At 38.6% G+C, this 144,179-nt stretch overlaps 1 protein-coding gene across 4 annotated transcripts; it reads left to right on the top strand.

The window, feature by feature from the left end:
- Window positions 1-33,682: 33,682 nt before the first annotated feature.
- LOC129562047 (UDP-glucuronosyltransferase 2A1) lies at window positions 33,683-99,716 on the top strand. 4 transcript variants are annotated; one of them, XM_088836370.1, is made up of 8 exons: window positions 33,683-33,743; window positions 38,146-38,915; window positions 55,729-56,360; window positions 86,982-87,130; window positions 89,864-89,995; window positions 95,099-95,186; window positions 95,604-95,823; window positions 98,296-99,716. In XM_088836370.1, exons 2-8 carry the CDS (start codon window positions 38,200-38,202, stop codon window positions 98,573-98,575), a joined length of 2,217 nt encoding a protein of 738 aa, XP_088692496.1. In that variant the 5' UTR covers window positions 33,683-33,743; window positions 38,146-38,199; the 3' UTR covers window positions 98,576-99,716. The 4 variants fall into 4 exon arrangements, with proteins under 4 accessions (XP_088692496.1, XP_055290966.2, XP_088692498.1 ...); XM_055434991.2 differs by lacking the exon at window positions 55,729-56,360 and having other exon boundaries at window positions 38,146-38,917; XM_088836372.1 differs by lacking the exons at window positions 33,683-33,743; window positions 38,146-38,915; window positions 55,729-56,360 and adding an exon at window positions 59,994-60,195.
- Window positions 99,717-144,179: the final 44,463 nt, after the last annotated feature.

Below are 144,179 nucleotides of genomic sequence, written 5' to 3'. Positions count from 1 at the left end.
TCTTTGATCCTGAAAGCCAGTAAGACAAGTTGGCTATTCTTTCTCCTGAAGTGAGCACAATCATATGTTCATATGAATACAACCATATGAAGTGAACATAATACAATGTCACTCAAGAGATATGAATGAATTTCAAACTAAAGCCATGCATTTTTTCATTTTGTCCTGATTTTTAAAGACCATGCAAAACTTTTTTAAAAGTCATCATTCAGTTCAATAAAGGTTTTTTGTAAAAATTCTAAAATGAAAAATTTTCTTTTTTCTTCTTTCCCCTCTCAAATTTCCTTTCTCCCACAATAACAGTGTATTCTTTTTCCTTCTATCTCATTATATATATGTTGGACAAAAATTCCAATAACTTTACTGTATGTCCAGATAATTTTGAATTTAGAATCAGTGCATGAAAATCCTACAGATGTGTTCTTTCCTGTGGTTTGGGCTTCCTCATGGCATGGTGACTTCAATGAAGTTTGACTTATTCCCAGAAACTCAGGGTTCCAAGAACAAGTGTCCTAAAGAACAAGATGACTGTTATATCATTTTATGATTTAGCATTAGAAGTTAAAAAGTATAATTTCTCACATATTCTTTTAATTAAAGCAGTCACAAGTTTATCCGTACTCAAGGAAAGGTGACAAAGACCCCTTTCATTGAGAGGGGCTTTAAACATTTTACAACTATGTTTTTTTTTAAACCAACACAATAGTGTTAATGATGAGTATTTAAACAAAATTTCCTATTACAGCTGAAATCTTAATTGCCCTTAATTTTATTCATTGGAGTAAAGTATATAATTTTATTTTAATTTTTACTATTTTTTCCCCTATTGGTTTGGTGGTTTAATCGCTAAGTCATGTCCAACTTTGCAACCCCATGGACTGTAGCCCGCCAGACTCCTCTGTCCATGCGATTCTCCAGGCGGGAATACTGGAGTGGCTTGCCATTTCCTTCTCCATTGTCCCTGTTGATTCTGAGTAAAAGAAGGACTGTGGGACCTCTACAAAAGGTATAGATTTCTCCTATGTTTCCTGTCCAGTATGCTATGATGTGTGTGGTAAACTGTCCAAGAGAGAGGTATTTGCAAGTAGCTGTAAGACAGCTGATTTTTGCTGTCAATGAAGGAAATTCAAAGTCCTGGTTAAAGTATTAGGTGTCTAGTGCAAACATAGGGACAAGAGAGCCAGCCTGTTATAACCGAAACGAGAAAAAACAAAGAAATTAAACAGCTAGAGAATGCCACAAAGTGAAAACTATCCTTCGCTGCTCAGCTCCACCCTCTTCATCGTCTGCTAGCCTGGGTTTTCATGGTGCCACAATTCTTTATTTTTCATTCCTCATCTGTCCCCCAAGATCTGCATCCTTCCTCTTAGTCTTACTTTCGTTGGAAGAAATATATTCCTGGCTATTACCTGCTTATAAGCTTTAGAAAGCCATACTCTGGTCCTTGTCTACCTATACCTCTCCATGGAGTAAGGAGTCCAGGGAGCCAGGAAATCTGTCCTTCCTTCTTGACCATGTTTTCACAATCTCCAATCCTGGAGTGGGTTAGTGGGAGCCCTAACCTACTCCCATATCTATGAAGTTTTCTTTCCAGGTCTTTCCTCCTCAGGGCAGACCTCTCTTTATTGCAGGCATGTGTAACCTTAGGCTTGAAAGATGGTCAAGTGGTGACTTTTTGTTTGGAAGAGGGGTGTGGACAGAATGTAAGATTGTGGCTTAGTTTGTCCAAATACATTTATATGAGATCCTTTTGGGTGGTAAATGGAGCTAGGTTGGACTCTGGGCCAAGGAATTCATTTGCGCTCTTGTCCTGAACTTGCAAATGTTAGAAGTGGGCCAGTTCCAGCTTGTTTTTTATTTGTTAAAAATAAAAAATAGTAACACAAAACGGTTCTCCTTCCTATTCTCTCTTAAGACAAAGTGACATTTTGACTTATTTTTCTGAGCCATGCGTCAGTAGATGTAAATGTCAATATATTTCAGCCTATATGTGTTATTATTTGTCTGAATAAAAGTTACAGGATGTACAATCATCAATAGGGGCCCTTACCTGATTTGAGACTACAAGTTGGAACACTGATTACACATTCCAGAGGGTTATTGTTTGCAGTGATTAAGACATATAGGATATTTTTTCATGAACAATATTTTGTGAACCTAATTGTTTCTAGGAAAAGTGTTTTGTCTAGGCTGACAGAACAGGTCAAACTATAGAACACGTAACACTGGAAAATATCTTCCAAAATATGTAATCTACAAACGAATGTTTTTAACTGCAATTAGTTTAGAAATGGTCAATTACACTTAAATAGCAAGACAAGCTGACCCCTTAAAATTCTCCTGATTAAAACGGTACCATTCATTTAAAAAATTGTTTATTTATTTTTGTTTGTGCTGAGTTTTCATTGCTGTGCAGGCTTTTCTCTAGCTGCAGTCAACAGGGACCATTCTAGTTACGGTACATGGGCTTCTCATTGTGGTGGCTGCTCCTGCTGTGGAACATGGGCTCTAGTCTAGAGTGCACAGGCTTTAGTAGTTGCGGTGCATGGGATTAGTTGCTTCGTTGCATGTGGGATCTTCCCGGATCAGGGATTGAACCCGTATCTCCTGCACTGGCAGGCAGATTCTTTACCACTGAGGCACCAGGGGAGCCCAGTACTATTCATCTTGAATTCATCTTTGTAGAAAAACTTTTCAGAAGACTAGAGTATAAAAATGGAGAAAGAAATGATGATATTCGGGTTAAGCCAGCTCATTTAGGTTTGGTTTCTGAGATCTGTGGGAGTCTTTTATGAGAGTCAGAATACTAAGAACTGAATACTTAAAGCTTGTATAACTGTTGTTGTCATTGCTTAATGGCAACCCACTCCAGTGTTCTTGCCTGGAGAATCCCAGGGACGGGGGAGCCTAGTGGGCTGCCGTCTATGGGGTCACACAGAGTCGGACACAACTGAAGTGACTTAGCAGCAGCAACAGCAGCAGCAAGATAATAATCAGTTTTTATTAACCTGTTGACTTATCTTTGTGTCAAACTAAATCATACACTTCTTGCAAAATGCTAGAGCTGAGTTTGAGTGGTAAAACTTGTTGATACAAGATGATGAAAGAAAGATAATGGATTTATGCTTAGGAAATTTCATGGCAATGTTAAGTTGGAAAAGAAAGTGCTTTCTCCTTATCTACACTGAAAGTAATGATGACAAATATCTGCTTCCACTATTGTCACAGGACATATGCTGTAACTTTTCACTTTTACAATTGATTTTAACTGAATCTCTTTAGTACTCCAGAACTTATTCCAAGGCAACTGGACTTGATATCTACCCTCAACAGTCCCCTGAGAATCCTGAATAAACTTGGACATCTTTACCTGCTACCAGGATGATGAGTAAGAACCTTAACCATAATGTGTATGTCTGGATTGGTCCCTTGATGGATAAGAAGTCTTACTCAAAGTGCTGACAAATAGCACTAACATGTACAGTCATTTTAGATTATCATGAAGCTCTCACAAAATTGAACCTGGGTAGACTACACATAAAAGCCATATAAATATACTGAACACATGTTTGAGTTGACTAAATGTATCATTTAGTATATCTCAATAATCTGAATTGCAAGAATACATGCTTAGTTGTGGTCGACTCTGCGACTTTATGGACTCTAGCTTGCCAGGCTCCTTTGTCCATGAAATTTTCCAGGCAAGAATACTGGAGTGGGTTGCCATTTCCTCCTCCAGTGGGTCTTCCTGATCCAGGGATCAAGTCCTAAGTCTCTTGTGTCTCCTGAATTGACAGGAAAATTCTTTATCAATGAACCACCTGGGAATAATCTGAAGAGCGTGGATTAAAACATTTTAACAAAAAGGAAGACCAGAAAGGGAGATTAAACAGTAAGAAAGGAAAAACAATATGAAATGATTTCATAGAAGAGAATAGTGACGGATAGGAAAATACAAAAAGATATCTGTGCTCATAGACACGAGCTTCAGTTTGAAGTGAGACCAGTTAGGTACCATGGTAGTATGGTGTTCTCTAGCCTTGTGTAGGCACAAAATAGATGGAATGCTGAATTTAACTATGGTTAGGATTTTGCAAAATAAGCAAGATGGCGGGTGAGAGAGGCAATAAAATTTAATGAGTTAAAAAGGGGGTGATTAGAATGAAGTGTTTACTGCGTAGGGCATGGCTATTAAAAATCATAAATTAAACAGTAACTAGCATAGATTATTTTCTTTGTGCCAAGTAATGGGCTGATCTTGTATAAATTCATTTAATCTTAAACATTTTCTTTTAAATAGTTACCATTATCAGCTCCAATTTGTAAGTGGAGAGATTAAGCAATTAAATACTCTAAATCAGATTACTCACTTAGCTATTAAATAAAACAGTCATAAAGCCTACAGGAAATAGAACGAGGATAAAATCAAGACTAGGTAAAGTTTTAAAATAAATAAGTACAATATATGAGGGTTGGAAAGACATACTATAAGAAGTGTAGAAAATAGGAATTATAGCAATATTTAGAATACAAACTATTTTTTGGAACTAATCAATGTTTATTTAGAGAGTTTGAGGAAAACAGGCAGCCTGATCATCTTGAGTAAGTTGATCCAAAAGAACACTTTTGGATATTTATTCATAAACGAAGATGTAGGGAAAGAACAAATTAGCCAAGAAGGTGTGGTCAGGCTCTCTCACCACATGGCCTCTCATCTTTCCCCACGTTTTGTAAATAATGATTTGTAACAGCTGAGATCACTTATAGCCACTGTGCATGCATGTCACAAGGTACTCACTGGGTCACAGATTGTGAGCATACGCATATGTGAGCTACACCTAGAAAGAGGTGGCATTTTACTGCTGCATCATGGCTGTGTCCATTGGGTCAACCACGAGAGGAGAGAATACAGCATGTCTGCTGCTAGGGATGCTATGTCAGCCAGGAGAGAATAAATGTGCCTGCAGTTGCATTATCAGTGATACAGAAGGTGACATTCAGTTCAGTTCACTTCAGTCACTCAGTCATGTCCGACTCTTTGTGATGCCATGGACTGCAGCATGCCAAGCTTACCTGTCCATCACCAACTCCCAGAGCCTACTAAAACTCAAGTTCACCTCTGTAGGTGATGCCATTCAACCACCTCATCCTCTGTTGTCCCCTTCTGCCTTCAATCTTTCCCAGCATCAAGGTCTTTTCCAACAAGTCAGTTCTTCCCATCAGGTGGCCAAAATAATGGAGCTTCAGCTTCAGCATCAGTCCTTCCAATGAATATTCAGGACTGATTTCCATTAAGATTGACATGTTGGATTTCCTTGCAGTCCAAGGGACTCCCAAGAGTCTTCTCCAACACCAAGGTTCAAAAGCATCAGTTCTTCAGCACTCAGCTTTCTTCATAGTCCAACTCTCACGTCCATACATGACTACTGGAAAACCAGTAGTTTGGATGGACCTTTGATGGTAAAGTAATGTCTGTGCTTTTTAATATGCTATCTAGGCTGGTCATAGTTTTTCTTCCAAGGATAAAGTGTCTTTTAATTTGATGGCTATGGTCACCATCTGCAGTGATTTTGGAGCCCCCCAAAATAAAGTTTCTCACTGTTTCCATTGTTTCCCCAACTATTTGCCATGAAGTGATGGAACCAGATGCCATGATCTTAGTTTTCTGAATGTTGAGTTTTAAGCCAACTTTTTCACTCTCTTCTTGCACTTTCATCAAGAGGCTCTTTAGTTCTTCTTCACTTTCTGCCATAATGGTGGTGTCATCTGCATATCTGAGGTTATCGATATTTCTCCTAGTATTGATTCCAGCTTGTGCTTCTTCCAGCCCAGCGTTTCACATGATGTACTCTGCATATAAGTTAAATAAGCAGGATGACAATATACAGCCTTGATGTATTCCTTTCCCAATTTGTAACCAGTCGGTTGTTCCATGTCCAGTTCTAACAGTTGCTTCTTGACCTGCATACAGATTTCTCAGGAGGCAGGTCCAGCGTTCTAGTACTCCCATCACTTGAAGAATTTTCCAGTTTGTTGTCAACCCCACAGTCAAAGGCTTTGGCATAGTCAATAAAACAGAAGTAGATGTTTTTATGGAACTCTCTTGCTTTTTCCATGATCCAGCGGATGTTGGCAATTTGATCTCTGGTTCCTCCACCTTTTCTAAAGCCAGCTTGAACATCTGGAAAGTCACATTAAATACACCAACATGCTCAGTTGTGTTGGACTCTTAGTGGCCCCATGGACTGTTGCCCACCAAGCTCCTCTGTCCATGGAATATTTCCAGGCATGAATATTGGAGTAGGGTGACATTTTCTTCTTTCAAGGGATCTTCAAGATCCAAGGACTCAAACCATGTCTTTCATGTCTCCTGCATTGGCAGGTAGATTCTTTACCATTAGAGCCACCTGGGAAGCCCAAATTACACCAACAAAAAGATACTATTTAGATAACACTAAGAGAAACAAAGGGCAGGTCAGGTGGTCTGGTATTCCCATCTTTCAGAATATTCCACAGTTTATTGTGATCCACACAGTCAAAGGCTTTGGTATAGTCTATAAAGCAGGAATAGATGTTTTTCTGGAACTCTCTTGCTTTTTCCATGATCCAGTGGATGTTGGCAATGTGATATCTGGTTCCTCTGCCTTTTCTGAAACCAGCTTGAACATCTTGAAGCTCACCATTCACATATTGTTGAAGCCTGGCTTGGAGAATTTTGAGCATGACTTTACGAGTGTGTGAGATGAGTGCAATTGTGCGGGAGTATGAGCATTCTTTGGCATTGCCTTTCTTTGGGATGGGAATGAAAACTGACCTTTTCCAGTCCTGTGGCCACTGGTGAGTTTTCCAAATTTGTTGGCATATTGAGTGCAGCACTTTCACAGCATCATCTTTCAGGATTTGAAATAGCTCAACTGGAATTCCATCAACTCCACTAGCTTTGTTCAGGAAAGTCGTACTTAATAGAATTAACGAAAAGGGGAAATTTTAAAACAACATTTAAAAATTCTTAGAACTGTAACCGAATAATTTAAAAAAATCATACTTTTCAAATTAAAATATTCAGTTAAATTGAAAGTGGAAATCACTCAGTTCAGTTCCGTTCAGTTAAGTTGCTCAGTCGTGTCCGACTCTTTGTGACCCCATGAATCACAGCACACCTGGTCTCCCTGTCCATCACCAACTCCTAGAGTTCACTCAAACTCATGTCCATCCAGTTGGTGATGCCATCCATCCATCTCATTCTCTGTCGTCACCTTCTCCTGCCCCCAATCCCTTCCAGCATCAGAGTCTTTTCCAGTGAATCAACTCTTCACATGGGGTGGCCAAAGTATTGAAGTTTCAGCTTTAGCGTCAGTCCTTCCAATGAACACCCAGGACCGATTTCCTTTAGGATGGACTGGTTGGATCTCCTTGCAGTCCAAGGGACTCTCAAGAGTCTTTTCCAACACCACAGTTCAAAAGCATCTATTCTTCAGCGATTAGCTTTCTTTACAGTCCAACTCTCACATCCATACATGCCCACAGGAAAAACCATAGCCTTGACTAGATGGACCTTTGTTGGCAAAGTAATGTCTCTGCTTTTTAATATGCTCTCTAGGTTGGTCATAACTTTCCTTCCAAAGAGTAAGCATCTTTTAATTTCATGGCTGCAATCAGCCTCAGTTGTGTCCAACTCTTTGCAACCCCATGGACTATACAGTCTATGGAATTCTCCTGGCCAGTATACTGGAATGGGTAGCTTTTCCCTTGTCCAGGGGAATCTTCACAATCCAGGGGTCGAACCCAGGTCTCCTGCGTTGCAGGCAGATTCTTTATCAGTTGAGCCACAAAGAGTGAAACATAAATAAATACTCATGAAATTGATTTCTGTTGAGGGTTAAAAAAAAGAACTGTTTTATAAAGAAAAATACCAAAAATGAAAAAATGTGTCAAGGTAAGGTATTAGATAAATGTAAGACACATCAGAGCACTCTGTAAAGGACAATAAGAGATTCAGAAAAACAGAAGAAAAATGAGAAAATTAAACCAATAATCAAAAATTGATTAAAAAATGTTTTACTGTGATGAATCAATTGAAATTGATGAAAAATGTGCAATAAATTCAAAGTAGGATTTGAGAAACAAAATCTCACTCTGGAAAGATTTCAGAATTTGAAGAGAAAAACTTTATGTTCTGTCAGAATAAATTGGTTGATTTTATTTCAAAGGGAGAACAATCAGATTGCTACTGGCTTCCTTATCTGTAACACTGGAAAGTATAATATCTACAGTGTTTTAGAGAAATAAACATTTGTACCTTAAGAATTGTATCTACTGTCAAAATATTATTCATGTAGTAAGACTGAAGTAAAGTATTTGGGGAACATTTAGCAGTTCAAATAGTATTCCATTCATTTACATCTTTGAAAAAATTATTAGAACTGTTTACAAACAAAATAATCAATATAAAGTTCTCAAAATAACATGAAATGAGCCTGAAACAGTGCTGAGCAGTTTCAGCACTGCTGAAAAAGTAGTAAAATATACACAATGTTAATATGCCTGAAAAATGCCTGCATAGTATTCTTAAAATAGGAAAGGTAAATATAGTGAGTTAGTAAAAATATTTGTAACACATATGAATGAGAAGATACACTTACTCAAAATACAAAATTGAAAAGACCTTCTTAAAAATATGTGAAGATTGTGAGTAGAAATTTTTTCAGAAGGAAATATCAGAATGATCATTTAACTCATTATTTCTGGTATTACAATTCCAACAATGTTTCAACACATTGGGATAAACAGTCCTTTGATTTTGCCACTTGTCACTGTCACTCATTTTCTCTTATATCCTTATTTACCTCTTCACCCAGCAGAGATTTTATGATACACTACATGAATCACGCTTCTGTATCAATCATACATTCATTGGCTCCTCTACCCCATCCTCATGATGGTCTGACCAAAGTGCAGTCATGGCAGTGAAAGCTGACTGGAGATATCCACACAATCATGCTGAATAGTATCATTTACATTCATAAGCATGATTATGTTGACACAGCATTCTGGTTTCCTTTATTCCTCCATTCTTCTGGAAGACTACAACTTTCTTTCTCTGCTATTCTCCAACTCCCAATGCGTGTGTCCTAAGTTGCTTCAGTTGTATCCCACTCTTTGTGACCCCATGGACTGTAGCCCACCAGGCTCCTCAGTCCATGGGATTCTCCAGACAAGAATACTGAAGTGGGTTGTCATGCCCTCCTCCCAGAGATCTTTCTGACCCAGGGATTGAACCCACATCTCTTACATCTCCTGCATTGGCAGGTGAGTTCTTTACCACTAATGCCACCTGGGAAGCCCAAACTCCCAATATCAACCCCCATTTCTGACAAAATCAATCAGTAAAGAACATCCATGCAAAGATGGGCTCGATAAAAGACAGAAATGGTATGGACCTAACAGAAGCAGAAGATATTAAGAAGAGGTGGCAGGAATACACAGAAGAACTGTACAAAAAAGATCTTCACAACCAAGATAGTCACGATAACGTGATCACTGACCTAGAGCCAGACATCTTGGAATGTGAAGTCAAGTGGGCCTTGGAAAGCATCACTACTAACAAAGCTAGTGGTGGTGATGGAATTCCAGTTGAGCTATTTCAAATCTTGAAAGATGATGCTGTGAAAGTGCTGCACTCAATACACCAGCAGATTTGGAAAACTCAGCAGTGGCCACAGGACTGGAAGAGGTCAGTCTTCATTCCAATCCCAAAGAAAGGCAATACCAAAGAATGCTCAAACTACCGCACAATTGCACTTATCTCACATGCTAGTAAAGTTATGCTCAAAATTCTCCAAGCCAGGCTTCAGCAGTATGTAAACCGTGAACTCCCAGATGTTCAAGCAGGTTTTAGAAAAGGCAGAGGCACCAGAGATCAAATTGCCAACATCCGCTGGATCATGGAGAAAGGAAGAGTTTCAGAAAAACATCTATTTCTGCTTCATTGACTATGCCAAAGCCTTTGACTGTGTGGATCACAATAAACTGTGGAACATTCTGAAAGAGATGGGAATCCCAGACCACCTGACCTGCCTCTTGAGAAACCTGTATGCAGGTCAGGAAGCAACAGTTAGAACTGGACATGGAACAAGAGACTGGTTCCAAATAGGAAAAGGTGTACGTCAAGGTTGTATATTGTCACCTTGCTTATTTAACTTATATGCAGAGTACATCATGAGGAAGGCTGGGCTGGAAGAAGCACAAGCTGGAATCAAGATTGCTGGGAGAAATATCAATAACCTCAGATATGCAGATGACACTACCCTTATGGCAGAAAGTGAAGAGGAACTCAAAAGCCTCTTGATGAAAGTGAAAGAGGAGAGTGAAAAGGTTGGCTTGAAGCTCAACATTCAGAAAACAAAGATCATGGCATCTGGTCCCATCGCTTCATGGGAAATAGATGGAAAAACAGTGGAAACAGTGTCAGACTTTATGTTTTTGGGCTCCAAAATCACTGCAGATGCTGATTGCAGCCATGAAATTAAAAGACGCTTGCTCCTTGGAAGGAAAGTTATGACCAACCTTGATAGTATATTAAAAAGCAGAGACATTACTTTGCCAACCAGGGTCCGTCTAGTCAAGGCAATGCTTTTTCCCGTGGTCATGTATGGATGTGAGAGTTGGACTGTGAAGAAAGCTGATCGCTGAAGAATCGATGCTTTTGAACTGTGGTGTTGGAGAAGACTCTTGAGAGTCCCTTATACTGCAAGGAGATCCAACCAGTCCATTCTAGAGGAGATCAATCCTGGATGTTCATTGGAGGGACTGATGCTAAAGCTGAAGCTGCAATACTTTGGCCACCTCATGCGACGAGTTGACTCACTGGAAAAGACTCTGATGCTGGGAAAGGTTGGGGGCGGGAGGAGAAGGGGACGACTGAGAATGAGATGGCTGGATGGCATCACCGACTCTGTGGACATGAGTTTGAGTGAACTCCGGGAGTTGGTGATGGACAGGGAGGCCTGGCGTTCTGTGATTCATGGGGTCGCAGAGAGTCAGACACGACTGAGCGACTGAACTGAACTGAACTGAAAGAATATCCAAGTTTGTGTATACCAGCTCGTGTGCACCTGATCCCTTATGCTCTCTCGCTTTCTCTGTGGATGTACTGTCCACATTGTCATACAATGCAACCCTTCCAGAACAGCACTAGATCCCATGCCCTTGTAATCTCTGGATTCTACAATATCACTCCACGAGTATTTCCCTTTTTCTTGCACAATCATTCCTTCATCTCATAAAATGTTATTTATTACATGATAAAAACAAATACAAAAATCTCTTTGCCGTACATTAGCTTCCAGCAGTCACTTCATTCCTTTGCTCCCTTTACAGCAAATTCTTAGAAAGTATTGAGTGTGTTCACAATCTCCAGAGTCTCTCCTCAAATCTACTCTAGTGCATCCCTCACCTCCACCACCTCACCCATCTGCATTTGCCAAATTCACTGAAAACCTCCATATTGCTAAACTGTATGGCAAATCACAATTGGCTTATTATCAACTCTTATAAGTCTATGGAATATAGCCCACCAGGCTCCCCTGTCCATAGACTTCCCAAGGTAAGGATACTGGAATGAGTAGCCATTCCCTTCTCCAGTAGATCTTCTTGATCCAGGGGTCAAACATGGGTCTCCCTCATTGCAAGCAGATTTTACTATATGAGCCACCAGGAAAGCTCTTATCAGCACTGGACACAATTAATTATTTTTGGCTTTTAGGACATTACTCCTAGTTAGTTCTTCTCTTACCACACTAGCTATCCTTCCTCAGTCTCCCTTGCTACTTTCCTCTCATAATGACAACCTCGACAAATTGGAGGCTTCTAGGACTTTGAGTGAACTCCGGGAGTTGGTGATGGACAGGGAGGCCTGGCGTGCTGTGATTCATGGAGTCGTGAAGAGTCGGTCATGACTGAGCAACTGAACTGAACTGAGGACTTTGCTTTAGGACCTCTTCTCTACCCACATTACACCACAGATGAGCTCATCGAGTCTCATTACTTTAAAAATTATCTGCAAGCTGATGACTTTCAAGTTTATATTTTCTATTCTGGACTATTCATCTGAACTCAAAACTTCTATCACTAAAAGTGTACTCAATATGTGTACCTGGATTCTAACAAGCATTTCAAATACAACGTGTCACAAATTGAGCTCTTTATTTCAACCTCCAAGACTGTTCCCACCACCACATCCTTCCTCATTTCACTAAATGTCAACTCTATCATGTCAACATAATCTTACAATCATTTCCAACTTCATTTTCTCTGAGATTTGCATGAATGATGGTCTGGTTCCAAATTGGAAAGGAGTACACCAAGGCTGTATATTTTCACCTTGCTTATTTAACTTATATGCAGAGTACATCATGAGAAATGATGGGCTGGAGGAAGCACAAGCTGGAATCAAGATTGCCGGGAGAAATATCAATAACCTCAGATACGCAGATGACACTACCCTTATGGCATAAAGTGAAGAGATACTAAAAAGCCTCTTGATGAAAGTGAAAGAGGAGAGTGAAAGAGTTGACTTAAAACTCAACATTCAGAACACTAAGATCATGGCATCTCGTGCCATCACTTCATGGGAAATAGATGGGAAACAATGGAAACAGTGAGAGACTTTATTTTCTTGGGCTCTCAAATCACTGCAGATGGTGACTGCAGCCATGAAATTAAAAGATGCTTACTCCTTGGAAGAAAAGTTATGACAAACCTAGACAGCATATTCAAAAATAAATACATTACTTTACCGACAAAATTTGTTTGGTCAAAGCTATGATTTTTTTCAGTAGTCATGTATGGATGTGAGGATTGGACCATGAAGAAAGCTGAGCACCAAAGAATTGATGCTTTTGAACTGCGGTGTTGGAGAAGACTCTTGAGGGTCCCTTGGACTGCAAGGAGATCCAACCTGTCCATCCTAAAGGAAATCAGTCCTGAATATTCATTGGAAGCACTGATGCTGAGGCTGAAACTCCAATATTTTGGCCACTGATACAAAGAACTGCCTCATTGGAAAAGACCCTGATGCTGGAAAAGGTTGAAGGCAGGAGAAGAATGAGACGACAGAGAATGAGATGGTTGGATGGCATCATCAACTCAATGGACATGACTTTGAGCAAGCTCTGGGAGTTGGTGATGGACAAGGAAGCCTGGCATGCTGCATGCAGTCCATGAGTTGCAAAGAGCTGGACATGACTGAGCAGCTAAACTGGCCTCCAAAATATTTCCAAAATCAACCTCTTCTCACCACATCTTCCACTATTACCTTTTCCCAAATTTTGAGTGCCTATTACTTAGATAATTGGAATAGTTTCCTCAATGATTTTTCATGCTTTGGCCCTTGTCCTCTTCAGCCAATCAACTTCTTGAGACTTCTCTGACCACCCTACAGAATCTAATAGTTCCCATTCAATTCCCTCTTAACTACCTTTTATTTTTCTCCACATTATTTATCACCATCTATCATATCATATATTAATTTTATTATTTTCTTAGATACTGTTTTTACCCAAACAATGTAAACTCCATGAGGGAAGGGACTTGATCTGCTTGTACAACACTATGCTTTCAGCATCTAGAATAGTAAGTAGCAATACTAAATAATGTTCACAAAATGAATGAATGGACACAAAGATGCTCAGCTACACTAATTGGAAACTGCCTACTAAGACAGTAAACGTCACCTATTAAAATGACAAGAACAATTATTAAAGCATAAGCTGCTGGTGGTGGAAATATAATAACAAACTTTTCAGAAACTGTTATTATAATTGAATTACCATATTTTTAACCCACTAATCTTATTTTTTTTTAAATCTCTGCTAATGAAATAGAAGCAGCAGTTTTTATTTGCAGTGGTAACAAAGGATGCATTTTTATTGCACAGCTGTATGAATTTAGTGGTAAATCTATACTACAGACTAGGTCAATTGTATCAACTTTGACGATGCTTATGATATATAGTAAATTTAAAAACAAACTGTATGATGTCACCTGTATATGGAAAATAGAAAAAAAAGGATAAAAATGGATTTTTTTACAAAATAAAAATTAGACTCACAGACATAGAAAACAAACTTATGGTCATCAAAATGGAAGGAAGGAAAGGGATAAATTGGGAGTTTGGGATTAAAATATGCAAGCTGCTGCTGCTGCTGCTAAGTCACTTCAGTCGTGTCCGACTCTGTGCGACCCCATAGATGGCAGTCCACCAGGCTCCCCCCGTCCCTGGGATTCTCCAGGCAAGAACACTGGAGTGGGTTGCCATTTCCTTCTCCAATACATGACAGTGAAAAGTGAAAGTGAAGTTGCTCAGTCGTGTCTGACTCTTAGCGACCCCATGGACTGCAGCCCACCAGGCTCCTCCGCCCATGGGATTTTCCAGGCAAAAGTACTGGAGTGGGTTGCCATTGCCTTCTCCAATATGCAAGCTATTATATATAAAATGGATAACCAGGGCTTACATGGTGGATCAGTGGTAAATAATCTGCCCTTCAATGCAGGGGACATGAGTTCGATCTCTGGTCCAGGAGGATCCCACATGCTTTGGAGCAACTAAGTCTGTTTGCCACAACTATTAAGCCTGTGTTCTAGAGCCTGGAAGCCCATGTGCTGCAACTTCTGAGGCCCACACGTCCTAGAGCCCATGCTCTACACAAGAGTAGCTACCAGAATGAAAAGCCTGTGCACCACAATGAAGAATACTCTCCAATCTCTAAAACTAGAGAAAAGGCCGTGCCACAACAAAGACCCAGCACAGCCATAAATAAATAAATAATTTTTTAAAATAGGTAACCAACAAAGACCTACTATATAGCAAAGGGAACTATACTCAATATTTTAGAGTAACCTGTAAAGGAAGATCATTCTTTGGTATTCCCTTTCTTTGGGATTGGAATGAAGACTGACCTTTTCCAGTCCTGTGGCCACTGCTGAGTTTTCCAAATTTGCTGGCATATTGAGTGCAGCACTTTCACAGCATCATCTTTCAGGATTTGAAATAGCTCAATTGGAATTCCATCACCTCCACTAGCTTTGTTCGTCGTGATGCTAAGGCCCACTTGACTTCACATTCCAAGATGTCTGGTTCCAGGTGAGTGATCACGCCATCGTGATTATCTTCGTCATGAAGATCTTTTTTGTACAGTTCTTCTGTGTATTCTTGCCACCTTGTCTTAATATCTTCTGCTTCTGTTAGGTCCATACCATTTCTGTCCTTTATCGAGCCCATCTTTGCATGAAATGTTCTCTTGATATCTCTAATTTTCTTGAAAAGATCTCTTGTTTTTCCTATTCTGTTGTTTTCCTCTGTTTCTTTGCATTGATCGCTGAGGAAGGCTTTCTTATCTCTCCTTACTATTCTTTGGAACTCTGCATTTAGAGGCTTATATCTTTCCTTTGGTCCAACCAAGGTCCGTCTAGTCAAGGCTATGGTTTTTCCACTGGCCATGTATGGATGTGAGACTTGGACTGTGAAGAAAGCTGGTCGCCGAAGAATTGATGCTTTTGAACTCTGGTGCTGGAGAAGACTCTTGAGAGTCCCTTATACTGCAAGGAGATCCAACCAGTCCATTCTAAAGGAGATCAATCCTGGGTGTTCGTTGGAAGGACTTATGCTAAAGCTGAAACTCCAGTACTTTGGCCACCTCATGCAACGAGTTGACTCACTGGAAAAGACTCTGATGCTGGGAATGATTGGGGGTAGGAGGAGACGGGGACGACAGAGAATGAGATGGCTGGATGGCATCACTGACTCAATGGACATGAGTTTGAGTGAACTCCAGGAGTTGGTGATGGACAGGGAGGCCTGGCATGCTGTGGTTCATGGGGTCACTAAGAGTCGGACACGACTGAATGACTGAACTGAACTGAAATGATAAAGGAAGAGAATGTAAAAATAGATATACACATATATGTATATATATATTTATGTATATATATATGTGTGTATCAACTATACCCCAATAATTAAAAAAAAAAAAACAAACTAGAGTGTGCTAAAGGCCACCTGTCAGAAAAGTTAGATTTATCATTTACTGAATCAAGAGAGTATTTGAGCTTTTTTATGTGATTTGGGGAAGGATTCAAGGAAGCTGGGATTTGTCCAATATTGGACCAATCAGAAAATGGGAACAATCTGATGACAAATATTTTAATATGTTAACTAGAAGGTGGGAGGGATAGAGTGAGGCTAAAACTGTCATTAGGAAAGAAATATCAGTTCACTCATATTAGCAGACAGAAGGGTGTTTAATTACTTTTGTGGTTCCACAGTGTTCTTGTCTTTGTATGAGCTTAGACATAATTACAGAGTGACTTTGCTTTTGTCTCACTTATCTGGTTACGGAGTGATTTCATCTGATACTGGTGTTCTTTGAAATCTTTTGTATTAAGCAAGAAATGTGGTCAAGGTAATAATACTAAGCCAGCTGCTAGCTGTCAGGGCTACTTTTTCCTTTCTCAAGATTAAAATGCATATTGTAATATATTTTTATTTAAAACATTATAGAGAAAATCAACAAGTTATAGCTATATTGTATATATTTCTGTGTATATATATATATATATATACACATATACATACCTGTACACAAATACATGGGCTTCCCCAGTGGCTTAGCAGTAAAGAATCCGTCTGCCAATGCAGCAGATGTGGGTTCAATCCCTGGGTCAGGAAGATCCTCTGGAGAAGGAAAGGCAAGCCACTCCAGTATTCTTGCTTGGGAAATATCATGGACAGAGGAGCCTGGCAAGCTGCAGTCCACGGAGTCACAAAGAGTTGGGCACAAGTTAGAGACTAAACAACAAGAACACATATTAAAGTATATGTTGGTATATATGTGTAGGAGTGTAGAAATAGGAAGGGTATACAACAAGTGATTCATGTTAGCTGGGGGAAGGGAGAATAATAACATTTAAGAAGAGAAAAAGAAAAATTACCAAATTTTTCCGTAAATAATTTTCATGTCCTTAATGGTTGCCATGATCATGTATGTGTAATATTGTAAATCTGAATGATAAAGCCAATCAAATTTAAAGGAAAAAGAAAGAGAACAAATTTTAGGCCTAAAGAGCAATTTACATATAACCTAGGACCAGGAATCCCCATGTTTTCCAATGAAACCCAGGAGTTGGGAGATGGGTTGAAAGCGGGAAGGAAAAATTCTCAGGAGCAGAAATGACTCAAGTCCCGTGCTTCTGGTGTAGCATGCTCTGTAAAGTCACTGGTGTGCCTAGGCAATGAATTCAGGTGAGAAATGAAGTCACAACACTTGTTTTTGTATCTTTTAACTGGGACAGGAAACCGTTTGTTAATGGCAGATAAAGTGAAACTCCAATACTTTGGCCAAGAGTTGACTCACTGGAAAAGAGTCTGATGCTGGGCGGGATTGGGGGTGGGAGGAGATGGGGACGACAGAAAATGAGATGGCTGGATGGCATCACCGACTTGATGGACATGAGTTTGAGTGAACTCGGAGTTGGTGATGGACAGGGAGGCCTGGCGTGCTGTGATTCATGGGGTCGCAAAGAGTCGGGCATGACTGAACGACTGAACTGAACTGAACTGAACTGAAGGAATGGTGAAGTCTAAGCCACAGATTCCTCATTTAGCTGAGATAGTAGCTGCTGATTAAAAGAGAAATCAGAGTAGAAGCAGTAGAAGGGCAGTGTGGTATAAAGCAAAGATCACTGAGCTTTCTGTCAGGAGGCTTGAAGTCTCGGCCAGTTTTACCACCTTCCCTTGCTGTTTGCAGCAAGGTTTTAAGTATATCATTTACCATGCCATAGTTTTAAACATACCATTGTTATTGAGAAAACTAGAAAAAGGGTGTTGGTTTTCCAACAACATGCAGTTCTCTAGCATCATCTGAATGCCCTACAATTCAATTCACTTCTTCAATGATTTACCCTCATAGAGGTAATTCAGGAGTTAGCTGACCTCACAGGTTAAGGACTCAGTCCCACAAGCCTACCCTCATTTCAAATATCAGCCACAAAAGGGGTCCCCAGGCTATTTGCACTTCAGCCCAAACAGTTGTAAATTCAGGGGGTCTCCACAATCCCATAATACATCACCCAGGTTTAAAAATTTGCTACAATAAATTGTAACACTCAGGAAAGCACTCTACCGACAATTAAGTTTCATTATAAAGTCTACAGCCCAGGGACAACCAAATGGAATTGCCACAAAAAACAAGGAATTGGGGATGAGGGTGAGGGTGTGGGTGTGCAGAGCTTCCGTGTTCCTACTGAGCACACCACCCTCCCAGTATGTCAGTGTGATTACCAACCCGGAAGTTCCCCTAGCCTTGTTGCTTCAAAGTTGTTATAAAAGTTCTACCACACAGACATAATTAATTAAATCACTAGTCATCAGTGATTAAACTCAGTCTCCAGCTTTTTTTCTCCTCCAGAAAGGGTGAGGTGGGACCAAAAATTCTAGTCCTCTAATCAGGTGGTTGTTATTTCTTCTGGCAACCAGCCGCATAATGAAGCTAAGTGTGCCGCCCCCCACCCCCCCACCACCAAGAATCACCTGGTAAATAACAAACTCAGGTGTGGTCCAAAAAGGCTCATTAAGAATAAGATATTCTTATCACTCTGAGAATCCCAAGCGTTATTTGGAGCTCTGTGTCAGCAACCAGGGACAAAGTCCAAATGTATACTTTTTATTACATCAAAAAGAGCAATAAACTAGATTGTTTTGAAGTCTCCTTCTGGTTCTAAATGTTCTCCTAATACTTCAGTTTCTAAAGTGAGGTTCGGTTCTGTTGAACACAAAACCACATAGCTATAGATGGTGAGGACTATATGAATCCTTACCACCATCATAAAAGACAAGATTCTCAATGCTAACAAAATGTTTCAAGATTAACTAGAAATAAGTATAAATAGAAACAAAAATAACAATTTGGGGGTGGGGTGGAGAAAGAAAACAAGTTCATGCAACAAATCTCATTAATTCTGACTTCTCCATGGATTTTACTGTATCTTAAACTCCAAACAGGGCTTCCCTGGTGGCTCAGCAGTCAAGAAGCCACCTGCCAAGTCGGAGATGCAGGTTGAATCCCTGGGTCAGGAAGATCCCCTGGAGAAGGAAATGGCAGCACACTCCAGATTTCTTGCCTGGGAGAACCCCATGGACAGAGGAACATGGGGACAGAGGAACCCCATGGCTACAGTCCATGAAGTCATACAGTGTAGTACATAACTTAGGGACTAAACAGCAAGACTCTAACTGATAGAAAATGTTTTTTCCAGCAGATAATTCAAATAAATAGAACAAATGTATTTTCTGAGAGGGTTATGCTGTGCTGTCACTTCAGTCTTGTCCGACTCTTTGTGATCCCATGGACTGTAGCTTGCCAGGCTCCTTTGTCCATGGGATTTTTCAGGCAAGAATCCTGGTGTGGGTAGCCATGCCCTCCTTCAGGGGATCTTCCTGACCCAGGGATCGAACCCTCATCTCCTACTTCTCCCACATTGCAGGTGAACTCTTACTACTGAGCCATGGGGAAGCACTCTGAGAGGGCTACTTAAAATGTATTTAAAATAATTAAACAATCAGATTTATATACATAATCATGAACAAAAATATAGATAACGATATACTATGCATAGCAATTCAGCCATTAAAACACACATCTTTAAAGTTCTACATTGTATTTTTACAAATTTAACACATATTGGGATTCCCTAATGATTCAGATGGTAAAGAATAGTTTCTATGGATTTCATCGTTTCTTTTAAATTATAAAATTCCAAACTGTAAAAAGACAACAAAAAACAGAAGAGGAAAAACAAACGGGCTTTAGTCCTGATGAATCAATCACAGTGATTCAACATGTTCTCATGTTTTTGCTACACTATCGTGTTTATGGGAATTGTTACTAGAGATTTGTTGCTTCAATATGTACAGGAAACTAAGAAGGATTTTGTTCCTGGCTTTGAGAGCAAAATAGATGTATTTTTCTCTAGATCACTTCCTATACACTTGTTCTCATGACAAACAACAAGTGATCAGAAAGCCACTGACAAAGGCTCTAGTGTGAACTGACAAGTTACCACAAAAGAGGGTTTGGCTAAACTTAAACTTATTTCAAAATGCACCAAAGACACCTTATCTTTCAGTTAATAAATGCAAGTCAATTTATAGCACCATCTTATGAAAAAATAAGGAGCTGACATGAAAGTAGGAAGCAAGAACTAATCCCTCCAAGCTCTTTAAAGGAAATGATTTAAAAATTAATTTCATTTTAGTTGTCGATTTGTTCTGTCACTATATATATAATTTTATATATGTATATATTATTTAGGGCTTTCCTGGTGTCTCAGACAGTGAAGAATCTACCTGCAATATGGAAGACATGGGTTCGATCCCTGGGTTGGGGACATCCCTTGGAGGAGGGCATTGCAACCCACTCCAGTATTCTTGCCTTGGAGAATTCCCATGGACAGAGGAGCCTGGCAGGCTATAGTCCATGGGGTCACAAAGGGTCAGACACAACTGAGCAACTAAGCACAGCACAGCACACACATATTATTCATACACATAAATTCTCTACTTATTTTCATGTTTTCTCTAAGTATAGTTAAATCATTTCCATATTAATCACTAGAACTGCATGAAATAAAACTCTTTATTACACTTAAAAATATGATTTTACATTCAGGCAAAATATTTATTCCCTTCCTGTCTTCTCAGTATTCTTTTTTAACCTCTTCTCTTACCCCTCCATAGACACAAGTATACAAGTTTTGAAAGTGAATGAAAAAAAATAGAAATCATGGAATTCATTTCCAAAGTTGTTCATAGCAAGGTATAAATTAGATCAACATAAATTGTGACCTTCATTTCCAATAAATACTTGTTCTCCAAATTAAAAGTGAAAATTTATGGTTATGTTTCTTATTATGAAGTTTGTTTTCTGAATTTTAGGAATAAGAATCAACTCTTTCCTCATCAAATTCTATAAAATGCTATTTCTTTTTCTAATTATTTGGTATGTGTAACTAGTCTGTGATGCTGGGAAAGGTTGGGGGCGGGAGGAGAAGGGGACGACGGAGAATGAGATGGCTGGATGGCATCACCGACTCTGTGGACATGAATTTGAGTGTACTCCAGGGGTTGGTGATGGACAGGGAGGCCTGGCGTTCTGTGATTCATGGGGTCGCGGAGAGTCGGACACGACTGAGCGACTGAACTGAACTGAACTGAACTGAACTAGTCCAGTGATTTTTCAGACTTTAGTATGCATAAGAAATATCTAGAGAGAAAAGGACAATAACACCTTGGAATTTCTTTGGATTTTTTTTTAAGTAATTGTTTCTAAATCTAAATTTCCCTTACAAACTGCTTTCTGTATAGGTTATATCTCTAACTAATAACAAGGGACTAGAGAAAAATCTACAGAAGTTTTGGACATGATTTTCTCAGTATTATTCTGTAGCCAAAATGTGGTGGAATAAAGAAATATGTAGCTGTTGGAAATGAGATGTAATTCCAGTTTTCAATTGTCAGGAAATTCTCAACTACTCTTGAAAGTAGATATTCATCAGTTAGATCTCTTAAACTATAATTTGCTTAGTAAATAATATGCTGTGACCTTCTTTCTCTGACCCAGCTTGTTTTAATTGTTCATAAAAATTGGATAGCCTGCAAGCTTCATCTAGATTAGACAATATATTACGAGATTCCTTTAATGCCTCTTATAGTAATAAATGACACCTCTGATGCATGGGTCACTATAGAGACTGTCTTTCATGTTGTTTTTCTGGAACATGGAATCAGTCTTGCTCAATTGGAACTGGTTGAGACCACTGACAATTCATTTGGGCCCACGTGTGTGTCTGATGATCTTTTGATGTTAAAGGGCCAAAAACTCCACCCGAGGACATGCTAATCCCATCGTTTTCTGATCAAGCCTCTGATGAAGAAGCATGTAACTCAGATAAGTCTGGGAGGAGCAGCTATTACATTACTTTTTTCCTGCCTCCAATCACCTTCCCCTGCACCTCCAAACACTGTGCCTCTCTGTCCCATAGAAATCCTGAGAGTCTAGCCTTGGAGAAGGCTCATCTGAGATTTGCTCTACCATCTTCTCGAATGACAGCCTCAAGAATAAAGTCCTTTCTCTGCCGCGTACTTCCGTGTCTGAGCATTTGGCTTGCAGGATGTTGCAAAAACAAACCTGGCTCAGTAACAATCTAATGTTGTTTTCTTCACTTAGAAAACAAAGGTCTCAGAACTTATGTATGGATTTAACAACAAACTCATATGATGTGAGTATGGATGTGAGAGTTGGACTATGAAGAAAGCTGAGCGCCAAAGAATTGATGCTTTTGAACTGTGGTGTTGGAGAAGACTCTTAAGAGTACCTTGGACTGCAAGGAGACCTAACCAGTCCATCCTAAAGGAAATCAGACCTGAATATTCATTGGAAGCACTGATGCTGAAGCTGAAATTCCAATATTATGGCCACCTGATACAAAGAACTAACTCATTTAAAAAGACCCTGACGCTAGGAAAGATTGAAGGCGGGAAGAGAAGGGGATGACAGAGAATGAGGTGGTTGGATGGCATCACCGACTCTATAGATGAGTTTGAGTAAGCTCTGAGAATTGGTGATGGACAGGAAAGCTTGGCATGCTGCAGTCCATGGGGTCTCAAAGAGTCAGACACGGCTGAGCAACTGAACTGAACAACTAACTTTTTACAAAAGCACAATCAAAACTATAATATACAAATGTACATTATTCGAAAGCTATGAATGTTAAGACAAGTTAAAGCCAAATCTCACGTATGGCTTCTTTTCCAAGTAGTTTATCTGACTTTAGGATATGCTGCCCCCAAGTGGATGGTAGCTCATAACACATGATGAGTACAGATTACTACGTTTTCCACAATTTTGTTGATGGAGTAAAAATTAAGTTCAAATAGATGTAATTGTGGCTTTCCTGGTGCCTAAAATGGTAAGAAGCCGCCTGCATTGCAGGAGATTCAGGTTCGATCCCTGGGTTGGAAAGATCTCCTGGAGAAGGGAATGGCAACCACTCTAGTATTCTTGCCTGGAGAATTCCATAGACAGAGGAGACTGGTGGGCTACAGTCCATAGGGTTGCAAAGAGCTGGACCTGTCAGAGAGACTAACATTTTCACTTTTCAGATATATTAGTGTGTATTAGATACATTGTATTTATATAAATATGTAACATAAATATACAGATATATAATGTAAAATATAAAACAAATGACGTGTGTACATTTATTCGCAGACATACAAAACCAATATAAACTCATATATTTAATAGAAAACATCATGTTTATTCTCCAGTAACTAGTTTCCTTGATATCAATCAATAAAGGCCTTTCAGGTTGGGACTATTGTAATATAAAAGATATTAATACATTAATACCATACATTAAATATTTAACCATATGTTGTTAACAACCTAGAGGATAAGTTGACATGTTATCTAAAATAATTTGAGACAGAAATGATACAAATTGTTGCTTATTTTTGGTTATTAACACTTCTAAAAATACACTACAATTTAACTGTCTACGATTATGTAATATAATTTTTAAAGACCATTGAAATAAAATATAACTGGGTTTCAAAAACAGGTGAAAAATAGCTTTTTTCAATAACAAAATTTAACTCCCTGGTTCCATCAGAATTAACAAAACCAAAAATAATTATGACGAAACTCAATGATCAAAGATATATCATTATCCTAATGGTACTGTGTTTTAATTAACTTTTTGGAAACCATTCACATTTGAAATATATCAATAATAACAGAAAAATTTTTCCAGTCTTGGGAATTTGTCATTTCAGAACTGTTCAATTAGGAGTCTAAATAGACTTAAATTGTAGAAAAACTGGATTGGATGTATTACATAAAAATTTGACATATATTTCATGTTATATTCACAATTCTATAAGAAAAAATATTATTTCACATGCAAGAAAACTAACATAAAACAACAGACTAGTTCAAAAAACTTGAAAAGGAGTATGTTGAGGTTGTATATTGTCAACACTTATTTAACTTATATGCAGAGTACATTATGTGAAATGACAAACTGGGATGAAACACAAGCTGGAGTCAAAATTTCCCTGAGAAGTATTAAGTCTAGATATGCAGATGATACCACTCTAATGGTAGAAAGGGAAGAGGAACTAAAGAGCCTCTTAATGAAAGTGAAAGAGGAGAGTGAAAAACCTGGCTTAAGACTAACTATTCAGAAAATTAAGATCATGGCATATGGTCCCATCACTTCATGGCAAACAGAAGGGGAAAAAGTGGAAACAGTGATAGATTTTATTTTGGGGGGCTCCAAAATCACTGTGGACAGTAACTGCAGCCATCAAATTAAAACATGCTTGCTCCTTGGAAGAAAAGCTATGACAAACCTAGATAGCATATTAAAAAGCAGAGACATCACTGCTGAAAAAGGACCATCTATTCCATCTAGTCAAAGCTACGGTTTTTCCAGTAGTCATGTATGGATGTGAACGTTGCACCATTTAGAAGGCTGAGTGCCAAAGAATTGATACTTCTGAATTTTGACGCCAGAGAAGACTCTCAGGAGTCCCTTGGACTACAAATAAATTAAATCAGTCAATTTTAAAGGAAATCAACCCTGAATATTCACTGGAAGGACTGTTATTGAAGCTGAAACTCCGATACTCTGGCCACCTGATGCAAAGAGCTGACTTATTGGAAAAGACCCGGTTGCTGGGAAAGTTTAAGGACAGGAGGAGAAGAGGGCAACAGAAGATGAAATAGTTGGATAGAATCATGGATTCAATGGGAACGAGTTTGAGCAAATTCTGGGAGATAGTGAAGAACAGGGAAGCCTAGTGTGTTGCAGTCCATGCGATCACAGAGTCTTCCATGACTCAGAGAGTAAACAATGAACAAAAACAATACTAAAGTTCACATGTTAAGACCTCATCCAAGGATGTGTTTGTGTGTGTGGGTGAGTGTGTGTGAGTGTGTATGTGTGTGTTGCAAGGGAAGGGTAGTAAAGGTAAAATTACAGCATTTATAAGCCAACTGAAACACAGTTCATACTGAACAGCTACATAGATAGAGAAATAGGCCTAGAAAGAGCATGTTCATGTCCTACGGGGGGTGTGCATTGAATTTAAATTTGATGAGAGTGTTACAGTCCCTCTTAAATGATATTTGAGTCATAAAAACTAAATAGAGCTAGGAACTCTAATTAATCAATCATGGGAGATTCCACTATAAAAGCAGGCAAAAAGCATTGCCACAAGAGAACAAACTTTAAAAGAGCAAAACTTCTCAAACATTTTAAATAATTATGAAGTATACATCTATGTAACCATTCCTTATTTTAGAACTAGGACACAAGAAATTTAGAAGATCCCTTCATCACCAGTTACTTCCCGCTTCTTTTCTTTCTGAAGTGACTACTATCCTAATTTTTAAATAATGAATCTTTTTGGCTTTTTTTCATTTTACCAGAAAAGTATGCATCACTAAACAATGTAGTTAAATGTTTGTTTTTATACCTATAATAAGGTATTTTTTATAAAATTTTTTATCAATACCCTTTATCAGGTTAAGAAATCCTGTATTCTACAGCTTTGAAAAATCATGAAAGGTGTTGAATTATATTAAAGACTTTTTCTATACATAATAAAATTATCATATAATTTTTCTCCTTTAATCTGTTAATATTATAGATCATATTAATTGATTACCAAAGTTAGATCTGAAACCCCTGGATAATCCTGAGTCTACTTAAAGTTTATTATACATTACTAAAAAGTTTTGCAGTACTGAAAAAGCTTTGCTAATATTTTATTATTTGCCTGGAGAAATACTTATAACTGATTTTTCTCTAATTTCCCTTTCTGTGCCTTTTGAGAAATATCAATAACCTCAGATATTCAGATGACACCACCCTTATGGCAGAAAGTGAAGAGGAACTCAAAAGCCTCTTGATGAAAGTGAAAGAGGAGAGTGAAAAGGTTGGCTTGAAGCTCAACATTCAGAAAACTAAGATCATGGCATCTGGTCCCATCACTTCATGCGAAATAGATGGAGAAACAGAGGAAACAGTGTCAGACTTTATTTTTTTGGGCTCCAAAATCACTGCAGATGCTGATTGCAGCCATGAAATTAAAAGACGTTTGCTCCTTGGAAGGAAAGTTATGACCAGTCTAAATAACATATTGAAAAGCAGAGACATTATTTTGCCAACCAAGGTCCGTCTAGTCGAGACTATGGTTTTTCCAGTGGTCATGTATGGATGTGAGAGCTGGACTGTGAAGAAAGCTGATCACCAAAGAATTGATGTTTTTGAACTGTGGTGCTGGAGAAGACTCTTGAGAGTCCCTTGGACTGCAAGGAGATACAACCAGTCCATTCTAAAGGAGATCAATCCTGGGTGTTCATTGGAAGGACTGATGCTAAAGCTGAAGCTCCAATACTTTGGCCACCTCATGGGAAGAGTTGACTCACTGGAAAAGACTGATGCTGGGAGGGATTGGGAGCAGGAGGAGACGGGGACGACAGAGAATGAGATGGCTGGATGGCATCACCGACTCGATGAGGGTGGGTTTGAGTGAACTCCAGGAGTTGGTGATGGACAGAGAGGCCTGGCGTTCTGTGATTCGTGGGGTCGCAAAGAGTCGGACACGACTGAGTGACTGAACTGAACTGAACTGTGCCTTTTGATGGAGTAAGAAATGGCAACCTACTCCAGTATCTTTGCCTGGAAAATCCCATGGACAGAGGAGACAGAAGGACTACAGTCCATGGTGTCGCAAAGAGTCGGGCACAACTGAAATGACGAAGCATGTATGCATATGCCTTCTGAATCATGATTACCTACCCCCTTAAGAGAGCCAAAGATGGAGAAGCTCTATACAGTCAACAAAAACAAGATCAGGAGCTGACTGTGGCTCAGATCATGAACACCTTATTGCCAAATTCAGACTTAAATTGAAGAAAGTGGGGAAAACCACTAGACCATTCAGCTATCACCTAAATCAAATCCTTTATGATTATACAGGGGAAGTGAGAAATAGATTTAAGGGACTAGATCTGATAGACAGAGTGTCTGATGAACTCTGGACGGAGGTTCGTGACATTGTAAAGGAGACAGGGATCAAGACCACTCTCAAGAAAAAGAAATGCAAAAAAGCAAAATGGCTATCTGATGAGGCCTTACAAATAGCTGTGAACAGAAGTGAAAAGCAAAAGAGAAAAGGAAAGATATACCCATTTGAATGCAGAGTTCCAAAGAATAGCAAAGAGAGATAAGAAAGCCTTCTTCAGGAATCAATGCAAAGAAATAGAGGAAAACAATAGAATGGGAAAGACTAGAGATCTCAAGAAAATTAGAGATACCAAGGGAACATTTCATGCAAAGATGTCCTCAATAAAGGACAGAAATGGTGTGGACCTAACAGTTCAGTTCAGTTCAGTTCAGTCGCTCAGTCACGTCCGACTCTTTGCGACCCCATACAGAAGCAGAAGATACTAAGAAGAGGTGACAAGAATGCACAGAACTGTGCAAAAAAGATCTTCACGACCCAGATAAACACAATGGTGTGATTACTCACCTAAAGCCAGACATCCTGGAATATGAAGTCAAGTGGGCCTTAGGAAGCATCACTACGAACAAAGCTAGTGGAGGTGATGGAATTCCACTTGAGCTATTTCAAATGTTGAATGATGATGCTGTGAAAAGTGCTGCACTCAATATGTCAGCAAATTTGGAAAACTCAGCAGTGGCCACAGGAATGGAAAGGGTCAGTTTTCATTCCAGTCTCAAAGAAAGGCAATGCCAAAGAATGCTCAAACTACCACACAATTGCAATCATCACACACTAGTAAAGTAATGCTCAAAATTCTCCAAGCCAGGCTTCAGCAATATGTGACCCGTGAACTTCCAGATGTTCAAGCTGGTTTGAGAAAAGGCAGAGGAACCAGAGATCAAATTGCCAACATCTGCTGGATCATGGAAAAAGCAAGAGAGTTCCAGAAAAACATCTATTTCTGCTTCATTGACTATGCCAAAGTCCTTGACTACGTGGATCACAATAAACTGTGGACAATTCTGAAAGAGATAGGAATATCAGATCACCTGACCTGCCTCTTGAGAAACCTATATGCTGGTCAGGAAGCAACAGTTAGAACTGGACATGGAACAACAGACTGGTTCCAAATCAGGAAAGGAGTACATCAAGGCTGTATATTGTCACTCTGCTTATTTAACTTATATGCAGAGTACATCATGAGGAATGCTGGGCTGGAAAAAGCACAAGCTGGAATCAAGATTGATGGGAGAAGTATCAATAACCTCAGATATGCAGATGATACCACCCTTATGGCAGAAAGTGAAGAGGAACTAAAGAGCCTCTTAGTGAAAGAGGAGAGTGAAAAAGTTGGCTTAAAACTCAACATTCAGAAAACTAAGATCATGGTTCTGGTCTCATAACTTCATGGCAAATAAATGGGGAAACAGTGGAAACTGTGGCTAACTTCATTGTTTTGGGGCTCCCAAATCACTGCAGATGGTGATTACAGCCATGAAATTAAAAGACACTTACTCCTTGGAAAGAAAGTTATGACCAACCTAGATAGCATATTAAAAAGCAGAGACATTACTTTGCCAACCAAGGTCCGTCTAGTCAAGGCTATGGTTTTTCCAGTGGTCATGTATGAATGTGAGAGTTGGACTGTGAAGAATGCTGAACACCGAAGAATTGATGCTTTTGAACTGTGGTGTTGGAGAAGACTCTTGAGAGTCCCTTGGACTGCAAGGAGATCCAACCAATCTATCCTAAATTAAATCAATCCTGAATATTCATTGGAAGGACTGGTGCTGAAGCTGAAACTCCAGTACTTTGGTCACATGATAAGAACTGACTCCTTTGAAAAGACCCTGGGAAGATGCTGGGAAAGATTGAAGGCAGAAGGAGCAGGGGACGACAGAGGATTTAATGGTTGGATGGCATCACAGACTCTAAGGACATGAGTTTGAGTAAGTTTCAGGAGATAGTGATGGACAGGGAAGCCTGGAGTGCTGTAGTCCATGGGGTTGCAAAGAGTTGAACACAGCTGAAAGACTGAACTGAACTGAACTCCCTTAGGAGAATATTTTAAATCATTTGTTATTTGTTCTTTGAATATTTGATAAAAGTTTCCCAGGAATCCATCTGGTCTGGACCTGGAGTGTTTTTTGGAAATTTATTTAGAAATTGTTTCAGTTTCTTATATGGATATAGGGACAAATAGATTTGCTATTCAGTTTTGGTAACATTTTCCCATTTCTTACTTAATTTTATTGTTTAACTTATAAATGTTTAAAATTAATCAGTATTTTAACATTTCTCATGCAGAATAAGTTATCCTATGGTACTTTAATTCCATTTACCCCCTCATGACTTTACATGCTCTTATTATCAAAATTTTATTTCCTTCTCTTTTATGCTTTTTTAAATTTCATGAGTTTTTGCTATTGTATTTAATTAATGGAGAGATTTAAAACACATTAACCAGTTTCTTTGCTCTTTCTATAAAATAGATGATCTACAAAAGACTAATTCTCTTGGTTCTTATAACTATGGAGAAAAGTCTTTAGCCTTTGGTTTTAAAATTACATTCATGGGTTATATAATTTTCTGGGTATATATATAGTTAGAAGAATTTTCTTTTAATACTTTATAGATTTCACTCCACTGTTTTCTAACTTGTATGGCTTATAATGAGAAGTCTGTTCTTATTTTTTAATTTGTTTCTTGGTTATAATGTGCATTTAAAATTTTCCATCTTTTTTTAAGATTTGTCTTTTTCACTGATATTCAACATATTGATTATAACATGGTAGAGGGAATTTTGTTTGTTTTTTCTTCATCTTTTATTTTTTAACTTGGTTAATTGAGCTTCTTGTTTCTATATGTATGTGGAATTCATTATATTTGGAAATAGTTTAGCTATTATGTCTCTCAGTACTTGATTCTACCTATACTGATTATTCCTTGATTCTTCTATCAAGGACTCTAATTACATGTTTGGTAGGCTGCTTGTTCATTTTCTTTTTCTTTTTAAGGGGAAGGTTGGTTAATTGTCTCTATGTTTCATTTTGTGTAGCTTCTATTACTGTATCTTCAAGTTCATCAATTTCTTTTCCTATGCTATGCCTTGTTTTCTGTTAATCTTATCAATATATTTTTAATCTTAGATGATAGTCTTCATATCTGGAAGTTTGATATGGATCTCTTTCTTATTTCTCTCATGTACTTATGCTTTCTTCTATCGTTTTGATGATAAGTTATTTGTAATAGTTTTCAAAGTCCTTGTCAACTAATTTTATTCTCTGTCTTTACTGTGACTCTATGAATGAGATATCTATCTTGTTAAAAGTCAGATATTTGTGGTTTTTTTAATGTCTCTTAACTTTTTATGGTGAGTTTACCTTGGTGAGTGCTGAGATTTTTGTAATCTTTTAAATATTTGGGGGTTTTGTTCTCCTAGATATAAATTTTGAATTTGATACATTAGACACTTCCTATTAAGTTGATTCCCTGGAGAAGGAAATGGCAACCCACTCTGGTATTGTCCTGGGAAACCTCGTGGACAGAGGAGCCTAGTGGGCAACAATCCACAGGGTCAGAAAAGTGTCAGACACAACTTAGCGACTAAACAACAGTAAAACATCTATTGCTTATTTAATATCATGTGTTCCAATACACTGCTTCACGCTTTCTCCAGGGCTGTCATTTCTTAGAGTTCTATTATATAGGACAAAACAAGGGTGTTTTTTTAAATAGGATATATCGCTGAGGAAACATGTTTTTAATGCCACAAAAGGGAGGAAATTAAATATACTATTCTGGCAAATATATATGCTTACATTTAAGGGTGCTGTCTGAAGGCAATAGAAAAGTAAAATAGGTGGTTTATTATATGAAAACAGTGAATTAAAGAATTTTGTCTTCTGAGTGTTAATCTTTTCTATACTCTGCATTTTAAATCCATGATTTCAATTTTCCATTGACTATTTTTTATTATTCCACTCTCCAAATCTCAAGCAATATTAATAAATTCTATTAAATGGGAAACAATCTCTTTTTATTCAATATTTAGTGCTTATATACTCAGAGTCAGAGTCTGAAAATGGAAAGGAAAGGAGACTGAGAATTTGAAGATGTAAAATGCAAGTCAAAACTACAATGAGTTATCACCTCACACCTGTTACAATGGCTATAATAAAAAAAATTGTACAAGCTAACAACAACAAATGATAATAAGTGTTTACAAGGTTGTGGAGAAAAGGGATCTCTTGTACAACATAGCTAGTAATGCAAAATGTTGCAGCAGCTATCTAAAATAGTACGGAGAGTCCTCAAAAATTAAAAACAGAGCTACCTTGTGATTCAGCAACATCACTCCTAGGTATACATCCCAAAGAATTAAAATTAGAATATCAAAGAGATATTTGTACTCCCATGTTTGTTGCAAGAGTATTCACAACAGTCAAAATATGGAAGCAACCCAACTGTTTATCAACAGATGAATGGATAAAGATAATGTAGTATATACATACAAAATTTCCTCATAAATTAAGCTGCTAGCTTATGAGCCATGTTAAAAAATATTAATTAATTTCTCTTTTACTAAACATATTCTTTGTAAGTCAGAATTGAGTTTCACATTTCATCAAGTGCTTTTTTTTGTAGAGAGACAGTTATATAAATTTCTCCTTAGTTCTAGTACTAGATACATAATATTAATGTGTTTCCTTTCAGTGAATCTTTTGAGCTACAAACCTGAATTAACTGTAATGTATTTTTTCAATGTTTCTCTAATATGTTGCTAATATATTACTTAATATATTTTTATTAACAATTCACATTTCCATTATTTATCAACAACAGATAGATGTCATCTCATTCTGGCAATGAAAACGATATTTATTGCTGCACTCAAAATTCACAGGGCATAAAAAAACAAATATTTTGTCTTTTTTTTTGAAAATTACCCTTTAATCACATTATGATTAAGCACTTAGTCAGTTTCTATGGTCAGATGGCCTACATTCAAATCCTGGCTGTGTTATTACATCTCTTATAGCGAGCAAATAACATACTTTCCTATGCCTTAGATTTTTCATCTGAAAACAGATAATAACATTACCTTCATCAAAAGACTATAAGAATTAAATGAGTTAAGGTATGTAAAGTACTTAGAATGGCACATGGCATACTGGAAATGCTCAATAAATGTTAAATTATTTGCATCAAATCTAATAAAAGTATATTTTATAAAAAAGATTGGTTGTAACTTGATTAAAAAATGGAAGAAGAGCTGAATAGACATATTTCCAAAGTGGAAATGCAGATGGCCAACAGGCACATGAAAATATAATCAACATCACTAATTTTAAAGAAATGCAAATCCAAATCACAATGAGATATTAATTACCTTACACCTGAAAGAAGGCTATCACCGAAAAGAATACAAATAACAAATGTTGACAAGGAAGGGGGTGAAAGGAAACCCTTGCACAAGGCTGGTGGGAATGTAAATTGAAACAGCAACTAGAGAAAACAATATGGAGGTGCTCAAAATACTAAAAATAAAATTTCCATATAATCCAGCAATTCTACTTCTACGCATATATTGCCAAAAAACCAGAAACACTGATTTCAAAAGATATGCACACTCCAAAGTTCATAGCAGCGTTATTTAAAATTACCAAGATATGAAATCAACCTAAGTGTCTAACTCAGTTCAGTTCAGTTCAGTTCAGTCGCTCAGTCGTGTCCGACTCTCCGCGACCCCATGAATCACAGCACGCCAGGCCTCCCTGTCCATCACCAACTCCCGGAGTTCACTCAAACTCATGTCCACAGAGTCGGTGATGCCATCCAGCCATCTCATTCTCCGTCGTCCCCTTCTCCTCCCGCCCCCAACCTTTCCCAGCATCAGAGTCTTTTCCAGTGAGTCAACTCGTCGCATGAGGTGGCCAAAGTATTGCAGTGTCTAACTCAGATGAATGAATAAAGATATGACCTATACAAACAATGGAATACTATTTGGACATACAAAATGATGAAGGAAATGGCAACCCACTCCAGTATTCATGCTTGGAGAATCAGGCTACACATCACGGGGTCATAAAGAGTCAGACAAGACTGAAATGATTTAGCATACACGCATAAAAAAATGAAGTTTTGCAATTTGCAGCAACATACATCAAGTTGGAGGACATAACGTCAAGTGAAATAAGTCAGACAGAGAAAGACAAATACTGTATGATATCCTTTATATGTGGAATCTAAAAAATACAACAAACTTGTGAATGAAACAAAAAAGAAGCAGACTCACAGATACAGAAAAGAAACTAGCAGTTACAAGCAGCAAGAGAAAAGGAGAGGGGCAATATAGGGGTTGAAGAGTAAAAGAAAAAAACAAAACAAAATAGTTTCCAGGGAACCAAGGAAAGAATACACATTTAACAAAAGGTTAAACTGCTTTATAATGTAATGGGTGGGGAATGCAAAGAGTAAAATGATCTGTATAATCTTTTCTTTATTTAAGATCATAATTCTCACATTTGTGCTTACCCAACTAGCATTTATCTATTCAACTTCTTCCTAATCAAATGAGTGGTTTTAACGTTCTGGTTGGAAACTTCAGGTAAGAACTTTTTAAATCTTACAATAAGCAGTACATAAACAATGCATAATGTATACATGGACTTTGTATTTTCTTCTAAAAAGTATCAATCATTACAAGGTTGAGAGTTAACTTCTGGTTTGTTTCATTACTTCCCTTAAAAAATTTTCAGGTTTTTTTGAAATAACTCAATTGAGAGTTTCTCCCCACCTTGACTTCAGTGTTACACTTCCCAATAACTTGTAGATATTGAGGGAATTGTATGATAGAGCAACAATTTGTAAGTTTTATCTAAATGTGAGTTATGATAGAGCAACAATTTGTAAGTTTTATCTAAATGTGAGTTCAAGTGCCTTTTTAGAGCTTCACTCCAAGTGGAAAGTTTATTTCTTCCTCGTTAGCCAACACAAAAGGAACAAATATGGGGAACACGTGTACACCCGGGACGGATTCATGTCAATGTATGGCAAAACCAATACAATATTGTAAAGCAATTAGCCTCCAATTAAAATTAAAAAAAAAAAAAGATTTATACTAATGTAAGTTAAAAGCAAAGGTAATTCTCACAAGTGGCTACTTTCTTCTTTAAGGTAAAACACGAATAAAGATTAAGATGTCATCCTTGGTGGGTATTTTATTTTTTTAATATTGTGCAGTGAATTTTTTATATCAAAAAATATACACATATCTCAAATAGATCTCAAATGAGGTAAAAGTGGTTAGTACTCAGTCGTGTCTGACTTTTTGTGACCCCGTGGACTGTGGCCCTCCAGGCTTCTCTGTCCATGGGATTCTCCAATCAAGAATACTGGAGTGATTAGTAGAACTTCCCGACCCAGAAATCAAACCCGGATCTACAGTTTTGCAGGCAAATTCTTTACCGTTTGAGGCATGAGGAAAGCCCACACAAATCTCAAATAAGTATGCAAAGTCAAATTTATTTATTAAAAAAAGAAAATTTAAAGTTTCTTTAAGAAAATCCTGTTGTGTAAAAAACAATCAATTTTGGTATTGTAAATACTATGCTTACTTCCTTTATGCAATTAGTTAAAGTGCATATTTTATTGTCATCGTTTATGGGGGCATCAGAGGATGAGATGGCTGGAGGGCATCACTGATGCAATGAACATGAACTTGGGCAAACTTTGGGAGTTGGTGAGGGAAAGGTAGGCCTGGCGTGCTTCATGCATGGAGTAGCAAAGAGTTGAACACTACTGGATGACTGAAAAGCAACATGATAAAAATACTTGTATACATTAACCTTTGTTTACATTTTTTAGCTGTTTCTTTGAATTCAATTGATTTGACAAATATATTAACCATACTTTAGCTGTATTTGCTCATAAATTTTCTGGAAAGAGTGTATTAGCTTTTCAATGCTCTTAAGGTCAGAATAATTAAAATCACATTTTCAGATCCTCACATTGGGGGAAAAAAATATTTTTACAACCTCTTTAAATTTCTACGATCAATATAATTTTTTCATTTATTTTCTATTAGCTCAAGAACATAAACAAATCTAAAATTTAACCTCAATAGTTTGATAAATTTTTTATACTTGTCACATTACTGAGATTTTTTTAAAGCCAAAAAGTTTATGATATGAGCGGTTTCTTTTGTGTACATTGTTCATTAATAATGTCCAGATACTTCTAACTCCAAGATGAGAGTCATATATCTCATCTCTCATAAGACTTCCCTATCTGTATCACCCCATCTGAAAATAGTCTCTACTCTGTAGAGCTCTGAAATATTTATTTGATGACTTGCATTGTTTCATCTGAAGATACTCAGCATTTTCCTTAATTAAGAAAAGGAATTCAAAGAGAAAGCTAATAGATTTTAAACATGTCTTTCTCTCTAGGCACTACTCTTGCTGCTTAGTCAGCATCATTTTATTTATTTATACACAAATAAATCTTATACATTGTATTTATAATTGCATAATTTATAGTATCTATTGTCTAGTTGTTCATTATATATTAAAATATTTTATTATCTATTTTATTGTGTGATTTTGCTGCTGCTGCTGCTAAGTCACTTCAGTCGTGTCCGACTCTGTGTGACCCCATAGACGGCAGCCCATCAGGCTCCCCCGTCCCTGGGATTCTCCAGGCAAGAACACTGGAGTAGGTTGCCATTTCCTTCTCCAATGTGTGAAAGTGAAAAGGGAAAGTGAAGTCGCTCAGTCATGTCTGACTCGTAGCGACCGCATGGACTGCAGCCTACCAGGCTCCTCCGTCCATGGGATTTTCTAGGCAAGAGTATTGGAGTGGCTTGCCGTTGCCTACACACACAAAATCATCTTAAGTTGTTTTTAATTTTCATTTTCTAGATAAAAAAATCTAAGTCTCATGAATACTAAGCAGCACACTGTTATGCTAGGATTTTTTGGCCTCTGTGTGTGTGTGTGTGTGGTGCGTGTGTGCTCAGTGGCTCTGATTCTTTGGAACCCGGTGGACTACAGTCTGCCAGGCTCCTCTGTCCATGGAATTTTTCCAGGCAGGAATACTGAAATGGGTTGCCATTTCCTCCTAAGGGTGATCTCCCCGACCCAGGCATCAAACCCAAGTCTCTTGAATCTCCTGCATTGGCAGTGGCTTCTTTACCACTAACATCACACGGGAAACCCAGTTTTTGGTCTAACTGATTCTAAAAATGAATTTTTTTAATATAGCACGTTGACTTTAATATGGGCTTCCCAGGTGGCAGTGGTAAAGAACCTGCCCGCCAGTGGAGGAGACATAAGAGATGTGGATTCGATCCCTGGGTCAGGAAGAGCCCCTGGAGGAGGGTATGGCAACCCACTCCAGTATTCCTGCCTGGAGAATTCCATGGCGAGAGGAGCCTTGTGGGCTACAGTCTATAGAGTAACACAGAGTCAGACAAGATTGAGGTGACTTAGCATACATGCACAACTTTAATATATTATGCTGCTTTTTGTTACATTTATGTACACAATTTTTTCATGTTCTTTTGAGAGACTGTAAGATGAATGTAAGACTGTAAGTATCTCTTCAATTCATCTTTTTCCTAGCAGGGAGTTCTATGCCTAGTAGGTACCTAATAAACACATACAACCTGAATAAAGACAATATTTTAGTTGTCTAAAACTGTATCTGATTCCCTGCTAGTAAATAATATGAACAAAATAGCAGTACATTGTGACCAGTTGTTCATCCTAATGGATCAACTATTTTAAAGTCTCTGGCAAGTGACCATGGACCAGGGGGACTCCAGCAGCCAGATATTTTGTTCATACCATAAAATCCTACTGCACAAAATCTTGAACTGAAATCCATCCCATGAACTGTCTTATCACTCTGCTAAGCTTTGAATAGCTTTGTAAAATGTAGCAACTGTTTTAATAAAGCAGTTACTGTTTCACTACAGATTATCTTTGGTGATGTGGAGCTCAGAAGCAACATCACTAAAAAATATAGGATTTCTAATTTTGATAGATTTATTAAAACAAAATGAGTCACCTCTATTTATTCACAAGCATATACGTATGCACAGTTTTCATAGAGATCATTTTACTGGGATGACTTGATTCTGCATTATTCTGTGTGAGTTACACAAATTTATATTGCACATTTTATTAATATACTGTGTCAGCATGTTTGTATGTATTACTTGTAAGTGGTTTATTTAGTAATTTTTTGTCAGTAATTCATTGACGTAAAATATTTTCCTAAACATATTATTAAAGTACCAATTAACATTACAGTCACTTATGTTTGTTTGCACTTTCCATTTTGTAAGTATTCTTTCCAATAATTTTATCTATTAATGGGTCTTTCCTTCTGACTCAAATGGTAAAGAATCTGCCTACCATGCAGGAGACCTAAGTTTGATCCCTGTGTCAGGAGCAACCCCTGTAGAAGGGAATAGCAACCCATTGAAATATTCTTGCCTGGAGAATTCCATGGACAAGCCTGGAAGACTACAGTCCATAGGGTTGCGAAGAGTCAGACATGACTGAGTGATTAACATTATCTATTAGTAATTAAAAACTTCCTAACAAGCTTAATTGTTGCTAGTGACATTATAAAATATATATTAAGTATTAGCAAATCTATAGTATTAGCAACTCTATATTTTTGAGTAAGTTCCGGCTCTATCTGGAGTTTTAGTACCTAGGTCTGAGTGGAGAGTTGAAATACACAGCAGCTTTAAGCAGCCTAATAGTAATAATTTAACAATTATAAGATACAAAGAAAGGGTTGAAGAATCAAGTTCAAGAAAAGCATAAGAGAGCAAGATTTATACCAAAGCTAAAGCACCAGGCTGAGAAATTATACAATAAATCTATAACTGTCATAAAATTATGATTATAGAGCCACCACAACTAATGTCATTTTTATAGAGAAGTTTTGAATAAAAATGAGAAATAATTTGTCTTTCCTTTTTGTTTAAAAAGCAGAGAAATTCATTTGTGTCACACTTCATCGAATCCTCTACATCAAGCAACATCATGTTGAACAAGATCATTCTACTGTTGTCTCTTCAGATAAGTCTCCTAGGAACCACTTTTGGTGGGAATGTTCTGATTTGGCCAATGGAAGGTAGTCACTGGCTAAATGCTAAGATAATTATAGATGAGCTTATTAAAAAAGGGCATAATGTGACTGTCTTAGTTGCTTCTGGTGCACTTTTCATCACACCAACCACTAACACATCTCTGATATTTGAAATATACGAAGTACCCTTTGGCAAAGAAAGAATAGAAGGAATGATCAAGGATTTTGTTTTGACCTGGATGGAACACAGACCATCTCCTTTAACCATTTGGAGATTCTATCAAGAGATGGCCAAAGTCATCGAGGACTTCCACATGGTGTCCAGAGAAATCTGTGACGGTGTTCTCAAAAATGAAAAGCTAATGGAAAAGCTGAAGAAAAGCAAATTTGAGGTCTTGGTGTCAGATCCAGTCTTTCCTTGTGGTGATATAATAGCTTTAAAATTGGGAATACCATTTATCTACTCCTTGAGGTTTTCTCCAGCCTCAACAGTGGAAAAACACTGTGGGAAGGTACCATACCCTCCTTCCTATGTTCCTGCTATTTTATCAGAACTCACCGACCAGATGTCTTTCGCTGACAGAATAAGAAATTTCATTTCCTACCATCTACAGGACTACATGTTTAATACTCTGTGGAAATCGTGGGATTCCTACTATAGCAAAGCTTTGGGTATGTTACATCTTTTATTATTTAAGTTTGAACAAACAGAGCTTTGTATCACTTCTTCTCTGTTTCCCTATGGCTATTCTTCTTCAACCCTACATATTGATTACTATTACTATCATTTGCTATCAAAAATGAAGATAAAAGACACTATGCTTTGGAACTACAACATGCTGTTTTCTAATTTTATGGATTTGAATATACCAAATAAGTTCTTTTATGGATAAAGTTCTTTTATTTTGTGACAAATACCAAAGTTTAAAAATAGGACTAAATTCTCATTTAGATATTGTATTGAAAATGGAAATTTCCTAGAAACTCCTGTGGGATGTGGAAAAACCTGGAAGAAATTAAGCTTTCTACAAGCCCATTACCAGTATAAACATTTGTGCATGTGTGTTTAAAAACATCATATGTTTATTAAAATGTTTGATTGATGCACACAGACTTCCTACTATGTCCTAGACATTCTCTAGATAGAGAGGTTACAACAAGGGCTGAGGTCAAGTTCCTGGCTTCAAGGATTTCACAGTCAAGCAGAGAAACCAGACACAAAAATGAATATTTACAGTATAAATGATATGAGTAATGGAAATATGTATAAAGGACAGAGATAGTATTAGATTGGCCAAAGAATTTTGTTCAGGTTCTCTAATGTTTTATGGCAAAAATATAAAGGAGACAGGCAGTATGTTACAAGAGAGTGATATTCTAAAATCTTCAGAATTGAGGTGTTCCATCTCAAAAGGAAATTTCAGATATTTTCCTGAAAACTAAATGTAGGGAAGGAAGCAATGTGTCCAATATTGTGGAGTCTTAAAACAGCATATGTGTGCTGGATATTATTGATGGTTCAGTATTCAGTATTCATGAAGGTCAAAGTGTAAAAGTCAGGAAGCATGAGGAATAACTTTGGAAATGTCAGGACAGCAAGAATGAATTTATTCAATATTTATTTACAAAGCCTCTAGTATGTCATGCTAAAAAAAAATTGTTTTTAGTTAATAGTAGTAGGAAAGTTTACAGAAATGCATTCTGATTGTACTGTATTTTATGTAAAATATTTAGATAGTTGTGGACCTCAAATGGAAGGTTGTTAGATGTAGGCCATTGCATCACTCCTGGAAAGATGTGATAAGAGCAGGCACGAGTGAAGTAGTTTATAAACAGAGAAAAACAATGCAGATAATGCATTTAGGGGAACAGGCTCATGATAACCAGTTTTCAATCAGGAGTGTGTGACCATGGGGTGTAATTAAGCTTCTTTGTACCTGCAGGTATTTATCCAGATAAGAGGGCTACTGAAAGAATTAAATGAATTAACATATAAAAGGATTTTAAGATAGTGTCTAGGAGCTAGTGACCAATCAATTTGTATTACCTCTTTATTAGGTAAAATTAATGAGGTGATAAATGATTGATGTGGAGTATTAAGAAGGATGAGGAAGAGATTAATATTGTTTATTCTTCAGATATTAATTGACATGCATGCATGCTTAGTGGTGTCAACTCTTTGTGATCCCATGGACTGTAGCTCACCAGGCTCCTCTGTCCATGGGTTTCTCTAGGCTAGAATACTGGGATGCACTGCCATTTCCTTCCCTGGGCATCTTTCTGAGCCAGGATTCAAGCCTGTGTCTCTGACGTCTCCTACACTGACAGGTGCATTCTTAACTACTGAGCCACCTGGGAACCCTGATATAATTGACATATAACATTAATTACTTTCAGATATACAGCATAATGATTTGATATTTGTATATATTGCTAAATGATCACCACAATGAGTCTGCTAACATCAGCCAGCACATAGTTACAATGGTTTTTCCTTGAGATAGTAATTTAAAAATTAACTCTTTCAGCAAATTTCAAATATACAGTACAATTTATTATTATTAACTATAGTCACCATGCAGAGAAGGCAATGGCAACCCACTCTAGTACTCTTGCCTGGAAAATCCCATGGACGGAGCAGCCTGGTGGGCTATAGTCCGTGGGGTCGCAAAGAGTCGGACATGACTGAGTGACTTCACTTTCACTTTTCACTTTCATGCATTGGAGAAGGAAATGGCAACCCACTCCAGTATTCTTGCCTGGAGAATCCCAAGGACAGAGGGGCCTGGTGGGCTGCCATCTATGGGGTCGCACAGAGTTGTACATGAGTGACGCGACTTAGCAGCAGCAGCATACTCACTACATACTGTGAGGATATAACACACATCTTTGCAGTAAATTTTAACCTGGAAATTTGTATTCTGTGATCTGCTTCACCTATTTCATCTACCCTCTACTCTCATCTCTGGCAGCCACAAATATTTTCTACTGTATCTATGAGTTAAGGTTTTATGTGTTTTGGGATATAAACATAAAAAGATTGTATGGTATCTGTATTTTTCTGTGTGAGATTTCGACTTAGCACAATGTCCTCAAGGTCCAAGGTCCATCCATGTTGTCATTTGGAATTTCCTCCTTTGCTATGCCTAAATAATATACCAGTGTGTGAGTGTGTGTGTGTAGGTGTGTGTGCAGGCAAGACATGAAAACAACATCAACGAACAAATAAAAATGTGATACCATATGTAGCTATTGTAGATAATGCTGCAATTAACATGGGCCATAGATATTTTTTGAAGTTAGACATAGAGGAAAACAATAGAATGGGAAAGACTAGAAATATCTTCTAGAAAATTACAGATACCAAGGGAGCATTTCATGCAAAGATGGCCTCAATAAAGGACAAAAATGGTATGGACCTAACAGAAGTAGAAGATATTAAGAAGAGGTGGCAAGAATACACAGAAGAACTGTACAAAAAAGATCTTCATAACCCAGATAATCACAAAGGTGTGATTACTCACCTAGAGCCAGACATCCTGGAATGTGAGGTCAAGTGGACCTTAGGAAGCATCACTATGCACAAAGCTAGTGGAGGTGATAGAATTGCAGTTGAGCTATTTCAAATCCTAAAAGATGATTCTGTGAAAGTGCTGCACTCAATATGTCAGCAAATTTGAAAACTCAGCAGTGGCCACAGGAATGGAAGAGGTCAGTTTTAATTCCAGTCCGAAAGAAAGGCAATGCCAAAGAATACTCAAACTCCCACACAATTGCAATCATCTCACACACTAGTAAAGTGATGCTCAAAATTCTCCAAGCCAGGCTTCAGCAATAAATGAACCATGAACTTCCAGATGCTCAAGCCGGTTTGAGAAAAGGCAGAGGATCCAGAGATCGAATTGCCAACATCTACTGGATCATGGAAAAAGCAAGAGAATTCCAGAAAAACATCTACTTCTGCTTTATTGACTATGCCAAAGCCTTTGATTGTGTGGATCACAATAAACTGTGGACAATTCTGAAAGAGATGGGAATACCAGACCACCTAACCTGTCTCTTGAGAAACCTGTATGCAGGTCAGGAAGCAATAGCTAGAACTGCACATGGAACAACAGTGGCCGACTTTATTGTTTTGGGCTCCAAAATCACTGTAGATGGTGATTGCAGACATGAAATTAAAAGATGCTTACTCTTTGGAAGGAAAGTCATGACCAACGTAGACAGCATATTAAAAAGCAGAGACATTACTTTGTCAACAAAGGTCTGTTTAGTCAAGGCTTTTGTTTTTCCAGTAGTCATGTACGGATGTGAGAGTTGGACTATAAAAAAAGCTGATCGCTGAAGAATTGTTGCTTTTGAACTGTGGTGTTGGAGAAGACTCTTGAGAGTCACTTGGACTGCAGGGAGATCCAACCAGTCCATTCTAAAGGAGATCAGTCCTGGGTGTTCATTGGAAGGGCTGATGTTGAAGCTGAAACTCCACATGATGCAAAGAGCTGACTCATTTGAAAAGACCCTGATACTGGAAAAATTGAGGGCAGAGGAGAAGGGGACAAGAGAGGATGAAATGGTTGGATGGCATCACCGACTTAATAGACATGAGTTTGGGTGAACTCCGAGAGTTGGTGATGGACAGGGAGGCCTGGCGTGCTGTGATTCATGGGGTCACAAAGAGTTAGACACAACTTAGCAACTGAACTGAAGTGAGGCTTCATTTCCTCTGATAAATATCCAGACATGGAATTGTTGCATCATATGGTAGTTCTATCTTCAGCTGTTTGAGGAGGCTGCATACTGTTTTCTATAGTGAGCTGTGCCAATTTATGTTCCCACCAACATTGCGCAAGGGTTCCCTTACTTCACATTCTCACCTACATTTATTTATTTTTATTTTTTTTAATAACAGTTATCCTAAGAAGTGTAAGGTAATAGCTCATCATAGTTTTGATTTTCATTTCCTTGATGATTAGTGCTTTTGAACAACTTTTCAAGTTTCTGTTGGCCATCTGTATGTCTTTGGGAAAATATCAGTTCAGGTCCTCTGACCATTTTCAGTCACATTGTATGTATTTTTGTTACTAAGTTGTATAAGTTTTTATAAACTTTGGATATTAGCCCTTTGTCAGATATATGATTTTCTCCCATTTGATAGGTTGCCTTTTTATGTTGTTGATACTTTACATTTTTTGTGCAGAAGTTTTCAGTTTCATGTAGTCCTACATGTTTATTTTTGCTTTTATTGCCTTTGCATTTGGTAACAAATCCAGAAAAGCATCCCCAAGATCTATACCAAGGAGATTAGTGCCTATGCTTTCCTCCAGGAGTTTTGTGGTTTCAGTTCAAACTATAAAAGTCTTTAATCCACTTTGAGTTAATTTTTGTACATGATGTAAGATAGGGATCCAATTTCATTCTTTTACAGGTGGCTGTGCAGTTTTTCCAACACCATTTATTGAAGAGATTGTCTTCTCCACTGTATATTCTTGACTCCTTTGCTATAACTTAATTGACTGTATATAAGTGGGTTTATGGATGAGAAGTCGGAGAAGGCAATGGCAAGCCACTCCAGTACTCTTGCTTAGAAAACCCCAAGGACGGGGGAGCCTGGTGGGCTTCCGTCTATGGGGTCACACAGAGTCGGACACGACTGAAGTGACTTAGCAGCAGCAGCAGCAAGGATGAGAAGTATTAAGAGGGATGTCAGTTATAATTGGTTCATCATCTCTTCTGGGTATGTTAAATAGTTGCCCACAAATTGGAAAGAAGACAGATATTTCTCTCCTGGAATCTAAATAAAAATCTACCCATTCTAAAGTTTAGAGAGAATAAGTGCACTACTGTGGTGATTAGGAACTACCCAATGAAGACAAAGAGATGGTCAACATCCTAGGGTTAAACTGGACCATAAAATTTAAGGAAGAGGATAAAGGAATGGCGATTTCATGAGGCAACAAAGCTGTCAAGATGTTTGAAAACTCTTTAACCTCCTCATGCATGTTGTAAACTAACAGTGAAATCTGAACATACGCAGCATCTCAGTTAATGAACTAGAGGAATGCACATCTAGAGCTCCTTGGTCATGATACATGTCTGCATTCTTATCTCATCATTTATGTTTTTTTATCAACTACTCATGGTCAAGCCTGGGAAAATAATGATCAGGATTATGATGTTTTTTGTGTTGGTGAAATTATCCCTTATAAACCTTCCCCATGCTAGCAATCTCAAAATCACGTTTCATTATATTGTGTTTGTAAGTTAATACTGGGAATAAAACCACACTATTTTCCCTGTCTTAAGACATTAGAATAATCTTTCTTAACAATTTGTTCATGGGAATGTAATGAAAAATTCTAAAAAGATTCTTACCTTCTAATTTTGATAATATCATGTTTCTAATCAAATTACACTTTTCCGACTTAGAATGACTATTTAAAATTCGCTTTACTAAAACACAATATTCTTAAGTCTGGGGACTTGAACGGTCATATTCAAAAGGTCAGGTAAGAGAGAAAGTACTGACACAACAAAGTAATTTATTTTTGTGCTGGACTTTGTACATGCAGAATGATAAATGAGGATTGTGAACAGAACTGATGTATAAAGAACTTATTTCCAGTTTATAATTTGAATTTATCTTTTACTTTAGCTTGAGCGCTCTAACTAAAATCATTGTGAAAAATACATATCCACTCAGGTCTCAAATTTTCACACCTGAGTATACAAATGGAGGAGTAAATAAATGGAGTAAAAAAAATGTAAGATTGTTTTCTGCAGTGGAATGCTGTAAGAATCTCAGAGTGAGTCCTTAATCTCTTCTAATTGCTAGAAATTGGATATTATATGGAAATTACCTCTTTTATTTCAGACATTGGATATTTGGTTCAAACTCATGAATATTATAGGAATACCATGTAATATTTGCTGATCTCTTCTGTGTCACTGTATAGTGGGATGAGCTCTTCATATTTAATAGATATATTAATCCTTAGTGAACTTTTGAAGAAAAATCTACGATTGCAAATGAGAATATTGAAGCTTAGAAATAGTGAACATGTTAAAATCAAATCATATAGCTCTTAAGTTGAGAAAATTTTCAAACAAGTGTTTCTAATACCAGAGCATTTAGAAGGATTTTTCTCGCCTTTAAAATAAATTATCATTTTTTCAGACTCTTTTAAGATGAAACTTTCTTGGGTACTGTTCTTCTTCCTTTCGATGTATTTAGTTTTGAAATCTGATATTCTATTTCTCTCCTATTTTACTTTGCCAGATGGAATTTAATTTGGCCATATTATCATGAGGCAGCTTGCTATTCCTTTAGGCATAGGTCTCCAAGTGACTCCATTGCATGGGGCAATCTGCCTGAGGATAGTTTTCTGGTCCTAAGAAAGCTCCACTTTAACTGAAAATGAGAAAAAGCTTCTGCAGATTTCAGATATATTTGTTTAAAATTGATCCAGGTACATTTTATTTTTGTTTATATTAACAACAGAAAAGCTACCATAAAAACTGGGGAAACATTTAGGGAAATAATAGTGTAGATTTTCTAATCCAGTAAAAATGCATACTATAATCCATAAATATTACCTATTACTAACAACAGTTTTACTCCGTGGCCACTATAAAAGCAAACAGTTTTTTCTGTGATCTTTATTTATTATATTTATATAAATAATGTATTTTATAGATGAATAATTAGATGAGTAACCTTTAAAAACTAATGCCATCTATAATAACAATAGACAGTCATGCAAATATATTAAGTTCAATAGAAAAAATAGCAGACCTTCAAAAAAACAGTGTGACCATAGTATTCAGATCTTCACATGAACAGGGGACTCACTAAGCATAGGTAATTAATATAAAATAAAGTGCTGCTGCTGCTGCTAAGTCACTTCAGTCGTGTCCGACTCTGTGTGACCCCATAGACGGAAGCCCACCAGGCTCCCCCTTCCCTGGGATTCTCCAGGCAAGAACACTGGAGTAGGTTGCCATTTCCTTCTCCAATGTGTGAAAGTGAAAAGTGAAAGTGAAGTCGCTCAGTTGTGTCCGACCCTTAGCGACCCCACGGACTGCAGCCTACCAGGCTCCTCCATCCATGGGATTTTCTAGGCAAGAATACTGGACTGGCTTGCCATTGCCTTCTCCGAAAATACAGTGCTAGAAATGAGACAAATCTGAGTGTGTATTATCAGAATAGTGATTGATTTCTAGTAGTCTTTTTAAAGTAGAAAAATAAATGTATTGGGGTCTTTTCCCTGAAGGGTATTACATTTTGATTTGGAATTTTATTTCTGTTTTTCTCTTCTTAGTCTTTCCTTTGCTCCCCTCTCTCCTTCCTTCCTTCCTTCTTCTAGCTTAAATTTCAATTGACCTTGATTGCTTTGAACTTTTCAAATCACCACTAGTAACATTCCCTTTTCCACAGTTACGCATAAGCCAGATGATAACCATAAGTGCGATATCCAAGATGGAATTTGTTGAGGGACTTCCGCAATTCCCAGGAAAAACTTTCACTGTGTTTTGCTCCCGCTCAATGTAAGGGATGAAAGTTATAGTCTTTATGGGTATAATCTTGAGCCTTATATCTTTGTATTTCTTCAATCATCTTTGAAATTTGGAACTGAATACTGTTAGTGTTAGATCATGTGTGAGGCACCTGGGCACTGAGCATGACTGACGCTTGTGGAGGAATTTGTAGGTGTTTGGGAACATCTGCATTAAAGCTCAGATGCCCCAGGCAGCCATTGTCTGAAGGGCAGAGAGGAGGTAAGCCTAGTTGATGCTGCTGCTGCTGCTAAGTCACTTCAGTCGTGTCCGACTCTGTGTGACCCCATAGACGGCAGCCCACCAGGCTCCCCCGTCCCTGGGATTCTCCAGGCAAGAACACTGGAGTGGGTTGCCATTCCCTTCTCCAATGTGTGAAAGTGAAAAGGGAAAGTGAAGTCGCTCAGTCGTGTCTGACTCGTAGCGACCCCAGGGACTGCAGCCTACCAGGCTCCTCCATCCATGGGATTTTCTAGGCAAGAGTACTGGAGTGGCTTGCCATTGCCTTCTCCAGCCTAGTTGATAAGATCTGGTTAATGTGATCACTTTAAATCAGATTCTCCTCCTACAATATCAATATGGCTAACATCAGTTTCTCCTCCTACAATGTCAATATGGCTAAAATTTATTAAGCACAAATGCTATTCTTAACATGCATTTCTTAACTCAGGGCTTCCCATGTGGCTCAGTGGTAAAAAATCTGCCTGCTAATGCAGGAGATACAGGTTTAACCCCTGGGTGAGGAAGAACCCCTGGAGGAGGAAACAGCAACTCACTCTAGTATTCTTGCCTGGAGAATTCCATGGGCAGAGGAGCCTGGTGGGCTACAGCTCATGGGGTCTTTAAAGAGTTGAACATGACTTAGTGACTAAACAACAGTTGCTTCACTCAGTACTCATAACTACAGAAAATAGGCACTTTGATTTCCCCTTATTTTGTAATTACCCTGAGTAACTTGCCTGAGGCTATAAACAAGGAAGTGGTGAAGTATTTAAGGCCAAACCCAGTGCTGGCATTTCTTTATAGAGAACTTTAAAAGAGGTTTATACAGGGTACAAACAAAGGGAACAAAAGAAAGTGCACGTAAGTTTAAAATGTCAAATGAATTAACTAAATGCTAATCAAAGAGCTCAAATATATTTGAAGCACTGATGAAAGGCTAAAAACTCTGAAATTACTGAAGAGGTGATTACTCCTGTTCCTAAAACAGTGTTAGGACTGGTTTTCAGACTTCTGTGGCTGATGGAGCCACCTCCAAATCTGAGTGACAATGAGAATTAAGTCAGCACAATTAAGTCCTAGCAAACAGAGCAACATTCATGGAGCACACAGGAAAGGGAAAACATCAAGCCAGGGCATGTCTGGGAAAAAATGTAAGAAAAACTCCTGTACAAAAATATTGTTTTAGAGATTTTCAATTCAAACTAATAGCATACTTTAAGATACTTTGATTTAGTTTTATTGGGCTTCCCTGGTGGCTCAGTGGTAAAAAATCTGCCTGCCAATGCAGGAGACACCAGTTCTATCCTTGGGTCAGGAAGAGCCCCCAGAGGAGGAATGGCAACCCACTCCAGTATTTCTTGCCTGAGAAATCCCATGGACAGAGGCGCCCGTGGGCTCCAGTCCATGGGGCCACCAAAGAGTCAGACATTACTTAGTGACTAAACAAACAAACAATTTAGTCTTATATGGATGACTAACATTCTCCAGCAAGTGTTATATACACACTCTTACTAAATCGTATTCTGAGAGCTTTATGTCTGTTTTATTACTACTGAGAGTCCTTTTTTTCAAAATAAAGAATGAAAAGGAGCAATTGATTCTGAAGAGGAACAAAACCTGCCAGCCCCAAAAGTGTCTCTTTGGCTTGAGTATTATCTGGGGCTGAATGTTTTTAATGAGACAAAGACTCAGGAAGTCTTTTTTTTTTTTTTAACCTCCCCTTTAACAGCTTAAGATAATTTAGATAAGGTACTCAATCAGTGAATTAAAATGGACTGGAATGGGTGAATTTAACTCGGATGACCATTATATCTACTACTGTGGGCAGGAATCCCTTAGAAGAAATAGAGTAGCCATCATGGTCAACAAAAGAGTCCGAAATGCAGTACTTGGATGCAATCTTAAAAATGACAGGATGATTTCTGTTCGTTTCCAAGGCAAACCTTTCAATATTACAGTAATCCAGGCCTATGCCCCAACCAGTACTGCTGAAGAAGCCGAAGTTAATCGGTTCTATGAAGACCTACAAGACCTTTTAGAACTAACACCCAAAAAAGATGTCCTTTTCATTCTAGGGGACTGGAATGCAAAAGTAGGAAGTCAAGAAACACCTGGAGTAACTGGCAAATTTGGCCTTGGAGCACGGAATGAAGCAGGGCAAAGGCTAATAGAGTTTTGTCAAGAGAATGCACTGGTCATAGCAAACACCCTCTTCCAACAACACAAGAGAAGACTCTACACATGGACATCACCAGATGGTCAACACCGAAATCAGATTGATTATATTCTTTGCAACCAAAGATGGAGAAGCTGTATACAGTTAGCGAAAACAAGACCAGGAGCTGACTGTGGCTCAGATCATGAACTCCTTATTGCGAAGTTCAGACTTAAATTGAAGAAAGTAGGGAAAACCACTAGACCATTCAGATATGACCTCAATCAAATCCCTTATGATTATGCAGTGGAAGTGAGAAATAGATTTAAGGGACTAGATCTGATTGATAGAGTGCCTGATGAACTCTGGACGGAGGTTCGTGACATTGTACAGGAGACAGGGACCAAGACCATCCCCATGGAAAAGAAATGCAAAAGAGCGAAATGGCTGTCTGAGGAGGCCTTACAAATAGCTGTAAAAAGAAGAGAGGCGAAAAGCAAAGGAGAAAAGGAAAGATATAAGCATCTGAATGCAGAGTTCCAAAGAATAGCAAGGAGAGATAAGAAAGCCTTCCTCAGTGATCAATGCAAAGAAATAGAGGAAAACAACAGAATAGGAAAAACAAGAGACCTCTTCAAGAAAATTAGAGATTCCAAGGGAACTTTTCATGCAAAGATGGGCTCGATAAAGGACAGAAATGGTATGGACCTAACAGAAGCAGAAGATATTAAGAAGAGGTGGCAGGAATACACAGAAGAACTGTACAAAAAAAGATCTTCACGACCAAGATAGTCACGATAATGTGATCACTGACCTAGAGCCAGACATCTTGGAATGTGAAGTCAAGTGGGCCTTAGAAAGCATCACTACGAACAAAGCTAGTGGAGGTGATGGAATTCCAGTTGAGCTATTTCAAGTCTTGAAAGATGATGCTGTGAAAGTGCTGCACTCAATATGCCAGCAGATTTGGAAAACTCAGCAGTGGCCACAGGACTGGAAGAGGTCAGTCTTCATTCCAATCCCAAAGAAAGGCAATGCCAAAGAATGCTCAAGCTACCGCACAATTGCACTCATCTCACACGCTAGTAAAGTCATGCTCAAAATTCTCCAAGCCAGGCTTCAGCAGTATGTAAACCGTGAACTCCCAGATGTTCAAGCAGGTTTTAGAAAAGGCAGAGGAACCAGAGATCAAATTGCCAACATCCGCTGGATCATGGAGAAAGCAAGAGAGTTTCAGAAAAACATCTATTTCTGCTTCATTGACTATGCCAAAGCCTTTGACTGTGTGGATCACAATAAACTGTGGAACATTCTGAAAGAGATGGGAATCCCAGACCACCTGACCTGCCTCTTGAGAAACCTGTATGCAGGTCAGGAAGCAACAGTTAGAACCGGTCATGGAACAACAGACTGGTTCCAAATAGGAAAAGGTGTACGTCAAGGTTGTATATTGTCACCTTGCTTATTTAACTTATATGCAGAGTACATCATGAGGAACGCTGGGCTGGAAGAAGCACAAGCTGGAATCAAGATTGCTGGGAGAAATATCAATAACCTCAGATATGCAGATGACACTACCCTTATGGCAGAAAGTGAAGAGGAACTCAAAAGCCTCTTGATGAAAGTGAAAGAGGAGAGTGAAAAGGTTGGCTTGAAGCTCAACATTCAGAAAACAAAGATCATGGCATCTGGTCCCATCACTTCATGGGAAATAGATGGAAAAACAGTGGAAACAGTGTCAGACTTTGTTTTTTTGGGCTCCAAAATCACTGCAGATGCTGATTGCAGCCATGAAATTAAAAGACGCTTGCTCCTTGGAAGGAAAGTTATAACCAACCTTGATAGTATATTAAAAAGCAGAGACATTACTTTGCCGACCAAGGTCCGTCTAGTCAAGGCAATGGTTTTTCCCGTGGTCATGTATGGATGTGAGAGTTGGACTGTGAAGAAAGCTGATCGCCGAAGAATCGATGCTTTTGAACTGTGGTGTTGGAGAAGACTCTTGAGAGTCCCTTATACTGCAAGGAGATCCAACCAGTCCATTCTAAAGGAGATCAATCCTGGATGTTCATTGGAGGGACTGATGCTAAAGCTGAAACTCCAATACTTTGGCCACCTCATGAGACGAGTTGACTCACTGGAAAAGACTCTGATGCTGGGAAAGGTTGGGGGCGGGAGGAGAAGGGGACGACGGAGAATGAGATGGCTGGATGGCATCACCGACTCTGTGAACATGAGTTTGAGTGTACTCCGGGAGTTGGTGATGGACAGGGAGGCCTGGCGTGCTTTGATTCATGGGGTCGCGGAGAGTCGGACACGACTGAGCGACTGAACTGAACTGAACTGAACTGAACTCGGTCCCAGAAGAGCCCTTCCACCAGAGAGATCTGCAGAGAACATGCACTACTGTGGGAGGGAACTCACCAGGGCCTGGACACCAAAATCCAATCTGTGTTCCATTGTCTCTATGGCATAGCAAACATTCCTTTACAAAATATTTGATTTTGCATCTCCATGTGAATTCCCTTCCTCCCCTTTAAAACCCCAAGCCCCTGCTTCCTTCTCCTTCTCTCAGATGGCATAAAAGTGGAAGTGAAAGTTAGTCACTCAGTCCTGTTGGACTCTTTATGTCCACATGGACTGTAGCCTACCAGGGTCCTCTGTCCATGGGATTATCCAGGCAACAGTACTGAAGTGGGTTGCCATTTCCTTCTCCAGGGGATCCTCCTGACCCAGGGATTGAACCTGGGTCTCCTTCATTGCAGGAAGATTCTTTATTTTCTGAGCCATTAGGTGGCATGCAAGCCTCAATTATCTAGCTTATTCTTGGGCCTTGTAGTCTTATGGAGACCCTGTATGTCATTAAATTTGGTTTTTCCCCTGTTCATCTGTCTCATGTTGATTTAATTCTTAGATGAGTCAGAAGAACCTAGAAAAGGTAAAGGGAAAGTGCTTTTCCTCCCCTAAAATTCAAAGTACAATAGCAGTATTGTAATTGGTACAAATGTTCTATGACTGATCTAGTTTTCAGTTGTGGTACTTATATTTCACAGGCTTATACTTTTAAAATTATTTTCTGAGCTCTTTAGTTACATTTAAGATGCCATTATCAAATATTCACAATTGTGAAGTACAGCATTTTCTAATTTTTACTATTATAAAATGTATCTCAACTATTTCATTTAAAAAGTAGAATATAGAAGAAAAAACATTGGATGAAAAACCAAAATACTTATGCATTTCCAACATTATGACTTTCAGATTATTGAAACCTCTCTTGACCTGTTTTCTTACATACAAACTGATGGAGTTGGGCCACCTGGACGTATGCAGTCTCCAGAATGACAATTCCACAATGTTATTACTGAAACCTTATTCAGAAGAGCTATTAGTGAATTAATAAAACAAACAAATGTGTGATTAAGTTACAAAACTTTATTTTTTTCATGAAATTATGCACATTTGGCTTGTTATTTTTTCACTGATGGAAATTTAAATCAGCTTATACCTGTATATGTCCCCAAACATAATTTATTTTTTAATCTCTTCATAATTTTTGAATGTGCAAATTGTGAATAATTTAGACATATAGGAAACCATAGAATAAAAAGAACAGACACCTCTATTGATTATAATGAGATTATTTCAACAGTCAAGAATAATTTAATATCTCTCTCTGTATATATCAGTTACTAATCAATTTTGTTATCTCTTATTGTCTTTATTAAAATAGATAATTATTGTCCTGAAGAGATCACTTAACAGTGGAAAGCTGACTCCATGAGCTCTTGAGTTTTCTGTTTTTTTTAAATTCAGGGTAGTTTAGGGCTGCCTACGTCCATATGATTCTTAGGTATATTTTGATAAGTGTTATCATAGTTATTGACAGTAATATCTAATTAATTATTATATTATACTTACATGGACTTCAATAATTGGACAAATCTCAGTATTTCACATATAAACTTTCAGTTTATATTGTTTATATGCTCAGTATTTAACATACAAACTTTCTTTTTTTTTTTAATTCTAAAATTTTTATTTAATAAATGGTACAAAGCACAATGCCAAAAACATTAACAGTTAAAATTTCACCAAAAGAAAAAATACTATAGAATACACAGTTGTAAAAAGCTACATTAAGTTATTTTACAACTGCCTCAAGCTGCAAAAAGAAAAAAAGCCAATGCCGTACCTAAGTTATCCCTCTCTCAAAATAATGCCATTTATGTTAAAAACCATGAGCACCCCATCAAAAGACGGGAACTGCTTTTGTATCACTTTGTATCACTTTGCTATACACCTGAAACAAATACAACACTGTAAATAAAATATAGTACAATATAAAATAAAAATAAGTAACAGACCTTTGGGTCTTTACACCAAGTTAGAGTTCCTATCAGAGGGAAAACAGCACCACAGCCGTACTGAATCCTCATGAAGGAGGCACACGAATGACTGGATTACAGGAGTTACAGGAATGAGAGTTGCTCACTTCCCAGAAACTACAGCTCACAGAAAACCAACAAAGGCACGAGATACAGACCATTCACTTATGAATGTGTAAAACTCAAGAAAGTTCACATTATTCCTACAACATGTTGAAAGTGCTTCAGAATTCACACAATACTAATTTTCTTTTGGTTCTGGTTAAATTATATATACCAGTTTATAACAAATGGTAAAATCTGTAACTCTGCTCAAAGTTTTAAAAGATTACTTAAGAATGGTTTCTTGTATTTCGATGCCACCTTTATAGTTCTGGTTTCTCATTTCTTAATTAGTAAATTCAGCATGCAGGTTCTATCCCAGGCTAATTTATACACTTCCAGAAGGAAAGGCCTCTTGAATCCACAGAGTGTTGAGGTGGGGAGCCCCCAACCACGTCAGATTCATTTCACATATGATAATATACATGTTTCAATGCCATTCTCCCAAATCATCCCACCCTCGCCCTCTCCCACAGAGTCCAAAAGACTGTTCTATACATCTGTGTCTCTTTTGCTGTCTCGTATACAGGGTTATCGTTATTCTCTTGCTATATTCCATATATATGCATTAGTATACTGTGTTGGTGTTTTTCTTTCTGGCTTACTTCATTCTGTATAATAGGTTTCAGTTTCATCCACCTCATTAGAACTGATTCAAATATATTCTTTTTAATTGCTGAGTAATACTCCATTGTGTAAATGTACCACAGCTTTCTTATTCATTCATCTGTTGATGGACATCTAGGTTGCTTCCATGTCCTGGCTATAATAAACAGTGCTGCAGTGAACATTGGAGTACATGTGTCTCTTTCAATTCTGGTTTCCTCGGTGTGTATGCCCAGGAGTGGGATTGCTGGATCGTATGGCAGTTCTATTTCCAGTTTTTTAAGGAATCTCCACACTGTTCTCCATAGTGGTTGTACTAGTTTGCGTTCCCACCAACAGTGTAACAGGGTTCCCTTTTCTCCACACTCTCTCCAGCATTTAACATATAAACTTTCAGTTATTCTTTATATGTGCTTTGTCTCCTTTCTATAAGAAGATCATTATAGCAACATATTTCTTTATGAAGATATTTCAAATTCTCTTCACTAGACCTATTTTAATGGGTCTCACAATTACTCATACTCTTCTCTTGCTATTTTTCTTCAAAATCTAATTAATTTTAAAATTGTTGCTGCTATAATCAAACTGGGGCTAGCTCTTTAAAGGACACAAATACAATCATTCTGAAAGCATCACTTCTCTATGCCCTCTTTCCCTTTCTCTGCTTTCCTGGTCCTTTTGTTTCTCAGGGGTCTGAAATGACATCATTCAGGGGCAATAGATTATGAAGATAAAATTCAGCAAGTAATTTCCATTCTCAATTCCCACTTTTTATTCTTTTAATCACTTTATTTGTTCTTATTTTCTCTTTTTAAATGCAGCCTTTAAATATTTTAACTTTTAAAACAGCACCGTTGTATATTAATAGCTGACCTTGTTTGATTTGGTATTCATTAAGAACCTCAACTAATAGATATCATTACATCCATGTCTAGCTAGTAATTCTGTGGCTAGCCCACTGATTTACTGGTCAATCTTTTGGCAAATTTATTAGACTGCCAGCATTACTAAATTCTTGCTCTGAGCCAAGAAAGATATACTAATCTGAATATACATTTTATAAATTTTATAAATCACAGTTACTACTGCAGAAAACACAGATATCAGGCTTATAACCCGTCTGATTCTTTCTTTACAGTAGCACCAGGTTTCATTTCTTTTGTTGGAATAATCATATTAATACATTTAAGAACTTGAGTTATATTGTTTTCCTTTTAATCTATAGATTAATTGAGTTATGAAAGAATGTAGCTGTCACATCAAATATTATTTTATTTGAAAAAAATAATCTACCTAAATGCTTTATATGTTGAAAGCTTCTTTTCATCTTAAAAGATCTACAGTAAGATGGTTTCCATAATGGATGTCACCATACCTAAGAAGTTTTACCATCACCTGATTTTTAATTTGACTCTGATTGAAATTGTTCTAAGTGGGAACGTGCTAATTTGGCCAACGGATGGTAGCCATTGGTTAAATATTAAGATGATTTTAGAAGAGTTGAATCAAAGAAATCACAATGTCACTGTACTGGCTTCATCAGCGACCCTATTCATCAATTCCAATTCTGACTCTCCTGTGAATTTTGAGGTGATACCCGTTTCCTACAAGAAGAGCAATATAGATTCCTTAATTGAACATATGATAATGCTGTGGATAGATCATAGACCGACTCCTCTCACACTCTGGACTTTCTACAAAGAACTAGGAAAACTCCTAGATACTTTCTTCCGCATTAATATACAAATCTGTGATGGAGTATTAAACAACCCCAAGTTAATGGCAAGACTTCGGAAAAGTCGTTTTGATGTGTTGCTGGCCGACCCAGTAACCATCTGCGGAGATCTGGTTGCTCTGAAATTAGGAATTCCATTTATGTACACCCTGAGGTTCTCCCCAGCGTCAACAGTGGAGAGACACTGTGGAAAAATCCCAGCACCTGCGTCCTACGTACCTGCAGCCCTTTCTGAGCTCACGGACCAGATGACCTTCGGTGAAAGGCTCAAAAACACCATGTCTTATCCCCTGCAAGACTATATATTTCAATCCTACTGGGGTGAGTGGAATTCATACTACAGCAAAGTCCTAGGTAAGTCTCTAAAATGTTCTCTCACTAATGATTCCAGATATATTATTTATTATTGTTGATACAGCAAAAGGTTTCCATACCACTACAAATGCCAAGCTGAAGTAAATATGTGTGGGCTAAGTCACTTCAGTCATATCTGACTCTTTGTTGTCCCATGGACTGTAGCCCTCCAGGCTCCTCTGTCCATGGGATTCTCCAGGCAAGAATACTGGAGTGTGTTACCCTTTCATCCTCCAGGGGATGTTCCCCGTTCAGGGATCAAACCCTTGTCTCTTATGTCTCCGCATTGGCAGGTGGGTTTTTTACCACTACTTATTATATATTATATATGTTTACACAATTGAATATTATTTTTGGAAAATTCCTAAACAATGGAAGGGTGGTGTTAACATGCATGATGTTGTCTCAAACAAATAATCTTGTGCCTGTTTAGGTAATAGCTTTTCAAAGTGCAAATCAACCTTCAAATATAAATGAAACTATCTTCAAATATAAATGAAAATATAAATACATTCATCAGGATAAATTCAGTTCAGTTCATTTGCTCAGTCATGCCCGACTCTTTGTGACCCAATGGACTGCAGCCTGCCAGGCCTCCCTGTCCATCACTGACTCCTGGAGCTTGCTCAAACTCATGTCCATCAAGTCAGTGATGCCATCCAACCATCTCATCCTCTGTCACCCCCTTATCCTCCTGCCTTCAATCTTTCCCAGTATCAGGGTATTTTCCAATGAGTCAGTTCTTCGCATGAGGTGGCCAAAGTATTGGAGTTTTAGCTTCAGCACCAGTCCTTCCAATGAACACCCAGGACTGATCTCCTTTAGGATGGACTGGTTGGATCTCCTTGCAGTCCGAGGGACTCTCAAGAGTCTTCTCTAACACCACAGTTCAAAAGCATCAATTCTGCAGCACTCAGCTTTCTTTAGAGTCCAATTCTCATGTCCATACATGACTACTGAAAAAACCATAGCTTTGACCAGATGGACCTTTGCTGGCAAAGTAATGTCTCGCTTTTTATGGATAAATTATGACACTACTAAAAGTACTTTTGAAGTGATACCCGATTTACTTTCCCTTCTTCATTCTCCATTTTTTCTTTGTCTTAGGAAGCTTTAAAAATCCTAGAATTAGACACTGGGAACTTGAATTTATACTCTTTTCTGCCTCTCACTATCTCTCCATCCTGAGGCTCCCCTGGGTGCTTGGGCCAGCATTGTCTCCAGCTTAATTGCTCAGGGATCTCTGGCACACCTCAGGGTTTCTTGCCTTACCAATTCTTTATGAAAATCAAACAAAATAAAACAAACTGTCAAGGCCAGTTATGGTTTATTGTTTGTATTGCTTCTTTTTCTGATCTTCATGAGTCTTCCTTTCTTTCTTTTTCTATTTTATTCTTTCCTGAATGCGTTTTTTCTCTAGATCTATTAGTAGTAGCAGGGATACTAATTAACAGCAATTAAGTGATGCTACCAATGGTACTTTCTTACAAAGGCATGATACTCTTTTTTTACTCTAGAAAGATTGAGGGCATGAGGAGAAGGGGGCAACAGAGGATGAGGTGGTTGGATGGCATCATTGACCCAATGGACATGGATTTGAGCAAGCTCCAGGAGATAGTGAAGGATAGGGAGGCCAGGCGTGCTGCAGTCCATGGGGTTGCAGAGTCGGACATGACTGAGCAACTGAACAATAGCAGCAATGCTATATCAATTATGAAGGATTACATTTATGTTGAATATTATTTATAACAAACTACACAGAACTGTGCAATGACAATGCCCTGATTATATAAATATTTGTAGAAAATAAACATCTCTTCTATATACAAAATCTCCCTTCTCAAATGGTGTCATGATAGATTATATAACATGTGTAAAGCCTTTGTAATACAGAATGTTCCCAACTTCTCATTTTCACAGGACAATAATCTAGCTGCAGAAGTATTTAAGAAATTGAATATCTTATCTGCTTAAATCTTTTATGCTCCTCATGTTACTCAATGTAGTTGAACAATAACTACCTTGAATATTCTATTTCAAGTAGAAGTGTATTTCAAGAAGAACTGGTGAAATCCAATTTGTCCTCTGTTTGCGATTACATTCATCGAGTTTTAGAGACACCTGTGAACTGCAACCCGATCCTGAAACAGATCAGTTTATATATTTTATATTATTTTCTTTTAACACAAGAGGTTTCATAACGTCATGTGCTGTGAAGTATCCATTTCAAGGGCCATTCTTCAGTTCTGTGAGAAAGGCTAGAAAAATAAAATGTAAAAAACAAGCAAGCAAGAACAAAACCCCTCAAATATCTATTTTGAAAGAGATAGAAGTAAAGTGACTTAGCAATAAGTAAGTAAATGGGCCTCCCTGGTGGCTCAGATGGTAAAGAATTCGCCTGCAATGCATGAGACCTGGATTTGATCCCTGGGTCAGGAAGATCCCCCCAGAGAAAGGAATTTGCTACCCACTCCACTATTCTTGGACTTCCCTGGTGGCTCAGAGGTTAAAGCGTCTGCCTGTAATGTGGGGGACCTGGGTTTGATCCCTGGGTCTGGAAGATCCCCTGGAGAAGGAAATGGCAACCCAGTCCAGTATTCTTGCCTGGAGAATCCCATGGATGGAGGAGCCTGGTGGGCTACAGTCCACGGGGTCGCAAAGAGTCGGACACAACTGAGAGACTTCACTTCACTTCCAGTATTCTTGCCTGCAGAATCCCATGGACAGAGGAGCCTGGTGGGCTATAGTTCTTGATATCGCAGAGTCAGACACGACTGAGCAACTAACACTCACTCAGCAAGGAAATATCTAACTGCATTGGTTAAAAACTCTGTTTTATTTGTCAGTGAGGATATCTTTTATGAATGAAGTAAATTACAATGATCATCAATTCAATTTTAAATATGCTTCTAACTCCAAATGGGACAGGCCTATCTGGGAATATAGACTGATCATTTTTCATATTCAGAAGTGAATCTATAAATAAATCTTGTCCTGGCCAATTGTTCTGCAAGGTATCTTCAAACTACACTGAGCCTGATTTATCTTCCACCGTCAGAGAGATTTGCTGTACATGCAGCCACAGGTAGTTCTCAAGTGGGCAGGACTAGGTACTAGCCTTTGCTATAGCCACAGGAAGGCCGAGGACTTGAATGTTGTAATGAAAATAGTTAAACTGATAAGGAAACTGAATGGTCCCATTTTGCCTGTGTCATTTGGTTTCCTGGTCTGTCTCTATTTTCCCCAGCACTCTGCAGACAGAAGAGAGGAAAGACCAGTACTAATCTATGTACCACTCAGCCAGTATAGCCTGTGTTGACAAAAAGAAAAAAAAAAAAAAATGTCCGATGTGAGAGTTGCAAGTTAAGTTTCATTGGGGGCAATATGAGGACTGCAGCCTAGGAGACAGCCCCTCAGGTAGCTCTGAGAAACTGTTCCAAAGAGGTAAGGGGGGAAGGTCAGTATATATGTGATTTTGGTAAAGGGGAAGGACATGCAATCAAGTGCATATTTTTTGTAGAAAGTTTCTGCTGGTTTCATGAAGCTTCTGCTAATCATGAGAAGCAACTGTCACCATGAAGAAAGATTTTAGTGTTTTTCTAGATATAAGGAGATACAAGAATTGGACTTATAAAATCAACTCCTGAGAAAATCTATCTGAGGACTTGTCCTGCCAGTTTCCTGGAGCACAGAGTACCTCATTTCTGTTCTCCACCTTGAACTCCTTCAGGGGGTGTTGGAGATCAGCAGCTTCAGCAGGATATTAATCCTTGTAGAGGTGGATGGCGAGCATCCATGGCAAGTGCCAATTTGTGGCTGACACCTGCTTTTACGTGTAAGTACCATATAGGTTCCAAGTTGGTCCCTCTTTCCCTGCTGCTAAATTTTAGATATATTCCCTATAACTAACTCTATCTTTATCCAGACCATTAAAAAGACAGATAATATAAACGAACCTCATAACATTTCCCCTCTAGCACACTTGCCTGAAACTGTTCTAAACTACTTAGTACATTTTCTGCGTTTGATTTCTGGCTGCCTTTTGAGTCCCAGTGTTTTTGTTTGTTTGTTTTTCTGTATCCCACTCCCATTCTAATCACCATTGCCAACATCTCTTTTCCCTGGAAAATGTGGATCTCTGTTAATCTGCCCTCACATAGGCTTTTAATTTCTTCTCACATATGGTTTTCCTATGGTTAGTGTTGTGAGCTTTTTAAGATTCTGTGTAACCTTTCTTGCAAGTAAAACATAAGTCATAAATTGTGCAGCTCATTGCAATTTCGCAGTATGAACCCATGCATCCAGAACCCAAACCAAGAAGCAAAACATTATTACACCCGTAATTCCCTAACCTTCCTCATATCAGTCCTGACTACACCCATCTGAAGATAACAACTTTCTTGACTTCTAACATCACAGATTAAATTTGACCAATTTAAATCTGTATAAATGAACCACACATTATGGCTCTTTTGTATTTTGCTCCTTTTATTTAACATCATGCTTCTTATATTTGTCCAAGTTGTCACATGTAAATAGAGTGTGTTCATTCTCATAGCTATACAGAATCTTTTGAATTAATGTAAATTTTACTTATCCGTTCTACTGCCAGTGGTCATGTTGGCTGTCTTGGTTTTGGCTGTGTATGCTAAACACCGCTACCAACATTCTTGCACATGTCTTTTGGTGAATACAAGTATGTTGTACTACAAGGTGTGTATATAAGAAAGGAATTGCCAAGTCATAGGGTATGAATCTGTTTAGCTTTAGAAAATACTACTAATTTTCAAGTTCTTGTACCAATTAATAATCTCATCAGCCATTTACTAGTATTCCAATTGTTCTCCATTTTCACTTAACTGGGCATTTCTTTTCGTTCTTTTACTTTAATTGTAACCATAATGAAGTGCAGTGCTGTCTCATTATTATCTTTTATTAATAATAATTTGCATGTATCTGTTGAAAGTACATAAAGCACACAGTGATTTTCATATCAAATGTATATACCTTTGTGACCAACACATCAATCAATCTCTAATATCCCTTTCTAACATAGCTGCTCTCTAGTCCTTTTCAGACACTTATCAGACTAAATAACTCCTACCACTTAGCTCATTCTTCTTATTTATTTCCATCTGTGGCCCTGTTTCTCTTTCTCCATTTTCAGTCAACCCCATGCAGTGGTTGGAGAGGCTTGTGTCAGTTGCTGTCAGCACTCATAGTAAATGAGTAAGGGGTCTATGAGACCGAATAATGTTTGATCTCCAGCTCCACTGACAAGGACCAAACACTCTCAGCAGGGGAACTTGTGATCCCTACTTTCCCAAAATTCCATCACCCTTGTGGACACCAAAGACTAAGCCTGTATGTGAGTCAACAGATGACAGACCCAACAGAAGCACCCACTCTCCTGGAGCCTCAGGCAGCAATACCAGTGACACCAGTGGTAACAGGGCACCGAGGACTCCAAAGCTGTGACACGCCAGCACCAGCAAACACCTCTGACAGAGTTAGTGGAGGGTGGAAAGTGCCTACTCTCAAATAGAACTAGAGCGAGAGCGTGTAAGAAGAAAATCTATCGTGTCACCTATTGGAAAACAATAGAAGGGCAGCTAATTTCTAACCCATTGAATCTTTCCTGCTCCTTCTTGCTGCTGCTGCTGCTAAATCACTTCAGTCATGTCCCGCTTAGTTGCTCAGTTATTCACTGGTGTCAGACTCTTTACGACCTCATGGACTTCAGCTCCCCAGGCTCCTCTGTTCTTGGGATTCTCCAGGCAAGAATACTGGAGTGGGTTGCCATGCCCTCCTCCAGGGGAGGAGGTTGCTTTCCCAACCCAGGGATCAAACCCAGGTGTCCCACATTGTAAGATAAATATTTACCAGCTAAGCCACCAGGGAAGCCCAAGAAGACTGGAGTGGGTAGCCTATCCCTTCTCCAAGGGATCTTCCCCATCCAGAGATCAAACGGGGGTCTCCTGCATTGCTGGTGGATTCTTTACCAGCCTAGAAAAGAAAGAAAACATTACCTGAAGAAGAAAGGCGTTCACTACTTCAAATGTGCCAGCAGAGGAACAACTCAAGCTTCATGAAGATCCACAGTAACATTATACCACAAAAAGAATATGAAAATTCTCCAAAAACCAAACTTAAAATCACAGAATATCATAATCTGACAGAGAAGTCAAAATAGCTATCATGGAGAAACCCAAAAAGTGACAAGAAAATTCAGGCAATTCATTGATTTCAGGAACGAGATTAATGAATTAATTAACAGAAAGAATAATTTACCAAGGATATTTAAACTTTAAAAAGAATCAAGCAGAAAATCTGGAGCTGAAGAACTCAACTGGAGGTACAATGCTCCGATTCCAAACTGTATTACAAAGCTATACTAATCAAGACAGCATGGAATTGGCTGGAAAATAGATACATAAATCAATGAAACAGAATTGAGAGGCCAGAAATAAACTCACAAATATGCGGAGAATTATTTTATGACAAAGCAACAAGGAACATACAATGGAGAAAGGATACTCTACTCAATAAATGGATACCAAAAAATTTTATAATTTATAATTTTATTTTTTATTTTATCTAAAAAATTTTACACAGAAATTTACACTGCAATCATGAATTACAATGTTTTATTGAATTATCCATAATGTTTTAGCTATTTTTCTTATTACTAATTCTAAAATTGTCAATATTATATATGTGTTTCTAAGTTGACATTGATGTTGCTGATATTGTTTAAAGTTGAACTATATCTATCTATATATGGCTAAAACACAAGTAACAATGAACACGTCTAATATACTCATCTTGATTTTTAAGTGCCATTCTCTAATGAACCATTTCTTCAGCATTGTTTGAAGAAATGGTCAGTTCTAAGGTTGGGACAGTGAAAATAGTAGATGATCCTGAAACATTTTGTGGTTTCAAAAAGTAACAAGTAATTGAAAATGATGGGGCCATACCTAAAGGAAATCAATGTATGAAAAGGTTTCCAATATCTGTGACAATTTGAACAATAAAATAAATAACGATTATAATTAAATGTATAAAAATACATTTTTGAGTTATAGCAATATAAGTATAAATAAGTGAATAGAAGGAAATTTAAATTCTAATTAATATAGAAGGAATCATTGATTTTTTAATTGACTGGGTTTTTAAGATCGATATTTTATATAATCGTGATAAAATGATCAAAACTAGAAATTCTTATGAAAAATTATCAATTATCCTGCTGATGCCCTTTTTTCTTTTCAGTATACAGTCCAAGTTTCCTCCTTGCATTTACTTGTCCAGTCTCCCTACTCCAGTTTGTGACAGTTCCCACAGGCTGTCTTTGTTCTTCTAAAGAGCACTGGCTAGTTAATTTTTAGAATATCCCTCAACATTTTTTCTGGTATTTTCTTGTGATGAGGGAGAGATGATGTATTCAGGGTAAGAATACGATAGAAGTAACTTTGTGTCCTTCACAGTGAGATGCCTGACAGGTACATCATATAGACAGTTTATTACTAGTGACCATATTTTGATCACTTCGTTACGAGTGCATCTGCCAGGATTCTCCCTATTTTCCCCTTTGTGATTAACAAGCATCTTGAAGGAAGATACTGTGAGACTGCAAATCTTACTAATCATATGTTGGCACATATTTTTATAATCCTTTACAATAAAATTCCAATGAATACTCAGAAGGAATAATGGAAATAGAAAATCACTCTTAGGAAAAATATAGTAATAATCCTGAAGGATATACAGAAATCTCAATTTAATTTATAATTGCTTATATCTAAAATGACTACTTTAAAATTTAAAGTAGTTGGAAGATTTAGGTAAAAGAACAGAAATTTAGGGCTTAGTTGTGCAGTATGGCTGCGTGAAAAATGCACAAGCTCTAAAGAGTAAAAAAGACTTGAAAGAGGAAGCCCTAGTAGACAAAACCAATAACTAGATTCAAAGGCCTTAGACTATTCTTCATGCATATTTAACATTCTATCATTGCTTCCATTTTTTATTCACAACTTTATTCTACATAATGTCTTTTGATTTCTTTTTTGGGTCACTGTTTATTTGTACAGCTGTGCTTAATCTACCCTTCAGTCTATTTATTAACTTAAATCTGATTTATTGAATTCTTAAATTCCAGAAATTCACTTTTGCAAATTTTCACAATTACTCTTTTTAATCTCTTGTTTCTTCCCAATATTTTCAGACTTTGCTTTCATACCCTTAATTTTATTGTAAAAAATAATTTTATTTTTAATTTCATACAATAATATTTTAAATCGATGAATTCATATTTCTGGCTTCTGGTGCTTTTGCTGGTTCTCAAAAGCCTTGGTTTCTTTTAACAGGGAGGTGCTTGTTTACCTTCAGATTTTATCAGTGGGAACCTTTGAAGTTAGGTTCAAAGTTTCTTCAAAGAGGCTTTACTAGTTTGAACTGGAAATCCATATGAAGATTGACTGTAAAGAATTATAAGAGATCTTTTACATCTACACACCACCAACTCAAAACTAGCAATTATCCTTGCTGTAAACTTCTGTGTAAGTGAATTTGTTTGTAAAAGGGAGGCCATATCTTGATAATCTAGCATTACATGAACACATGCAGGGTGTAGGATCCTGGCAAAGCTTCAAACTTTCCTTCTCTCCACTCTTGGCACCTACAGTGTGTTCTAAAAAGAAACAGCAAGATTGAACATCAGAATTCCTGCCTTGACTTTGTTTAGGGGTTCTGTCTGCTGACTTTTTACTTTCTTGAAAATCAGAAATGAGCTTTTATGGGGAAATTTTATGTTTTATTCAGAATTTTAAATGTTTCAGTTGGATATAAGTGAATAATGCCTATACTTTTAAATTTGTGAAAATGAATCATTCTTCAAAATCTGAGCTCTACCTTAGTTTTCTCATATAATAAAACAACTTAGAGATATTTCTCTATTCAGGCAAGAATAGTGGAGTGGGTTGCCATGCCTTCCTCCAGGGGATTTTCCCAACCCAGGGATCAAACCCAGGGATTGAGCCCCGGTCTCCTGCATTGCAGGCAGATTTTTTTTTAACCAGCTGAGCTACCAGGGAAGGCCAATAACATGTATACTGAGGTCAATTCCTAATCTGTACTATATAACCTCTGCTCTCTCTTTGACTTCATTTAAACTTTTTTACAACATATGAACTTCATCATAGCGATTAGATACATGTATCAATCTTTGTTTAATCACTTTTGGGCTATTTATCCTGTATAAAATGACTTTTATCCTCTAAGATTATAACATTGTCTGTTTTCTCTTAGTGAATTTATGGTTCTGTCATAGCTTTCTATTTTCTCATTCTCTTTTGGATTATGCTTTTTACCAGTCATTAGCAGAGTTTATCGGAGAAGGCAATGGCACCCCACTCCAGTACTCTTGCCTGGAAAATCCCATGGGTGGAGGAGCCTGGTAGGCTGTAGTCCATGAGGTGGCGAAGAGTCGGACACGACTGAGCGACTTCACTTTCACTTTCATTCATTGAGAAGGAAATAGCAGCCCACTCCAGTGGTCTTGCCTGGAGAATCCCAGGGACAGGGAGCTTGGTGGGCTGCCGTCTATGGGGTCGCATAGAGTCAGACACGACTGAAGCGACAGCAGCAGCAGCAGCAGAGTTTATGCAAAGTCTAATTATGCAACACAACACAGCTCTCAATCCTTGATCCTAGATTATTCTTTGCATCTTTAAGCAAACCTACTCTGGGTTTTTGTTTTGGCAAAACAGAAAAGCTCTGAAGGGACTTGAAATTTCAATATGTCTCTTTCAAATTATTGAAATGAATATTATTTTGTAACTGAACATAACCCTTGGTATAAGTATGTCACAATTCTTAGAACACAGATACATTAACATTTTTTTTCACTTATAAGTAATACTTTTCAACCTACTAAGTAGACTCTTAAAGACTTAGCTAACTTATAATTTCATCGTTATCTTCCTCCACTAAGCAACCTCCTTCATGAGCTTTGCCCTTCCTCATTTTATCTATACCTTCTATGATCCATCTCCCTTATATTTGTAGAAGTATAGGGAGAAGTATTAATTATCGGGCTAATTTATTTTCTGCAATAATCTATGAGATCATTTTGAATTAGAAATGTATCTTACTTGTTTCTCTATACCCTGTGCATGGTATAGAATCCAGTATAAAATAAGTGCTAAAAGTTGCTTGTTGAAGGCATGAAATATCAAATGTTTTGAAGAGAAATTGGAATTGGACTGAAATACAGATTGATGATGGGACACAAAATCTGTACTCCTAAATATTTCCCCTCCCTTAAGATTCACATACATGTTCAATCGTTAATGACACATGGCAGGTCAAAAAAAATTTCCATTCCCTGGTGGCTCAGACAGTAAAGCATCTGCCTGCAGTGCGTGAGACCCAGGTTCGATCCCTGGGTTGGGAAGATCCCCTGGAGAAGGAAATGGCAACCCACTCCAGTACTCTTGCCTGGAAAATTTCATGGACTGAGGAGCCTGGTGGGCTACAGTCCATGGGGTCGCAAAGAGTCTGACAGGACGGAGCAACTTCACTTCACTTCACTTCACTACTCCTTTAGTGTTTTGCGATTTTACTAGAGTTCTTATCACTCTCTGATCGCTCAGAGTATAAACCAAGCACTCCCTTGTTAATGACTGAGCACCTCTCACTTCTCATCAGTCACGGCTCTCATTCTAGACCCTCCATTTACAAACCAATATTATATTCTCCCTGATACTCTGATCAAATCCTGCTGTCTTAAAATTTAATTTTAACTACTTACATATGCTTTTTTTCTTTGCAACTCAAATAATATTCGGATGCCAGAATAGTTTTATTAAAGGACATATATGATCATTTTCTGTACCTGATCTGAAAATTTGAGTACACATCTTTTTATGAAGATTAAAACTGAACCCAGTGTATAGCATTTAAGGCTCTCCAAAGTGTCCTATTTTAACTAATATTTCCCTTTTCTGCACAGTTCTGTGTTAGCCTCTGCTCCATACATACTGAACTAACAACTGTATACTTAAATAACCATGACTTACATATCATTCATCTTTTTATCCTTTTCTTCTATTCAACTTTAAAATCCTTCTCCTGTATTTTTTGCTTCTGAGTTCAGCTGAAATGTCCTCTCTGTGTCGAAGCTTTGTCTGATTTCTTCACATTAGAGTGACAGCATATTCTGAGACCCTGAAATGCTGTATCTTTGTACAACATTTAGTACATTCATATTCCTCCTATATTAGGCAATGTATGTGTTTATCTACATGCTAGCATGTGAGAAACATTATGACAAGACATACATTTTCGTGTTTCCCCAAATTATTAACCATCATGTTCCATGAGATGCACCATATTATTTGCTAGATATATTTAAATGGGTTCTATCATATTTTAAAAATGACAATAAAACATTATTTTTCTCTATTTTGGTCTATTTTTAAAACTCCTAGAAGTTTGCAATCATTTCCTCAAAAATATATAAATATTTCCTATCTTCTCCTGAACAAATATCATGCCCAGTTAACAACTGGCAAAGTTCTCTGCATGTAAGTTTCCTAACTCCAGAAATTAATTTTTAACTTGATCGATGTCTAAACTGCCACTTCAATTTTGTGCCCAACAAGCATTCAGCGTTTGCAGAGCAGTGTGTGAGGGAGCTGGTATCATGATGTCCAAGAAATGGGTTTCGGCAATTCTACTGCTGCAACTCTGCTACACTGGCTGTGGATTCTGTGAGAAGGTCCTGGTGTGGCCCTGTGACATGAGCCACTGGCTCAATCTAAAGGTTATTCTGGAGAAACTCACGGAAAGAGGCCATGAAGTGACTGTGTTGGTGTCTTCACAAAATTTTATCATTGACAACAGCAAGCCTTCCACAGTGAACTTTGAGACGTTCTCAGTGCCGCAGGACAAAGAGACTGCTGAAAATAATCTAAACGAATTTTTAGATCTATCTGTTAATGTCATGCCAACATTGTCACCCTGGCAAGCAGCAAAGAAACTTCAAGATTTTTTCCTTCAAATAAGTGCAGATTTAAAACTTGTCTGTGAGAGTGTTGTCTACAACCAGACAATCATGAAGAAACTCCAGGACACCAACTATAATGTTGTGGTTATAGACCCTGTGATGCCCTGTGGTGAGCTGATTGCTGAGATTCTGGGAATCCCTTTTGTGTACACACTAAGACTCTCCTTGGGTAGTACAATGGAGAAATACTGTGGGCAACTTCCATCTCCACCTTCCTACGTGCCTGTTGTCATGACAGGATTACCAGACAAAATGACCTTTCTGCAAAGGGTAAAAAATTTAATGTTTACCATTTTTTTTGACTTCTGGCTCCAACAATATGACTCTCAGCTTTGGGACCAGTTTTACAGTGAAGTATTAGGTAAGAGACTCTGCTTTTCACTCTAAAGTAATTATCAGAAGATGCTGAGGAGGTTTCAGAAAAGTCTAGGAAGAGGAAAGGAATATATTTTTAAAACTTTCACTGTCACAAAAACTCCACAATTGATATCAAAGAACTGTGGTTCAATAACTAATTGGGGAAGGGAGGCAAGAAATTTCTTGCCATGGTTTCTGTTTCTTTACAGTCCTCTATTTATTAGGATACTTCAATATTTAAAAGATTGTTACCAAAACAAAATGAAATTTAAAACATGCTAATAAATGTCAATCCAATGGAATATGTATTTTTGTCAGATGCAGGATATCACAAATAAGTCTAATACATTGAGTTTTCATAGAGGAGACATTTGATTTCTTACTGGTTAAGTGAGTGTAATTTGTTCAAAGAGGAAGATAGTCTCCTTGCCTGATTTTAGTAATAGTCTGGAACCTGAGCCATATTAACAGTGGTGTTAAATTTGGTATATAACTTATTTTGTCTGAATTTTGCTCTACAAATTTTGAAAATCATGGAATATTAGATTTAAAATTTAAACCATCCTCCTTTTGGACCAGAGTACCATGTATTCCTATCTCTCATAAATTTGGGATGTAATTTCAGTAAGTCCTATGAGTACTGCTTCATCATAATGGGTCATACTGAGAAGTTTCCTAGTATGCTTTATATTTTTGGAGAAGTATAATATAGAAAACTTAAAAATTAAGCAGAAACTTGAAAGAGTTTATAACTCGAGATGTTAAAACAGTGTATTTTTCACTTCACTAGTTATGTACATTCTATTTTTAATCACCTGCCTTTTCTAACAAAAAATGGTTTTGCTTTGCAATTTTCAAATGTCTAGGTCTTATCTGATTGCATCACTGAAACTGGCTTTCACTCCAAATGCTGTTTTGTTTTTAATTGAAGTATAGTTGATTTAAAAGGCATTAATTTCTGCTATATAACATAGTGATTGAGTTATACATATGTATTAATTCAGTTCAGTTACTCAGTTGTGTCTGACTCTGTGACCCCATGGACTGCAATACACCAGGTTTCCCTGTCCATAACCAACTCCCAGAGCCTGCTCAAACCCATGTCCATCTAGCTGGCAATGCTATCCCAGCATCTCATCCTCTATTGTCCCCTTCTCCTCCTACCTTCAATCTTTCACAACTTCAGGGTCTTTTCCAATGGGTCAGATCTTCACATCAGGTGGCCAAAGTATTGAAGCTTCAGCCTCAGCATCAGTCCTCATTTGATCTCCTTGCTGTCCATGAGACTCTCAAGAGTCTTCTCCAACACCAAATTTCTCCAAATTTCAAGGCTTCAGTCACCATCTTCAGTGACTTTGGAACCCAAGAAAATAAAGTCTGTCACTGTTTTCATGGTTTCCCCATCTGTTTGCCATGAAGTGATGGAACTGGATGGCATGATTTTTGTTTTTTGAATGTTGAGTTTTAAGTCAGGTTTTTCACTCTCTTCTTTCACTTTCATCAAGAGGCTCTTTATCCTCCCTCTGGGTCATCCCTGCACACCAGCCCCGAGCATCCTGTAAGGGAGGTGCCAGGGGGGTTCAGGAGGGGGAACTCATGTACACCCGGGGCGGATTCATGTCCATGTGTGGCAAAGCCAACCAATATAATATTGTAAAATAATTAGCTTCCAATAAAAAATTTTTTTAATTAATTAATTAATTTAACTACTTAAATTTCAGTTCAGTTCAGTCGCTCAGTCGTGTCCGAATCTCCGCGACCCCATGAATCACAGCACGCCAGGCCTCCCTGTCCATCACCAACTCCCGGAGTACACTCAAACTCATGTCCACAGAGTCGGTGATGCCATCCAGCCATTTCATTCTCCGTCGTCCCCTTCTCCTCCCGCCCCCAACCTTTCCCAGCATCAGAGTCTTTTCCAGTGAGTCAACTCGTCGCATGAGGTGGCCAAAGTATTGGAGTTTCAGCTTTAGCATCAGTCCCTCCAATGAACATCCAGGATTGATCTCCTTTAGAATGGACTGGTTGGATCTCCTTGCAGTATAAGGGACTCTCAAGAGTCTTCTCCAACACCACAGTTCAAAAGCATCGATTCTTCGGCAATCAGCTTTCTTCACAGTCCAACTCTCACATCCATACATGACCACGGGAAAAACCATTGCCTTGACTAGACGGACCTTGGTTGGCAAAGTAATGTCTCTGCTTTTTAATATACTATCAAGGTTGGTCATAACTTTCCTTCCAAGGAGCAAGCGTCTTTTAATTTCATGGCTGCAATCAGCATCTGCAGTGATTTTGGAGCCCAAAAAAACAAAGTCTGACACTGTTTCCACTGTTTTTCCATCTATTTCCCATGAAGTGATGGGACCAGACGCCATGATCTTTGTTTTCTGAATGTTGAGCTTCAAGCCAACCTTTTCACTCTCCTCTTTCACTTTCATCAAGAGGCTTTTGAGTTCCTCTTCACTTTCTGCCATAAGGGTGGTGTCATCTGCATATCTGAGGTTATTGATATTTCTCCCGGCAATCTTGATTCCAGCTTGTGCTTCTTCCAGCCCAGCATTCCTCATGATGTACTCTGCATATAAGTTAAATAAGCAAGGTGACAATATACAACCTTGACGTACACCTTTTCCTATTTGGAACCAGTTGGTTGTTCCATGTCCAGTTCTGACTGTTGCTTCCTGACCTGCATACAGGTTTCTCAAGAGGCAGGTCAGGTGGTCTGGGATTCCCATCTCTTTCAGAATGTTCCACAGTTTATTGTGATCCACACAGTCAAAGGCTTTGGCATAGTCAATGAAGCAGAAACAGATGTTTATCTGGAACTCTCTTGGTTTCTCCATGATCCAGCGGATGTTGGCAATTTGATCTCTGGTGCCTCTGCCTTTTCTAAAACCTGCTTGAACATCTGGGAGTTCACGGTTTACATACTGCTGAAGCCTGGCTTGGAGAATTTTGAGCATGACTTTACTAGCGTGTGAGATGAGTGCTAGCTGATTGAAAAAAAGAGGCTCTTTAATTCTTCACTTTCTGCCATAAAGGTGGTATCATCTGCATATCTGAGGTTATTGATATTTCTCCAGGCAATCTTGATTCCAGCTTGTGCTTCATCCAGCCTGGCATTTCACATGATGTACTCTGCACAGAAATTAAATAAACAGGTGACAATATACAGACTTGACGTACTCCTTTCTCAATTTGGAACCAGTCCATTGTTCCATATCCAGTTCTGTTTCTTCTTGACAATGATAATCTCTAGTTGCTTCCATGTTGCTGCAAATGGAATTATTTCATTTTCTTCTATGACTGAGTAGCATTCAGTTGTATATTAGTGTTATATCTTCTTGATCTATTCATCTGTTGATGGGCATTTAGGCTGTTTCCATGTTTTGACTACTGTGAATATTGCTGCTGGGAACATAGGGGTGCACGTATCTTTTTGAATTATAGTTTTTTTTCCATATGTCCATGGATAGGATTGTTGAATCCTATGGTAATTATAATTTTACATTTTAGAGGAAATTTCCTACTCTTTACCATAGTGACTGTATCAACTTACACTCCCACCAACAGTGTAGGAGTGTTTCCCCACACTCTCCCCAACATTTGTTATCCCTCCAAATACAATTTGAGAGTCATGAAGAAACACGAACTAACAAAGATCATATTGGGTTGGGTGTTAGAAATAATTTAACTTCCTTAACGCAGTAGTTTGCTAGGGCTGTTATAACTAAATTTAGAAGATTCAGTTCAGTTCAGTTCAGTTTAGTCGCTCAGTCCTGTCCGACTCCTTGTGATCCCATGAATCGCAGCACGCCAGGCCTCCCTGTCCATCATCAACTCCCGGAGTTCACTCAAACCCACCTCCATCGAGTTGGTGATGCCATCCAGCCATCTCACTCTCGGTCGTCCCCTTCTCCTCCTGCCCCCAATCCCTCCCAGCATTAGAGTCTTCTCCAGTGAGTCAACTTTTCTCATGAGGTGGCCAAAGTATTGGAGCTTCAGCTTTAGCATCAGTCCTTCCAATGAACACCCAGGATTGATCTCCTTTAGAATGGACTGGTTGGATCTCCTTGCAGTCCAAGGGACTCTCAAGAGTCTTCTCCAACACCACAGTGCAAAAGCATCAATTCTTCGGCCATCAGCTTTCTTCACAGTCCAACTCTTACATCCATACATGACCACTGGAAAAACCATAGCCTTGACTAGACGGACTTTGTTGGCAAAATAATGTCTTTGCTTTTTAATATGCTATCTAAGTTGGTCATAACTTTCCTTCCAAGGAGAAAGCATCTTTTAATTTCATGGCTGCAATCAGCATCTGCAGTGATTTTGGAGCCCCCAAAAATAAAATCTGACACTGTTTCCACTGTTTCCCCATCTATTTCCCATGAAGCGATGGAACCAGATGCCATGATCTTAGTTTTCTGAATGCTGAACTTTAAGCCAACCTTCTCACTCTCCTCTTTCACTTTCATCAAGAGGCTTTTTAGTTCCTCTTCACTTTCTGCCATAAGGGTGGTGTCAGCTGCATATCTGAGGTGATTGATATTTCTCCCGGCAATCTTGATTCCGGCTTGTGCTTCTTCCAGCCCAGCGTTCCTCATGATGTGCTCTGCATATAAGTTAAATAAGCAGGGTGACAATATACAGCCTTGATGTACTCCTTTTCCTATTTGGAACCAGTCGTTTTTCCATGTCCAGTTCTAACTGTTGCTTCCTGACCTGCATACAGGTTTCTCAAGAGGCAGGTCAGGTGGTCTGATATTCCCATCTCTTTCAGAATTTTCCACAGTTTGTTGTGATCCACACAGTCAAAGGCTTTGGCATAGTCAATGAAGCAGAAATAGATGTTTTTCTGGACTTGCTTTTTCCATAATCCAGTGGATGTTGGCACTAGGTTGCATTAAAAACAGAAATTTATTTTCTTTCAGTTTGTCAAGCTAGAAGTCCAGGACCAAAGTTTTGCCAGGGTTGGATCTGAACGGCTTGTGGATACCCACTTTCTTGTTTTGTCCTCTCACGGTTTTTCCTCTGTATATGCAGATCCTGCATGCATGCTAAGTCTCTTCAGTTGTGTCCTACTCTTTGCAACCTTATGCATTGTAGCTCGTCAGGCTCCTTTGCCCATGAGATTCTCCAGGCCAGAATACTGAAGTGGGTTGCCGTGTCCTCCTCCAGGGGATCTTCCTGACCAGATTAAACTTGCGTCTTGTGTCTCCTGCATTGGCAGGCAGGTTCTTTTCCACTAGTGTCATTTGGGAAGCCCATATGTATATCCTGCTGTTGCTGCTGCTGCTAAGTCACTTCAGTTGTGTCCGACTCTGTGCAACCCCACAGACGGCAGCCCACCAGGCTCTGCCATCCCTGGGATTCTCCAGGCAAAAACACTGGAGTGGGTTGCCATTTCCTTCTCCAATGTGTGAAAGTGAAAAGTGAAAGTGAAGTCACTCAGTCGTGTCCGACTAGTAGCGACCCCATGGACTGTAGCCCACCAGGCTCCTCTGTCCATGGGATTTTCTCGGCAAGAGTACTGGAGTGGCTTGCCATTGCCTTCTCTGCTTTACCACTAGTGTCTCTTATTCTTCTTCTAAGGTGATCTGTCATATTGGATTAGGGCCCACTCTTATGATCTCATTTATATTGATTACCTTTAAAAGATATACCTTCAAATACTGTCAGACTTCAGTGTTTTAATAAAGAGGAACACAATTCAGTCCATAACACTGATTTTTATAGAGACGTTGTTTCACAGAACTAAGATTAAAAAAAAAAACACTTTAAAAATCCTTAGCTTTACACATGACTTTGAATTTACACTGTATTGATTTAACGATAAATAACATAGTGACCAATAAACATTCCTGCATGCTTCCCTGGTTGCTCAGTAGTAAAGAATCTACAGCAGTGCAGGATACATGAGAGACTTGGGTTTGATCCCTGGGTCAGGAAGATCCCCTGGAGGAGGGCAGGGCAACCCACTCCAGTGTTCTTACCTGGGAGATCCCAAGGACAGAGGAGCCTGGTAGGCTAGAGTCCATAGAATTAAAGAGTTGGATAGGACTGAAATGATTGAGTAGGCAGACATAGGTGCTTTCTCGGTCTAGGCAAAGTGTTAGGCTCTATGGATTTGAGATAAATAAGACCAGTGCCTTGGCCTCAATCTTCTCTCAGAAACAAATGCAAAACACAGAACTAGAAACATATTCTGATAATTAGAGATGCTGTCCTAGTTTCAACTGATAACTTACTGAGACATTTGTTGTATTATGCATAAATATAGAAAAGATAAAGGATTCTGTATGGGTACATGTTATACAAAATATGTAGTCGTTTTAGGATCAATGGCCAATTTTTAACTTTACCACCTTTAACAGGTTTCTCATTTACTGTAGGTACTGTCATCGATTTTCATTGCTTTACTCTTTCGTCTTCTTTATGAAGCAATTCTGAAGGCACTATGAGTATAATTTTATTCTTGATGTAACGAAAAATTAGCTAGTACAAATTGCTAAAAATTTGAATGGAACAAAGTATATATATAATGAATGATAATTGGCTCTATGTTTTTCCTGCATAAGCACTCTTATCTTTTGTCTTTACATGAAGATATTGTCTAAGTATTAAACATAAATTTATGTGTATGGGTGTGTGTGTGTATGTGTGTGTGTATATATATATATATGTATATATGGGCTTCCCTGGTCACTCAGATGGTCAAGAATCTGCCTGCAATGCAAGAGACCTGGATTTAATCCCTGGGTTGGGAAGATCCCCTGCAGAAGGAAATGGCTACCCACTTCAGTATTCTTGTCCAGAGAATTCCATTGACAGAAGAGCCTGGAGAGCTACAGTCCATGGGGTTGCAAAGAATCCATGAGCGATTAACACTTACCTTGCTTATATATATGTGTGTATATATATATATATATATATTTTTTTTTTTTTACCAGTTCAGTTCAGTTCAGTCGCTCAGTTGTGTCCGACTCTCCGCGACCCCATGAATCACAGCACGCCAGGCCTCCCTGTCCATCACCAACTCCCGGAGTACACTCAAACTCATGTCCACAGAGTCGGTGATGCCATCCAGCCATCTCATTCTCCGTCGTCCCCTTCTCCTCCCGCCCCCAACCTTTCCCAGCATCAGAGTCTTTTCCAGTGAGTCAACTCTTCGCATGAGGTGGCCAAAGTATTGCAGTTTCAGCTTTAGCATCAGTCCTTCCAATGAACACCCAGGATTGATCTCCTTTAGAATGGACTAGGAACAGTGATATTCATCTTTACCTATTTTCACTTAATATAGATTTGACATCTTTCCTCACAACATATTAAAACTTGTTATTCTTTGAATTGATTTAGCAATATTCATATGAATGTGTGTAACAAATCATTTAATTTGTCTAGTGTGAACGCTATAAATTGTTCCAGATCTGTTGTTATTAAAAAAAAAAGAACTATTTCCCTAAAATTTGTACCTACATTTCTGCTACAATGCCTTCTAAAATTTTTGAGTGATTTAGCTCTTATCCTCAGATCTTTTTTTAGGTAGCCAGCAATTATTCCATTTTCTTTGGACTCTTTATCCTATTGATCTCTAATTGGTCTGGCATTTTAGGAAATCTAAATCCTTAATTTTCTATGATAGGCCTTACAAACATCTCTTCAAGTCCCTCAGTGGACTCAGAAATTTATCAATATAAATCAATAGATATAAATATTTTATATATTTTAAAATATTATACATGTAATTTCATATTTTAGAAAATATCATACCTATAAAAAGTGAAGAAATGTAAGTACACAGTTGAGAAAAATAAAAAAATAAACTTCTGTATGCCTTATAAAGCAAGTCAAGAAATAGATCGTTATAGTCCTTAGAAACGCTCTTCTGTCAGTAGAAACCACAAGCCTGACTTTGGTGAACATTTTCTTGGAAATTTTACATCTATCATTATATATGACTTCTTTAACACTCTACAATTTAATTTTTTAATATTATACATACAAACATAGAAGTGTTATTTATGCAGAATAATTTTTAGGATACAATCATGTGTTTGCATTTTTTTTATGTAATTAATTTATTTTTTATTGGAGGCAAATTATTTTACAATATTATATTGTTTGGTTTTGCCATACATTGATATGAATTTGCTCCGGGTTTACGTAAGTTCCCCTTCCTGAACCCCCTCCCACCTCCCTCCTCCCTTTATCCTCCCTCTGGGTCATCCCCGCATGCCAGCCCCGAGCATCCTATAACATGCATTGACCCTGAACTAGTGATTCGTTTCACATATGACAACATACGTGTTTCAGTGCCATTCTCCCAAATCATCCCACCCTCACCCTCTCCCATAGAGTCCCAAAGACTGTTCTATACATCTGTGTCTCTTTTGCTGTCTCGTATACAGGGTTATCATTTGCATCTTTCTAAATTCCATATATATGTGTTAGTATACTGTATTGGTGTTTTTCTTTCTGGCTTACTTCACTCTGTATAATAGTTTATAATAGCCAGGACATGGAAGCAACCTAGATGTCCATCTGCAGACGAATGGATAAGAAAGCTTTGGTACATATACACAATGGAGTATTATTCAGCCATTAAAAAGAATACATTTGAATCAGTTCTAATGAGGTGGATGAAACTGGAGCCTATTATACAGAGTGTTTGCATTTTTTAAAGCTCTGTAGATGGTATTCTGTTGTATACCTGATGATTTGTGTATTGACAACTAGCTACTTGGGCTTCCTAGGTGGCTCTAGTGGTAAAGAACCTGCCTGCCAAGCAGGAGACATAGGAAACATTCGATCCTTGGGTTGGGTAGATCCCCGGAGGAGCATAGCAACTCACTTCAGTTTTCTTGTCTGGAGCATCCCATGAGCAGAGGAGCCTGGCGGCTATAGTCTATAGGTTTGTAGAGTTAGACACAACTGAAGAGACTTAGCACGCACACGACTATTTATACTTTATCATGTAACACTGCTGTTATGAACATTCTTGTGTGTGCCCTCTGTTGTAGAAAAGCAAACATGCCAACACAGTATAAACCAGATATCTATGCTTAAATCTTTATCTGTATTTTCCCCTACTAGGTAATTTCAGACTTTTGTCAAAAAATTATACTTTAACCAAGACTATACAGATTTTTACCTTAACCAACACAGCATTTTATTGCAAATTGTACCACATCTTTAGGCAGCATATTATCGAATGAGTTTTATTAGTCAACGAGGAATAATTGACATACCATAAAATTCACACATGTGCAATGATATTCATTATGTTTACAAAGTTCAGCAACTGTAACCATGTTGTAATTTTATAATTCCCCCAAAGAAATGATTTTTCTGGGCTTTGTCAAAGTGATAGATCTGAAATTCTATCTTAGGTTTCATTTAGAGTTCCTTCATTATTACTGGCTTGAGTAACTTTTCATATTTTGTGGGCTATTTTTGTTTTTTTCCGTGAATATCCTTCTCTTGTTGTTAGTACATTTTTTTTTTCTAAAGAGTTTCTTGTGTCTTCATTATTGTTTCAATAAATTCTTTTTATATTCTAGATAAGCCTTTGTTAGTTTCAGGTACTTTAGAGACTTTGGCAGTTTATGAAGTGCTTCTCATTCTCTTAAATATCATATGAAGAACTTTGGGTTTTAAACCTAATAAAGTAAAATAACTAGCCATTTTCTTTTTAAACACTTGAGGAAATTCATTCTTACTCTAAAAGCATAAAGATTTCCTTTTATATTGTCCTCAAAGAAATCATGGTTTTGTTTTTGAAGATTTTAATCTACTTTGTTTTTCTGTATTTTGTTTGTTGGGCTCAGTTTCTCTTCTTTTTACTTTTCTTCCTTTGCTCTTCCTTCTTCCTCTTTCTCCCATTTTATTCCTTCCCTACCCTCTTCTCTCTTTTTTTTCTCCCTACTATTGCCCAGGGATAGAGAGTTGTACCATTATAATTTATTCAAAGCTTTTTCTTTTTCCTACTTATCTGCAATGCTTCTTGTATCATTAAGAATTTTCACTACTTAAGTGGTTTTTCTTTGATTCATTATGATATTTGCTTTCTTCTATATTTGTTCTTGTTTCTAGCTTTTTTAAGACATAACTGGACTCCCCTGGGGGTCCTGTGATTAAGACTCCATGCTTCCACTGTAGGGGATATGGGTTCCTTCTCTGGTTGATGAATTCAGTTCCCACCTGATATATGGCATGGCCAAAATAAAAAAAAAAAAAAAAAGAGAGAGAGGTAATTGACACATAATGTGAAAGTTTAAAGGGCACAGCATGATAACTTGCTATACAGAGAAGTGTAGAAAAATTTTCACCATAATTATAACCTCATATATTTACTTATTTTTGTGGTAAGAACAGTTAATATCTACTCTCTTAGGAACTTTTGAGCATTAACCATACTTTTGAGTGTTAACCATACTATTATTAGTCACCATACTGAATATTAGATCCCCAGAACTTGTTCACCTCATAACTGAAAGTTTGTACCCTTTGATCATCTCCCTAAATTCCCCCATCACTACCTGTCCCTGACAACAACCAATCTCCTCTCCTCTTTGAAGTAGCTTTTTTTTTTTAAGACTCCACATTTCAGTGAAATCATACATTATTTGTTTTTCTCTGTCTGACATATTTCACTTAGCATAAGTTTCATTCATTTTGCCACAAATGGTGACATTTCACTCTTTTTCATTGCTGAATTATATTCCATTGTATGTACATACCACATTCTCTCTATCCACCCATCCAAAAGTAGACTTATGAACTGTAGCTAGAAGGGGCTGAAACTGAGTGTTGGGCCCTTTTAGGATCTCTGAGACCACAGACAAAAGTGTCTCCTACTGGATCCCTGAGCAGCAGGTCTGCAAATGGACTGTAGCTGTGATGGGGTTGCAGCTAAGTAGGGAACTCTTCAGCATCTCTTGGACTGTACCCAGATTTCACAATCTCCTGTCTAAATCTCAGGGTTCCCACAAGACACATATGTCTGTGAATAAATGCCAAATCATTGTTGTTAGGAGTGGGTGGGGGTACATAATAGACATCTTATTTGGTCATCCTGTTCAAAATATCTGGAAGGATAACACCTTCTCCCCTAGTATCTCTTCTGGAATACCTTTATTATTCGTAGCCCTTTGCTTTCTAAATAGATTTCTAAAATTAAATGTGAAATTCTAAAAAAGATGTTAAGTTTCATGAATCTTGGGATTTTGAGATTTAGTGAGAAATACAAGGAATCACAGTGAGTCAGTGAGTTAAGAATCCTTCTGAAATGCTGGGGATGCAAGAGACAGGGGTTCTATCTCTGAGTCAGGAATATCCCCTGGAGGAGGGCATGGCAACTCACTCCAGTATTCTTGCCTGGAGAATCCCATGGACAGAAGGGCCTGGCTGGCTACAGTCCATAGTTTTGTTTCATGACTGAAGCGACTGAGCACGCAAGCATGCACGAGCAATCTGTAGATAAATTTGGAGAGAATGAACAACTTTATGAATTTTGATTTTCTTATCAACGAACATGATAGGTTATGTATTTTCTATAAAGAGTTTCGGCAAGACTTTATAATTCTAATCTGCATATTTTATGATTCTTTTTTAAAAATATTCAAAAACTGTAAGTTGAAATATACAATTTAGTTATACTTAATTCATACACAGAAATTGTAGCTGCCATTTCATCTTTTTTATATTATTGAAATAATCAAACTCTCACATTCATTCTAATAACAAAACTGTATATTCTCTTGGAATAAACAGAGTTTCAGGTCATCTAAAGAGACATTCAAGAGCAGAGACTCAGAATTGGAAATCATCACAGGAACTAGACCCTGGGTAGGAGCACATAAAGTATAATTAATGAGTTGCTGGAAAATTATTGTGGACACACCTGAAAGCTTAAAAATCCAGTGGGAGCCAGTCATAGGGCTCAATTCAGTTCAGTCACTCAGTCATGTCCAGCTCTTTGTGACCCCATGGATTGCAGCACACCAGGCTTACCTGTCCATCACAAACTTCCAGAGCTTGCTCAAACTCATGCTCATTGAGTCAGTGACTCCATCCAACCATCTCATCCTCTGTCATTCCCTTCTCCTCCTGCCTTCCATCTTTCCCAACATCAGGGTCTTTTCTAATGAATCAGTTCTTCACATCAGGTGGCCAAAGTATTGGTGCTTCGGCTTCAGCATCAGTCCTTCCAAATGAATGTAAAGGGCTGATTTTCTCTAGGGTTGACTGGCTTGATGTCCTTGCTATCCAAGGTACTCTCAAGAGTCTTCTCCAAACCACAGTTCAAAAACATCAGCTCTTTGGCACTCAGCTTTCTTTATGGTCCAGCTCTCACATCCATACATGACTACTGGAAAAGCCATAGCTTTGACTAGACGGACCTTCATTGCCAAAGTAATGTCTCTGTTTTTTAATATGTTGTCTAGGTTGGTCATAGCTTTTCTTCTAAGGAGCAAGCATCTTTTAATTTCATGGCTGGAGTCACCATCTGCAGTGATTTTGGAACCCAAGAAAATAAAGTCTGTCATCGTTTCCATTGTTTTCCCAACTATTTGCTGGGGAAATGGTGATGGGACTGGATGCCATGATCTTAGTTTCTTGAATGTTGACCTTTAAGTCAACTTTTTCACTCTCCTCTTTCACTTTCATCAAGTGGCTCTTTAGTTCCTCTTCACTTTCTGCCATAAGGGTAGTGCAATCTGCATTTCTGAGGTTATTGATATTTCTCCTGGCAATCTTGATTCCAGCTTGTGCTTCATCCAGCCCTGCATTTAGCATAATATACTCTACATAGAAGTTAAATAAGCAGGGTGACAATATACAGCCTTGATGTACTCCTTTCCCAATGTGGAACCAGTCTGTTGTTCCTTGTCTGGTTCTGACTGTTGCTTCTTGACCTGCATGCAGAATTCCCAGGAAGTGGTCAGGTATTCCAATCTCTTAAAGAATTTTCCAGTTTGTTGTGGTCCACATGGTCAAAGACTTTAGTGTAGTCAATAAAGCAGAAGTAGACTTTTTTTTTGGAATTTTCTTGCTTTTTCAATGGTCCAACATATGTTGGCAATTTTATTTCTGGTTCCTATACCTTTTCTAAATCCAGCGTGTACATCACAAGTTCTAGGTTCATAAACTGTTGAAGCCTAAGTTGGAGAATTTGCTAGTGTGTCAGCTGAGTGCAATTGTGTAGTAGTTTGAACTTTCTTTGGCATTGCCTTTCTTTGGGATTGGAATGAAAACTGACCTTTTCCAGTCCTGTGGCCAGTGATGAGTTTTCCATATTTGCTGGCCTATTGAGTGCAGCACTTTCACAGCATCATCTTTTAGGATTTGAAATAGCTCAACTGGAATTTCATCACCTCTACTAGCTTTGTTCATAGTGATGCTTCCTAAGGCCCACTTGTCTTCGCACTCCAGGATGTTTGGCTGTAGGAGAGTGATCACACCATCATGGTTATCTAGATCACAGAAGAACTATACAAAAAAGATCTTAATGACCTGGTCATAGGGGAGTCCCCACAATATTGTGAGATGTTTTTCCAGGAGCTCAGTCAGTTTTTCACAGTAAAAATCAAAGAAATAGACCTTGCTTCCAGTTAGGGGAAGAGGAAAGGAATAATTTTGAAAGAAATCAGAGCCCTCTGTTCATCCTAACAAGGCTGTCCTCAGGGTAAACTAGTTAACTGGTGCACAATGTGCTAGGGATTATCAGAGCCTAAATGACCTAAGGCAAGAAGAATAGCTGACTCCAAGACCCTGTAGACTACTGGATGGAAAAGGGATACCCAACTCCAGACTATACTGCCCCGTATAAAGTGGGAGAAAAAACTGAGAGATAGTTTTGAAGAGTACAGAGGCTTAGAGTCGGTAAAATACTGAGACTAATCTTAGGACTATAGAATGCTTCTCTCCCCAACTCACCACTACCTTTCAAACGCCTGTTTACAATAGTCTCTTTTACCCAGTATTCATGTCTTGCTATCAAGCGAAAATTACAAGGTACATCAAAAGGCAAAAACACACTTTGAGTAGACAAAGCAATCATCAGAACTCGAGATGACAAGAATGCTGTAATTATCAAAACAAGGTTTGAAATCAACATTGATTAATATGCTAAGGGATCTAATGGATAAAGTAGACAGTATGCAAGATCAGATATTCTGTATAAGCAGAGAGATGCAAATCCTGAGAAAAACCAAAAAAGAAGAGATAAAAACATTGTAGCAGAAATGAATTCAAAGATAAAATTATACTGACATACTTTATAGTCATCTCTAGAGGACAGAAGCTGAGGGAATAATTTCTATCACATTCTATGAGGATAGCATGATCAAATTGTAAAAACTAGGCAAGGACATTACAAGGGAAGAAAGCTTGTTATATTTGTATAAAAAAGTTTATACGAATATTTGTTGTTAACATAGAGGCAGAATCCTCAAAAAATGTTAGAAATTTCTGCTCTGTGAAAGACAATATCAAGAGAAAGAAATACAAGGCTCTGAATAAGAGACAATGTTTGCAAAAGACATTTCTGATAAAGATCCAAAATGTTTTTTAAAAACACTTACCCCAAGAAGAAATCGTGAAACCCGATTAAACAGTGAGACAAACATAATAATGAGCTGTACAAAAAGACAGATATTTGACAAATAAGTATATAAAAAATGCTCCAGGAAATTTTTTTGGAAAGAGATGCAGATTATAATAATAATGAGGTAACCACTGCACATCTATTAGAATGGCCAAAATGCAGATCACTGACAACTCCAAAAGCTCGGAAGTTGTGGAACAGGAGTTCTTCTTATTGTTGCTGCTGCTGCTGCTGCTAAGTCACTTCAGTCGTGTCCGACTCTGTGCGACCCCACAGACTGCAGCCCACCAGGCTCCCCCGTCCCTGGGATTCTCCAGGCAAGAATACTGGAGTGGGATGTAAAATGGTTCAGTCACTTGGGAAGCACTTGGTGGTTTCTTATAAAAGTAAACAAATTCTTACATACTATCACACTTCTGAGCTCCCTGATGGCTCAGAGGTTAAAGCATCTGCCTCCAATGCGGGAGACCTGGGTTCGATCCTCGGGAAGATCCCCTGGAGAAGGAAACGGTAACCCACTCCAGTATTCTTGCCTGGAGAATCCCATGGACGGAGAAGCCTGGTAAGCTACAGTCCACGGGGTTGCAGAGTCGGACACGACTGAGCGACGGAACGGAACGGATCACACTTCTTGGTATTTACTCAAAGGAACTGAGAACTTATGTTTACACAAAATGTGCATGTTTATAGATATTTATAGAAATTTCATTCATAACTGCCCAAATTTGGAAGAAACCAAGTACTGAATGAATAAACTGTGGCAGATCTAAAGAAGGAATATCATTTAGCTCTAAAAAATGAGTTATGAAGTCCCAGAAAAACATCAAACAATGGGAGCACCTTTAGTGCATACTATTAAGGAAAAATTACAGGCTGAAAAGTCTATGTACTGAATGATTCAAACTCTGACATTCTGTAAAGGCAAAACTATGGAGACAACAAAAAGATCATTGGTTGCCAGGGTGTAAGATGAAAGTGGGGGATTAATACGCAGAGCACAAAAGAATTTGGAAACAGTGAAAATACTCTGTATGATACCATAATGATTGATTGTCTTTATTATTTGTCTAAGACCACCCAATTTATACTCAGTGTTAATTATTATGTAAACCATGGACTTTGGGTGATTATAATGTTTCAGTGTGAGTTCATCAACTGTAACAAATGTACCATTCTGTTGGAGATGCTGATAATGGGATAGTCTATGCAAGTGTGACAGAGAAGGCAATGGCACCCCACTCTAGTACTCTTGCCTGGAAAATCCCATGGACTGAGGAAACTGGTAGGCTGCAGTCCATGGGGTCGCTAAGAGTCAGACATGACTGAGCGACTTCACTTTCACTTTTCACTTTCATGCATTGGAGAAGGAAATGGCAACCCACTCGTGTTCTTGCTTGGAGAACCCCAGAGACAGGGGAGCCTGGTAGGAGGCCATCTATGGGGTCACACAGAATCGGACATGACTGAAGTGACTTAGCAGCAGCAGCAGCAGCAGCATGCAAGTGTGAAGAGAAGCATATGTGGGAAATATCTCCATTTTTCCCTCAATTTTGCTATCATTGCTCTAAAAAAATTAAGTATTGATTCATAGACTGTGATACAGAAATCATACCTGTTAGTTTTCTAGCATGTCTTTAAAAGAAATAAATAGTCTAGGAAGCCTAGTAAGGTTGTTTCTGGATTAATATCTACAGCTTGCATGAGTTACCACTGAGAGATTGGTAACTGTCCTCTGCTGAATACCTCAATCTGTCTCATCTATAATATAGCATTTTGTCATACATTTAGGCTCCCTCTAAAAATTCTCTGAAACTAAAATGTATCTCAGTAGACTCATCATGAAGGATTAAAATAATAGATTCAAACAACAACAATATCTCCATGGTAATTCAAATTTAGTGGCCATTGATCAATTATTTGTAAATTTTCTATTGTGTTTATGACTCATTTTGTGTAACAAAATAAATAACAGAAAAAAAGATTGATGGTAAATTTTAATTCCATATTTTTGTTTTACACGTCCTCAGCATAGCATTTAGAATGTCTTAAGAAATTTATAACTTTTTCATACTTTAGCACAATTTTATTCTTGCGTTGATACGTATTTCATACTGTACATAACTGCTACAAATAAAGAATTTTAGTATACTAAGTACTTCAGTATACTAAAATACTTTAAGCTATGTCTTTGAAAAATGTTTTGCACAATAATTTCTCCTAAGGACTTAGTAATCAAGACAGGATGCCACACACATGGAGCAACACATCTAAAAAACATCTTTGGCAATTTCAAGCTGAGTGTCCTTGGAAATGACTTTTGTTATCAAATTAAATCATTGCCTATATAACTTCACCTGAGCAAGTGAGCACAGACATGCATATGAAACTTCTGACATATATCCAAACACTACAAAATAGTAACAGTTCTTTAAAAAGACTATTCAACCTGGAGTACATAAGAGCACCATTTCTGAATAGAATCTTTAAGAAAGGGACATTCTCGTCTGAATTTTTCTTTACCTAGATGTAACACATGTTTTTTGTGTATACAAATGACTGACTTAGTAATTTGCAAATACTTGTTCTTTACAAATCTCCTAAAATGAATATATAAAATCTGTCCTTTTCATAAAACATCATTTCAAGGTGCCACTCAAATGTGTGATACTAGTAATGCATTCATGTATAATCTGCATTCCAAAGGGGGTTGTATTAGGTTTCAGTTACTCAGGGATTTCCTATGGAGAAAATAACAGCAAATCAATGAAGGGATGAGATTTGACTCAGCAAGCCAAGGCAAATTGATACTGGTGGGATTCTTCAACAATGTGAGTGAATCCGAAACTATAACAAGAGGAAAGGTAGAAAGATAGTCCTGATTGGAAATTAGAAAACCCTTGAGAGCTGATTTGGTTTTTATGGTGGTTTAGTTGCTCAGTCATGTCTGACTTTTGTGATCCCAAGGACTATGGCCTCCCCGACTTCTCTGTCCATGGGATTTCCCAGGCAAGAATACTGCAATGGGTTGCCATTTCCTTCTCCAGGGTATCTTCCAGACCCAGAGATCGAACCCATGTCTCTAGTATTGTTGGTGGATTCTTTACTGTTGAGTCATCAGGGAGGTCCTTTGTGTTAATAGGATGCAGCTAATTTGCCATCTGCCACTTAATTGGAGAGAAGCCATGAGTATGAAATCCATCAGTACTTGGAGTTGTGGTTAAAATTTTTGATTGAATTTATTTCCTGAAGGAACTTATTTTTGTCAAAGAATTGTATTTTTATTTGATGTTATTGAGTTTATTTTATTTTACATACTATTGTTCTTTTACTAACCAAACATTCTTTCTCCCTCCATCCCACTTCCCATCCTTCCTCTCTACCTTTCTATCTTCTTTCCTTTCTTCCTTCCTTCTCTTCCTCCATCTTTCATTAATACTTTAAATTTCACTTCCTTTTAACATCTAAATGTGATAAGTAATCAAAAGTTCCTTCATAGCACGTCAGAAAATCAGTGGTGCAATTTTTTCCCAGCAAATATGTATGCTAATAAGTTCAAGCCTACTTCCTTCATTTTCTCCAGGAAGACCCACTACGCTATGTGAGACCATGGGGAAAGCAGAGATTTGGCTCATCAGGACATACTGGGATTTTGAATTTCCTCGTCCATACTTACCAAATTTTGAGTTTGTAGGAGGATTACATTGTAAACCGGCCAAACCATTACCTAAGGTAGGTCTAATACAGTGGAAAGCTCTTTTGTACTTTATATAATACCTTGATTTTCCTTTAAAGCTTGCAGTATCAATGACAGAGATATGCTTGCTGCTGAATTGCTTCAGTTTTCTACTTCAAATTTATTTTCAAAATCATAGGAGAAGTCTCTCATGAATAATGTTACCTTTTTTTACTTGAATACTTAATCAGAAAATGAAATCTTCCAAGTGGCATGTTAAAAATATCAGTGTGTCCATAGTGTAGACAATGGATTGAAAAACAGGAAGCTAGAACCTTGGCTATCATTAAGGAGATTGCTGCTGTCTTCCTAAGAAGCATGATGCAGTTATAAATAGGGACATTTACTATGGTCATTTGAGTGATAAAGATGCTTTCATAAAAGCTAAGTGTTGATGGAAGACATGGAACCAGACAGGACTTCTTGAAGAGCAGTAGACTTTACTGAGCCAGGAAAGAATTGCTTGAAAAAACTTTTTTGAGAAGACAATGATATGTTCAATTTCAAATTCACTTTAAGAAGTCAAAGGAATTTTCAGGTAAAGATTTCTAAAAATTATCTGGTTAATACACAATTTCAGTCTCAGCTGAGAGCATTGGAAATAAATTTGGGAGTCATTAATGTAAATTAAAGATCATATAACTGAGAAACCAAAATGCTGAATTGGCTCTTTATGATTGTAATATCAGGAATTTTTTTGGAGTAAAAAAGAAAAGCATGCACCCATATTCTAAAGTTATCAAAAATAATGACTGCCAGAAATATCAGAAGAAAGCAATATTTGAAGCATAAAAAGAGAATAGTAAGTAAACTAAGAATATTGTACTTAACCATATTCATCAACAGGCCGTGAAGAGACAGATATTTATTTGCTTGTGTTGTAGGTAAATGAGCATGCTCTTTGTACAAGAGGATAGGTTAAATGATGTTCCCATGAGTTCTTGATTTCTCTTTAGGGGAAAATGGATACTGAAGTTTAAAATTTCACTTCCGGATTGTGAATATGCTTTTCATGCCAGTAGGTTATAGCTAAAGATAAGCTCCATTGAGTGTTATTACTGGAGATAAGAAACCAATATCTAAAATAAATAAAGGTACAGAAAGATGCATGCCATATTCCATGGCTCACTTGCCACATCATTATGTTTATCATTCCACTCCCACTTTTCACATGCAGGCGATTTCAGGAAAATGGATCAGGCATGTTTCATAAGAGGGGAAATGTATTCCATTCCAAAACCCAGTTATTAATATAGATATTTAAGCAATATGAATAACAATCATGGCTTATCTTTCTCATGAAAGAATTATGGACACACAAAATAGAAAAGCAATGAAATTAAACTAAAAAATCAAATCAAACAGATAAGTTTATAATTCTTATACACAGGTATGTGTGTCTATGCCTTTGTGTGTGTGTGTGTGTATGATGTTTTTTATTCAGTCACTCTCTATTTAGGGAGATGAATCATAAAGATAAAACACAAATTCATAGGACATCAGATATTCTCTTAACTTTAACTGAGCTAAAAAGAGTGATCTGCTTTTGTTTATGGCATTGTCCTTCCCTCGGTAATTTTGCTAGCCTTTAACTGAGAAACACCAGTGATTGCAGGATAACCACGAATAGTTACAAAGAGATGACACATCTCTAGAAGGTGACATTCCCATAGATAATGAGGAAGACCTCAATACCAGACTCTGCTGTCCTCAATTTGCACAACTTCCCCGGTGGCGCTAGAGGTAAAGAACCCATTTGCCAATGCAGGAGACCAGGTAAGATATGTGAGTTTGATCCCCAGGTCAGGAAGTTTCCCTGGAGGATGAAATGGCACCATGGTGGGCTCCAGTCCATGAGGTTGCAAAGAGCTGGACATGACTGGAGCAACTTAACATGCAAGTGATCATCAACAAAATTCTATTTGCAGAGAAAGTATAATTTACTTCTGTTCTAAGACTTACATTTTGGGCACGTAGTTAGTGTCACACCCTTGTGATAGACTCTCTCATAAGTGTTATGATGATTGTAACAGGAATTTCACTGTTATCTTTTTTTCAAATATATTACTATATATAACAGTTGTTTAAAATCCTTTTAGCTCTATTAAACAGGGAAATAATAAACATGAGGAAGATATCCTAAATGCCTAGCAGGAAGCTAGATAAAATTATTCTAAAGGTATTGACTGTAAACTGGGATGCCAAAAATTTTAAAAGCCTAATTCAGAATCCTTCTTTGGGCTTTCTTCCAAACAATATTTTTACAAATTTGCAGACAAGTCTGTTGGCTCATAAAATTAAACTTTGGGTGTAATAGTTCCATGTACCATGAGAACATCTGCCTTTTATCACCTATTAATTTTGTATAATGGTTTGGTTTCATGTTTTTATTGTGTATTCACCCATTGTATATTTAGCCCATCATTTCAGAAATGCATTTCCTCCTAACAAAACTAGATGGTTCTATATGGCAGAAGACAGAATCAGTCTAACAATGTCCCTCACAAATCTCTTGAGTCTTCTAATTTAGAAGTGTAAGAGAGCCTTTTCCCCCTGTGATTGGCACTTTGTAATAAATATAATTTTGTTGATGCGTTGAGTTGTTCAGTCACATCTGACTCTGCAACCCCATGGACTACACTTCTCTGTCCTTCACTGTCTCCCAGAGTTTGCCCAAACTCATGTCCATTGAATTAATAATGCAATAAAATATAATCTTATCCCTGCAGGAAATGGAAGAATTTGTCCAAAGTTCAGGTGAAGATGGTATTGTGGTATTTTCTCTGGGGTCAATGGTCAAAAATCTCACAGAAGAAAAAGCCAATTGCATTGCTTCAGCTCTTGCCCAGATTCCACAAAAGGTTAGTATAAACTCCAATCCTGGTGAGCAGAGTCACTTTGCCATAGTACAGAGTGGGTGGCTATTAGTATTCTTTCCAGATAAAAGTTGTAACTCATCATTCATTGAACAAAATCGGCACCTCCTTTAAGTAAAAATGTCTCAAAAGATTCAAATGTATTTGGGACACACTTTATGTTGGACTGCAAGGAAATCCAACCAGTCCATCCTAAAGGAGACCAGTCCTGGGTGTTCATTGGAGGACTGATGCTGAGGCTGAAACTCCAATACTTTGGTTACCTCATGCGAAGAGTTGACTCATTGGAAAAGACCCTGATGCTGGGTCTTTAGGGGCAGGAGGAGAAGTGGACGACAGAGGATGAGATTGCTGGATGGCATCACCAACTCGATGGACATGAGGATGAGTGAACTTCGGGAGTTGGTGATGGACAGGGAGGCCTGGCATGCTGTGATTCATGGGGTCACAAAGAGTCGGACACGACTGAGCAACTGAACTGAACCTACCACTTTCTTATTGAACATTCACATTTCTATGAAAATACATCTTTTCATGAAGTCATTTATTTTCAATGAAATAGAGATGAAATGTTAAGATTCTAGTAATTTTTCCATATCAGTTAACATTTATCAGCACTTATTAAATGCCAGATACTCTGCCACATCTTTAATACACATAATTTTATTTAATTCTTAGATTGCCCATAATGAGGTAGCAGTTTCCGCTGGTCACATACATATCCTAGGAAACGGAGGCTTATAGGGGTGAAATAATCTGCTGAGGACCACACAATGATTATATGGTAGTATTATGTCTGTTGGACTCCAGGGAGCATAGCCTTAACCTCTCTGTTATTCTGCTGGCCATACTGTCCAACCCAGAAAAATGAATATACCATCCCAACCATGGTCTTTCAAAGAGGAAAAGAGGACAGGAAAGATTCCTTGAAAGATCTGAGAACCAAGTCACCTTATTAATGGGGAAAAAAAACCAGAAAGTGCAGTCCCATCTTCAAGGAGCATACAGCCAAATAAAGAGACTAGATCAGCATACGCACTAATGGGATAGTGGCCCAGACAGATGAAACTAACTGTCTAGACATGCACTCATTTATTTAGACAGCTATACCTCAGTCAGTTGGTACATGTACCCTATTGCCTTCAGTTCAGTTCAGTTGCTCAGTCATGTTCAACTCCTTGTGACCCCATGGTCTACGGCAGGCCCAGGCCTCCCTGTCCATTGCCAACTCCTGGAGTTTACTCATGACATGAGTTGACTCACTGGAAAAGACTCTGATGCTGGGAAAGGTTGAGGGCAGGAGGAGAAGGGGACGACAGAGAATGAGATGGCTGGATGGCATCACAGATTCTGTGGACATGAGTTTGAGTGAACTCCGGGAGTTGGTGATGGATAAGGAGGCCTGGCGTGCTGTGGTTCATGGGGTCGTGGAGAGTCGGACACGACTGAGCGACTGAACTGAACTGAACTGAATGTCCTTTGAGTCGGTGATGCCATCCAATCATCTCATCCTCTATCATCCCCTTCTCCTCCTGTCTTCAATCTTTCCCAGCGTTAGGGTCTTTTCCAGTGAGTCCACTCTTCGCATCTGGTGGTCAAAGCATTGGAGTTTCAGCTTCAGCATCAGTCCTTAAAAGTGAATATTCAGGGCTGATTTCCTTTAAGATGGACTGTTTGGATCTCCTTCAAGTCCAAGGGATTCTGAAGAGTCTTCTCCATCACCACAGTTCAAAAGCATCAATTGTTTAGCACTCAGCTTTCTTTATGGTCCAACTCTCACATCCATACATGACTACTAGAAAAACCATAGCTTTGACTAGATGGACCTTTCTTGGCAAAGTAATGTCTCTGTTTTTTAATATGCTGTCTAGGTTGGTCATGGGTTTTCTTCCAAGGAGCATGTGTCTTTTAATTTCATAGCTACAGTCACCATCTGCAGTGATTTTGGACCTAAAGAAATAAAAGTCTGTCACTGATTCCACTGTTTTTCCATCTATTTGCCATGAACTGATGGGATCAGATGCCATGATCTTAGTTTTCTGAATGTTGAGCTTCAAGCCAACTTTTTCACTTTCCTCTTTCACTTTCATCAAGAGGCTCTTTAGTTCTTCTTTGCTTTCTGCCATAAGGGTAGTGTCATCTGCATATCTGAGGTTATTGATAATTCTCCCAGCAATCTTGATTCCAGCCTGTGTTTTATCCAGCCCAGAATTTCTCAAGATGTACTCTGCATATAAGTTAAATAAGCAGAGGGACAATATACAACCTTGATGTACTCCTTTCCCTGCTTCCTTACCTGCATACAGATTTCTCGAAAGGCAGGTCAGGTGGTCTGGTATTCACATCTCTTGAAGAATTTTCCAGAGTTTGTGGTGATCGACACAGTCAAAGGCTTTGGTACAGTTAATAAAGCAGAAGTAAATGTTTTTCTGGAACTCTCTTGGTTTTTTGATAATCCAGCGGATGTTGGCGATTTGATCTCTGGTTCCTCTGCCTTTTCTAAATCCAGCTTGAACATCTGGAAGTTCGCAGTTCATGTACTGTTGAAGCCTGGCTTGGAGAATTTTGAGCATGACTTTACTAGTGTGTGAGGTGATTGCAATTGTGTGGTAGTTTGAGCATTCTTTGACATTGCCTTTCTTTGGGATTGGAATGAAAACTGACCTTTTCCATTCCTGTGGCCACTGCTGAGTTTTCCAAAGTTGCTGGCATATTGAGTGCAGCACTTTCACAGCATCATCTTTTAGGATTTGAAATAGCTCAACTGGAATTCCATCACCTCCACTAGCTTTGTTCATAGTGAGTGCAGCACTTTCACAGCATCATCTTTTAGGATTTGAAATAGCTCAACTGGAATTCCATCACCTCCACTAGCTTTGTTCATAGTGATGCTTCCTAAGGACCACTTGACTTCACGTTTCCAGGTGTCTGGCTCTAGGTGAGTGATCACACCATTGTGATTATCTGGGTCATAAAGATATTTTTGTATAGTTCTTCTGTGTATTCTTGCCACCTCTTCTTAATACCCTATATGCCTTTCACCATGCTAAATGCTTTACGTCTGATTTTTTAAATGTATTTTTTTTTTTTAATTGTAAACTTCCCTGGTAGCTCAGACAGTAAAGCATCTGCCTACAATGTGGTGACCCAGGGTTGGGAAAATCCCCTGGAGAAGGAAATGGCAACCCACTCCAGTATTCTTGCGTGGAAAATCCCGTGGATGGAGGAGCGTGGTAGGCTGCAGTCCACGGGGTCGAAGAGTCAGACATGACTGAGTGACTTCACTTTCACTTTTTTTATTGTGGTAAAGTTCACATAATATAAAACATATTGTTTTAACCATATTTAGCTACAGTTCAATGGCACTAAGTACATTCACATTGCTATGCAACTGTTGCCATCATCCATCTCTTGAATTTTTCATCTTCTTAAACTGAAACTCTGTCCCCATTGAAGACTAACTCCTCATTCTCCTTCCCAGCCTCCTCTAATAATATTATACCTTTTGAAGTCTTACCACTTGCACTATCTCTTCCCTAAAGTTTTCAGATATGTCAGCTTCAAGGTCCAGAAAAAGAGAGGTTACACATAGAGTAGAGAGAATCACATTCTAGAATATTCTTCATATTTCTAGACTTTCAGCTCAGTTCAGTTCAATCACTCAGTCGTGTCCGACTCTGCAACCCCATGAATCGCAGCATGCCAGGCCACCCTGTCCATCACCAACTCCCGGAGTTCACTTAACCTCATGTCCATCAAGTCGGTGATGCCATCCAGCCATCTCATCCTCTGTCATCCCCTTCTCCTCCTGCCCCCAATCCCTCCTGGCATCAGAGTCTTTTCCAGTGAGTCAACTCTTCGCATGAGGTGACCAAAGTATTGGAGTTTCATCTTTAGCATCAGTCCGTTTAGTAGGACTCAAAGTGTAATTGGCTTAGAAATAGAAGCCTAATCTTTCTCAATTGAATTTTCTACAGTTAAGACAGTTAAAAATCCTAATGTTATTGTCAGTATGTATTTTCTGCTTTATGACATTTAATCAACTTTAATTTTGTTTATTCTAAATATCTACTCTTTATGTATTCCCGTTCATGAAGCATCATCTCTTTATATTTTTATGTTAAAGTACATAAAACTCTATTATTGTAAGTGTATTAATTAGCCCTGTTAAAACTTTATATTTTTTAGTTTAGACTGTTCTTTTAAAGAGGTTGCCACCAATTAGCATTTAATCTGAACATCTTCATTCAGCCTCTCTCTCAGGCACAGACAGCTGCAACCTTGCTTAGAATAAAATCCTTCTTGATCAACTACCATGCAACCTTATCATAATCACAAATAACTAAAGCAGATGATGAAAGTGAAGAATATTTGCTCTTTTCCCAATTTGAGAACTGAGGTACAGAGTTGATGTCAAGAAAACAGGGAATGTCTGAAGCTGTGGAATACTACTGTCATGCCCTGGAGCTCATCAGGGAGGAAATCAATCTGTGCTTTTCTCTCATTTAGCAATTCCTGTCAAAATACAAAGAAATATGGAAGAGCATTATGCCCACGACCCTGTCTATTCAATTATATTTTTATGCACAAGAAAGTAATATGCATTCATGTCAGCAATAAAATATTTGAAAACAAAATAATGGTTATAGATGTAAAATATGATATATCTTAAATATCAAAAAATTACTTAGAACATGATCTAGTTTGCTTAAAATAAACAAAAAACTTACAAATTATAATTTTAACTTACCCTTTCAGAACATCAAGTGGTATTTGCTGTTTTCAGATTTTGGTATAGACATTTTCTTGGAAAATCTTTCTTCACAATATTTTTTATGATTTTTTTTTTAAGTTAAAGTTAACTGCTGTAAAAGAGACACATGAGTATGTTCATTGTTTGAACCTTTTATAAACTTCTGTTTACTTCATATAACACCTCAGCACAGGCTTTCAAATAGCAAAACAAAGAAACAAACGAAAAACTGGTATGGACTATATGATTTCTAAATAGCTCTATAGCCTTAAAATGCCTTAATTTTTTTTTGTTTGTTTGTTTTTACTTCACAATTAAAGTACTGTCTTCCACAGGTTTTATGGAGATACAAAGGAAAGAAACCTGCCATGTTAGGAGCCAATACTCGGCTCTATGATTGGATACCACAGAATGATCTTCTTGGTAAGACCAAGGAAATTCAATAAACAAGTTAAATATTTAAATTTGCACATTTTACTTGCACTTTTGAAACAAATATAATTAAAGAATTGGTTATTAATTTTATAGATTGATACTTCCTCTGATTCTCAAAAGGAGATCTTCATTTAAGACTCTTATCATTCTTTAAATTTCAATCTCAGTTCAGCTATTACCTCTTCAGTAAGTCTTTCCAGACAATGCAAAGGGGATTACTTTTGCCTTTTTCAGGGATCATGGTATTTTTGAGGTAGAAATTACCCATGCTCTCAGCTTTCATAGAAAATATTGCCTTCTTCATTGAGTTATCCAAGAGTTTTTACCCCATGTCTTTCTGAAATTCTGTTAATGTTTCATGTATCATGAAATCCTCACCCACATCTCATCTAATCTCCAATCTAGGTCATCCCAAAGCAAAAGCGTTTATCACTCATGGTGGAACCAATGGGATCTATGAAGCTATCTATCATGGCGTGCCTATGGTGGGAGTCCCAATGTTTGCTGATCAGCCTGACAACATTGCTCACATGAAGGCCAAAGGAGCGGCTGTGGAAGTGAATATAAACACAATGACAAGTGCAGATTTGCTCAATGCCTTGAGAACAGTCATCAATGACCCTTTGTAAGTACTACTACTTTTATTTTGTGTGTGTGTGTGTGAGTGTGTGTGTGTGTTTGGCTGTACTGGGTCTTCAATTGCCTCTCACAGACTCAGTAGTTGTGGTCTGAAGGCTTAGTTGCCCCACAGTACTACCACTTTTAAAGGCTTATCTTTGATTATTTTACCTGTGATACTCAAAAATGTCCAATGTTTCATGCAATTTAAACTAGTGTATTTTCAAATATAAATAACAACTGCAACATTTTCACTTGAGAACCATTTTATTATTTCCTCTCCCAAACTGCTGAAGCTATTGGCTGAAATTGTAAAACAAAACCAAGATTTCAAATATTCTATTAGTGCTTTCTCAAAATAAATAATGTTGGTTATTATATAAATTCTTAGATCTTTTTCTGGACAATCTGCTTATGGACTTCCTAGTGGATATTTTCTTTCAGTATAAGGTTACTTACAATCTTGATCTGGAGTAATTTGGAAACTATAATTCACACAAGACCAATATCCTTCTTGGAAAAATGAGGCAATACATTTATGACTGACTTATTCCATCTTTTTTATATGTTTGTGTTTTACCACATTCTGTAAAGAGTGTATTTCTTCCACTCCCCTCCTCGTAACTCTTAACATGCTATGTGACCAGCAAAGTTCACGTCACGGCAAGAATTGACATTTTTTTTAACATACCTGTGGCTTTTGGTTCATATAGCATGTGATATGCATCCTATACTTACCATTTTCCTCAACTGGAAGGAGATTTTTAATACTCAGATAATGAACAGAAGATTACTAGATAGATTATTAAAAATTGCTCCTAAAAACTAACCAGAAAAAAAAAATCTAACAGAAAAGTAAGGAAAAGTTTGAACAGAATTTTGCAGAAAAGGAAATATGAATTGGTAATAAGCATTTGTTCATTAAAACCTCATGTATAAATAGATAAAGTCAAATTAAAACCAGGAGATAGTATTTTATATTTATCAGATTGGAAAAAATAAAGCAATTAAGAAATCTGGCAAAACTTTTGACCAGAAACAACTGAAATCCTCAGAAACTTTTCTTAAAAGTATAAATTGATGTAACCATCTTGGAAAATGATTTGGCATTAGATAGAATCCAGGGATGGGGGAGCCTGGTTGGCTGCCGTCTATGGGGTCGCCCAGAGTCGGACATGACTGAAGTGACACAGCAGCAGCAGCAGTAGTAGCTTCAGAGAAGGCAATGGCACCCCACTCCAGTACCCTTGCCTGGAAAATCCCATGGATGGAGGAGCCTGATAGGTTGCTGTCCATGGGTTCCCTAGGAGTTGGACACGACTGAGCGACTTCATTTTCACCTTTCACTTTCATGCATTGGAGAAGGAAATGCAACCCACTCCAGTATTCTTGCCTGAAGAATCCCAGGGAGGAGGGAGCCTGGTAGGCTGCCGTCTATGGGGTCGCACAGAGTTGGACAGGACTGAAGCGACTTAGCAGCAGCAGTAGTAGCTTAGACTGTAAAGCATCTGCCTGCAATGCAGGAGACCGAGGTTTGATCCCTGGGTCAGGAAGATGCCTTGGAGAAGGAAATGGCAACTCACTCCAGTATTCTTGGCCTGGAGAATCTCATGGACAGAGGAGCCTGGAGGGCTACAGTCCATGGGGTCGCAGAGTCAGACACGACTGAGCAACTAACACACAGTGACATCAAAGTCATGAACAATGTGAAATTACTCTTGCCTTTGCTATGTGAGCTTGAATATGGCACAAGTATACATAGCAACATGGTCTGTAATAGAAAAAGAAACTGAAATAACTCGCTATCAACAGGGGAGCTGAGTAAATCATGAAGTGAAGTGAAGTGAAGTGAAGTTGCTCAATCGTGTCCGATTCTTTGCGACCCCATGGACTGTAGCCTACGGGGCTCCCCCATCCATGGGATTTTCCAGGCAAGGATACTGGAGTGGGTTGCCGTTTGTGTGTATATCTAATGCAATACTACGCAGTAGTAAAAAATAAACCATGAATAAACCATCAATACAGACAAATTTCACATACAATATTGAGCAAGAAAAGCAACTTTTTAAAAATACATATAAAATGATATTTATTTAAAGTTCAAAAGCATGCAAACTAAATGCAAACAGGGTAAAACTACAAAGCGGTGTGTGGCAATAACAAACATGCATTCAGTCTTTACCTCCATGGAAAAGAGAGAGAAATGTGTTTGGAAAGGAATCTTCAGGGTAAAACTTTTAATTAATTATTCTTTCTACCTTATGTATACATGTATACTGTTAAGTACAGGATAAATTTAATTTTTAAAAAATATTGAAAATTGTATGTGTAAAGTTCTTTTAGCTCTGAAGGGAGGAGTCCTCCTAACAGACTGTGATGTGTAAATTAGAGTCATGACTGGGAGAAAAGCTACGAAATATTACTATACTTACCTTAAATGAAAACAAAACTCTATAATTTCTATGTTTTTGCCTACCAGTTATAAAGAGAATGCTATGAGGTTAAAAAGGATTCACCATGATCAGCCTGTAAAACCCCTGGACCGAGCAGTCTTCTGGATTGAGTTTGTCATGCGCCACAAAGGAGCCAAGCACCTGAGGCCAGCCGCCCACAACCTCACCTGGTACCAGTACCACTCTCTGGATGTGATCGGGTTCCTGCTGGCCTGTGCGGCAACAGCTGTATTCTTGGTCACAAAATGTTGCCTGTTTTCTTGTCGAAAATTTGGTAAAACAGGAAAGAAGAAAAAAAGAGAATAGATCTTTCTAAGTTTACTAAAGGCTTGCATGGGCAATTCTGTTCATTCTAGCCACAATGACCTTAAACATATCTTCATCCTATTTTGAAAATTCCATTCCTCTCTACCTTAACATAGATATAAATTCTAGAATTCAACAAACCATGGGCATGTTCCATTCTTTCTTTGTCTTTTCCCAGGGGCTTTACTCTCCTCCTCAAACATTCCTAAGAAAGGTACACAAATAATTTTATATTTATCTAGTCATAGTGTCAGGCTTCCCTGGTGGCTCAGAAGGTAAAGAATCTGCCTGCAGTGCGGGAGACCTGGGTTTGATTCCTGAACTGGGAAGATCTCTTGGAGAAGGGAATGGCAACCCACTCCAATATTCTTGCCTGGAGAATTCCTTGGACAGAGGAGCCTGGTGGGCCAGATACAGTCCATGGAGTGGCAAAGAGCTGGACATGACTGAGTGACTAACACTTTCACTTTCATTCATGATATCAATTTTTTCTTTATTTTAAACTTTAAGTTGCATGCTGACTGACAATATACTGACTAACTGAGGAACACACAAAATGTAAGTCAAAGCTGATAGATGCAGAGAACACAGAGAATAAAATGCACAATATTTGCTAGAACATACAACTAGAAAACCATCATAGGAGACTAGTCTATTACAAGACGAGTAATGATTTTATTTGTCGTAAAAGACTTTCTGCTTGCCAAGTGTTACTGAGATCAGAGCATGAATTGATAATAACTGTGATGGCATATCACACCAGGACAGTGAAAATCTACAGATTTTCACTAAACGCATAGAAAACCATACCTACATTCTTGACTTTAGTCAGAAAATATTCTTGTGTACCATTTTGAACAAGAGACTGAGCACTGCCTTCAAGCAAGAGATCTATTGAATCATTGATTATTTTTTCTCAGGGGCAGAGAATGTCAGCAGTATGTTAAGGAAGAAGAGATAATTTTTAGGAAAAATAGCAAGAAATATAGAAAACATTTTAATAATTTTATGAAAATTGTAATTTATAGTACACTGGATAATCTTAAAGTTAAGGTCCAAATTCATTATATTTAAAAATTGTTAATGCTAATAATCTATAGCTACTATAATCAAAAGTGTCATTTTATGTCAAAAAATAAATATTTACTTGACTGACACAATTATTATACTAGTTTTCAGTCTCTATTTTCAATAAATTTATTCATCAGTTAATGGTCCAAGGATATGAGATGTTAACAAACCTATTCAACCAAGGATTGTTGTTGTTTGTTGCTAAGTCATGTCTGACTCTTTTGCAACCCGATGGGCCATAGCCTTCCAGGTTCCTCTGTCCATGGGATTTCCCAAGTAAGAAAACTGGAGTGGGTTGGGATTTCTTTCTCCCGGGCATATTCCTGACCCAAGTAATGAACCCAAGTCTCCTGCCTTGTAGGCAGATTCTTTACTACTGAGCCACCAGGGAAGCCCCTCAACCAAGTATATGCTGTAGCAAACATGTATCAATGCAAAGCTAAACAGAAATAGTTATATTGGATGCAGCTTTGCATTAATTTAACAAATGCATTAAAGATTTTACTTTATCCATTATAAACTTAATGACACATTTAACTGAAGTTTTAATTTCAATATTTGATATATAACTGAAAAAAAAATGACATCCACAGGTTTATTGAACTTTTTAAAACTCTTATTTATTTTAATATGGTATATAGAAAATTACTTCCAATTTAAAAATAATTAAATCACTGAACATTGTAAGTATTTCTTCTTGAATATGGGGCCTCCCAGGTGGTACAGTGGTAAAGAATCTGCGTGCTAGTGCAGGAGATAGAAGAGACACGGGTTCCATCCTTGGGTCGAGAAGATCCCCTGGAGTAGGAAATGGCAACCTGCTCCAACATTCTTGCATAAGAAATCCCATGGACAGAGGAGCCTGGTGGGTTACAGTCCATGGGGTCGCGAAGAGTTGGATATGAGTGAGTACACATGCACACACACTCGAAAATGTATAATACTGAAAATGCAAATAAACTCTACAGATTTGTTGTGAAGGCTGAATATGTATTTGTTAAATGTTATCTTTCTAAAAAGGCGAGTCATCCTGATATGTTTTGACTTTAACAATCATGTTTTGAGAACAGATATTTGTTTGCTCTATACTCAATTTATTTTTGCTAATTATAATGTAGCAAATAGTTTAGATCTCATGAGAGCTGGGCTGGTCATTCCTGGCCAGCTGGCTATGAACACTATCTAAGTGCAAGCACCCATTTGGTTTCTGAGATTGGACACCCATTACATACAGAACTAACTTCAGCTCCATAGCTTCTGCTCACCTGATAGCTACCTTTCTGACTCTAGTTATCTACAGGTTTCTTTCTTTGTCTGAGAATCTCACTAATCTCTTAGAATGTTACTGCTCTCTTTAGTGAGAATTGAAACTATGGAGGAAGAAACAGATGGTCAAAGATGTAGAAATGGAAGCACAAAGCAATTGCTGAAGATGTGGTCTCAAACCAGGAAGAGAATGGTGATGAAACATAATTACTATATTCCCCCATTGCCTAATCTAGCTAGAAGCTACATAGCAGAGGAATTAAATTAATACAGTACACAGATGTGAGCATCCTGAGATACAAAATTTGAAAATAAAATTGAGGATGATAGAACTGGGGAGATAAATGAAGAATAATTAAAGCATTCCAGGATCACCATTATGAGCAGATTCAGAGGAAGCTTTGAAGTGAGAATAAGGAAGAATGACTAGTTATTAGGAACAAAACTGGGGTTTCTTTCTTAGAAAACCAGGAGAGGATGATGCTTCAAGAATGAAGGGATGAACAATTATGAAATAAACATTCTAATTGATACATGGTATAAAATCAAGGAACTTGTTAAAATCTATTAATTTCAAAGTAAACATGAATTATCAAGAAAGAGATCAATGCATTCAATTTTACAATCATTTACTTAAAATTAAAAAAATATTAATTGAATAATCATGAGAAGTGATAACAGCTCAATCAAATGAATAGCTCTGAAAAATTCTATGAGTACTAAAATTCATCGAATATATTTTCTTCAGCTGTTTTGTTTGGTGATTTATGTACATTTCTCTATTACTTACAACCCTCTCATACAGACATGTTCACTTTATTAGAATGAGTAAGAAAGTCATATGCATTTAATATAATTTTGTGGAAATATATTAATTTAAAACAGTAAGTGAAAAAGCAGATGTTTATGTATAACTATACATATTTAGTTACATGTTTGCTTGATATTTATTCAAAATTATGTATGCTAATACAGAGCTTCTCTGTAGCTCAGGGGGTAAAGAATCTACCTGCAAAGCAGGAGACCCTGGTTCAATTCCTGGGTCAGGAAGATCTCCTGGAGTAGGATATGGCAAACCCACTCTAGTTTCTTGCCTGGAGAATACCCATGGACAGAGTAGCCTGGTGGGTTACAGTCCATGGTGTTGCAAAGAGCTGAACATGACTGAGCAACTAAACACAGCACATATATGTTCAGTTCAGTTCAGTCGCTCAGTCTTGTCCGACTCTTTGTTACCCCATGAATCACAGCACGCCAGGCCTCCCTGTTCATCACCAATTCCTGGAGTTCACTCAAACTCACGTCCATTGAGTCGGTGATGCCATCCAGCCATCTTATCCTCTGTCGTCCCCGTCTTCTCCCGCCCCCAACCCCTCCCAGCATCAGAGTCCTTTCCAGTGAGTCAGCTCTTCGCATCAGGTGGCCAAAGTATTGGAGTTTCAGCTTTAGCATCAGTCCTTCCAATGAACACCCGGGACTGATCTCCTTTAGAATGGACTGGAATGAGCAACTACTAGAAATGTTTGAAATCTGATGTTTATTCCATTCACTCATTTATTCAGCAAATATTTTTAGAGAAAATATGGAAACATTTTGGAGACTCAGTGTACTGTTTTAGGGGATATAATAGTTCACAAGATAAACACTGTATTTTTCTTTATGAAAAATTGCTGTCTGATAGGGACTTTTTATGGAACTCTAATTTCCAATGCTGATAAATGAATAGGAATAGTCATGTTCACAGTAGACAAATGGAGAAAGATATGACAATTTTCCAGGCAAAGAACAAAGGAAAGACTCATAACTTTGAGAAAGTATGGATATGAAAATAATTCAGGAAGTTTATTATTTGTACAGCATAGGATTTTACTTTCACCACCAAATATATCCACAACAGGGCTTCATTTCCGCTTTGGCTCAGCCTCTTTATTCTTTATGGGGCCATTTCTCCACTCTTCTCCAGTGGCATATTGGACACCTACCAACTTTGGGAGTTCATCTTTCAGTTTTGTATCTTACTGCCATTTCATAGGATTTTCAAGGCAAGAATGCTGAAGTAGTTCGCCATTCCTTTCATCAGTGGATGACATTTTGTCAGAACTCTCCACCATGACCCATCTGTCTTGGGTGACCCTACACAACATGGCTCATAAATTTCATTGAGTTATATATGGCTGTGACCTTTGTGATCATTTTTATTAGATTTCTGTGGTTTCCATTCTCTCTGTCCTCTAATGGATGGGGATAAGAGGCTTGTGCAAGCTTCCTAATGGGAAAGGCTCTCATAGTCAACGAGAGTCCAAAATTCAGTACTTGAGCACAATCTCAAAAATGACAATGATCTCAGTTCATTTCCAAGGCAAACCATTCAACATCACAGTAAACCAAGTCTATACCACAACCACAAATGCTGAAGAAGCTGAAGTTGAACAGTTCTATGAAGACTGACAAGACCTTCTAGAACTAACATCAAAAAAAGATGTCCTTTTCATTACAGGAGACTGGAATGCAAAAGTAGGAAGCCAAGAGATACCTGGAATGAGACAAGTTTGGCCTTGGAGTAAAGAATGAAGTGAGGAAATCGATAACAGAATTTTGCCAAGAGAACACATTGGTCATAACTAACATCCTCTTACAACACAAGAGACAATTCTAAACATGGACATCATCAGATGGGCAGTATCAAATTCAGATTGATTATATTCTTTGCAACCAAAGATGGAAAAGCTCTATACAGTCAGCAAAAACAAGACCTAGAACTGAATGTGGCTCAGATCATGAGCTCCTTATTGCAAAATTCAGACTTAAATTGAAGAAAGTAGGGAAAACCACTATGCCATTCAGGTATGACCTGAATAGAATTCCTTATGATTATACAGTGGAATGAACAAATTGTTTCAAAGGAATAGATCTGATAGACAGAATGTCTAAAGAACTATGGATGGAGGTTCACAACATTGTTCAGTAGGCAGTGATCAAAACCATCCCCAAGAAAAAGGCAACAAGGCAAAATGGTTTTCTGAGGAGGCCTTACAAAGAGCTGAGGAAAGAAGATAAAGGCAAAGGAGAAAAGGAAAGCTATACCCATCTGAATGCAGTAGCTCCTCTTGGCCACCGCCACTGACCTTGGATGTGGGGTAGGTCATCTCAGCTGCTGCCCCTGACCTCAATGTGGGGTAGCTCCTCTAGGCTGCCGCGCCCAACCTTGGACTTGGGGTAGCTCCTCTCCGCAGCTCCTGCGCCATCACAGTCGCTGCACTGTGGATTCGAGGAATCAGTGAACTAAGATGGACTGGAATGGGTGAATTTAACTCAAATGACCATTATATCTACTGCTGTGGAAAGGAATCCCTTAGAAGAAATGGAGTAGCCACCATAGTCAACAAAAGGGTCTGAAATGCAGTACTTGAATGCAATCTCAAAAAAGACAGAATGATCTCTATTCGTTTCCAAGGCAAACCATTTAATATCACGGTAATCCAAGCCTATGCCCCGACCAATAACACTGAAGAAGCTGAAGTTGAACAGTTCCATGAAGACCTACAAGACCTTCTAGAACTAACACCCAAAAAAGATGTCCTTTTCATTATAGGGGACTGGAATGCAAAAGTAGGAAGTCAAGAAACACCTGGAGTAACAGGCAAATTTGGCCTTGGAGTACAGAATAAAGCAGGGCAAAGGCTAATAGAGTTCTGCCAAGAGAACACACTGGTCATAGCAAACACCGTCTTCCAACAACATGACTTAAATCAAATACTTTATGACTATACAGTGGAAGTGAGAAATAGATTTAAGGGACTAGATCTGATAGACGGAGTGCCTGAAGAACTATGGACAGAGGTTTGTAACATTGTACAGGAGACAGGGATCAAGACCATCCCCAAGAAAAGGAAATGTAAAAAAGCACACTGGCTGTCTGAGGAGGCCTTACAAATAGCTGTGAAAAGAAGAGAAGCAAAAAGCAAAGGAGAAAAGGAAAGATATACCCATTTGAATGCAGAGTTCCAAAGAATAGCAGGGAGAGATAAGAAAGAGGAAAACAATAGAACAGGAAAGACTAGAGATTTCTTCAAGAAAATTAGAGCTACCAAGGGAACATTTCATGCAAAGATGGACTCAATAAATGTCAGAAATGGTATGGACCTAACAGAAGCAGAAGATATTAAGAAGAGGTGGCAGGAATACACAGAAAAACTGTACAAAAAAGATCTTCACGACCCAGATAATCATGATGGTGTGATCACTCACCTAGAGCCAGACATCCTGGAATGTGAAGTTAAATGGGCCTTAGGAAGCATCACTACAAACAAAGCTGGTGGAGGTGATGGAATTCCAGTTGAACTATTTCAAATTCTGAAAGATGATGCTGTGAAACTGCTGTACTCAATATGTTAGCAAATTTGGAAAACGCAGCAGTGGCCACAGGACTGGAAAAGGTCAGTCTTCATTCCAATCCCAAAGAAAGACAATGCCAAAGAATGCTCACACTACCGCACAATTGCACCCATCTCACACGTAGTAAAGTAATGTTCAAAATTCTCCAAGCCAGACTTCAGCAATACGTGAACTGTGACATTCCAGATGTTCAAGCTGGTTTTAGAAAAGGCAGAGGAACCAGAGATCAAATTGCCAACATCTGCTGGATCATTGAAAAAGCAAGAGAGTTCCAGAAAAACATCTATTTCTGCTTCATTGACTATGCCAAAGCCTTTGACTGTGTGAATCATAGCAAATTGTGGAAAATTCTTCAAGTGATGGGAATACCAGACCACCTGACCTGCCTCCTGAGAAACCTGTATGCCGGTCAAGAAGCAACAGTCAGAACCAGATATGGAATAATGGACAGGTTCAAAATTTGGAAAAGAGTGCATCAAGGCTGTATATCGTCAACTTGCTTATTTAACTTATATGCAGAGTACCTCATGTGAAATGCCAGGATGGATGAAGCACAAGTTGGAATCAAGATTGCTGGGAGAAATATCAATAACCTCTGATATGCAGATGACATCACCCTTATGGCAGAAAGTGAAGGGGAACTAAGGAGCCTCTTTATAATTATGAAAGAGGTGAGTGAAAAAGCTGGCTTAAAACTTAACATTCAAAAAATGAAGATCATGGTACCCTGTTCCATCACTTTATGGCAGATAGATGGGGAAAATATGGAAACAGTGATAGGCTTTATTTTTTTTGGACTCCAAAATCGCTGCTGAAGTTAACTGCAACCATGAAATTAAAAGATGCTTGCTCCTTGGAAGAAAAGCTGTGACCAACCTAGAGAACATATTAAAAAAGCAGAGACATCATTTTGCCGACAAAGGTCTGTATAGATAGTCAAATCTATGGTTTTTCCAGTAGTCATGTAAAGATATGAATTCTCTTTTTGGTCCAGTGGTTAGAACACTCTGCTTCTACTGCAGAGGGCCTGGGTTCAATACCTAGTCAGGGAACTAAGATCCCTCATGCCTCACAGTGCAGCCAAAAAGATATGAGAGTTAGACCTTAAAGAAAGCTGAGTGCCAAAGAATTGATGCTTTCAAACTGTGGTGTTGGAGAAGCTTCTTGAGAGTCCCTTGGACAGCAAGGAGATCAAACCAGTCAATACTAAAGGAAATGAACCCTGAATATTCATTGGAAGGACTGACACTGAAGTTCCAATAGTTTGGCCACTTGATGTGAAAAGTCGACTCATTGAAAAAGGCCCTGATGCTGGGAAAGACTGAGGGCTGGAGGAGAAGGGAACAACAGAAGTTGAGATGGTTGGTTGCCATCACTGACTCAATGGATGAGAATTTGAGAAAACTCTGGGAGATAGTGAAGGACAGGAAAGCCTAGCATGCTGCAGTCTGTGGAGTCACAAAGAGTTGGACACAACTGAGTGTTTGAACAACAAATCATTTGTATAAGCTTGGATGAATAAATATTAGTAGGACAAAATCATGCAAGTCATATAAGCCCTATTAAGCTGTGTGGTGGAGAAGGAAACGGTAACCCACTCCAGTATTCTTGCCTGGAGAATCCCATGGACAGAGAAGCCTGGTAGGCTACAGTCCACGGGGTCGCAAAGAGTCGGACACGACTGAGCGATGGAACGGAACGGAACGGAAGCTGTGTGGACTTGCCCTCTGCCTGACCACAAGTCTATAATTAACGCTTGGACTTTGAGTCTCTCAGAATTCAGTTATCACAAATAAAAGGATGAAGTATAGGAAGTCTCAATATTGCAAAATTAGAAGGAAATTACCTATTCATTTCTTTAAGTCAAGATATTAAAATAACTATGCACATACTCAGTGGATAGTACACCTAGATATATAACCCACCACTCATCAAATTTATAGCCTTTTTGACTTCACTGATGTGAACTTGAACATGAAAGAAAAAATCAATAACAAGCACAATGCCATGCACTGGCTATACATTATCTGCGAAGTAGGTGAGCTGAACTTTGAATCATGGACTAAACCCTAAAATTATGTACATAAACTAACCTTTGCCCTTCTGAAGAACTCTGTGTCTTGCTGGCTCTAGGCAGTGACCTCCACTCCTGTGTTACTGGGAGCATGTCCAGGTTTTGTGAACCATTTCTCAGGCCCCTGTTTCCATCCGTGGCCCTTCTTGCTCCATATTCAGCAATCCTCATAGTGATAGGAGAGACTTGTGTCAGTTGCCACCACTGCTGACAGTGAAAGACTAGGTGTTCTATGAAACAGAATTATGTTTGATGTCCAGCTCTGATGATAAAGACCAAACACTTACAGCAGAGGCATCTGTGATCCGCACTTTGCCACATCTTTCCCCACCCCCTGTGGAGACCAAGTCTGTGCGTGAGTACAAAAATGGCAGAAGAGGCAGAAGCACCCACTCTCCTGGAGCCAAACGCAGCAAAGTCAATGACAAAAACAAGAGCAGGGCACCAAGGACTCCAAAGTGGTGACAGTGCCAGCACCAGGCAGCACCTCTGACAGAGTTCACTTCAGTTCAGTCACTCAATCATGTCCGACACTTTGTAACCCCATGGACTACAGCACACCAGGCTTCCCTGTCCATCATTAACACTCGGAGCTTGCTCAAACTCATGTCCATTGAGTCAATGATGCCATCCAACCATCTCATCCTCTGCCGTCCCCTTCTCCTCTTGCCTTCAATCTTTCCCAGCATCAGGGTCTTTGCTAATGAGTTAGTTTTTCGCATCAGGTGACCAAAGTATTGGAACTTCAGCATCAGGCCTTCCAATGATTACTCAGGACTGCTTTCTTTAGGAATCACTGGTTTGATCTCCTTGCAGTCCAAGGGACTCTCAAGAGTCCTCTCCAACATCACAGTTCAAAAGCATCAATTCTTTGGCACTCAGCTTTCTTTAGAGTTCAACTTTCACATCCATACATGACTATTGGAAAAACCATATCTTTGACTAGATTGAATTTTGTTGGCAAACTAATGTCTCTGCTTTTTAATATACTGTCTGGTTGGTCATAGATTTTCTTCTCTGACAGAGTTAGTGGAGGGTGAAAAGTGCCTACTCTCAAATATAACTAGAGGGAATACATGCAAGAAAAAAAAAAAAAAAATTTTGTGCTATCATGCCACCTACTGGAAAACAATAGTTCAGTTCAGTTCAGTTCAGTTCAGTCGCTCAGTCGTGTCCGACTCTCCGCGACCCCATGAATCACAGCACGCCAGGCCTCCCTGTCCATCACCAACTCCCGGAGTACACTCAAACTCATGTCCACAGAGTCGGTGATGCCATCCAGCCATCTCATTCTCCGTCGTCCCCTTCTCCTCCCGCCCCCAACCTTTCCCAGCATCAGAGTCTTTTCCAGTGAGTCAACTCGTCGCATGAGGTGGCCAAAGTATTGCAGTTTCAGCTTTAGCATCAGTCCCTCCAATGAACATCCAGGATTGATCTCCTTTAGAATGGACTGGTTGGATCTCCTTGCAGTATAAGGGACTCTCAAGAGTCTTCTCCAACACCACAGTTCAAAAGCATTGATTCTTCGGTGATCAGCCTTCTTCACAGTCCAACTCTCACAACCATACATGACCACGGGAAAAACCATTGCCTTGACTAGACGGACCTTGGTTGGCAAAGTAATGTCTCTGCTTTTTAATATACTATCAAGGTTGGTCATAACTTTCCTTCCAAGGAGCAAGCGTCTTTTAATTTCATGGCTGCAATCAGCATCTGCAGTGATTTTGGAGCCCAAAAAAACAAAGTCTGACACTGTTTCCACTGTTTTTCCATCTATTTCCCATGAAGTGATGGGACCAGATGCCATGATCTTTGTTTTCTGAATGTTGAGCTTCAAACCAACCTTTTCACTCTCCTCTTTCACTTTCATCAAGAGGCTTTTGAGTTCCTCTTCACTTTCTGCCATAAGGGTAGTGTCATCTGCATATCTGAGGTTATTGATATTTCTCCCAGCAATCTTGACTCCAGCTTGTGCTTCTTCCAGCCCAGCGTTCCTCATGATGTACTCTGCATATAAGTTAAATAAGCAAGGTGACAATATACAACCTTGACGTACACTTTTTCCTATTTGGAACCAGTCTGTTGTTCCATGTCCAGTTCTAACTGTTGCTTCCTGACCTGCATACAGGTTTCTCAAGAGGCAGGTCAGGTGGTCTGGTATGCCCATCTCTTTCAGAATGTTCCACAGTTTATTGTGATCCACACAGTCAAAGGCTTTGGCATAGTCAATGAAGCAGAAATAGATGTTTTTCTGAAACTCTTTTGCTTTCTCCATGATCCAGCGGATGTTGGCAATTTGATCTCTGGTGCCTCTGCCTTTTCTAAAACCTGCTTGAACATCTGGGAGTTCACGGTTTACATATTGCTGAAGCCTGGCTTGGAGAATTTTGAGCATGACTTTGCTAGCGTGTGAGATGAGTGCAATTGTGCGGTAGTTTGAGCATTCTTTGGCATTGCCTTTCTTTGGGATTGGAATGAAGACTGACCTCTTCCAGTCCTGTGGCCACTGCTGAGTTTTCCAAATCTGCTGGCATATTGAGTGCAGCACTTTCACAGCATCATCTTTCAAGACTTGTAATAGCTCAACTGGAATTCCATCACCTCCACTAGCTTTGTTAGTAGTGATGCTTTCTAAGGCCCACTTGACTTCACATTCCAAGATGTCTGGCTCTAGGTCAGTGATCACGTTATCGTGACTATCTTGGTCGGGAAGATCTTTTTTGTACAGTTCTTCTGTGTATTCTTGCCACCTCTTCTTAATATCTTCTGCTTCTGTTAGGTCCATACCATTTCTGTCCTTTATCGAGCCCATCTTTGCATGAAATGTTCCCTTGGAATCTCTAATTTTCTTGAAGAGGTCTCTTGTTTTTCCTATTCTGTTGTTTTCCTCTATTTCTTTGCATTGATCATTGAGGAAGTCTTTCTTATCTCTCCTTGCTATTCTTTGGAACTCTGCATTCAGATGCTTATATCTTTCCTTTTCTCCTTTGCTTTTCGCTTCTCTTCTTTTCACAGCTATTTGTAAGGCCTCCTCAGACAGCCATTTCGCTCTTTTGCATTTCTTTTCCATGGGGATGGTCTTGTTCCCTGTCTCCTGTACAATGTCACGAACCTCCATCCAGAGTTCATCAGGCACTCTATCTATCAGATCTAGTCCCTTAAATCTATTTCTCACTTCCACTGTATAATCATAAGGGATTTGATTGAGGTCATATCTGAATGGTCTAGTGGTTTTCCCTACTTTCTTCAATTTCAGTCTGAACTTCGCAATAAGGAGTTCATGATCTGAGCCACAGTCAGCTCCTGGTCTTGTTTTTGCTAACTGTATACAGCTTCTCCATCTTTGGCTACAAAGAATATAATCAATCTGATTTCGGTGTTGACCATCTGGTGATGTCCATGTGTAGAGTCTTCTCTTGTGTAGAAAACAATAGAAGAACAACTAATTTTCAACTAACTGAATCATTGCAATCAAGTTAAAAAAAAAAAAATTACCTAAAGAAAAAAGACATTCACTACTTCAGTGGGGCCAGCAAAGGAACGACTTTTCAAGCTCCTTGAAGATCCACAGTAACACTGTATGAAAAAAGAAAATGGCAGTTCGCCAAAAACCAATCGTTAAGCAGGGAATATCATGATCTGATAGAGAATTCAAAATAGTGATCATGAAAAATTCAAGCTAGAAGAAAACTCAGAAAGGCAATTCAGTGAGCTCAGGAAAAAAAGTAATGAATTAATTAGCAGAAAGAATATTTTACCAGGAAGATTTAAATCCTAAAAAAAAAGTATAAAACAGAAAATCTGTAGATGAAGAACACAATACACTGGAGGTACCAGGTTCCCTGATTTCAAACTGTACTACAAAGCTATGGTAATCAAGACAGAATGGAATTGACTGAAAAACAGACACATAAACCAATGGAACAGAATTGACAGGCCAGAAATAAACCCACACGTATGTGGAGAATTCAGTTCAGTTCAGTTGCTCAGCTATGTCCGGCTCTTTGTGATCCCATGGACTGCAGCATGCCAGGCTTCCCTGTCCATCACTAACTCCCAGAGCTTACTGAAACTCATGTCCATAGAGTTGGTGATGCCATCCAACTATCTCATCCTCAACTGTCCCCTTCTCTTCCCGCCTTCAATCTTTCCCAGCATCAGGGTCTTTTCCAATGAGTCGGTTCTTTGCATCAGGTGCCCAAAGTATTGGAGCTTCAGTTTCAGCATCAGTCCTTCCAATGAATATTCAGGACTGATTTCTTTTAGGATGGACTTGTTTGATTTCCTTGCAATTCAAGTAATTCTCAAGAGTCTTCTTCAATACCACTGTTCAAAATCATCGTTTCTTTTGGCTTCAGCTTTCTTTAAAGTTCAACTCTCACATTCACACATGATCACTGGAAAAACCATAACTTTGACTAGATGAACTTTTGTTGTGACAGCGTAACAAGGAATATATAATGTGTTCCTTGTTATTTTGTCATAAGAAAGTAACTACACTACATGTTCAGAAGTACAGCTCAGGCTTCCCTGGTAGCTCAGACAGCAAAAAATCCACCTGTAATGCAGGAGACCTGGGTTCAACCTCAGGTTGCGAAGATCCACTGGAGAAGGCAATGGCTACCTACTCCAGTATTTTTTTAATGATCGTTGGATCATAGAAAAAGCAAGAGAGTTCCAGAAAAACACCTACTTCTGCTTTATTTATTACACTAAACCGTTTGACTATGTGGATCACAACAAACTGTGAAAAATTCTTCAAGAGATGAAAATACCAGACTACCTTATCAGGATCCTGAGAAATCTGTATGCAGGTCAAGAAGCAACAGTTAGAACCAGACATGGAACAGCAGACTGGTTCCAAATTTGGAAAGCAGTATATCAAGGCTGTATATTGTCACCCTGCTTATTTAACTTATATGCAAAGTACATCATGCAAAATACCTGGCTGGGTGAAACACAAGCTGGATTCAAGATTGCTGGGAGAAATATCAATAACCTCAGATATGCAGATGAAACCACCCTTAAGGCAGAAAGCAAAGAGGAACCAAAGAGTCTCTTGATGAAGGTGAAAGAGGAGAATGAAAAAGCTGGCTTAAAACTCAACATTCAAAAAACAAAGATCTTGGCATCCGATTCCATCACTTTATGGCAAATAGATGGGAAACAATGTAAACAGTGACAGACTTGGCCTGTCAAAGATTTTCTTGGGCTCCAAAATCACTGTAGTTGGTGACTGCAGCAATGAAATTAAAACATGCTTGCCCCTTGGAAGAAAAGATATGACCAAACTAGATAGTGTATTAAAAAGCAAAGTTTACTTTGCCAACAAAGGTCAGTCAAGACAAAGCTATGGCTTTTCCAGTAGTCATGTATGGATGTGAGAGCTGGACTATAAAGAAAACTGTGAGCCGAAGAACAGATGCTTTTGAACTGTGGTGATGGAGAAGACTCTTGAGAGACCCTTGGACTGCAAGGAGATCCAACCTGTCCATCCTAAAGAAAATCAGTCCTGAATACTTATAGGAAGGACTGATGCTGAAGCTGAAACTCCAATACTTTGGCCACGTGATGGGAAAAATTGACTCATTGGAGAAGACCCTGATGCTGAGAAATATTGAAAGTTGGAGGAGAAGGGGATGACAGTGGATGAGATGGTTGGAGGGCATCCTTGACTCAATGGACATGAGTTTGAACAAACTCTGGGAGTTGGTGATGGACAGTGAAGCCCGGCCTACTGCAGTATGGGATAGTAAAGAGTCACACATGACTGAGCGATTGGATTGAACTGAATTGAACCAGTATTTTTTCCTGGAGAATTCAAGGTACAGAGACACATAGCTAAGGCCATGATCCATAGGGTCACAAAGAGTCGGACAATGCTGAAGTGACTTGGCATGCACACACAAATGCATTATCTAGAAGTGCGAATTCTAGGGTATTCTTATATTTGATTTTAAAGGGAATAACTTTAACTTTTTCACTTGAAATGAGGTTAAATTTATAACCATTTATATTAGTTCAAAAACGTTGCTTTCTTTAATTTTGAAGAAAGTTATTTGGTTGAACACTCAAGGCTTAGAAAAACACTTTTTTAGTCAGACATGACTGAGCAACTGAACTGAACTGAATAATAATGATAAATTTTACCTTCCTTTCTTTTAATCTGCTAATAGTGTATCGTGGTTGTTCTTCAATCCCTCAAGCATGTCCAATTCTTAGGGATCCCATGAATTCAGCACACCAGGCTTCCCTGTCCTTCACTATCTCCCAGAGTTTGTTCAAACTCATGTCCATTGAATTGATGATGCCATCCAGCCATCTTATCCTCTATTGTCCCCTTCTCCTCCTGCCCTCAATCTTTCCCAGGATTAGGGTCTTTTCCAAAGAGTCAGCTTCTTATATCACACTGCCAAAGTATTAGAGCTTCAGCCTTAGAATCAGTCCTTCCAATGAACATTCAGGATTGATTACCTTTAGGATTGCCTGGTTTGATCTCCTTGCTGTCCAAGGGACTCTCAAGAGTCCTCTCCAGTACAACAGTTCACAAGCATCAATTCTTCAGTGTTCAGTTTCCTTTGTGGTTGAACTCTGACATCTGTACATGATTAGCTTTGATTATATGGACCTTTGTTGGCAAAATTATATCTGTTTTTTAATATGCTGTCTAGGTTTGTCAAATGAAGGCCAAAGAATTCTCAAACTATCACACAGTTGCACTCATTTCACACAGAGTAATGTAATGTTCAAAATTCTTCAAGCCAGGCTTTAGCAATACGTGAACTGTGAACTTCCAGATGTTCAAGTTGGTTTTAGAAAAGACAGAGGAACCAGAGATCGAATTGCCTACATCAGATGGATCATGGAAAAAGCAAGAGAGTTCCAGGAAAACATCTATTTCTGTTTTATTGACTATGCCAAAGCCTTTGACTATGTGGATCACAACAAAATGTCGAAAATTCTTCAAGGAAGGGGACTACCAGACTGCCTTAACTGCCTCCTGAGAAATCTGTATACACATCAAGAAGCAACATTTAGAACTGGATATGGAACAACAGACTGGTTCCAAATAGGGAAAGGAGTACATCAAAGCTGTTTATTGCCACCCTGCTTATTTAACTTATATGCAGAGTACGTCATGCAAAATGTTGGGATGGATGCAGCACAAGCTGGAATCAAGATTGCTGGGAGAAATATCAATAACCTCAGATATGCAGATGACACCCCACTTAAGGCAGAAAGTGAAGAACTAAAGAGCCTACGGATGAAAGTGAAAGAGGAGAGTGAAAAAGTTGGCTTGAAGCTCAACATTCAGAAAACTAAGATCATGGCATCTAGTCCCATCACTTCATGGCAAGTATATGGGGAAACAATGGAAACAGTGACAGACTTTATATTCTTGGTCTCCAAAATCTCTGTAGATGGTGACTGCAGCCATGAAATTAAAAGATGCTTGCTCCTCAGAAGAAAAACTATGACCAACCTAAACAACATATTAAAAAGCAGAAACATTACTTTGCCAACAAAGGTCTGTCTAGTCAAGGTCTGGTTTTTTCAGTGGTCATGTATGGATGTGAGAGTTGGACTATAAAGAAAGCTGAGCACCAAAAAAGTGATGCTTTGGAACTGTGGTGTTGAAGACTCTTGAGAGTCCCTTGGACTGCAAGGAGATCAAACCATTCAATCCTAAAAGAAATCAGTCCTGAATATCCATTGGAAGGACTGATGCTGAAGCTGAAACTCCAATACTTTGACCACCTGATATGAAGAACTGACTCATTTTAAAAGACCCTAATGACGGAAAAGGCAATGGCAAGCCACTCCAGTACTCTTGCCTAGAAAATCCCATGGGTTGAGGAGCCTGGTAGGCTGCGGTCCGTGGGGTCGCTAAGGGTCGGACACGACTGAGCGACTTCACTTTCACTTTTCACTTTCACACATTGGAGAAGGAAATGCCAACCCACTCCAGTGTTCTTGCCTGGAGAATCCCAGGGACGGGGGAGCCTGGTGGGCTTCCGTCTATGGGGTCACACACAGTCGGACACGACTGAAGTGACTTAGCAGCAGCAATGCTGGGAAAGATTGAAGGCAGGAGAAGAAAGGGACGACAGAGGATGAGATGGTTGGAGGGCATGACCAACTCAATGGACATGAGTTTGAGTAAACTCTGGGAGTTGGTGATGGACAGGGAAGCCTGGCGAGCTGCAGTCCACGGGGTCACTGAGTCAGACACAGCTGTGCAACTGAATTGAACTGAACTGATACAATATTGAAAAATTTTCTATTAAGATTTCCTTCTACCTTGAACTCATCTCTTGGCTATATTTTAAATATTCTTGTTCATCATTGAATCCATTTTGCTCATATTTTGATAAAGACATATTTGTATTTATGAGTGATTATGGACCTAGAATGTGTTTCTCTTTCAGCCCCTTTTTAGGTAAGTTTATATTGCCTTTGGGATTAACGAAATATTTCTTTTTTTATTATCCTAAAAAAATAAGAATTTATTCTTGGAAATTTTTGCTAAAGTTTACTTGTAAAATCATGTGGGTTTAGTATTTTTTTTGTGCAAATGTATTTAGTGGCTATCTTGATTCTAGTAAGGGACAAATTTATAATGCAAGTATATATTCTGGTTTGCAAATCTGTTTTTTACAAATTAGTGTATGAACTAGTAAGCGTCAAGTCCTGCTTGCAGAAGAACACTGTAGAGGTGTCTCTGCAGATTTCCTTTGGATACACGAGCACCACCAGGGAGTCTGGCCCCTTCTCATAGGAGTCATTCTTGATAAATCCTGCGTTCACCATGGACTTGGGCTCATCCACCAAGGCTGTAGCATCTGTGGTCACTGCCATCTCCTCCTTGGAACGATCGTCCTTCTTAGGGTCTCTGCTCTGGGCCATGGCTGGAGATGCCAGATCACTCCTGGGTGTCTGCTGCCTTCTTTCCTGTCAAAAGTGCTAGATTCTCCTCTGAGCCTAGAAAGCTGGTCTGGCGATTCAGTGCTGGAACACAGAGCTGTTTTCAGCCTCAGCCTGGGTGGCCGGGTCAGCCAGGAATGGCAGGGAGGGCACCACCCCCAGGTCCAGGGCCATCTCTGGCACCTTCAACCTCCCGCCCTCTACAGAGATGCACTGCCCTCTTGGCACTGGGCTCTGCTTGAGCTCCACTACCAGTCCAGCACCTACTCATCACGGTCCTGGGCCCACTTCTGGTCACAGGCCTTCTGCTTAGCCCGGAGGGCTCAGGGCCTGGCTCTAAGACAATGGGAAATGGCTCCTGCCCATTCTCCCGGCACCTCAGACCTGACACCAACTCCTGGGTCCCTAGAAGCTTCTTCAGCAGAGAGGACCATATGAACAGAGGCACCTTCTTGTGCAGTGACAGCTGCAGGAGGCCACCTTTGCAAGCCTGCACTTTGGTGCAAGAACTATCTTGGCATAGAAAACACCACCCCAGTGCCCTCCACTTGGGAGCCACACCACACAGCCCGTGTCTGTGAAAGCAGTGTCAACCTCCTCCAGTCCCACAGTACCAATCCTCACATGCAGCTTGACAGTCACCTCATCAGCACTCTGCCTCTGATCAAGCACCTAGTCCAGGGAAGCTTGACATGCTGCAGTCTGTGCAGTCTCAAAGAGTTAGACACACCTGAGCTACTGAAGGACAACAACAATTGAAAAATTTGATGTAAGTAGATTTGATTAAAAGAACATAAACATAAGGCTGAGTTGTACAGCTTGGTTGCAAGAAAACACCACAGGTCTTAGAGTGAAAAAAGACTTGTAAGAAGAGGAGCCAAATAGTCAACCTTCAACTAGATTCAGAGGTCTCAGTCTGTTCTCCATGCATCTTCACCATTCTATCATATTTCCTATTGCAATTTTTTAAATTCAGAACTTAACTCCTCATAACATCTTTTGATTTCTCTTTTGAATCAATGTTTATTTGTATGAAAGTGTATTCTTTCAGTCATGTCCAACTCTTTGCGACCCCATGGACTATAGCCTTCCAGGTTTCACTGTCCATGGAATTCTTCAGGCAAGAATATTGGAGTGGGTTGCATTCCATTCTCCAGGGGATCTTCCTGACCCAGGGATCAAATCCATGTCTCTTGGCATTGCAGGCAGATTCTTTACCATCTCAGCCACCAGAGTCTACTCTTCGATCTATCCATTCACTTAAATCTGATTTGTTGAATTCTTATTTTGGAGAAATTCACTTTATTTCTTTAGCAAATGTTCACAATTATTCTTTTTAATTTCTTGTTTTTTGCCCATATTTTCAGATTTCACTTTCATATCCTTAAACATATTGTAAAATCTAATGTATTTTCCATTTCAAACTATAAAACTACTTTACATCATTGAGTTAATATTTCCGTTACTTCTGCTGGTTCCCAGTCTTGAAGCTTTCTTTTCTTGTAATAGGGAGGTGCTTATTTTACCTCCCTATTGGGAACTTAAACGGAGAAGGCAATGGCAAGCCACTCCAGTACTCTTGCCTAGAAAATCCCATGGACGGAGGAGCCTGGTAGGCTGCAGTCCATGGGGTCGCTATAAGTCAGACATGACTGAGCGACTTTACTTTCACTTTTCACTTTCACACATTGGAGAAGGAAATGGCAACCCACTCCAGTGTTCTTGCCTGGAGAATCCCAGGGACAGGGGAACCTGGTGGGCTGCCGTCTATGGGGTCGCACAGAGTCGGACACGACTGAAGTGACTTAGCAGCAGCAGCAGGGAACTTAAAAGACACTTACTCCTTGGAAGGAAAGTTATGACCAACCTTGATAGTATATTAAAAAGCAGAGACATTACTTTGCCAACAAAGGTCCGTCTAGTCAAGGCTATGGTTTTTCCCGTGGTCATGTATGGATGTGAGAGTTGGACTGTGAAGAAAGCTGATTGTCAAAGAATTGACGCTTTTGAGCTGTGGTGCTGGAGAAGACTCTTGAGAGTCCCTTGGACTGCAAGGAGATCCAACCAGTCCATTCTAAAGGAGATCAATCCTGGGTGTTCATTGGAAGGACTGATGCTAAAGCTGAAACTCCAATACTTTGGCCACCTCATGCGAAGAGTTGACTCACTGGAAAAGACTCTGATGCTGGGAAGGATTGGGGGTGGGAGGAGAAGGGGACGACAGAGAATGAGATGTCTGGATGGCATCACCGACTCGATGGACATGAGTTTGACTGAACTCCGGGAGTTGGTGATGGACAAGGAGGCCTGGCATGCTGTGATTCATGGGGTCGCAAAGAGTCGGACATGAGTGAGCGACTGAACTGAACTGAACTGAACTGAGGGAACTTTGAAGCTTGGGGCAAAGTTTCTTCAAAGAGGTTTTTATAGTTTGAACTGTAAACCCATACCAAGGCTTATAGTGTTAAGAATTCTAAGGGACGAGTTCCTTCATCCAGAGAGCACGAAGTCAAAACTAGCGATTTTCCTTGCTGTAAACTTCTGCATAAGGGAATTCACTTGTAAAAGTGAGATCTTATCTTGAGAATCTAGCGTTACATGAACATTTGCAGGGTCTGGGATCTTGGACAAATCTTCAGACTTTTGATCTCTTCACTCTTGCCATATATTGTTTGTTCTACAAAGAAATGGCAAGGGTGAACATCAGAATTCCTGCTTTGACTTTGATTTGGGATTCTTCTGATTTTTTATTTTCTTTCAAATAAAAAATGAATTTTTATGAGGAAATTTTATGTTTTATCTAGATTTTTAATGTTTTAGTTGGATATAAGTGAACATATGCCTCCTATACTTTTAAATGTATGTGAATAAATCCTTACTAGAAATCTGAGCTCTGCTTTAGTTTTCTTATATAATAAAATAGCTTAGAAATATTTCTCTCCCAATTTACACAAGTATGTTGAGGTCAATTTCTGAGCTGTATTATATCTCTCCACGAAACTGTTTACAACATATGAACTTTGTCATAGTGATTAGATAAATTTATCAGTCTTTTTTCCAAATCACTTCTAGGTTATTTACCGTATATAAAAAGACTTTCCTCTTTAAGATTATATTGTTATCTCAAGTACCTTTTAGTGGATTCATGATTCTGTCCCATCTTATTGTTTTGTGATTTTTTTTTTGGCGGGGGGAATCTGTTTTTTAACCAGTTAATACAGAAATTATGTAAACCCTAATTATGCAACAGGACACAACTCTTATCCTTGGTCAAGGTTTTGTCTTGGCATCTTCTAAGCAAACCTACTTGGTGTTTTCATTTTAGCAAACAAAACAGGAAAAAAAAAATTCTCAAGGGATTTGAAACTTCAGTATGTCCCTTCCAAATTATTAAAATAAATATAATTTTGTAACTGAATATAACCCTTCATATAACTATGCCACACTTCTTAGAACACAGATACATTGATATTTCCTTTTATTTCTAAGTGGTGCTTTTCCGCCTGCTAAATAGACTCTTAAAGACAGCTAACTCCATCATTCCCTTCCTCTACCAAAGAATCCCCTTCATAGGCTTTGCAATTCCTCAGTTCAACTCTACCTACTCTGATCCTTCTCCCTTAAGCCTGTAGAGTAAGTACTGGTTAACTGGTTAACTTATTTTGTGCAATAATCTGTGAGATCATTTTGAATTAGAACGGTATTTTGCTTCTTTATGCCCTGTGCATAATACAGAATCTAATAAAGAGTAAGTACTAAAAATTGCTTATTAAAGGTATGAAACAAAGAATTTGGAGAGGAAGTGGAATTAAATTGAAATTCATGTGAGTGACTTAATATAAAATGAGTACTTCTAAATACATCTTTCCTTTGAGAGTCACAGACATGTCCTGTCTTTAACTTACACACTGCAGGTCAAAAACTCTTCCCGTAGCTACTCCTTTAGTATTTCATGAATTTGCTAGTCATTATCACACTCTGGTTGCTTAAAGTGAAAACCAAGCGCTTCCTGGTTAACCCCTGGTCACCTCTCACTTCCCATCAGTCATAAGACTCATTCTCTGCTCTCCATTCACAAATCAATATTTCAACATTATATTCTTAGTTAGTTCAGACTAAGCCACTAAGACACGACTGAGCGACTGAACTGAACTGAACTGAAGCCACTAAGCAGAGCACATTCTTACTGATAATCTCATCAAATCTTTCTTTCCTAATATATATTTTTTAAAAAGGAAAAAAAAAAGTGTGTTAGTCAAACAGTCATGTCTGAAGCTTTGCAACCCCATGGACTGTAGCCCACCAGGCTCTTCCCTCCACGGAATTCTCTAGGTCAGAATACTGGAGTGGGTAGCCATTCCTTTCTCCAGGGGATCCTCTTGACCCAGGGATAGAAACCAAGTGCATTGCAAGCAGATTCTTTACTGTCTGAGCCACCTAATCTTAATCAATTACATATTCATTTTTCTCTACAACTCAAATCCTTTTTGTTGCCAGAATACTTTTATTAAAGGATATATATGATCATTTTCTGTACCTCATTTGAAAATTTGAGTGGACATCTTTTTACGGTTATTGAACATGACCCAGAACATAGCATCCAAGGCTCTCCAAAGTGTCCTATTTTAACCAATATTTCCCTTTTCTGCACAGTTCTGTGTTAGCCTCTGTTCCATATATATGGAACTGATATCTGTATATTTAAATGACCATGACTTACATATCATTCATCTTTTTATCCTTTTCTTCCATTCACTTTCAGAACCCTTTTTCTGTAATCTTTGCTTCTGAACTCAGCTGAAACATCCCCTCCATTTTGAAGTTTTGTCTGATTTTCTTCGTATTGCAGTGACAGCATCTTCTGAGGCTCTGAAATGCTGTACCTTTGTACAGTATTTAGTATTTTTCTCTTATATTATGTGATGTATGTGCTTTATTCACATTTTTGCATGTGACCAACCTTATGAGAAACATATTTTTATGCTTCCCCATTTATTAATTATGTTCCATAAGATAAAACATGTTATTTAGTAGACTTAGTAAAATGAATTTTTATACTTTAAAATTGTCAATTAAAAATATCATTTTTCTATTTTAACCTATTAAAGCAAGCTCCTAGAATGTCAAAATTATTTCCTCCAAAATATATACATATTACATATCTATTCCTGAATAAATACTATACAATATTGTGCCAACTAACAACTGGCAAAGTTCTCTGCATGTAAGTGCCATTTCCGAACTCCAGAAATTAATTTTTAATGTGATCTATGTCTAAATTGCCACTTCACTTCTGGGCCCAGCAAACATTCATCCTTTGCAGAGCAGTGTGTGAGGGAGCTGCTGTTATAGCATCTGAGAAGTGGGTTTCAACAATTCTATTGCTGCAGCTCTGCTATACTGGCTGTGATTCTGTGAGAAAGTTTTGGTGTGGCCCCATGACTTGAGCCACTGGCTCAATCTAAAGGTTATTCTGGAGAAACTCGTGGAAAGAGGCCACGAAGTGACTGTTGGTGACTCCACAAAATTTTATCATTGACTACAGCAAGCCTTCCACCATGAACTTCAAGATTCTCCCCATGCCATAGGACAGAGAGGCTAATGAAAATAGACTAAATGACTTTTTATACCTATCAGTTAACGTCATGCCTTCACTGTCACCTTGGCAATCAGCAGAATCTGCAAGATTTTTTTCTTCAAAAGAGTAGATATTTAAAACTTGCTCATGAGCATATTGTCTACAACTGGACAATCTTGAAGAAGCTCCAGGACACCAACTATAATGTTATGATTATAGACCCTATGATGCCCTGTGGAGAGCTGATTGCTGAGATTCTAGGAAACTCTTCTGTATACACACTATGGCATTCCACAGGTGGCACAATGGAGAAATACTGTGGGCAAATTCCATCCTCACCTTCCTACGTGCCTGTTGACATGGCAGGACTAACATAAAAAATGACCTTTCTGCAAAGGGTTAAAAATTTAATGCTTTCCATTTTCTTTGACTTCTGACTCCAACAACATGACAGTCAGCTTTGGGACTAGTTTTGAAGTGAAGTGTTAGGTAAGAGACTGCTTTTCATTCTAAAGTAGTTATCAGAAAAAGCTAAGGAGGTTTAAGAAAAGTCGAGGAAGATGAAAGGAATATATTTTTAAAACTGTCACTTCCCCCAAAACTCCACAATTAATATCAGTGAACTGTGGTTCAACAACTAATTGGGAAAGGGAGGTAAGAAATGTCTTGCTGTGGTTCCTCTTTCTTTACAGTCATCTATCTTGTACTTTAATACCTAAAAGATTGTTACCAAAACAAAATGAAATATAAAATTTGCTAATAAGTATCAATCCAATGAAAGATGTATTTTTTGTCACATGAAGAATATCACAGGTAAGTCTAATACACTGAGCTTTCCAGCGGTAAAGAATCTCCCTACAATGCAGAAGATGCAGGAGATGCAGGTTCAATCCCTGGGTCAGGAAAATACCCCGGAGAAAGAAATGACAACCTACACCAGTATTCTTACTGGAAAAATTCCATCCTCAGAGAAGCCTGTTGGGCTATAGTCCATAGGGTTGCAAAGATTCAGACAAAACCAAGCAATTGAGCACAAACACACAGCAAGTTTTCATAGGGGAGGACATTGGACTTCTGCTCAGTTCAGTTCAGTCGCTCAGTTGTGTCCAACTCTTTGCGACCCCACAGACTGCAGCACGCCAGGCCTTCTTGTCCATCACCAATTCCCAGAGTTTACTCAAACTCATGTTCACTGAGTTGGTGAAGCCATCCAACCATCTCATCCTCTGTTGTCCCATTCTCCTCCCACCTTCAATCTTTCCCAGCATCAGGGTCTTTTCCAATCAGTCAGTTCTTTGCGTCAGGTGGCCAAAGTGTTGGAGTTCCAGCTTCAACATCAGTCTTTTCAATGAATATTCAGGACAGATTTCCTTTATGATGGACTAGTAGGATCTCCTTGCAGTCCAAGGGACTGCTCAGTGACTCAGTGGTAAAAAATCTGCCTGCCAATGCAGGAGACACGGGTTTGATCCCTGGGTTGGAAAGATCCCCTGGAGAAGGAAATGTCAACCTACTCCAGTATTCTTGCCTGGAGAATCCCACGGACAGAGGAGCCTGGCGGACTCTAGTCCATGGGGTTGCAAAGAGTTGGACATGACTTAGTGACTAAACAAACAACAACAATATTTGTTAAATGAGGAAGATAATCTCCTTCCCTGATTCCAGTAATAAACTGAAACCTGAGCTATGTTAACAACAGGATTAAATTTGTTATTTGAATTTTTCTCTACAATTTTTGAAAATCACACATTATTAGAATTAAACTTTATACCCTCATTCTGTTAGGCCAGAGTACCCTCTATTTCTATGTCTCTCTTAAATTTGGGATGAAAATGTGGTAAGTCTTATGTGAACTGCTTCATCATAGCTGGTCATATTGAAAAGTTGCCTAGTATGTTATACTTCTTGTGTGCATGCTCAGTCACTTTAGTCATGTCTGACTCTTTGTAAACCTATGGACTGTAGCCTTCTCTGTCCATGGGATTCTCCTGGAAAGAATACTGGAGTGGGTTTTCATGCCCTCCTCCAGGGGATATTCCCAACCCAGGAATAAAACCCATGTCTCCTGCATTTCCTGCATTGTAGGTGGATTCTTTATTTACCCACTGAGCCACCTGGGAAGCCTGTTATACTTCTTAGGAGAGTATGATACAGAAACCTAAAAAATTAAGTATAAACTTAAAAAAGTTTATAGCTCTAAGTGTTAAAAAGAGCATATTTTTCACTACACTAGTTACATATATTATATTTGTAATTGTCTTTCCTAATAAAGAATCATTTTCCTTTGCAATTTTCACGTATCTAACTCATATCAGATTCCATCAACTGATGCTGGCTTTCATTCCTTTACTAAAGTATAGTTGATTTACAAGGTTGTGTTCATTTCTACTCTATAGTTGAATGATTCAGTTTTATATAGTATACATTATTTGTCTTCTTTTTCATTATAATTTATCTCACAATATTGAATATATTTCTCTGTGCATTACAGGGCTTCCCTTGTAGCTCAGTCGGTAAAGAATCTGCCTGCAGTGCTGGAGACCTGGGTTTGATCCCTGGGTCAGAAAGATCCCCTGGAGAAGGGAGTGGCAACCCACTCCAGTGCTCTTGCCTGGAGAATTCCATGGACAGAGGAGTTTGACAGGCTACAGTCCATGAGCTTGCAAGAATTAGACACAACTGAGTGACTAACACACACACCATGAGAACATCTGACTTTTATCACTTATTTATTTTGGATAATGGTTTGGTTTCATGTCTTTCGGTGTAGTCACTGATTAAATACTTAAGCCATAATTTTCAGAAACACATTGCCTCTTAAGCAGACTAGATGGGTCTATGTGGCAGGCGACAGAATCAGTCTAACAGTGTCTCTCACAAATCTCTCAAGTCTGCCTATCTGGAGGTGTAGGACAGCCTCTTCCCACTAGGATCCTGCACTTGTGTGACAGAGTGAAATTTATCCCTGCAGGAAATGGAAGAATTTGTTCAAAGTTCAGGCTAACATAGTATTGTGGTGTTTTCTCTGGGGTCCATGGTCACAAACTTCACAGAAAAAAGGCCAATCTCATTGCCTCAGCCCTCACCCAGATTCTAGAGAAGGTTAGTTAAAACTCCAATCCTGGTGAGTAGTCACTTTGCAAACTGGAGAGAATGTGTAGCTAATAGTATTCTTTTCAGATGAAAGTTGTAACTCATCCTTTACTGAGCAGAACTAGTACCACCCTTAAGTAAAAATGTCTCAAAACATTCAAATGCATATGGGGCACATTTTACCATTTGCCTCCTGAGTCTTCACATTACTATGAAAATACATCTTTTTAGGAAATCACTTATTTTCAGTGAAAGAGAGATGAAAATGTTAAGATTCTAGTAATTTTTATTGTTTGAAATCTTATGACTTGTACTGATTCTTTTCAAAACTTCTCAGATGTGTCAGCTCCAAGGTCCAGGAAAAGAGAGGTAACACATAGTAATCACACTCATGAATATTCTTTATATCTCTAGACTTTTTTAAGACTTAAAGTGTAGTTGGTTTAGAAATAGAAGCCTAATCTTTCTAAATTGAATTTTCTATAGTTAAAACAATTAAAAATCCTAATGCTATTGTCAAACAATGTATATTTTCTTCTTTATTGCATTCGATTAACTTTGTTTTGTTAGGAGCCCTAACATCTGAGTAGCCAGGATAGGCCTGAGACCTTGCTTAGGCCTAAGTTTCAATTTCCTGGAGACAGGGTGGAGGCTAAGTTCACAGAAACTCCTCCCTAAGAAGATCCTGCCGGTGCCAAAATTAAGAAACTCCTCCCTAGAAAAATCCCGCCGGCGCCAAAATTGGGCCAATCAGAAGAAAAAGGGAAATCCCCCAGAGAAAACCCCGCGCGCCTATAAACTGGCCAATGAGCTTCTGTGCGTGCATGAACTGGCCAATGAGCTTCTGCCAGCTTGATGTTTTGAACAGAAATAGGTGCTTATGTAACCTGAGACTATAAAAACCGCTGTGACCTGGGCTCGGGGCTCTTGTCCCACTCCACTGCGCTGGAGGAGGCATGAGCCCTAGCTCGAGCTAGAAATAAACCCCATTCTTGCTTTTGCATTGCTGCGGGTGTCTTATTCTACCAGTATGGGGGGACCAGACTCAGGGCATAACAGTTTATTCTAGATATCTACTCTTCATGTATTCCCATTCACAAAATACCCTGTCTTTATATTTTTATATGCTTTTGAACTGTGGTGTTGGAGAAGACTCTTGAGAGTCCCTTATACTGCAAGGAGATCCAACCAGTCCATTCTAGAGGAGATCAATCCTGGATGTTCATTGGAGGGACTGATGCTAAAGCTGAAACTGCAATACTTTGGCCACCTCATGCGACGAGTTGACTCACTGGAAAAGACTCTGATGCTGGGAAAGGTTGGGGGCGGGAGGAGAAGGGGACGACGGAGAATGAGATGGCTGGATGGCATCACCGACTCTGTGGACATGAGTTTGAGTGAACTCCGGGAGTTGGTGATGGACAGGGAGGCCTGGCGTGCTGTGATTCATGGGGTCGCGGAGAGTCGGACACGACTGAGTGACTGAACTGAACTGAACTGAACATAAAACTATAATTGTACTTGTACTAATTAGGCCTGTTAAAACTCTGTATTTTTAATTTTAGCTGTTCTATTAAAAAGCTTGCTACCTATTAGTATTTAATCTGAAATTATTCATTCAGAGTTTCAAAAAGAAAACATTATGTAACAAAAAATCCGCATCTTAATGAAAAGTTGTTGCTGAACCATGAAAGACACAGGGATTCTTGGCCTTGGAGAAGAATTCAATCTGGGGCCAGGGACAAGGCTTGATAGCTCAGAGTTTTTGTGTAATAAAGTTTTATTAAAGTATAAAAGAGATAGAGAAAACTTCTGACATAGACAACAGAAGCGGGCAGAAAGAGTGCCCCCCTGCTAGTCTTTCAGTTCAGTTCAGTTCAGTTCAGTTCAGTTCAGTCGCTCAGTCGTGTCCGAGTCTCTGCAACCCCATGAATCACAGCACGCCAGGCCTCCCTGTTCATCACCAACTCCCGGAGTTCACTCAAACTCATGTCCACAGAGTCAGTGATGCCATCCAGCCATCTCATTCTCCGTCGTCCCCTTCTCCTCTCGTCCCCAACCTTTCCCGGCATCAGAGTCTTTTCCAGTGAGTCAACTCGTCGCATGAGGTGGCCAAAGTATTGCAGTTTCAGCTTTAGCATCAGTCCCTCCAATGAACACCCAGGATCGATCTCCCTTAGAATGGACTGGTTGGATCTCCTTGCAGTCCAAGGGACTCTCAAGAGTCTTCTCCAGCACCACAGTTCAAAAGCATCGATTCTTCGGCGATCAGTTTTCTTCACAGTCCAACTCTCACATCCATACATGACCACGGGAAAAACCATTGCCTTGACTAGACGGACCTTGGTTGGCAAAGTAATGTCTCTGCTTTTTAATATATTAGCCAGATGTTATATAACTACTGCTGCTGCTAAGTTGCTTCAGTCGTGTCTGACTCTGTGCGACCCCATAAACGGCAGCCACCAGGCTCTGCCTTCCCTGGGATTCTCCAGGCAAGAACACTGGAGTGGGTGGCCATTTCCTTCTCCAATGCATTAAAGTGAAAAGTGAAAGTGAAATTGCTCAGGTAAAGAATCTACTTGCAAAGCAGGAGGCCTGGGTTAGATCCCTGGGTTGGAAAGATCCCCTGAAGGAGGGCATGGAAACTTAGTTCCCCCACCCAGGGATCGAACCCAAGTCCTCTGCATTGGAAGTGTGGAGTCTTAACCACTGTACCACCAGGAAGTCTCCCTAACTGCCTCACTTTAAATATGAGAAATCCGAAGTTCTTTGAAGATACAGAATTTGTTTAGATGAGATATTTTTAGATTTTGAAGATCCCCCTCATCCCCAGGATTTTATGTCTTGATAAATATCATTTTTTAATGTATAGTAACCCCATGAATCGGGCTTCCCTGGTGGCTCAGAGGTTAAAGCGTCTACCTCCAATGTGGGAGACCCGGGTTCGATCCCTGGGTCGGGAAGATCCCCTGGAGAAGGAAATGGTAACCCACTCCAGTATTCTTGCCTGGAGAATCCCATGGACGGAGAAGACTTGTAGGCTACAGTCCACGGGGTCACAAAGAGTCGGACACGACTGAGCGACTGAACAGAACGGATCCGACTCTTAGCGACTCCACAGACAGCAGCCTACCAGGCTCCTCCGCCCACGGGATTTTCCAGGCAAGAGTACTGGAGTGGGGTGCTATTGCCTTCTCCAATATAGCTACTAGCAGACTGCTAATTAGAGAAAGGCAATGCCTCAAAACTCAGAGACTGGCACCAGTGCCCTCACCCACAACATGCATTTTGTGATAACATTGGCACCAGGTGAGTCATCCGGGGTCATAAAATGATTGACATGAATATTGAAGAAAGACAGGTTTCCAAGTAAATAGAGAGTGCCATTAACATAGATTAGGAGAACAAAGTATGAGTAAAACATACTGGTTTGTCAAGTTTGTTCTCAGTCTTAGGCGAACCGACTTGAAGACAAGAGTCTAGGGTAAATACATAGTTCGTTAACATAGCTTAAGACAAACATTTCCAAACAATGCTTAAGAAAAAGGTATTGGTTAGCTCAAGGTTTGAGAAAAGTTCAAATGGAGCCAGGTGTCATCATGGCAACACAGAATTTTAAGAGAAACCTCTTTTTAAATTTGTATGGAGAAGGGGAAATAATCTAACACTTGTATGTTTCCTCCTGCCACTTAAGGTGAAAGTGAAGTCACTCAGTTGTGTCCAGCTCTTTGGGACCCCATGAACTGTAGCCCCAGTCTCCTCTGTCCATGGGAATTTCCAGGCAAGAATACTGGAGTGGGTTGTCATTTCCTTCTCCAGGGGATCTTCCCAACCCAGGGATCAAACCTGGGTCTCCAGCTTTGTAGGCAGATGCTTTTACGGTCTGAGTCACCAGGGAAGTCAGTCCTGCCACTTAAGAGAGAGATAAAATATGTCTGAGGCTTGCAGCCTATTTCCTCCATTTAGAGACTTCTGGCCGTCCTGCCTGTTACCCTATCACTAACAAGATACTTCATTAAATAATAGAGTATAAGCAAATCCTCTATCTCATCCCCCCTTAAAAACCAAACTGACAGTATCTATACAACATTGAAATGGGCTTGAATACTATGATTTAAGAAAACTAACAAGAGAATTGTTTTGACAGCTTTTTTTAAGTCCATAAACAGACATTAAAATAAGCTTTACCTCTAGTGATTTAAGAAGCACAGATTCAATAAATATTCAAATATCCTTTAAAAAGGAGAGACAGGAAGAGAGAGAGAAAGAAAGAAAACAGGAGAGAAAAAGAAAGGAAGGAAGGAAGTGACGGAAGGGGAAAACACAGCAAATCAGTCAAAAAGCGGACAACAAAAATTTAAAGCTAATTATATTTTTGGAAAACATTACGTTTGAAACTTAAGAGTTCCGATGCCCTCATGACAAGTAAATTTACATAGTAATCATGTTTATTTTAATGCCTTTTAACGCTCACATTCTGTCTAAACTCTTCCTGTGTATTTTCTATTTTTCACTTACAATGCCGCTTTCGAAAGACCTTCAAAAAAAAAGTAAAGGCAAACAGTTTTACTTAATCTCAGTGTTTGCAAACTACCTCTTTTGTATTGATATGTTCCTCTTCAACTTTTAGTTCTCTCAAACTAAATGGCTCAGAGGGTAAAGCGTCTGTCTGCAATGCAGGAGACCTGGGTTAGATCCCTGGGCTGGGAAGATCCCCTGGAGAAGGAAATGACAGCCCACTCCAGTACTCTTGCCTGGAAAATCCCATGGACGGAGAAGCCTGGTAGGCTACTGTCCATGGGGTCACAAAGAGTCAGACATGACTGAGCGACTTCAATGTCAGTTTCACTTTCTCAACTATCACAGAAAGCAGGACCGGCTACAAGTATATGTGAGCTGGGTTACCCACACAGAAGAATTGCGGGTTTGTGCGCCACCTGCCGGTCATGCGGGGCAGAGCAGGATAATTCCTACTGTCTGAGATGTTAAGTCCCTTTGTCTGTCAACGCCCCCAGATACTTTGCTGATGGCACTAGTGATTCTCTGCTCCAGCCATGCCTGCTTTCCTGTTTGGGACGTGCCTCACTCCTTGGAACCAATACGTGTGGAACAAAAGAGTCAGTATTTTAGGCTACTACAGTGAAAAAAAAATCACCTTTATCCTGTCTCATCAGATTTTCCTCCACTGGATCTTCATCCTGTTAGGCACAGAGAACTGCATCTCTGCTTAGAATAAAATCCTACTTGATAAAGTACTATGCTATCTTGATTATAGTCACAAATTAAACTAAATAATAAGATGAAAGTGAAAAATATTTCATATTGTCTCATTTGGGAATTGAAGTACAGAGTGACCCTGTACTTAAAAATATTCAATTGCATTTTTATGCACAAGAGAGTAATTGGCATTCATACCAGTTATAAAATATCTGAAAATATCTTTTATAACCTCCTGTTGGTTCCTAATCTGATCTTTGAGGTGTTCAACTCTCAAGTTCTCACTTTACTTAAAATCTTCTTTTGAATTATGTGTAATGCCTAATTACATTGTAAGTCCGTCATTTTTATATATTTTTCCCTAATGTTGTGGAAGTTGTTGTTAAGTCACATTTTTCATCTTGCTTTCAGTGTTTGCTCCAAATATGAATAGATACCATATTTTAAAATGTATGTCCAGGTTATCTCAGACTCAATTGTTTTTATTCAGACACAAAACTCGGAGCATAGTTATAACATTCCATGCACATTACTGAAACATGAAATTCAGGAGGTAGGAGAGAAGGTACACTCAGATGAAATATTGTGCAGCTTTTCTAGAGGAGCTTGTCTGTGAAAACCACCTGCTAAAAGCCCTACAGACAAGCTTTTCTAGACAAAGGAGTCAATGTATTCATTTCCAAAGGAAAGACACTCAATATTTGCCATGTATGCATTCTGAAATGTCACCCTTGTGGTCCATTTTCCACTCCCACCCATATTCCAGTCCAAAGATTTTTGTTTAGATACATGTTCAAGCCATAATTTTCATAACATTATAAATTTCATCAAGAGCAGGAAAGGGAGTTAAGAAGCTTCAGCAGGCCTTACTATGATACTTTGTTTCTCAGAAATGATGATCTTGATATTGAATTGTTTTGCTATTGCGTTGCGTTCCGTCACTCAGTCGTGTCCGACTTTTTGCGACCCCGTGGACTGTAGCCTACCAGGCTTCTCCGTCCATGGGATTCTCCAGGCAAGAATACTGGAGTGGGTTACCATTTGCTTCTCCAGGGGATCTTCCCGACCCAGGGATCGAACCCGGGTCTCCCGCATTGGAGGCAGATGCTTTAACCTCTGAACCACCAGATAGTTTAATTCATTTTACTAAATATCAGATTGGTAAATTCTATGATTTTAAAAAATTCTACTTCTTTTTATTAAAGGCTTATAATTTTCTTGTTGATTTAGAAGAATTGCTGTAAAAATTATAAATACACTTAGAATATTCCAAGAAAATACTTGAAATTATTTATTTTACAATGCCTTAACATGAATCCTAAACTTAATTATAAGTCTGAAATTATCTGAGTATAGATGTGTTTAGTGTACAGTGTATACATATAATGTATTTATATTCCATTTCTTTTTATTTAAAAGAGTTAAGGAATACAAGGATTATACTTAAATACATACATATAACAACTTTGGGTACTCATAATATTTTAACATAACAATCATAAAGAAATAGGGTATTGCTGTATTGTTCAGTCGCTAAGTCATGTCCCACTCTTGACCCCATGGACTACAGCATGGGGTTCGTCTGTCCTTCACTATCTCCTAGAGTTTACTCAGATTCATGTCCACTGAGTAGGTGATGCTATCTAATCACTTCATCTTCTGTAGCCGCCTTCTCTTCCTGCCTTCAATCTTTCCCAGCATCAGGGTCTTTTCCATTGAGTCAGCTCTTTGCATCAGGTGGCCAAAGTATTGGAACTTCAGCTTCAGTATCATTTCTTCCAATGACTATTCAGAATTGATTTCCTTTAGGATTGACTGGTTTGATCTCCTTGCTGTACAAGAGACTTTCAAGAATCTTCTCCACCACCACAGTTCCAAAGCATCAATTTTTTGGTGCTCAGCTTTATTTATGGTCCAACTCTCACATCCATACATGACTAATGGAAAAATCATACTTAAACTCAATGGATCTTTGTTGGCAAAGTAATGTCTCTGCTTTTTAATATGTCTAGGTTTGTCATAGCTTTTCTTTCAAGGAGCAATTGTCGTTTAATTTCATGCCTGTACTCACAATCTGCAGTGATTTTGAAGCCCAAGAAAATAAAGTTTCTCACTGTTTACATTGTTTCCCCATCTATTTGCCATGAAGTGATGGGACCGGATCTTCCCTTAGGCTTCCCTTGTAGCTCATCTGGTAAAGAATCCACCTGCAATGCAGGATACCTGGGTTCAATCCCTGGGTTGGGAAGATACCCTAGAGAAGGGAAAGGCTACCCACTCCAGTAGTCTGGCCTGGAGAATTCCATGTGTCACAAAGAGTTGAACACAACTGAGCAACTTTCACTTTGATATGTCTTCTTAATGGAACCGGATATCATGATCTTAGTTTTCTGAATGTTGAGTTTTAAGCCAACTCTTTCACTCTCTTCTTTCACTTTCATCAAGAGACTCTTTAGTTCCTCTTCATTTCCTGCCATAAGGGTTGTGTCGTCTGCATATCTGAGGTTATTGATATTTCTCCTTGCAATCTTGATTCCAGCCTGTGCTTCATCCAGCCTGGCATTTTGCATAATGTACTCTGCATAGAAGTTGAATAAGCAGGGTGACAATATATACATCCTTGACCTATTCCATTCCCATTTTGGAACCTGTCCATTTTTCTATGTCCAGTTCTAACTGCTACTTCTTGACCTGCATACAGATTTCTCAGAAAGCAGGTAAGATAGTCTGTTATTCCCATCTCTTTAGGAGTTTTGGCACAGTTTGTGGTGATCCACACAATTCATGAGTTTAGCACAGTTAATGAAGCAGAAGTTTTTCTGGAATTCTCTTGCTTTTCCTATGATCCAGTGGATGTTGGCAATTTGAATTCTGATTCCTCTGCCTTTTCCAGATCCAGTTTGTACATTTGGAAGTTCTCAGTTCACATACTGCTAAAGCCTAGCTTGAAGGATTTTGAGCATAAACTTGATGGCATGTGAAATGAGCAGACTTGTTTGATAGTTTGAACATTCTTTGGCATTGCTCTTCTTCGGGATTAAAATGAAAACTGACCTTTTCCAATTTTGTGGCCACTGCCCAATTTTCCAAATATCCTGACATATTGAGTGCAGCACTTAATATTATCGTCTCTTAGGATTTTAATTATTCCAGCTGGAATTCCATAACCTCCAGTAGTTTTGTTCATAGTGATGCTGGGATGGATTGAGGGCAGGAGGAGAAGGGGACAACAGAGGATAAGATGGCTAGATGGCATCACCGACTCGATGGACATGAGTTTGAGTGAACTCTGGGAGTTGGTGATGAACAGGGAGGCCTGGTGTGCTGTGATTTATGGGGTTGCAAAGAGTTGGACACGACTGAACAACTGAACTGAACTGAACTGAACTGAATGCTTCTTAAGGTCCACTTGATGGACTAAATCACACTCCAGTATGTCCAGCTCTAGGTTAGTGACCACACCATCGTGATTATCCAGGTCATTAAGACCTTTTTTAATAGCTCTGTTTATGCTTGGCACCTCTTCTTAATCTCTTCTGCTTCCTTTAGGCCCCTATAATTTCTCTCCCTTATCATACCCATCCTTGAATGAAATGTTCCCTCAATATCTCCAATGTTTTTGAAGAAATCTTGTCTTTCCCATTGTATTGTTTTCTTGTATTTCTTTGCATTGTTCATTTAAGGAGACCTTATCTCTCCTTGCTATTCTCTGGAACTCTGCATTCAGTTGTATATACCTTTTCCTTTCTCCCTTGCCTTTTGCTTCTCTTCTCTCCTCAGCTATTGTAAAACCTCCTCAGACAATCAGTTTTCCTTCGTGCATTTCTTTTTCTTGGTCACAATCTCCTGTCCAATGTTATGTATTCTCATCCATAGTTCTTCAAGTACTCTGTCACCTGATCTAATCCCTTGAATCTATTCATCATCTCCACTGAATAATCATAAGGGATTTGACTTAAGTCATACTTGAATGGCATAGTGGTTTCCCTACTGTCTTCAATTTAAGCCTGGATTTTGCAATAAGGAGCTCCTGATCTGAGACACAGTCAACTACATGTTTGTTTGTTTGTTTTTTGTTGCTGACTGTATAGAGCTTTTCCACGTTTGGCATTAAAGAACATAATCAATCTGATTTTGGTATTGACCATATGGTAATATCCATGTGTAAAGTCATCTCTTGGGCTGTTGATAATCGGTCTTTGCTATGACCAGTGTGTTCTCTTGACAAAATTCTGTTAGCCTTTGCCCTGCTTCATATTGTAATCCAAGGCCAGATTGCCTGTTATTTCAGGCAGCATAGTAGAATTAACAGTATGGTCTAGGCTGTTGCAGTATATTCTCTTTCAGTCTATTTTCTTCATCTTAAATATGTACTTGAGTTTTAAAATAGCATTTGAGTTTAAAATAGTTTGTATAAATTTAAATGAATAATTTTTTATAATCTTCATTACACATTTATGTTAGTATTGTGAAATGGAAATATCTAACTTCCATATTAATAAATAAGAATGTCACAGCCATCAGCAATTTCTGGCCTCCAAATGAGAATGAAGACTCCCAAAACTGTGATCCCGTGGATGCTGCCACCCCCGACAGTGATTGCTGAGGAACTGGGAGACTGCAAGAAGCAAGGTGAAGTAGGAAACAGAATTGGCCCAGATAGCTAAGGTGCATATGAAAAGAGTGAATTCAGGGAGCCCAGAGGCTTGCATCTTCCCATACATAGACTGCTAAATTCCTTAGCTTGATACCTGATCTTTGATGTTCAGACTGCCTGCTCCCATTATTGCAAACTTTTACACAGCCTGACTTCCTCTCCTGCCTCCTTGGAACAGTTTTCTCAGAGCTCCTTAGATGCTGTCTCCATGCTTGGAGTCCTAAACATGCCCACCATATAAAACAGCTTTCTGCTTTCAGGTTGTGGCTATATTTTTTAGTTGACAGTATATAGTGGAAAATGTTTTGAGCTTTTTAGGGTTAATTTTCTCCTTCACTGTTTCTTTACAAGATAGTTCTCAATAACAGAGAAGTTCCTAAATTCAAATAAACCAGTATAAATGTTGCAATATTAAAAATATTAATATGCTCACTAACTTCATTTTAAGACACTGCCTTTTTAATTTTTAGAATTAAGTAGAACAATTTTGAAATTAATTAGAGATCAGTTTAGAATGTGTTTTTAATTTTTAGAATTTACTGCGTAAATTATAAGTGACAACTGGCTTCAAAAAATTAAGAAAATTTCATTATCTTAGCATGATACTCAATGTGCCTGACCTAAGTAAAATATGCATATTTGAAACACAGCTACAGAGATAGGTTCCTTGCAGTTATTTGCACACCATACACTGTGGTGTGAAAGTAGTTGCTTCCCTAGCAGTGGAGGAAAACTTAGATCAAGAATCCAGTAAGTAATGCAGATTTTCTTAATCTTAAGGAATGTGGAAGAATGGTTTTATACAAGAAACACCTGGGCCATTTTGCAAGGCTGGTTTAAAAAGCACAGGAGATAAAGTTACAAAAGGGCTGGACTACTGTAAAAGTTGCAAATATGTAGTTAAATCAATAAAGTTATAAAGGCAAGTTTTGTCATGTAACTTATTCAATATTAGAGAGACAATAAACAGTATGTATCAAATATTTCTCTTGACCTTTGACAACAAAAATATCACAACTGACTTAATCCTTTCCTGTTGAAAGAGCTTACTTTTCCTGTTCTGGATTCTGCTGGCAAATATCCTGGTACTTTGAGTTGGTTTGTATGTCTTTAGACTTTAACCACCACCTTAACAATGCAGCAGTCTGAGTATTGTAATTGATTCATTTAAGTGCTGATATTAAAAACACAGCAAAATTTTTTTAAAAATAGCAAAGTTTTTAAGAATTATGAGGGTTTAGATTTTTAAAACTATGAAAATTTTAATAAACATCACATTTATTCCTATATATTTTAAATAAAAAATAGCTATCCTAAAAAAGTCCCTCAATTCAATGAAATAGATTTGTGCCAAAGAAAGGTAGTGCTATTTTCCTATAGCATCTTAGAGATAAAGTACCAAGACAGACCTGTTAATGACAGTCTGATATAAAACAGTATGGGGTAAAGAAGACTAATCAAAAAACTATTAAAATTTCTGGATGAGGCACAGTTAGTGAATTCAGTTCAGTTCAGTCGTCCAGTCGTGTCCGACTCTGCAACCCCACGGACTGCAGCATGCCAGGCTTCCCTGTCCATCACCAACTCCTGTAGCTTACCCAAATTATGTCCATGGAGTCGGTGATGCCATTCAATTAGCACATAGTGTGATTTATTTGTCAATTCTTAACAATAGATGGCAGTAAAAAGTTTTGTAAAGAACCTGCCACATTGCAGCAAAGCAGGTTTTTTTTAAAATGAGTAATAAATTCCATATACATGCGTTAGTATACTGTATTGGTGTTTAGAAAGAAGGTAATGATGACCTTGTATGCGAGACAGCAAAAGAGACACAGATGTATAGAACAGTCTTTGGGATTCTGTGGGAGAGGGCGAGGGTGGGATGATTTGGGAGACTGGCATTGAAACATGTATATTATCATATGTGAAATGAATCGCCAGTCCAGGTTTGATGCATGATACAGGATGCTTGGGGCTGGTGCACTGGGATGACCCAGAGGGAAGGTATGGGGAGGGAGGTGGGAGGAGGTTCAGGATGGGGAACATGTGTACACCCGTGGCGGATTCATGTCGATGTATGCAAAACCAATACAATATTGTAAAGTAATTCAGTTCAGTTCAGTTCAGTCGCTCAGTCGTGTCCGACTCTCCGCGACCCCATGAATCACAGCACGCCAGGCCTCCCTGTCCATCACCAACTCCCGGAGTACACTCAAACTCATGTCCACAGAGTCGGTGATGCCATCCAGCCATCTCATTCTCCGTCGTCCCCTTCTCCTCCCGCCCCCAACCTTTCCCAGCATCAGAGTCTTTTCCAGTGAGTCAACTCGTCGCATGAGGTGGCCAAAGTATTGCAGTTTCAGCTTTAGCATCAGTCCCTCCAATGAACATCCAGGATTGATCTCCTTTAGAATGGACTGGTTGGATCTCCTTGCAGTATAAGGGACTCTCAAGAGTCTTCTCCAACACCACAGTTCAAAAGCATCGATTCTTCGGCGATCAGCTTTCTTCACAGTCCAACTCTCACATCCATACATGACCACGGGAAAAACCATTGCCTTGACTAGACGGACCTTGGTCGGCAAAGTAATGTCTCTGCTTTTTAATATACTATCAAGGTTGGTCATAACTTTCCTGCCAAGGAGCAAGCGTCTTTTAATTTCATGGCTGCAATCAGCATCTGCAGTGATTTTGGAGCCCAAAAAAACAAAGTCTGACACTGTTTCCACTGTTTTTCCATCTATTTCCCATGAAGTGATGGGACCAGATGCCATGATCTTTGTTTTCTGAATGTTGAGCTTCAAGCCAACCTTTTCACTCTCCTCTTTCACTTTCATCAAGAGGCTTTTGAGTTCCTCTTCACTTTCAGCCATAAGGGTGGTGTCATCTGCATATCTGAGGTTATTGATATTTCTCCCAGCAATCTTGATTCCAGCTTGTGCTTCTTCCAGCCCAGCGTTCCTCATGATGTACTCTGCATATAAGTTAAATAAGCAAGGTGACAATATACAACCTTGACGTACACCTTAGCCTCCAATAAAAATAAATACATTTATATTAAAAAAATAAAATGAGTAATAAAAACATCTATATTCTATTAGACATGTCAAAAAATATCAGAACCAATTTTTTTCCCTCAAGTCCTCTGTTAGATAATATTGAGAACCAGAAAAAAATAGCTTATTAATTTGTCCCAGGGTGATAAGATGTGACCAACTAAAGTAGTATACTTATTAAAACACTTAGCTTGCTCAGTAAGACAAGACTCAAGACTTCACCTCACTGTGTGCAGCAATCTAAAGTTATGTCATAAAAAAATAAAATCATAAATTTATGTCATAAACCTTGTTCAGTCCCAACCTCTTCCTTACATTACAAAGTTCCCCTTGATATCACTTTCCAGGCCTCAACACCCTAATTATCTGCCCCTGATTTCCCTGTTGTGAGGGAGTAGTAAAGCCCTGTCAAAATACTTCACACCCTTCCTGTTATGAATCAAATTAACTTTGCTTTGTTGATTTTTCCATTTCATGAGCTTCTGACCATAGTACATGATAAATGGCTATGTTTGCTCTGTATCTCCTCCCATCAAGAGGTGGAGTCTGCTTCTCCACCTTTTGAATTTGGAATTGACTAATGACTTGTTCTAAAACTCAATAGCAGAAGCAGAAATGACATTGCCTGACTTCCAAACCCAGGCCTAGAACTTCTTTGCAAGCTGGTCTAGGATTCTGTTATCGTGGGAAAAGTCCAAGGCTATCTGCATAGAGGCCACAGGAAGGTGAGAAACAAGGATTATTGCTAACCTGCCAAACCACAGCCAAGAGAATGATTTCTTCTTGGGTCACTCTCCCCCAGCTAAGCTGATGGGTAACTGTAAAGAATAAGTTTAGGAAATTAATAAAGATGGCATTTCTCTGAGCCCAGCCCTAATTGCTGATACAGAGGGTCATGAACAAACACTACGGTGCCATTTTAACTGTATGTTTAGTATTGGTTGATTATACAGCAATGTATAACAGAGATATTATGATTTAAGGAAACTGATGCATATGTAACACTTTAAAAAAACAAGCCTAAGAAATATTAACATAGTTGATCAATGTCAAATTAGAGCAAGGTCCAAAGTCTCAAAGACTTCTAGGTTGTTTCTACAAACTCTCAATAATGGTTGAAAAACATCCATTAAGAAACTCATATGTCTATTTCTTCACTACTCTTCACAAGATATAAAATATGTTTAATTTATAGTTCATATATTATGCATATACTACTAGAAGAGTTCAAGGATAAATGTCAGAATGATGAGGACCATTGATACCCTAAAATCGTAATCATTTGACACATTTTTAGGCCTGAGAATTTTCAGATCTGATCCATTGGCTAATGAAGAGACTGGGTCCCTCAGAGGAAGAATGGTGTAGCATCCTGTGAAAGTGAATTGAAAGTGTTAGTCGCTCAGTCATGTCCAACTCTTTGTGACCCCATGGACTGTAGCCCATCAAGTTCCTCTGTCCATGGGATTCTCCAGGCAAGAATACTGGAGTGGGTAGCCATTCTCTTCTCCAGGGGATCTTCCCAACCCAGAGATCAAACCTGAGTCTCCTGCATTTCTGACAGATTCTTTGCCCTCTGAGCCACCAGTGAATTCACAAAAATATACTGTAGTCAACTGCCAGGCACTGCTGGGATTCAAACCCTGGATCTCTTGCTTGCTAGACAGGTTCTTTAGCATGTACACTATGATGTTACCATTGAGTCACCAAGGGCTTCCCTGGTGGCTCAGATGGTAACATCCTAGTAGGTGTACATGCTAATGATCCCTAATGATCCCCTCAATTATTTCTCAAGAGGACAGTAGTATCACAGTCACAACCAAGGATTTTCTCAATTACCAAATGGGTAATTGAATAGATACACTTTGTTGTTGGCACAAACCCAAATTGTATTCCTGGCCTGTGGAAAAAGAGGAGAAAAAATCAAGCAGAAGTATTCTGTATTGGGTTTCTAGGGCTGCTATAACAAATTGCCACAAACTTGGTAGCTTGCTTTAGTGTTTGTTGTTCAGTTGTGTCTGACTCTTTGCGACCTCATGGACTGTAGCCCACCAGGCTCCTCTGCCCATGGAATTCTTCTGGCTCCTGGCAAGAATACTGGAGTGGATTGCCATTACCTTCTCCAGGGAATCTTTCAGATCCAGAGATGGAACCTGCATCTCCTGCATCGCAGGCAGATTCTTTACCGTCTGAGCCACCAGGGAAGCCACCGCTCAGATGGTAAAGTATACTTTAACATAAATTTCTTCTCCACAGTTTTGGAAGCCAGAAATCTCAAATCAAGGTGTTGCCATGGTTCATTATATTTTGATTTTTTGAAAGAATCCATTCATTCCTGTCTGTTGACTACTGACAGTGAATGTTGTTCCTTGGCTCTCAGACATTATGTTATTTCCCACCATAGACCATCCATCATAGAATAGGCATTAAGTAAAAATGTAGGCCAAATTACCCAGCCAGGTCACATCAGACAGCCTCTATCATGATCTACCCCAGTGCCAGTCCCTAGAACAAATTAACAAAATGGCTGTTGGGATGGCAAGTGAAGCTATAAATGGGCCCCAATGTTTCGACTCCTATTTACCAAACTCATGTAACTATGCTCTAACTGAGTGTCAGGAGGATCACATCTGCTAGAGATCTAATTAAACACTGAATTCCTGATATGGCACCATAGTTTGAGTAGACCAACTGGATACTTGGCACCTACTTTCTAACTTGGATCTCTTTTACAGTGGCTATTTACCCTGACAGGAATAGTCACATATACCAGGAATGATTTTATTATCTGCATGAACTCAGCAAAATGGTTACATACCATTGAGTTCAGTTCAGTTCAGTCGCTCAGTCATGTCCGACTCTTTGTGACCCCATGAATCGCAGCACTCCAGGTCTCCCTGTCCATCACCAACTCCCGGAGTTCACTCAGACTCACGTGCATTAAGTCGGTGGTGCCATCTCATTCTCTGTCATCCCCTTCTCCTACTGCCCCCAACTCCAACTCCTCCCAGCATTAGGGTGTTTTCTAATGAGTCAACTCTTTGCATAAGGTGGCCAAAGTATTGGAGCTTCAGCTTCAGCATCAGTCCTTCCAATGAACACCCAGGACTGATGTCCTTTAGGATGGACTGGTTGGACTTCCTTGCAGTCCAAAGGACTCTCAAGAGTCTTCTCCAACACCACAGTTCAAAGGCATCAATTCTTCGGAGCTCAGATTTCTTCACAGTCCACCTCTCATATCCAAACGTGACCAATGGAAAAACCATAGCCTTGACTAGACGGACCTTGGTTGGCAAAGTAATGTCTCTGCTTTTTAATATGCTGTCTAGGTTGGTCATAACTTTCCTTCCAAAGAGTAAGCATCTTTTAATTTCATGGCTGCAATCAGCATCTGCAGTGATTTGGAGTCCAAAAAAATGAAGTCTGACACTGTTTCCACTGTTTCTCCATCTATTTCCCATGAAGTGATGGGACCAAATGCCATGATCTTTGTTTTCTGAATGTTGAGCTTCAAGCCAACTTTTTCACTCTCCTCTTTCACTTTCATCAAGAGGCTCTTTAGTTCCTCTTCACTTTCTGCCATAAGGGTGGTGTCATCTGCATATCTGAGGTTATTGATGTTTCTCCCAGCAATCTTGATTCCAGCTTGTGCTTCTTCCAGCCCAGCATTCCTCATGATGTGCTCTGCATATAAGTTAAATAAGCAGGATGACAATATACAGCCTTGATGTACTCCTTTTCCTATTTGGAACCAGTCTGTTGTTCCATGTCCAGTTCTAACTGTTGCTTCCTGACCTGCATATAGGTTTCTCAAGAGGCAGGTCATGTGGTCTGGTATTCCCATCTCTTTCAGAATTTCCCACAGTTTATTGTAATCCACACAGTCAAAGGCTTTGGCATAATCCATAAAGCAGATATAGATGTCTTTCTGGAACTCTCTTGCTTTTTCGATGATCCAGTGGATGTTGGCATTTTGACCTCTGGTTCCTCTGCCTTTTCATTAACCTGACATTTTAGCAATTTTAGCATTTAATAAGACTTGGATATATAAAAGTGGTATGAGCCATTGGTTTTCTAATCCCATTAATTGAGTATATTATCCATTTCTCTTTTAGTGTTATTGGAGCCCATATCAAATATTAGCTGATATTTTTTTTGATACTTTTGTAAACTCTCAATTCTGTTCCACTGGCCTATGTGTATATTTTATGCAGTGTCATACTGTTCTAATTATTATTGCATTGTGACATAATTTGAACAAGAAGTATACTGCAGCTTTGTTCTTCTTTCTCAGGATTGCTTCAGCAATTCAGGGTGTTCTGTGGCCTATACAAATATTCAGATTTTTTTCTATTTGTTTAAACATGCTTTGTAATTAGTAAATTAACTGCATTGAAAAAAGTCACCTTTGGTTAGCACGGACATTTTGACAATATTAATTCTACTCATCTATATATATATATCATTGTAACTTTTAATGTTTTCTTCTATTTATTTCAAAAAAGTCTATAGTTTTCAGAACTTTCACTACCTTGGTAAATTTATTTCTAAGTACTTTATTGCTTTTGTTTTTATTTTGAATAAGGTTGTTTCCTTTCATCGTTTTTAAGATTTTTTTTTTGGTGTATAGAGATGCAACTTATTTTTGTATGGTGATTTTTATCTTAAGAATACTCTGAATCCATTAATTACTTCTAACAGTTTTATGGTGGAGTCTGAATTTCTTATATTCATCTGTAAGGAAGAAAATTTAACTTCTTCCTTTCCATTTTGGATATCTTTTATTTCTTTCTCTTGCCTGATTGTTCTGGCTAGGACATCTATTATTATATTGAGTAGGGCACATGCATTATTCCTGATGGAATTTTAGAGGAAAAACTTCCAGCCTTTCATCATTTTGTATGATGCTAGCTATAGGCTTGTCATGCTCAGTCACTTCAGTTATGTATGACTCTTTGCAACCGCATGGACTATAGCTCCCCAGGTCCCTCTCTCCATGGGGTTTTTCAGGCAAGTATACTGAAGTGGGTTGCTATGCCCTCCTCCAGGGGATCTTCCCAGAAACCCAGGGATCAAAACTGCATCTCTTTTGTTTCCTGCATTGTGATGGAGTCTTTACCATTGAGCTGTAAGGGAAGCCCAGATTGGTCATAGATGGACTTTATTATATTGTTCATGTTGTTTTTATATCCAGTTTGTTAAGCATTTTTATCATGAAGAGTTGTTATGTTTTATAAATTTGTTCACATATATTAAGATGAGCATATTAATTTTTTCATTCTCTTAATGATGAGTACTGCATTATTGATGTATGTATGTTGACCCATCCTTGAAACCCACAGATAAATTCTATTTGATCATGGAGTATGATCCAATTTTTGTGCTGCTGAATTTGATTTGCTAATTTTACATCTACGTTCATCAAAGATCTTGGTTTGTAATTTTGTACTCAAATTTTGTTTGTCTGATAAAATCTTGATCTCTCTTTTATTTCTGAAGGACATATTTTCATGTAAAATTATTGGGGTTATAGTGTTTCTTCTTTCAGAACTTTGAATATATGAACCAACTCTGTCTTGGCCTGGAGTTTCTTCTAAAACAGTCAGTAATATCCCTGTGTATGTATGCTATATAACTTCAGTCATGTCTGAATCTGTATGACCTTATGGACCATAACCCTCTAGACTCCTCTGTCCATGTGATTCTCCAGGAAAGTATACTGGAATGGGTTGTCATGCCCTCCCTCAGGGGATCTTTCTGAGCTAGGGATCAAACCCATGTCTCTTAAGTCTCCTACACTGACAGGAGGGTTCTTTGCCATTAGTGCCACCTGCTGCTGCTGCTGCTGCTGCTAAGTCACTTCAGTCGTGTCCGACTCTGTGTGACCCCATAGACGGAAGCCCACCAGGTTCCCCCGTCCCTGGGATTCTCCAGGCAAGAACTCTGGAGTGGGTTGCCATTTCCTTCTGGGAAGTCTGAATATCCTTATAGGGTTTCCTTTGTATGAAATGAGGTGTTTTATTTCTTCATAGCTCTTTCATAATTTTATCTTTGGATAATTACTGAATTATATTTTCATTATTAGCCAATTATTCTTAAGATGATACTATTATCATCACATACTCTTATTGATTATTCACTTGAAGAAAGTTAACTTTTTAAGCAAAAAATTATAGATGAAGTTATTGCCCTAAATATCACTGAATCCATCATTTCTATACCAGATCATGGCTTCCACCTGTAAAGATCCAAGCAAAAAAAAAAAAAAGGAA

Source organism: Moschus berezovskii, chromosome 5 (genome assembly GCF_049115385.1).
Source record: "Moschus berezovskii isolate FMDL1 chromosome 5, NW_MosBer_1.0, whole genome shotgun sequence".
In the NCBI taxonomy this organism is placed as follows: Eukaryota; Metazoa; Chordata; class Mammalia; order Artiodactyla; family Moschidae; genus Moschus; species Moschus berezovskii.
Note: the sequence above shows the minus strand (reverse complement) of the source record. Positions and strands in the feature narration are given on the sequence as shown.

Excerpts from the sequence above, each read along its gene's own strand:
- LOC129562047 (XM_088836370.1), top strand. The coding sequence starts at position 38,200 with ATGTTGAACAAGATCATTCTACTGTTGTCTCTTCAGATAAGTCTCCTA. Across the intron at positions 38,916-55,728 it reads TCCTACTATAGCAAAGCTTT|GGATGGTAGCCATTGGTTAA; the intron begins GGGTATGTTACA and ends AATTTGGCCAAC. Across the intron at positions 95,824-98,295 it reads ACAGTCATCAATGACCCTTT|TTATAAAGAGAATGCTATGA; the intron begins GTAAGTACTACT and ends TTTGCCTACCAG.